The 118,552-nt window shown below is 35.4% G+C and overlaps 8 protein-coding genes and 1 long non-coding RNA gene across 20 annotated transcripts; 4 read left to right on the top strand and 5 right to left on the bottom strand.

Moving 5' to 3' along the window:
* Window positions 1-272: 272 nt before the first annotated feature.
* On the top strand, window positions 273-9,953 carry LOC18447396 (uncharacterized). Of its 3 annotated transcripts, none has more exons than XM_020675526.2 (4): window positions 273-862; window positions 1,838-2,335; window positions 2,916-4,059; window positions 6,784-9,953. In XM_020675526.2, the coding sequence occupies exons 2-4, from the start codon at window positions 2,181-2,183 to the stop codon at window positions 9,454-9,456; spliced, it is 3,972 nt and encodes a 1,323-aa protein (XP_020531185.1). In that variant the 5' UTR covers window positions 273-862; window positions 1,838-2,180; the 3' UTR covers window positions 9,457-9,953. The 3 variants fall into 3 exon arrangements, with proteins under 3 accessions (XP_020531185.1, XP_020531184.1, XP_020531186.1); XM_020675525.2 differs by having other exon boundaries at window positions 273-1,006; XM_020675527.2 differs by having other exon boundaries at window positions 277-866.
* A 9,216-nt stretch (window positions 9,954-19,169) lies between these two features.
* LHCA3 (PSI type III chlorophyll a/b-binding protein) lies at window positions 19,170-21,322 on the bottom strand. The gene is made up of 3 exons (XM_006857496.4): window positions 21,049-21,322; window positions 20,738-20,799; window positions 19,170-19,789 (listed from the first exon to the last, which is right to left on the bottom strand). The coding sequence occupies exons 1-3, from the start codon at window positions 21,250-21,252 to the stop codon at window positions 19,174-19,176; spliced, it is 882 nt and encodes a 293-aa protein (XP_006857558.1). The 5' UTR covers window positions 21,253-21,322; the 3' UTR covers window positions 19,170-19,173.
* An 11,933-nt stretch (window positions 21,323-33,255) lies between these two features.
* Window positions 33,256-40,312, top strand: LLG1 (LORELEI-LIKE-GPI-ANCHORED PROTEIN 1). The gene is made up of 3 exons (XM_006857497.4): window positions 33,256-33,762; window positions 34,061-34,117; window positions 39,670-40,312. The coding sequence occupies exons 1-3, from the start codon at window positions 33,672-33,674 to the stop codon at window positions 40,026-40,028; spliced, it is 507 nt and encodes a 168-aa protein (XP_006857559.1). The 5' UTR covers window positions 33,256-33,671; the 3' UTR covers window positions 40,029-40,312.
* Window positions 40,313-41,888: 1,576 nt separating this feature from the next.
* Window positions 41,889-45,037, bottom strand: LOC105421676 (pentatricopeptide repeat-containing protein At1g19720). Its single transcript, XM_011629912.2, has 2 exons — window positions 42,803-45,037; window positions 41,889-41,963 (listed from the first exon to the last, which is right to left on the bottom strand). Exons 1-2 carry the CDS (start codon window positions 45,035-45,037, stop codon window positions 41,889-41,891), a joined length of 2,310 nt encoding a protein of 769 aa, XP_011628214.2.
* A 3,642-nt stretch (window positions 45,038-48,679) lies between these two features.
* ARP8 (actin-related protein 8) lies at window positions 48,680-67,018 on the bottom strand. 4 transcript variants are annotated; one of them, XR_016042373.1, is made up of 13 exons: window positions 65,990-67,018; window positions 65,090-65,175; window positions 62,662-62,732; window positions 61,415-61,482; window positions 61,136-61,197; window positions 58,981-59,078; window positions 58,539-58,620; window positions 54,461-54,603; window positions 53,059-53,188; window positions 52,765-52,913; window positions 51,635-51,768; window positions 50,273-50,391; window positions 48,680-49,131 (listed from the first exon to the last, which is right to left on the bottom strand). XR_016042373.1 is itself a non-coding variant. In XM_088849365.1 (12 exons), the coding sequence occupies exons 1-12, from the start codon at window positions 66,289-66,291 to the stop codon at window positions 49,027-49,029; spliced, it is 1,419 nt and encodes a 472-aa protein (XP_088705491.1). In that variant the 5' UTR covers window positions 66,292-67,018; the 3' UTR covers window positions 48,680-49,026. The 4 variants fall into 4 exon arrangements, 2 of the variants coding, with proteins under 2 accessions (XP_088705491.1, XP_088705492.1); XR_016042374.1 differs by lacking the exon at window positions 53,059-53,188 and having other exon boundaries at window positions 54,461-56,443; XM_088849365.1 differs by lacking the exon at window positions 53,059-53,188.
* A 4,251-nt stretch (window positions 67,019-71,269) lies between these two features.
* LOC18447401 (uncharacterized) lies at window positions 71,270-81,400 on the bottom strand. 5 transcript variants are annotated; one of them, XR_016042378.1, is made up of 5 exons: window positions 81,093-81,396; window positions 78,812-78,892; window positions 76,574-77,037; window positions 75,017-75,281; window positions 71,270-71,700 (listed from the first exon to the last, which is right to left on the bottom strand). It is a non-coding gene; the product is annotated as an uncharacterized LOC18447401 (long non-coding RNA). The 5 variants fall into 5 exon arrangements; XR_016042377.1 differs by lacking the exon at window positions 71,270-71,700 and adding an exon at window positions 72,789-73,047; XR_016042379.1 differs by lacking the exon at window positions 75,017-75,281 and having other exon boundaries at window positions 71,270-71,779.
* A 6,873-nt stretch (window positions 81,401-88,273) lies between these two features.
* On the top strand, window positions 88,274-99,529 carry LOC18447402 (putative WD repeat-containing protein C2A9.03). 2 transcript variants are annotated; one of them, XM_006857501.4, is made up of 10 exons: window positions 88,274-88,407; window positions 89,936-90,098; window positions 90,796-90,963; window positions 91,063-91,149; window positions 96,245-96,379; window positions 96,536-96,646; window positions 97,331-97,422; window positions 97,502-97,607; window positions 97,722-97,808; window positions 98,716-99,529. In XM_006857501.4, the coding sequence occupies exons 2-10, from the start codon at window positions 89,961-89,963 to the stop codon at window positions 99,124-99,126; spliced, it is 1,335 nt and encodes a 444-aa protein (XP_006857563.2). In that variant the 5' UTR covers window positions 88,274-88,407; window positions 89,936-89,960; the 3' UTR covers window positions 99,127-99,529. The 2 variants fall into 2 exon arrangements, with proteins under 2 accessions (XP_006857563.2, XP_020531253.2); XM_020675594.2 differs by having other exon boundaries at window positions 88,274-88,412.
* A 2,065-nt stretch (window positions 99,530-101,594) lies between these two features.
* Window positions 101,595-102,456, top strand: PSAG (photosystem I subunit G). The gene has a single exon (XM_006857502.4). The coding sequence runs from the start codon at window positions 101,730-101,732 to the stop codon at window positions 102,222-102,224; it is 495 nt and encodes a 164-aa protein (XP_006857564.2). The 5' UTR covers window positions 101,595-101,729; the 3' UTR covers window positions 102,225-102,456.
* Window positions 102,457-103,296: 840 nt separating this feature from the next.
* LOC18447404 (Pentatricopeptide repeat (PPR-like) superfamily protein) lies at window positions 103,297-111,524 on the bottom strand. 2 transcript variants are annotated; one of them, XM_006857503.4, is made up of 5 exons: window positions 110,918-111,524; window positions 110,182-110,421; window positions 107,596-110,067; window positions 104,835-105,014; window positions 103,297-103,935 (listed from the first exon to the last, which is right to left on the bottom strand). In XM_006857503.4, the coding sequence occupies exon 3, from the start codon at window positions 110,045-110,047 to the stop codon at window positions 107,849-107,851; it is 2,199 nt and encodes a 732-aa protein (XP_006857565.2). In that variant the 5' UTR covers window positions 110,048-110,067; window positions 110,182-110,421; window positions 110,918-111,524; the 3' UTR covers window positions 103,297-103,935; window positions 104,835-105,014; window positions 107,596-107,848. The 2 variants fall into 2 exon arrangements, with proteins under 2 accessions (XP_006857565.2, XP_020531245.2); XM_020675586.2 differs by having other exon boundaries at window positions 104,593-105,014; window positions 110,918-111,519.
* Window positions 111,525-118,552: the final 7,028 nt, after the last annotated feature.

Raw genomic sequence — 118,552 nt, 5'->3', positions numbered from 1 at the left:
AATATCATGGTTGGGTCCCACTCTCAAGCGGCAACCGCCCTACTTTACGTGGAGACTTGTCACGTGCGGGACTTCACTTTCTCACTCGTGCGAAGGAATCACGGATTCCGTGATAAGGGGCATTTAAGTCAATATTAAAATAGTGTACTCATCCGCAAATACGCGGAAAGAGGAGGATTCTTTCGATATTATCACCATAGGTAGGGCTATTTTCGACAATTTTATTGAAAATAAATTAATTTTTATACGTATATATCTGCAAAAAGCTTATAGAGTAGGTATGGGAAAGGACAGCGTCCCGTAAAGCTTCTTTCTCTCTCTCTACTCTCCTCTCTCCTCTCTCTCTACTCCTCTCTCTCTACTCCTCTCTCCTCTCTCCTCTCTCCTCTCTCCTCTCTACTCTCTCTCCTCTCTCCTCTCTCCTCTCTCCTCTCTCCTCTCTCCCTACTCTCTCCTCTCTCCCTACTCTCTCCTCTCTCCCTCCTCTCTCTCCTCTCTCCCCTCTCTCCCTACTCTCTCTCCTCTCTCCCTACTCTCTCTCCTCTCTCCTTCCCCTCCGTCTTTTACTCTCTATCTCTGCTTTCTCTCTCTAGCTTCTCCGTCTCTTTACTCGCTCTCGACTCTCTCTCTTTTTAGTTTTTACACCCTCTCTCTCTCCTTTCTTTACCCTTTCTCTCTCTAGTTTTCATTCGCTCAGTCTCTAGTAGTCTCTATCTATCTATCTCTCTCTCTCTCTCTATCCATCCCTGGCCTTAAGTTGGTTTGTGGGTATAACCAGGTATTTTTCCTCGAAGCTTTTCAGTGCTTTTGGGTGGAGAACCTGATGCCCCCTGCCTTAGTGGATGGCGCTGTTCTCCCCTTTGTAGGTGCTCCATAACGCACACCACTCCTCTCTCTCTATCTTTCTCTCTCTTGTTTTTATGCCTGCTCAATTCACCAGTACGTTGTGTCTTGCTCTTTCTGAAGAGTGTTTAGAATATGGAGAGAAATCCTTGAACGTGACCAGGTTTGGGTGTTTTCATTCCATGCCTCTTTCTGAAGCGGGTTTTAACACCATTTTTTTGCATGCTTTTTCTGCAAGTCCTTGTTACTGGATTTTTCGTATTCTTCTTCTTCTTCTTCTGTGGTTTCAACCCTTGTCTTGGGTTTCTCTCTCTTTATCTATCTCTATTAGTGATATATGGGATTCTGATGCATTGTTCTTTGTGGTCTTTCCTCTCTCCATCTATCTCTATTTATGATATATGGGATTCTGATGCATCGTTCTTTGTGGTCTTTCCTCTCTCTCTCTTTCTAACTTCTTTTATGGGTAAATCTCTTGTCTTCTTTCTATCCTTCTTGAAAAATCTCCATTTCCCAGTATTATTTCTGGGTTATTGTTCTTGGGTTTTACCCTAGATGGGTTTTCAATATTTACTATGGATGGTGAAGTCATCAATCCCAGTTTGAGCCTCCAGAGGATTCCTTTTTGTACAAGTCCATTAATCAGGAAACTCGAGGCCTGAGATGGCTTTTACTTGATTTCCAGTGATTTACAGTATCACTGTAGCTTCTTTTTATCTTTTTTATCTTATGGCTATGGTTTTGTCCACATAAAATAACGCTCAAGAAGCTTCTTCTAGACTGATCTGTGCTGGTTTTGGTTGTTCGTTCTTGAGATTTCAAGCTTTTACCTCCAAATTCGATTTGGGTTTCTTCTATTTTCTCAGATGGTTGATGATTCCCACATAAAATGACGTTTTGGAGAGCACCCGACTTGTTTTCCTTGGCTTATTTTCTTGAGTTTTGGCCTTTTGGGTGCTCTCTCGAGTCACTGATGATGGTTTCATCTGTACAGGCACTGATGCTCCTCTGATAACATCACCAGGGCATGTATCAAGTTCAGGAGGAGTGGTTGGTTGAAGGGTTTTCTTTTCCTCATTTTCTTTATTTTCTTTTATCTTTCCTCTCTCTTTTCTATTTTTCTATATTGCGTTTTTCCCGATCTTTCTTGTCTGCGATGATGGGAAGAAGAAGTTACAGTACCTGTTGATGGCTGTTTAAGTGCTGATTCGTATGTTGAGAGATAGTGAGAGAGGGGAAGAGAGAGAAAGTGGAGTTAAGGAAGAGAAAGTTGGAGGAGTATAGAAAGAGGAGAGGAGAAGGGGAGAGAGGAGGAGAGACAGAAGTTTGATGTTCAGATGTTATCAGTTCAAAACCCTCCAGATCCCTCATGCTCCTCAGAAGTTTCAAAAAGGGGAAATAATGATAGGGCTTCTGAAAAATTTGCCTTGCAGGCCTCAGATCTGGATGGGTCTAAACTCCATGGTTTAGAACAACCTCACTTCTCCATAAGGTTACTATTTCCTTCTCCTTGTTTCCCTTCTTTTTCTTTGTTTCTCATTTCACTCCTTTATTGGGGGTACCCATCAAAGCATTATCAGTCTATTTTTGGAGCTTGCTCTTTTTGGACCATATTTGCAAGCAGATGAGTTTGATAAGTAGAACCCCTCCTCCTTTATTACTGTGTGCTCTCACTTTTTTCATCCTATTTTTTTCAAAATTTGAGATGGGTTTTGCATAATCAGTCTTCGGTCATATGGCCAGGCAGAGAATCTGGATGTACCATCTGCTAACTTTATGAGGCCGTCTTGTTTCTTTCAATTATGCTCTTATTATTTCATGCTCCAGTGATTAGACTTTCCTAACTCTTGCTCTCCAGATTGCTTCTTTAGCGCCCACTATAAGATTGTAGTATTTCCAAAGAGAACTAATTCGACATATAGTTTTTACCAGTCCAGGGATATGATGATTTCATGTTGGGTAGTGTGGATTCTTTAAATTTTTTAGATAATGATGTTCATTTCATGTTGCATAGTGTTGATCTGTTTAAAATTTGGAAGTATTGAAATGAAAATTGAGTTTCTTTTTTGCAGAGAGTATGTTCTAGCAGCAAGGAATAGAGATATTGGAACTAATTGGCCATTCTCTCCACAATATTTGCAACTATGTGTGAAGCATGGTGTCAGAAATCTGCTGCCACCATTTGAATCTCCTGATATAGTTAGGGATCCCTCTTTTCGCAAGGCTGTGATTTTTGATGATTTTGGGAGTAAAGATGTTGATCACACTAATGGGGAGCTAGTCAATTCTAAATCTACATCTTCTCTTCAAATAGATGAACCATCTTTAGCGGGTAAAGAGATTAAGGATTCATATCTTGCATCTCCAAGTGAGGAAGAGATTCGATCAACAATAACCAGTGATGATCAAGTCCTCGAGAGGAACTTGAAAGGCAAGGAGTTCGACCTACATTTAGCAAATGAGTCAACTAGAGTCGATGAGCCTTCAATAGTTGAAGTTCGGCAACCACAGTCATTTTCAAAAGCTGAATTGGGTGAGCAGACAGAGAATAAGACTAGTTCAAGTTCTAACAAGGAGCAAATTCTAGAAAACAAGCCTGAGATTAGCTGCACTGAGGACTTAATATCAAATTTAAGCACTGTATCTGATCCAATGGCCTCAAAAGTTTGCCCTGTTTGCAAGACCTTCACATCCACTTCCAACACAACTTTGAATGCCCATATGGACCAGTGCCTTGCTGTGGAATCAATCACAAATAATTTGGAGCAGAAGCTTCCGAAATATAAGGTGAAACCGAGGAAGAAAAGATTGATGGTGGATATATATGTCACTGCTCAGCACTGCACTCTTGAAGATCTAGATAGGAGGAATGGTTCTAACTGGGCCACAGACCCGAGTTTGGTGCCATTGAGTGGTCAGGATTGTCGAGAAGCCAGCAATGAAAGGCCATCTAATGAGATCAACCATGTTAAAGACAGTTGTTCGAAGGAAGTTTATGTCGATTCAAATGGCATAAAGCTTAGGATCCTGTCAAAGTTCAATGGAGACTTGGGTTTGAAAGACGAAATGGAGCTAAAGAAGCAAACTGGTGGCCATAATGGATCCATTTCCTCTTTGATAGGTAAAAAGAGGCGCTTTGCACCAGGCAACTCAAAGCATTTGAAATTGAAGCCCCAGTGCAAGAAACTTAGCTCTTTCAAATCACTTGAAGGCGAGGTATATATTACATGCTCTATATATGTGTGTTTAAATTTTTTAAGTGTATTATTAAAACAAAACTGGGGAAACTGCTACCTAGAGTATCAAGAAAAGAAAAAGACAAAGAACAGTAAAAAGAACAGAAAAAAGAAGTGCTATCTACAGTAAGTGACTAAAGATACACAAGATTCATTTTCTTTCAACTGATAAAAACCCAAATGGTGCACAGTGCTTCCCTTGGCAATACCTCTTGTAGAAGGGCTCAGTTCTCACTTAAAAATTTCTTGATAACCTGCTGAACTTTATCATATATCACGAAAAGGAAAATACCCTCCTAGACTTCTCATTCATCAAACTATAGGACCACTTTTGGTGTACCCCAATTGTTCTGATCAATGACGTAGTGGTTGTCCATTATCTCAATTCTTAAGATTATCTTTTTTATCCATTATCTCAATTTTTTAAAAGTACACTCTCACTTCAACATATTTTCAGGTATTTCTGATGTACATTCTATGCGAATCGTAGAATGTCTGATTCTCCTAAGTTTAAAAGTACACACTCACTTCCAACATATTTTTAGGTATTTCTGATGTACTTGAGAAACTAATATTTCATTCTATGCGAATTGTAGAATGTCTGACTTTCCTAAGTTCAAAATGGTAAATGGACAACTTTAGTGACTCATAATGTGTTTCTAGATCCTTCAGGGACCAGCTAGACATCAGAGCTTCAATGGCTTGTTCTCCAACTATTAACGTCTAATGTAGTAACAAAGTGCTCGTAATGACTTACTAGGAAAAATGGAGCTTCTAATTTGACTTTGTTAATTTTTTATATTGATGCAATTTTCTTGATGCTTTCAGTTACCATGAATTTGATTCGTGTCTATTTTTTTACTTCTTCATTATTTTTATTGGAATTTCTAGTTTTTAAATGCTTAGTATGTTTTCTGCTTTTCTCCTTCTTCATTCTCAGCACTTTTCGCTTCAATAGTTTATTGAGACCCTAAATCCTGCATTCATGAAGGATGGTGTCGGTCTCCATTTTTTGCTAGGTCATATCACATTTTGTCATCCCTCTATAATGTGACTTTCAGGTTTATTGCTTATAAATATTTTGTAAGTGATTGATATAGGTCGGTCTTCATGGCTAATACGAAGTGTATTCCAAAAGTAATGAATCTGAATAGAGCTTAAATTGCTCCTAATAGATTTCATAAAGCATTCATTATGACATCAAATGGTCAAATAGCATGAGGCCATGAGCAAGGGGAGCCAACAGAATACTGGGGCTTGGGTAACAGTTTCCGTACATAGAAAGCCACTTAATTGCTTTATTATTTGATAGAGGAATTCTGGTTTCTTTACAGTTATATGGCACTTGGTTCTTAGGAAAACATAGGTTGACAAGGCAGTTTCAGACCAGATTTTGCTGTCTGGATCTGTTTCCCAAGAAGGAAGGTGAGATTTTATGGTTTGATTACCCAAGGTTTTGTTGGGCATGGAAATCGTTTTGATCCATACTTGCCTCCCCTATATAATTCTGAATGATTGGAGGAATAGATTCAATACTCCAATTTCTGGATATGCCCGAAATCCTTCCTCCTAATTAGCTTGAAGTGATGGCCTTTTAGTTTTCTTGTGTAGCACAGTTCATGACTTTGCACTCCATGCATTAGTAACGAAATTGCTCCTTATTGTTGGAAGTGGTAGCATCATCATCTATGATTTTCTAAAAAGGTTCAAAAATTCTCTTCTGCCTCAGAAGAACCTTTTTTTAATTTTTGAGATAAGTAGAAGGCCATGGATTGCCCTAGATTTTTAATCAAGGTGTGAAGACTTCTAATAGGAATCAAAGTGCTCTCTCGGTCAATACTGTCTACCAAAGTGGCTTTTCGCTCCATATAGCGGATACTTTGCCTATAAATGAATTCAGTGCTATGAGATTCTTTATTTTCAGATTTTTTTTTTTGTTTAAAGTTATAATTGTTGTAGTTTTTTTTTGTATTTTCTTGTGTTCAATTCTTTTTAACCATCTAGTGTGTGCCATTTCTAGTTGATAAGTCATCATCATTATTATTTTTTCTATCCAAATTTCATCACGTAAACTGGCATGTGTAGTTTGTATCAGACCAGTTATGTATTGAATCATTGTTTTCTGCATCCTACCATGAACCTTTGTTACACATTCTGCGCTACCAAAAATAGTCAGTACAATGGCCCTATTTTTTATGTACATGGCAAGTCCCTATTCTCTTTTGGTCTGTTTTGCATTTTTCATTGGGTATTCTATTGTTTCGGATCCTTCTACCAAATATGCATTTACTGTTAAGAAACTACATGTTAAACATGAAAGGCAATGCATGGTCTGCTTCATTTGTGTACCTTTATTCTTTCTTTTCTATATACTTGAACATTTCAAATCTTAACATTATAGCACGAATGCAATGTCTGTTTTCCTGTTGGTATTGAAATATGCCCTCGTTTTTAGTCCTGTCAAAATCTCCTCTTTGATTAATTAGTTCTTTTGACTGTCTCATATGGTTCTCCACCATTCATCATTTGGCTGCTCCACCACATATTGTGTAATGTCCATTTAGATGGCCCAGCTGTGAAGATGGTATATCTTACACTGGACCTTTCCCGAAATAATTGCTTAAGTTTAGATCAATATTTCTTGTTTCTTAAATCTTTTAGCCTACTAAATTGTTACCATGATTTGTTTCTGTGAAATTGCTAGATTCTTGGATCAAAGGAAGTAAAATGTCGTGTAGACCATGACGAGGGAGAGACAAAGTCTCGTTCATTGGAAGATGGTTTGAACCAAGTAAGAGCTCCCAAGTCTGAGACTTTAAGAAAATGGGTTCGCTCCAAAAGATCAAATATCTCAAAGCATTGCAATAACAAGAGTGGGCGAGTGAACTTGCACTATTCAAAGCCAACCGAATTGATCAAGGGTGATCCTTCTGCTGAAGCCAACACTTCACGCGCAAATGGTTGCATGATGCAGCTGGCTAAGGCATCGGGAAACTATGCTGCTTCTCCGAGAAGTAAGAGAGTGGAAATTCAGTTCCACACTGAACGGAAAGATGATAGTGTTAAAGCCTCCCCTAAGCTTTCTGAGAGGCTTTGCTTCCCATCTGAAGCCAAAAAGGCCCAAACTTTTAGAAAGAAAATATTGTTAAAAGAACTTGATATTCCTAAGAAATCAAAGAGGCATTGTTTGGATCAGGCTTTCACCCCTCGTAAGTCTCAGAAGCAGGTAAGCAGGATGGATAGTATCAATAAAGCAAAGAAATATTCATCAACCAGAGATATATCAGCATCCATTTCAATAAGCCATCGTGAGAGAAGGGTAACTGATGAACGAGATGACTCACAAAATGTCTCATGGACTAAACCTGTGGATCTCATGAATGGATCGATTCATGGGTCAAGAGACCCTCACTACCAAAACTTGTCAGAAAGCCATGAATCCTCGATTGTTGAGCAAGTTGAATCTGGAGATAAATGCCAGAGCTCTGAGCCCCATAGCATTCGTTCTTGTGGAGGTCACAGTGTAGAAGAATTTACCAATAACTTGCATTGTGGGGATTCTCAGAAATCCGTCACTGAAAACTCCAATGGAATCCATACAGTGAAATTGCATGAGAAGTTTGTGCCTAAGCGACTCTCGCATCTGAATCCCTTATTGCCCTTGAGCCATGCGCAACCTGAGATTTTTTGTGGGATGAATCTTCAAACTGAATCAAGTGTTTTGAGATTCTATAAAGATCAAGGAGCTTATTGTTCTGATAAATATAGCGATGGGATTGTGAGCCCAGGCACTCAAAGGGCATGTGTCGAAAATGCCGATGCTCATTTTGAGAGATACTCCTCGCTTCAAATGGGCTCAGGTGCAATTCTCTCTCCTCTTCATGAACCAGGTTCAAGTTTACAAGGCTCACCCGATGTAGGATCAGGAACAATTCCCTGTTCTAGTCAAAAACCAGGGTTGAGTTCACCAACCTCGGGGGACATATCATTCGAGAAAGGGGTTCAAGAGGGTTCATCTCCACCAAAAGACATAACAATTGAGAAAAGGATTCATGAGGGTTCATCGTCATCCTCATTTAAAGTTCACAACTTGGTGGCTCCATTATATTTTGATCAAGGTCATGATAATGGATACAATGGTGGTGCTACAAGGTCTTCTCTCTTTTCAGTATCTGCTGTCTCCCTCCAGAATACAGAACGGGAACTTGATGATCGCCCGTGGCCTGAAGAAACTGTTTCTCGAGACACACCTTCAATTTGTAGAAATCCACAATTCTCTGGGCCTTGGTGTCGCTCTAATGGTTATGAAAGAACCAGTTTTGCTTCTTCTGAAGAAATGAATAAAATGAGCAATTTGGCCAAAGAAAGCACCAAGACCATTCCTCCCTGTTGTGGTCCAAGGAGTCATTGGATTGGGGGGAAAAGCATGGAACATAATTCGAATTTTGGGCCACATAACCATCAATCATTGAGCGATCATAGAGCTTCAACTCAAGCCGAATTTGTGGTTCCTGATGTGGATATGGATTCGGGTTTGTTCTCTATGAAAGGGAAAGAGATGCTTTCCAATACAATTTCAAGGCATCCAATGTGTGATAATGAGTTGGCATCTTCTTCTTCCTCCAATGGCCCAGTTCAGCCTCATGCTCAGCCAAACACTAACCCTAACTCTATTCTGAGATTGATGGGTAAGACTCTTACGGTACCAAATGAAGCTCAGAGTGCTTCAAATGAGAGTTCCGACGTGAAGTATTTGAGGCTTTTAGGGTTATCAAATGGTGGCTCAACTGACCCTTACGCACTCAACCACCAGGTTCCCGATCCTCCCCCTCTCATTGCTCCTTACTTTTGTGATTCTCTTTCTAAACCACAAGCCGGTTTGCCCAAATCTCTCAGGAAACCCAGTGATTCTAGCTTAAATCAAGCCCAATATAACAACCAAAGTTGCCTTCATGCAAGAGATTTTTCAGGGGTTAATTTGCATGCTGGATCAAGAGGAACACCATATTATGGGAAAACCCTAGCAAAGCAACCAATTGAGAAGCCTGGTTCTATGAGAGAAGTAATTGTTATTGATGATTCTCCTGAACCCAATGCTGGTTCAAGAATGGTGTTCATGGACAATTCAGGATTCAGTGGGAAACCCAAGCCCAGTTCCTGCCTTAGGCTAGGAAAGTCCTCTGGTTTCACTCACCAAAATGGTTTTACGTATAGGGATCCAGCATCAGATATCACTTCCCATTCTTCGAATCCCACAAAGCGCGGAGGTAATTTGGAAGTACCAAGAAGCTTTCTTAGGCAGAGTTCTTTTGGCTTGCCTTTAGTCTCAAAAGATCACATGAACCCTGGTGTTCATTATGCTCGGGGCTTGCGATAACTTGACCTCGAATTTGTGTCCTGAACATTTTTCTCACTCCATATTTGGTGCACTTCAATGTATTTTGGAATTCTGTCATGGTAAGACTGGATGGTGTCCCTGAGCTTTGCATAATGAATTAGGACCATCAAGGAGTTCATTCTGTTTCTTGAATTGGGGTCATCATGGAGTTTACAACAAATTGGATGCTGACTGATTATGGAGATTATGAGCTTTGATCAGGACAATTGATGCAATATGACCCCATAAGCGGGAACTGTGAGTTTTTGTTTTGAGATTTTTTGTATGTAATCTTCCCGGGCATGGAGGAGCCAGATTCGAAAATGTTTCAAGGCTTCTGATGTTCTTTTTGCAAATGTTTTTTTTGTCCTGAATAATCCATCAGCCTCACACTGGACAATTTTTACGAGTGTTCCATGAAAATGGAAAATGATGGTCAATCTGTAAAATCCATAGGAATGATAATCGACTATTAATCTGATGCTTGTTTTGAATCATTATCGTCTGAAGCTCATATTTCATGGTCGATTTTGCTAATCATTATCGTCTGAATCTCATATTTCTTGGTCGATTTTGCTCCTAGATGCACAATCTTCTTATCTTTGATTGATGAATAAATGCCAAGTAAGCGCTCAAATTTTGCGTGCGCTCAAATTTTAGGAAAGATGGGAGAGAGGAAAGATTGAAGGGCAATGTAGACATTGCGTGTCTATGAGAGATAGAGAGAGGATGGCTCGAGTTATACTTGCAGCACCAGGTCTTACATGGACTATGGACCTTCTATGAGAGATAGAGAGAAAGAGGATGGATTGAGTTATACATGCAGCACCATGTCTTACATGGACCTACACAAAAATAAAGAGAGGAAAAAAGAAAAAACCTACACAAAAATAAAGAGAGGAAAAAAGAAAACCCAAAATGCAAAGCGAAAATGCTGCTAGCCTGTATCATGGACAAGAGGTCTGACCCCACAAATTTCCTACTCAGAAAAACACTAAGGTCTGACCCCACAAATATCCTACTCAGAAAATGTACATCTCATACTTACCCATTCAACCACACCACGAAAACTCGTCTCTAACCCAGCTTCTGACCCAAAAGATACACGAGTTGCAGTGCCTATTTGACAATAGTACATTGAAATCTCTAGACTCTAGAGAGAGAGAGATTCAGAATTTCACAGAGAGAGAGAGAGAGTCAGAGATGGATGATATATCACTGCTACATTGAAAATCAGTCAATGATACAATGCTATGTTGTGTGGTTTCATTTGAATATTCTCTCCTCTCTTTCTCAATTTCTTGTTTAAATCTCACAGTGAAATATGAATATATCTCAAAAAAAAATAAAAAAAAATAAACGATGGGTTTTTAGATTTCATCGATCTTTTAAAATATGAATATCTCCCAAAAAAAAAAAGATGGGTTTTTAGATTTCATCGATCTTTTAACATTATGAGGTGCTATTATTCTTACTGTAGTTTGATTTGAAAGAAAACCCAACTTTTTTTATTTCTCATGAAATATGGCCGTTACAACTCTGAAAATATAACCGTTTTAATGCAATCTGTAAAAGGCTGGAATGCATCAGCTTTTTCACCACGAAAATGATTGCCATGTTAGTTTTGAACTACCTCTCTGTATTCACATCAAAGATGAATGAAGTTTAGAGTCTGAAAGCTCTTCATAATTTGACGTTGGTGTTAACCTATCAAACAAACTGGAAATATGTTTCAGAGGGAGAGATCATCCCCTATAAAAATCCCTTGGATTTCACATAGAGAAAGACATCTGCCGCGGGGGAATCTCGCCATCTAAATAAACCAGGCTGATTCTAGAGAGAGAGAGAGAGAGAGTCGATCACCCCATAAGAACAGTCCTGCGGATTTCATAGATGGGGACCAATGGAGCCAGAGAGAGAGAGTGAGTTTTTCATAGAAGTTTCAGTAAAAAATCCTATGTTATTCCTAGAGAAATGGAGGATTTCATAAATGTTACAGGCTCGCCATAGCATCTTTAGTCATTCCAAGAGATAGAGAGAGGATTCATAGAAGTTACAATAGAATCCTTAGTTATTCCAAAAGAGAGAGAAAGAGAGAGGATTCATAGAAGTTACAGTAGAATCCTTAGTTATTCCTAGAGAGAGAGAGAGAGAGGATTCATAGAAGTTACAATAGAATCCTTACTTATTCCTAGAGAGAGAGAGAGAGAAAGAGAGAGAAAGAGAGAGGATTCATAGAAGTTACAGTAGAATCCTTAGTCATTCAGAGAGAGAGAGAGAGAGGATTCATAGAAGTTACAGTTGAATCCTTGGTTATTCCTAGAGAGAGAGAGAGAGAGAGTATTGAGTTTCTTGTTCTCTGTGGTCGCTCGTACGCACTGTGCATGGAACTTCTGAACCATGTCAGCTTTACCCAATGCTCCCCAACCACGTCAACTCTCGTGGAAACTGCAAATTTATTCATAAAATTTAAAATTTATGCTTTCAAAATAATCTCCACCTTTTAAAAATAATTGTTTATTCTGACCTTTATTATTCCTTGAAGGAGTAACAAAATTGATTTATTATTATTGTATTTGAATATATGCTATTGCGGCCTAACTTTCCACTAAAAAAACCTTTAAATAACAGAAATTTATTTTTTAATTATGGGGATTTTTTGACGTGGGTGCAATAAAGCCATTCAATAATATATTAATTAAATAAATGAGCATAAACCAATTTTCAATTATATTATATTTGTTTTTTATTTTTTTTATTTTTTTTTAGGAAACGCGGAAGTCTAAGCGTTTTTCTATGGTTTTGATTGTTTAGTCTTTTAATCTAATTTTTTATTGAGTTCCTTTCTTCTTTCGAGATCGTTGTTAATTTAAGTTATTCTAATATTAACGAATTTTTATATCCATCGAATAATTTTTTTTGTCGATTTTTTTACATTTAGATTTTTTTGAGAAAATAACGTATAAATTTATTATTTTTAATGTTATTATGGAAATATCGTGAAAGATAGAATAACTTTAAAAAAAAATAGAGGAGTGCTTGTAGTGTTAGTTTGCAGGTTAGCACGAATCTTCTTCTCAATAATCAAAATTTTAATATTTTTAGTTATTGGAATACCAAAAGTCTAATTAATTTGGTTTTTCAAAAATCAAAATTTTAAACTGAAACTTCTTGAAACACGGAAAAGAACAGTTATATTATTTTAAAAAAAATATTATGAAGTGAAAAAAAAAGGGTATACTTATAATAGCAAAAACTTGACGGTATTTTCATAATAAAGTTAAAAATAACGGATTCTCTTTTTCTTGATTCTCATCGAAGCTCCAAAATATCTCCTCTTTGTTTTGAATTTATTAATGTCTTGGTAATTTCCGAAACATTATTTTAAATCTTTATAGTCAAATTACTTGAAAAAGTAAAATTCATTAGTCTACTTTGTGAGTTATTTCTTGAAACAATTATTTTTCTTTAAGTCATGCATACCGGCAACACAAAATTTTCAATTTACTACTATTTTGTGATTCCCCTTTTTTTAAGATTTGGTCTCTAAATAGAAAGCGGGGAATTTTCAATTTTGATTGAGACAATAAGTGAATTAATAAACTGATATATCTCATAATGAAAAACAAATCTTTCGAGCGATTTCCAAAGAAAAAGTTTATATAAGGTTCCAATCTTATAATGTAGAGTTATGGATGCACTTCAAAAATCCATTGAAAAAAGTAGTTTTAATGTTGAAAAATCCTTTGATTGATCATCTTGACATCGAGATGTATGACCATAAAAAATAAAAAGATTTTAAGTCTCAGAAATAATGCATTTTACAACATATTATCTACACCGTCCATTTTCAAGATTTTCATATGTTTATCGATCTACTTGATTTTAACCATTTTTAAAATTTTAAATTCATAATTAGATATAAAAATAGATTTTGAGATGATCTTAAGAACATTTTACATCAAAATTATATATCATGATAAAATTTGAAGGCGCACCTTACCTCTAAAGCTACGGATGCATTCGTATGCCAACTGCACCCGATTTCCAATTACTAATTTTAATGTTACTCGTTTAAAATTAAATTAATCTAAAACCCAAAAACGGCTCAGTTTTCAATCGTCTAATAAATCAAACGGCTTTCCCCATGCTTAAATTGATGTGACAGAGGATGGAGGATTCATATTCGACTTCAATGGCATGTATTATTCTTCAATGAAATTTATATGCATTTTCAAATGTTCCTATCACATGTATTTTGAAGGGATTCTTGAAATTAAATAAAAAAATATTTGGTAAAATGTAAATAGTTCTATTGAAAAATTTCCTTACTTATAGGATAGATGGGAAAATTTTGGACTTACTTATCTTTTTTCTGAAAAATTTTAAATAAAATTTGTCAAAACACCCATAAGAGATTGTGACCATCTTGTATCAAAGATAAATGGTCTCATTGTATGCAATCCCTTTAATATTTTACACATTTATAGCTATATTCCAATTCATGATTAAGTATCTTTTCATTGGTATTTTGAAATAATACAAAAAATAAAAATAAAATATTAGTACTTTATAAATTATAGACATTTTGATAAGAAAATTTTTTATATAAAGGTGCAACCATAAAATGTAGAATTAAGGTGTATCTCAAAAATCCATTATAACTATTTTGATGTTAGAAAACCCTCTAAGTGATCATCTCAACATGTGGATGTATAAATATAAGAAAAAAACAAGATTTCGAGTCCTAAAAATAGTTTATCTCACAACACATTATCTGGACCATCTATTTTCAAGATTTTTAAGTATCTATAGATCTACTTGATTTGAAACATTTTTGGAGATTAAGAATTTACAATTAGAGATGTAAATAGATTCTTAAGCCATTTTAAATATTTCTTACACCAAAATTATATTTATGATAAGATTTGAAGGTGCGCCTTAATTTAATTGTTTAAGGTGGAAGCCTTAAACAAACCACACCCTTTTGATTAAAAATAAATAAATTTTAAATCACAAACAACCTATAAGGGGACAATTTTGCTATTTTTATAAAAAAATTGGGTGTAAATACAGCAATCAGTATTTCTTTTGTTAGAAAAGTTATTTTTAATCATTCCAGGCGTGGTAAATTTGGGGTAATTTTTTTCAACCTTTTGAGGCACTCTAAAAAGACACAACGATAATTTGGGCCCGTACGTAATAAGAGGCGTACGTGAACAGTAAATGGAAGCCAAGGGCACAATGTCGCTTTTCGTTCCCACGGCCGAACTTTCGACGAAATTCCCAATATCGGGTGTATTTAGGACATGGTTATCGCAATCAAACTAGTGCTCATAACGCCATCAAGGTGTTGGCCAAGAAAAAATTTACACGTGTCAAAATCGATGTGAGACTGATTTTGGTTGGTTGGATGATGCTCCTACAACCATCAAAATAAAATTAGGTAAAAAAAATTTAAATAAGGTTGCAACCTTAAATTGTAGAATTAAAGAGGCACTTAAAAAAATTCATCGTAAAAGGTTATTTGGATGTTGAAAACCTTTTAATTGATCATCTCAGCATCCACATGTATGACTATGGAAAGAAGAAAAGATTTCATGACTGCAAAATAGTGCATCTTGCAACACATTATTTGGACTGTCCATTTTCAAGATTGTTATGTGTTTATAGATCTACTTGATTTGAACTATTTTTAGAGTTTGAACTTTTATAATTAAGATGAAAATACATTCTTAAGCCATCCTAAGAATTTTTTATATCAAAATTATATTTATGATAAAATTTAGAGGTGTGCCTTAATTGGATTCTTTAAGGTTGCAACCTTATGCAAACCACACCTTTTTTAAAATATATTTTATAGTAATAAATTATCATACTATTTTTTTTCTCCTTAAATCAAGTCCAACCAGTTCGACTAGTGGTTGGATTGGTTTTGAATGGACCAAAGGCCTCACTCATTCTATAGATGATCTAATCATAATAACACTTTCTTTATGTGAAATGAATGTATAGATTGCCTATCAGGTTAATATCGAAGGTGTATATAGTAATCTGTATATCTGAGAAGGTGTATATTGTAATCAGTATATATTGTATGTTGTAATCAATAATTAGTCTATCAAAGACATGTCTATATATTCATACGATGAATGGACATTGTCTCTTCACATGATATCAGAGCCAGATTCATCTTAGTTGTATCCATTCCTCATCCTAGAAGCATTATCGTCGATTTCAAGACGAGTCTGTTGCTCACCCAATCGTTGTAACTTCTGTCGAGTTGTGTTTCGACTCTCTGCAAAACTACAACTTAGTTGTGTTTTTTACTCCCTAGTATGCCACATGTGCATCAAGTTTTCCGACTTTTTTTTTTTTTGGTCATTCTTATGTATCTCTGGCTTTCTGCGTCTCTCTCACTTTCCCTTGCTCTATCTCTTCTTGTTTGTAAGATCAAGTATGTTATTCTATTACTCGATCTTGTTCTTTTGACCATTTGAAGCTCGATAAAAAATAAATAAAAAAAACCCTCTGAAAATTTGTTATATGATCGAATTTATTGCCTGGTTACTCGATCATGTCTGTTCTGGTCTACAAGCTGCTGAATCCGTATCGGATCCACATCAAGTTCTGTTAGCTCTTCTAAGTGTCATTCTGTTTGCTTAGTTGTCTAGACTGTTTTGTTTGGATTTTTTTTTTTGTATGATTGATTGAACCTACTCTAATATTGCCCTACGTTCCTGAGGTCATATGTAACTCAGGCTTATTGATCCGTCGCTGCTTTCTGTGCTTGTTGACCAAGCAATCTAAGCATGGCAACCACTGTATCTACTTGTCATGCTATACACCTGAAGATCCAGCTGCTCGCTTCCATAATTAGTGTTCAAAGTCCAACTGCTCTCTCTCATAGCATCTTGAGTTTGAGGGGGAGTGTGAAAATAAAGTATATAGTGCCTATTAGGTTAATATATAAGGTGTATATAGTAATCCGTATATTTGGGAAGGTCTATATAGTAATCTGTATATTTGGGAAGGTGTATATTGTAATCAGTATATATGGGAATGATAGATACAATATCCAGTATATATGGGAAGGATAGATACAATATCTTGTATTTATGTTAAGTCTAGTTACAGTATATGAAACTGTACTTTATTTCTATATTTTCTCATGGTAAGTATAGGTCTAGTATAGGAAACTGTGATTTATTTTTATATTTTCTCATTTGTAATTTGTCTATAAAAGACAAGTTTGTATATTCATACGATGAATGGACACTAAGTCTCTTAAGAAAAACCCGAGACCCTTCATACTTTAGAGGGGTAATATTTTTTGTTTCTGAGGTATTTATATAGGGGTGAGGTTTGTATAAAGTGATAACCTCTTGTTAAACAAATAAGGCGCACCTTTAAATTTTAGTGGAAGATGTAGTTCGGGTATAAAAACATTTGATGGCTTGAAATCTATGTTCAAACATAATTATGAAATTTAAAATTTTAAAAATAGAGCAGATATATAAACACTGGAAAGTATTTAAATAGACGGTCTGAAAAACCTGTTACAAAATGCACTGTTTTTAGGGCTTAAAGTTTTTGTTTTCTTTATATCCATATATCTCGACTTCAAGATGATAAATTGAGAGGTCTTCCAACTTCAGATAATTTAATTTTTGAGGTGTGCTGCCTTTTATAAACCTTTCACTTTAAGATATGCCTAAGATGTGAAGTATCTAACATTTTTATTTCATGTATTAATTTCCAAAGACCATTAAAATACAGGAGTGCAATTTGCATATGGACGCGTCCGTAGGTGTAGAGGTAACGTGCACCTTCAAATTTTATCATGGTATATAATTTTGATGTAAAATGTTCTTAGGATTATCTTAAAATCTATTTTTATATCTAATTATAAAATTTTAAAATTCAAAAATGGTTAAAATCAAGTAGATCTATAAACAAACATATGAAAATTTTGAAAATGAAAGGTATAGATAATATGTTTCAAAATGTATTATTTCTTAGATTTAAAATCTTTTTATTTTTCATAATCATACATCTCGATGTCGAGATGATCAATTAAAAGGCTTTTCAACATTAATACTAGTTTTGATTTTTGAGGGGCATATGTAGTTCTCCATTATAAGGTAGCATCCTTATATAAACTTTTTCCTTAAAATACATATCATCATTGAAATTAGGGAAAATTTGACGAGAAATTTGTCAAATTATTCATGAGAAATGAATAATTTTATCTGTATCCGTCGATTTAATTTTTAAATAGCTACAAAAAACACATGATTTGGGGTGGAATAGTTGTCAATGGGCAAAGTGTTATATGCTTCATATCTAATGGCTATTTTGATAAACTTTCCTAATATAAATATTTGATGAGTTGGGTATATTTTAATGACTCTTTTTTAAAAAGAAAAAAAACTAACACTAGACATTTTTGCTTATTTCTATAAAATAATGTACATTTGTGGGTTACAATTTCAAGTAACAGTTCGTACAGTTAGAGAGAGAGAGAGAGAGAGAGAGAATAACCAGACTTCGTAACAGTAGGGTTTAAAATGTCATGAAATGTTGTACATAAATATAGTGCTTTCTCTGTATAAAAATAAGGAATTTTTTTGTCCGCTACCTTTAAAAGGAAAGATGGTGACAAAAAAACTCATTATTTTCCTTTAAAAAAAAGAAAATCTTATATTTATGTACAATATTTCATGGCATTTAAAGGGGTTGTATATATTGAGACCATTTATCTTTGGTACAAAGATACCACAATTCATAAAGTTTGAGAAGAAGATTTTATAAGGCCTAGTATTTATGAAAATAAAATAATGACCCACCTCAAATCCTCATCCAAAAAATTTGTTGGGCAACAAAAATCTCAATGATGGCTCTAAATCAATTTCCAAAACTGAGTATAAATTTTGAATCTCAAAAACGATAGTATAGAACTTGTGGATTTGTGAACAAGTTTTTTAGAACCAAATGGACGGTCTAGAAAATGTGTTGCAATATACACTATTTTTAGAACTTAAAATTCTCTTTTTTTTCTCGCAATTGTAATGTTCAAGCCGAGATGATCGATGCAAAGGTTTTCTAATACTTGAATTGTAATTTTCAATGAGTAATGAAACGAAGCTTTACTTATTTTGACATGGCTATAGCCCTATCAAACTATTTTGCTAAAGTTTTAGATTTTTTGTTTTGAACTTTTAACTTGATAATGAAATAAATGTAACTACGTATTTTCACGTCCAATTATCAAAATTAATTATGACCACCTCGTACCCAAAGTAAAGAGTTTCATTATATACATTTTCCAAAGTGAGGGCCCATATCTCACCAGCATTACAATAAGAGAGGGAGGGAGTCTGACCTTTTGCAATTCACATTTTCTTAGTTCATACATTACATAAATACACTACAATGAGAGAGAGAGAAAGAGAAAGAGACACTTTGTGACCATAGCTCTTAATTCACATAGAGAGAGAGAGGGGGGGAAAAAGAGAGACTTTGTGACTATTGCTCTTAATTCACATATAGAGAGAGAGACTATTTTTTACCAGAACACTTAATTCACATTGACATCAGTGTCCATAGACAACAAAAGGCAGTCCCACTTATATATATAAGTAAACTTTCATCCCAAGAATGTCAAGAGAGAGAGATAGAGATAGAGATAGAGAGCAGAGAAGAGAAGGGTAGGGTCTAGTGGAACTTGAGGCTAGTGAGAATGTTGTTATTGAGAGGGTCAGACAAGTGGTCTAACAAGTTCTGGTAAGGCCCCACCCCAGTCACCAACCCTTGCACAAAATACCCCACAATCGCCAGCATTGCCAGCCTCCCATTCTTCACCTCCTTCAACCTCATCTCCTTCTTGCTCTTCTCATCATTTGCCAAGCCCAATGGATTGAAAATCGGACCGCCAGGATACGCCGGCTCACCCGATCCCCCAAGCCACTTCTCCAACCCTAAGAAATACTGTTTTCCCATGGAGCCAGGGTTATACCAGTCTTGGAACCTCCGGTGCTCCGCGAAGCCCATGAGGGCCATTTCGAAGACGAAGAGGGTGAAGGGGTCGGCCCAGTAGTTGTAGGTCCCGGCGGGCGGGATCACGCCGGTTTTGAACCATGGGAGGGCGGTCTCGGGGGGGATGAGGCCGGCCTTGCCGAGGATCTCCGGGGCGATGGCGCCGATGGCCCCGAGCATGGCGTAGCGGCCGTTGATGACCTCGCCGTAGGCCAGCCATTTGGGCTCGATGAAGCCGCCGGTGCCCTCTGGGTCCGAGAGGCCGAGGGGGTCGAAGCCATAGTCACCGGGGAGGCTAGACAGAGAGAAGAGGGGGGTTGGGTTAGTATTAACGGTTAATTAAATTATTGTGGAGAGAAAGAGAGGGAGGCACCCCCCTAAAAAGAGTGCAGTAGTGGAGTTCAGGTGATCTTGCTCCTCGTTACATTTGTGTTGAGCTTTTTTGCACTCTCTCCACCATCACTCTTCTACATTTGCGTTAAGCTTAGCCGCGATTCTACTTTGGAATTTTTACATACCCGAAACATGATCTAATTCTTCAACCTCCACTCTTTTCATCGTCAAGTTTAACCTTCGAAACCAGCATCCAGCAGGGAGTGTTGTCGTATTTATGCGGGAACTGACTGTAGTTACGTGGAATTTTGTTGATTTTTTCGGCACTAGGGTGTCAATAAATTTCAAAGAATTTATTGACATGTTATGTACCCAATCGAAGTTTGTTTGACCGATTGGAAGACTTTTTGGAGTGAGAGAGAAGTTGGTCCATTTGAGTTTGTTCCCTTCCCAATTGATGTTTTAATACCATCATACCGATTGGATTGGATTGGATTGGATTGGATGATGAATGTTATAGTGATGGAGAAGTTTGTTCCCTTTACTGGTGATATGAGACGAGTTTATTTCCAATCCGCGTTTACTATATTGTACCGATTAGAAAAACATATAGCATTCTGGTTTTGTACGAATCTCATAAGTGTGGAACTCAGACATTTAATAATTATATTTTCATATAGTTGGATTTTGGGAGTATATTCGTCGGGATCAGTTTACACTTAAGAATTTTATCAAGATAAATAGGTTTAACATTTCAAAAAAAACGAGTTCCTCACATGGTTCTAGATCCCCTCCCCTGATTTTGGCCTCAGTTAAGTGAGTTTATGTCCACCCCAAACAACCAAGATGCGCACATTTTTAGAGATTTGAAGGTGGGGAATCCCACGTTTCGAAGAAGCATCTTACATACCTGCCATCCAAGTAAGAAAGGCTCTGCTTAGATGCGAACCATAGCTGCCTGTCTGCTCCTTGCTGAAACAAAAACTCCATCGCATAAACAACTTCTCTCTCTCTCTCAGTCAATCAATTTCTTCATGGTTTTCGTGACGAAAAATCGATAAACATGCGATTAGCAAAATACCCAAAAAAACAATAGATAGAAATACATCTCTCTCTCTCTCTCTCTCTCTCTCTAGGACCCAAGAAATCATGGGTACAAATGCATCTTTCTCTCTCCACTATTTAACATTCTCATGCCTGAGTTTCATCAAACATACAAACCTTCACAGGTGGAGTAGAAGCAGCTCTCACAACAAATGGAGATTTCCTGAGGGACCCTGATGAGCTCCTCGAGGACTGAGTTGGCCTTCCCCCCATCACAAACTGTTGCCTCCCTGCATCGACGGTTGAGGTGCTCGATGAAGAAGAGGCAGCAGCAGCTGTAGCTGTAGCCGTTAGAGAGAGGGACGAAGAAACCAACGCCATCTTCCTTTCTCTCTCTTCCTACTTCCTTTCTCTCTCTACAATCTAAACCCCAACCCTTGGCTTTTGATCTGAAAACAAACCAGTAGGAGGAGCATATGAAATGAAATGAAATGAAATGCAATGCATTGGAGTGGGGCCCTCAAATGGAATCTCTTGAGATGAGAGTATCGTATAAGCAAATGAGATGTGGACACGTGCCTTTCATGATGGATAGGGCGCTTGAGGCTGAGGTTTAATGGTCGATGCCACGTGGTACAATCTGAGGTCGTGGTTTCAGTTGGAGGAGAAAGGAGAGCCTCATTTTCGGAGAGATTCCTTTAAGCCAGATGATGTTATACTTTGCCGATGTATAGTGTTCATTTACTCCCTCGGATAACTTTTCGGAATTGACCTTCTCAACCCAATAAAAAATTTCCCAATAACAAAAGTAAGCTTATAAAAGGGTGAGGACCTGAACAAAAAAAGCTCATTATAAAAGAGGTTGAAATACATTTTCTCAACTGTCAATTTTTATGATTTTTAAGTGTGCATAGATTTACTCGATCTATAGCATTTTTGGATATTTAAATTTTATAATTAGAGATAAAAATAAATTTTTAGGCCATCACAAAGATTTCTTATACTGAAACTAACATATTTAGGCACTATTTAAAGTTGTGCCTAATTTTGATTGTTTAGGACCCAACCGCATACAAATGACTCGTATTTCCTAATTGTACTATCTATGTACTTCAAAAAAAAACAAAATATATAACGAGACTATTTACTTTTGATATAAGATGGTCGCAATGAATCTTGACCATTGGATGTAAATTTAGGTGGCCGCAACTATCCCATTGACCAAGCTCAAAGTTTGAAAGAAATTTTCTTGAACTTCATAACAATACCCAAACTATCGGATTTCACGATTAGATGGTTATAAGTAATTGTACCCTCCTTGTACATAAAAACGTAAAAAATAATGTCTTAAAATTGAATGAGGCCGTCCAATTTTTAGAGGGCGAGACCTAAGAGTTAGAAAACTAATATTTACAATTTCCTTTAAAAAATAACTATCTAATGATATATTGGATGGTTTCCTAAATTTTAGATCGAAAAAATCCTCCTAGGTAAACCTTCAGATTGAGGGAGTAGATGTATACTATACTCTAATGGAAGATACGACTTCTTCTTTTAATTTGTTGGGGCTTTGTGCACACCGTTTATCTCTCCCAAGAGATCACTTTTCTAGAAAATATTTTCACATGAAAAAATTATCTCATGCCGTCAAGTGTGAGAATGTTTTTATATTAATTAGTTATCAATTAGTGTGAAAACACACATTAAGACCAATTAGTATGAAAATATTCCTACACTTGACCATATGATAGACAAACCAAACGTCCCATAAAAGGCCCAAGATTTTCCAAAATTTTCGAGAGAGGGTGGTAACGGACCGGGCCTAGACTGAACTGAGGTTTTGGCTTCGCCCTACGTGAACTCCAGATGCCTAATCCTTAGCCCAGCTCGGCCCTGTATGAATTTAAAGGGCCATGACAGCCTGAAAGCTATTATGATGTTTGGGCGTAGCTTGGCTTTCTCTGGCTAGTCTAGGCATGGACTTGGCCATGTGCCTAATATGGCTGCAAATTTGCACAGTGAGGATCCGAAACCCGAATTTTAAATCCTATTCGGATTCAAGTATGGATCCAAGATCTGGATCTAAAATTTAGATCCAGAACTAAAATTTAAATTAGAATTACCATTCGTATCAAATTTGGGTATAGGCAGATCCTATCTACATTTGACCCGGTTATATATATATATATATATATATATATATATATATATATATATATATATATATATATATATATATATATATATATATATATATATATATATATATATATATATATATAGTGCTTTCTTGTGTAACACTAAATAAAATGAGGACCTAGGAGCAAAGCCCCAAGCAATTTAAATTATAACATGAAATCACTTGGGGCTTTGCTCCTTGCCCATGTTGCTTAATGATTGAACTCATTGCTCGCCATTCTATTTGAGCTCGTGGCGCTATCAACAAAATGGGTTTTCACAACAGCAAAAAGCCCAGCCAATAGTTAGCCTACCACTATTCGTTCGCTAGGTACCAACTAGTAAAGCCAGTGGTAGTGTAGCCTAGCAGAGCAAGCAAGTGGTCTAATATTTTAAACTTTTAAAGACCTAATCCCCACTTCGGATCCGAATGTGAAACTGATCGGATTCAGATCCTATGGAGAGTTTTTGGATCCAGATCTGGATCCAAACATTCTGGCTCCATTCGGATCCAAATCCAAATCTGGGTAGAATGAGATCCAATCCAAAAAATTCTCAATCCTACTGCCCAAAACCTTGTCTTGTTACAACTTATGACAAAAGCATTCTTTACAAACTAGTAAATCGTATCATTATTAGTTCACCATTGCCGCAAGCGTCATTCATTCATGACTCGCAAGGAACAAGAAAAATTGAACCTTTTCGAACCTAGTTGCGATATGACTCTACAGTCTTTTTGGTGCTATAAATGCATGTGCACATCCTTTTTGAGTACATATACCCTAGGGTACCCTAAAAACATTTTACCAAAGCAAATTTCATCAAACATATCAACCCTTAGATAAGCAGGGTGACAAATTTAATGCATGACTCTTGCAGTTGGCTTGGCCGGGCTTTGTAGGCTGGCAAAGCATGTCGGGCCGGGCCACCACATTGGCCTAGGCATAGCTCGACGTAGTGATGGATTGGGACTAAAAAATTGGGCTTGGCCCTTAGGTCGCAACTTAGGGGTCAATCCCTAACATTTTAGGGCTGACCCGACTGGGCTCTAGGCTGGGATGCCTGGCCCATGGCCACCCCCATTTGAGTGGTCCCACTCTGTGCTAGTCTACTTTATAGAAGGTGTTAACTTCATACTGTATGAGAAACGTGCACCTCATAAACCCACCAAAAAAAGGTTGTTTCGTAGTTTGGAAAACACACTAGTTTATCATCTCAAACTCAAAATGTATAGATATGACAAGAAAGGAATTTTAACTATTAATAGTGCATTTTATATCACAAATATCCATTTTCAAGATTTCAATGTGCTTGTAAATATGTTTGATCTACAATAATTTTGAAACTTTAAATTTTATAATTAGGAGTATAAGTAGATTTCTAATATTTTCGACTTAACGTGGAGTTTGAAAGCGTACCTTACTTTGACCTTTTAAAGTGTACACCGTATACAAACCTCAACCTCATGAAAAAGTATACACCATGGGACTATTGGCTCTCTAGACATGTCATCGTTGATTGAACGTTTGGATTGTCCACATCCTAGTGGCGCATGAATTTTCACACATAGTTGTAACTGTTAACAACCTCAAGGTGTATGCTTTCTCTCTTTTCCATGGTGAAAGGATATGTTAAAATAAAAAATTTAAAAACCAAATATTTGATTTCATCTAATACAAAGTATAAATCAAAATTGCGTGATGTATTATCGGTTGGAATAAAAAGAAAAAACAGCATTATTCTTTTAACCTTTTCTTTTTTCTAACATGAAAATGGGATACGAGCGGACTTCTTGATCCAAACAAGAACAAGCCTGGTAACTCACTAGGCCTGAGCCGACTCGGGCGATTCCAAATCACAAACGTTTTTTTAATTTTGTGATAGATTCTTATACAAGATCGGGTGATTCCAAATCACAAACATTTTTTAATTTTGTGATAGATTCTTATACATGAAAAATGAATAGCCTCCTTTCTTTGTAACCCAATAATGTATACATTGAATATCCTTTCTAAAAAAAACACTTACCTTACTCCACAACTTTATTTATCCTTTTCCACAGGGCAACCCGGCCCCAAAAAATGTTTAAAACTCATCTTTCAGGATGAAACACAAGACATCGCTTCTCTCTCTCATGCTCTGCGCTTTAAAAAGCTCTCTCTCTCCCTCTATAATAATTTACAAGCTTTACCTAACAAGGTTTAAATAAATGGTGATCTAGATCGGAACCAGCCTGTTCGCTCTATGAATTACCTGGTTATATTGGTCAGAATTGGCCCCACTTTTATCTTTTATTGGCTAGTTCACTCTTCCGAATCGCCGATCTGGACCGTCGATCCATCGAATTGGACTGATTTTCGGGATGGGCGATCCGAATTACCGATCTGTTTTTTCAAACCTTGATCCTAACTATTGTGTTTGGCCATTGTGTTATATGAAAGGCTATACCTTATATTACTTCCATTCATGTCCTAATCTTATAAAATTTCTTATTTTTTAAAAATTAAATTCATAAACTTTAAGGAAAATTAAGTACATATCCGTTATACTTCTCGTTATTACAAAAATACTTTATACTATTCGTTATTACTGGAATATCGGTTTTTTGGACTTCATAACGAATTTTTTTAAAAAGACACTTTTACCATGGTTGAACAACCCAATTTTATTGGTTTTTCGTTGTTCAACAACGGAAAATGACCAGATAGTTTAACTATCATATTCCCATGTTGAACACCCAAAAAACAATCAAATTTAGTTGTTCAACAACCAAAGGCCCCGATTGTTTAATCTTCATATTCTCATTTTCAGTTGAACAACTAAAAATCAATCTGTTCAACAACCGAAAATGATATATTCCCATTTTTGGTGATTGAACAACTGAAAACTAATCAAATTCGGTGGTTCAACAATAGAAAATGGCTCCGACCTGGATGTCCATTTTTTTAACAATAAAAAATGGGAATATGAAGGGTTTAAATTTTCGCTTCTTGAAAAAAAAGTACTATGTGTATTCTCTGTCTATGGATTTTCCCTTTTTCGGTTGTTGAACAACCCAATTCAATAGATACAATCGAAATCCACTATACCCTTATTTCACGATGCTTTACTCGTCTTTTCCTTTTAAACTCTTCTCGATGTTTATCCACATAGATTAGTCATTGTAAGGGGAGAATAGATAAACATAAAGAAGAATTTATCCTAAAGATAGAGAGAGAATAGATAAACATCGGAGAGATAATGGATAAACATATGAATGAGTTTAAACCCACCCAATATAAGATATATAGAGAGAATAAATAAACATAAGAGAGAAAATAGATAAACATATGGGAGAGTTTAAAGGGTAGAGAAGAGTTTAAACCCACCCTATATTTATTTATTCTCTCTCCTATGTTTATCCGTTTTCTCACTATACCTTAAGGTTTGAACTCTTCCCTATGTTTATCCATTTTAGAGGATTTCGGTTGTTCAATCTATTAGGAAAATCCAGAGAACAATAACCGAAAAAGGGTAAAGTTATTTTTTTAAAAAAAAAATTGTTATGACGTGAAAAGAATTGACAGATAGATAATAACGAAAACTATTTGATAGTTTCGTAATAACGCAAACTATATAGGATATGTACCTAATTTTCCCTAAACTTTATATAGGATGATACCCCATCTCAATGTTTTTCCAACGTTTTGAAAAATGCTCATCTCTTGGAAAGAAACGGGCGTCAATTAATATAGTCAGAATTCAGTGTCAATTCATTATTGAAATGGTATTTCGTGCGTCTCTCTCTTTTTAATTATTATTTCTAGTTTTTTGTTTTTTTTGTTTTATATAATATTCATGATAGATTATATATTATTTGAAAATTAGGATCAAATTCAATTTAAAAAATATATTTATTGCCAAGCCCGAATTTCTACACATGCAAGCTTGGCCACATGCTAACCTCGTCTTTTTTTTTTTTGGTTAGTCACTAGGGGAGAAGGCCCTTACCTGTTCTATATTAAATAAAAATGGAGAAAATACAAATCATAGTGTTAAGACCAATGTTCATAAAATCGAATCGGAACGGTTAACCGGATATGAGGCTAGGAGCGGTTAGAACCAGAACAAGACAAACCAGGTGGTTAACCGAACTTAAACGGTCCAATAGAATTTTTTTTATAATGGGTCAAAACCCCCCAAAAAAAAAAAAAACTTAAATTAAGCGTATACTATATTATTACCTACATTTAACTTACCCAAAAAAATTTAAAACAACCTTTTATATACATTAATATATGAATATTATAGAGACATGCAAGATAATTTATAATTTGACATTAATTCAATTGATGGAGTTACAAAATCTAAATAAGTATAGCTAGTAGTAATAAGAATGGCAAGAAGGGTCAGGGTACTGTTGTGTCTCGTTATCAGGTTTACTCATTGAAAAATCTGAGTAAAGCGAAAAAGCTTTAACTTTTAACTTTCAAATTGAAAAAATCATATGCTTATTACTAAAAAATATAAGCACACATATATGTTTACGCATTTCAATTTCAAGTTTTACAATACTTCATGATATGGTATTATTCTAATACGAGAGTATGGATATACAATTATAGAGAAAAAGAGGTTTCTAGTAGTGATAGAAAAGGATTTTTATGGGACTGCTTCATAATATTAACAAAGCATAACATACTCTTAGTTCATACTTCATACCATCCTCAATCGACATGCATATTTTTTGTTATATCTTGCACTTAAGCAAAATATAAAAAAAAAACATTCTCATGCAAAAAATTGAGAAAAAAAAAATTAGAGCAAAAGAAATATAACATTAAAAATATTGAGTAAAAAAAAATCGAAACAAAAGATCAAGCAACATTATCATGCACTATATAACATTAAAAATATCGAGCAAAAAAAAATCGAGCAATATTATCATGCACTACATAACATTAAAAATATCGAGCAAAAAAAAATCGGCCAATATTATCATGCACTTTTTTTTTGTTAAAAAAAATATAACAATAAAAATAGAACAATCTATTTTTTTGTCATATTCGTCCAAAACTATATTTTTATCAAAAAAATGTAATTTTATCAAAAAAACATAATTTTATTAAAAAATAGAAAAACAATTCTCATATTCATTGTAAAACATAATTTTATATACAAAATAAAACTTTTTTTAGAAAAATCAACTTCTCAAAACCCCTAAAATCGAGCCCCAAATGTCTGATTTTCGATGAAATCATGAGTTCAATAGTTTGAACATCTCTGTCATCTATAAAAGCCCCCCATTTTGATCGAGAAAAAAAAAAAAACGATGCCACAATCTGTAGTTTGGTGGTTTTTCCCGAAACATTGAATAACACAAAAAAAAAGGGGCAAGAGAAATTGATTTTCGTTGAGCTTTTGTTCTCAAATATGTTCTTTTATTGAATGCAATTAATAATTTCATTCAAATATTGTTTGAAAATTTCTAAAAGAGGAAGAAAAAGTAGGAAAAAAATTCAAAAAAAATCGGGATAAAACTTGCATTGTTAGATTTCAATCAAATAAAGAGTGTAGCAGTGTTGATATCTCTTACATCAATAAAATCCCTCCATTTTGATGGAGAAATGCTCAAAAAAGAGGCCAAGATCTTTGGATTGGTAGATTTTTCACGAAACTTTGAAGCATACCCAAAAAAGGCCAAGAAAATGGAATTTTGGTGCCATGTTAATCTCAAATCGATTGATTTATAGAAGAAAACCAAAAATTTCGATCAATTATTAACTGTAAAAACTTGTATAAAGCTGAAAATACATGGAAAATGTAATCAAATGTTCAATCAAAAGAAACATGTGACTTCTGTATCAAATAACAGCCCCGGTTAAAAATAACAGGCATGCTACATGCCGTTTTTTAAACTAACCAGTCCGGTTTGCAAAAAAACCAGTCAGTTTAATATAAAAATGGCCGATTTGACTAGATATCGGCCGGTTTTGGACCGGATCTTTTTACATGCTAGAACCCCAAAATTGGCCCCAACTAGAGTCGGAACCCTAGCCGTTCCGATCTAATTGGCCAGTTTTGCAAATATTGGTTAAAACCTTAATAATATGAAAATTGTGTCAAATCATGAAGTAAAGACAAATACATTATATTTTCCTTATTAGGGTGCGGTTCGCTCTTTATAACTTCTTCTGTTAGGTTGGGGCAAGAATTGAATTTGAGATGTAGCGACTTCATTTTTTTTTTTTTTTTACGAGGATTATACACTGGAGACTGTTTACGTTTTGGCACAAGATGTAAAATGGCACCTTAAATTACCAATTTACAGTTTAGGGGTAAAAACTAGGATAGACTTTGAAACTTATTTTGATTATGAAATTAAGGAACTAAATTGTCTAACAGATTTGAGGGGTCAACTTTCAATACCACTTAGAATATTCTATTTGGGGTTTAATTTTTTAATTTGTTTTTATAAAAGTGCCTTGCACAAAAGGTTTGTTCAAGAATTCCCAAATTGTTCTAATTTAAGGTCGAGAATTCGGATAATTAGGGAATTTTTGTAATTTGGCCCACTTAAGTAACTCAATCTAAACTATTAAAAAAAAAAATTTTAAAAAAATACATTTCCTTGTTCAAAGTTAACAACATGCAACAAATGGTATTTTCGTTATTTTTTAGTTCTTATCCCTAATCCTTGACAATCAAATGTATTTTCGTAATTTGGCTCAAATAAAGGTGACAATCGGGTCGGGTCAACCCAATGACCTAGAGAATCGACCCGATCCAGGTCTGGGTCCAAACCCAAGTCCGAAAACCCTGGACCAAAGTCGGATCCAAGTCGAGCCTGGGTCCAGGCCAATTATAATATTTTGACCGTAGCAGAAAAAATTGCCTCCCCACAAGACATGATTTTCTTTGGGTGGTGGAGGATTGGGCTACCATTGTTGCCTCCTGCACACAATATGACACAACCCATTAGAGGACATGATTTGCTTTGTTGACATGGCCCAACTACTTATTGGAGATTGGAATTCTTAATGGCCTGAACCCAAGACTCTTGGCCTATGTTTCGTGTTGGCTTCGAAGTCAGGACTTTATGATTCTTGGCTTGGACACTTGAGAAATCTGATCTTCAACATTCATACTAGTAATTTATAAAATTTCCTTCTAATAAAAATTCAATTGTTTCATGCGGGCTGGATCGCATTCGTACAACATGCGGTCGAGAGGTACAGAAGATGGATGCTAATAGGTGGTTCATCTAATAACAATTGAAACTAATGGTCCAAATATTTTTTAATAGATTTATTATTTATAGTTTTCAAATTTTATTTATTTATTCATATTCATTATATATTTTCTAAAAATTAGGATCCAAATTTATATCAAAAATAAATTTATTTAGGGGTGGGTATTTCAAAAGGGAAAAGTTTATATAGAGCCGAGGCTCTAAACAATCAAATTTGAGCCTAACTCAAGACTCTCACTAGAAGAGGTTGTTTTGATGCCTAAATATTTTCAAATTAATCATCTCCATATCAAGATGCATGGAAATGAGAAAAAAAAAGATTTTATTTTTGAAAATAGTGTATTTTGTAACGTATTTTTGGACCGTCAATTTTCAAGATTTTTAAATGTTCATAGATCTGTCGATCGACATTCTTTTTTGAAACTTTAAACTTTATAAATAAATATAAAAATATATTTTAAAGCTATCCCAAGGATTTTCCATATTGAAACATATTTCTCGATACCATTTGACAATAGGCTATAATTTGATTGATATAGGGACGTAAAATCATTAAGTCCCTGAAACGAGGGGTTTAAAGTCACAATTTAAAAAAAAAATTCATCAAAAGGTCGTTGAGTGATGACTTGACTCCTGAAAGTGGGGAGACTTTGCAAAAGATTTGAAAAGGATGAAGTTTCCATGAGGCCTAGGTTATATAAAAACAACATAAAGCCGCATACCATATCCACATTCTCAAAGAACTTTCGGTAACAAAAATCCCTATAATGGCTCTAAAATAAATTTCTATCGCCGATAATGAATTCTGAAACTTAAAAAATGGTACAGATCTTGTGGATCTATGAACACATATTTTCAAAGCGAAATTTACAATCTAGATAATTTATGACAATAGACAGTATTTTTAGAGTTTGAAATCCAATTTTTTTTTTACAATCATAATGTTCAAACCGAGATGATCGATGTAAAGGTTTTTCAATGCTTACATTACAATTTTTGATAAATTATGAGGTGAGGTTCTATTTATTTTGGTAGAGCTGAAGCCCTATCAAACTATTTTTCTATTAATGATATAATTTTATAAATAAATAAATAGCAAATTACCTACCAACATGTCAATTACCAAATGATGTCCTATTTTTCCAAAATTACCACTACGGAACTTCCCTCTCATCGGTGTGTTTTTTTTCTTAAGCTGCTCTCCTATCTCACAATACAAATACCGGACTATTTTTTAAAAAATAAAAAGAGCAGTTCTATATTCATCATATTATCGGTAGTCCTATATTCACAAAGAGAGAAAGAGGAGGTTTACATCACGCGCCATTCATTTAGAGAGAGTTTTGCAACATCCCTGCAATTTTCAGAGAGAGAAACAGCGGTTTACATCACCATTACATCAGAACTCCTCCTGTATTCATCATATCGTTGGTCTGGTATCGAAATAAACAGTAGAAGACATAGACAAGTTGCCAGTAACTCTCAGATTAATCCATACTTTATTTTTTCTTTGGGGGTAATTAGATTAAGGGTACAGTTTGCCTACGGATGCATCCGTAGGTGTAGAGGTAAGGTGTACCTTCAAATTTTATGACGATATATAATTTTGATGTAAAATGTTTTTAGGATTATTTCAAAATCTATTTTTATATCTAATTATAAAATTTAAATTTCAAAAATAATTAAAATCAAGTAGATCCATAAACATATGAAAATGAACGGGGTAGATAATATGTTATAAAATACATTATTTTTTAGACTTCTAATTTTTTTATTTTTGTATAATCATATATCTCGATTATCGATCAAAGGATTTTTCAACATTAAAACTACCATTTTCCAATAGATTTTTGAAGGGCATCTTAGTTCGGTGGCATCCTTATAGAAACTTTTTCCTTAGATTAATCCAAACTTGGAACGGAAAAAAATAGAAAACACGTAAAAGAATAGAAGATAAAAAGATCAGAAACAAAAGACTTCAATCGAATCAAAATAACTTGTAGAAAAAGTCAGCAGTACTCGGTAACAGTCCTTTGAGAAAATTATTAGCTGTAGAACAAGGATAACGTTCTCAGCCAAATAAATGTTAATCACAGCGCATCAAAAACTCCTCGATGTATTCTCTCTCTAAACTTGAGTCACCAGACCCAAACACCCCAAATCCCATCTCTGTAAAAAGTACCATCAGTCTCTCTCCAAGGTTAACTCCAAGAGCCCAAAACCCATTTCTCTAAACACCATAAACTCACGATCCATTGATCCCATGAGAAAGGGCCACAATTCAAGCAAATACCCAACTCCCTAAACCCATCATTCTCTCTCTCTAGACCTCAACCACCAGAAAACAGAAGCACCCCAAATTCCGAAACTAATGTTCCTAAACACCACCGCCTTCTCTCTCTAGAACCCAAAAAAATGAGCAGCAGAGGGGGAGGAGGAAGGGGCAACAGTCCATGTCCATGTCCATGTGGGGCTTGCAAGTGCAAGACTTCGACTCAGAGAAAGGAGAGGCGCACTTTGCATTGCAGCAAGGGAGTAATGCCTCTTTTTCTCTCTAACTCAAAGCGAGTGACGCCTCTTTCTCTCTCTAAACTGTCGCTATGTGGGGAGTCGAGCGGGGGTGTACTCGTAATTTTAGAGAAATAGAACCCCATTTGATAATTTATCCCTCCTAATAGTGACCAATCGGCAATTTGATTGAGAACAAATTTCTCCAAACGATAACTCTTCTTTACATATTGGGTGCGGTTTGATCAGAGCCGAGTCTCTAAACAATCGAATTAAATCCCACCTTCAAATAGAATTGAAAAATATTGCTTCAATACTATAAATTTTTGTGATAGTTTTAAAATATATTTTCATCTTTAATTATAAAATTGAAAGGTTCAAAAATACTATATATCTAGCGGATTCACTAATATTTGAAAATCTAAAAAATTGACGGTCTTAAAATGTATTACAAGATGCATTATTTTTAAGACTTAAAATCTAATTTTTTTCTCATGTTCATGCATCTTGATGTAGAGATGATCAATTTGAATATATTTGAGCATCAATACAACCTCTTCTAGTAAACTTTTGAAGTAGGTTCTAATTTGATTGTTTAGATCCTAGGATCTATACAAACTTTTCCCCCCCTAACATATTTCGAGAACGAGGAGGACAGCTCCCGAAAACCGCGTTCCCCCCCCTCTCTCTCTCTCATCTGGCTCTCTTTTCTTCTCTCCAGCCAGCGCGACCGAGTCCTTGCGATCTGCTGTCTCCTTCTCTCTCTAAACAGAGAGCCATTGGTTTCATTCGTCTTCTCCTTTTAATCCTTCTCTGAAACCTGAAAAGGAGGAGGCTCTTCAAGGAGGAGATTGGAGTTTCTCTCTCTTCTTGTCTCTCTGCAATGGCGTCGCCGGCCATGGCTTTTTGCTGCTCCATGGCCGCGGTCTTTAGCTTCCTTTTCATAGGCTTCGCTTCTTCCACCTCCATCTCAGGTGTGAATTCAGCACATCATTAACATTTGAGTCTCATATCCTCTCTCTCTCTCTCTTGAGAATTTGATGATTGTTTGGTCATATCAGCTCAATGTTTTTGAATGTTGATAAATTTGAGTTTTCTTCTTTTGTTCATTGAGAATCCTCTCCATTTCGCTTCTGTTTCCTTTTTCTTTAAGAAATTTGCAGATCGTTTTGTTAAACCGTTCGTGCCCTCAAATTTCTGGTCATTTGTTTGTTTTTTCTTGCCATATGCATTCATATTACTTTTTTCCATTTTTTTGTTGTGAATTTACAGATAATGTGTTTGAATCTCATGGAGTCACTGGAAGAAGCCTCCTCCAGGAGAAGAAGAGTGAGTTTTTTGCTTCAATATGTCTCCTTTTTTTTTTTTTTTTGATGAATTTCAATTTGTTTCACTTCTGTGGATTTCTATGATAATCTTTTTCCGTTCAGCTCATAGCATGTAAACCTGTTGCCTTGTTTTGTTCCATTATCCATAAGAAACGGGCAAATAAAAATTTCAATTCGAATTTTGGACCTCAACATAAATCAGGGAAATGTTCTTCACAAAAATTGGTTCGAATTTTATATATAAAAAAAAAATCGTTTTGAATATTTGAAATAATGGTACCTGTAGATCTCTTATTTTCTGTTCCACTGTTCATTATTGTATCAAAATAGTCAAAAAATAGAAAAGATAAAATTGTTCTTAGAACATTAATATATCTTAAATTAGGATCTTTTTGTTCTAATTTTGTCTAGTTAATTTAACCAATGAGATTGAGGGTTTTTAAATGGAAAATGGTTTTGCAGCCCTATCAAAGTACGTAAAGCCCCGCCTCATAACTCATTCAAAATTACAATTTAAGCATTGAAAAACTTTACATCGATCATCTCAACTTGAACATTATAGTTGTGAAAAAAATAGGATTTCAAGCTCTAAAAATAGTGTATATTGTAACGAATTATATTGACCGTCCATTTCACTCTAAAAATAAGTGTTCACAGATCTTGCAGATCTGTACCATTTTTTTACTTTCAATTTTTATTATTGATGTTGGAAATTGATTTTAGAGCCATCATGGCGATTTCCTTCGCCGAAAGTCCTTTCTAGGCGAGGATTTGATATGAGGCTTTATTTTGTTTTCATAAAGCCTAGCCCTTATAGAAACCTCATCCTTTTTAAATTGATACATTTGAATAGGTTTCGGAAATAAATAATTTCAGTTAGCTTGTTACATTTTTAATTTTAATTTTCATGAAAATTGGATTCTCTATAGTATATGAGGCTTACATGTTAGTGTTCTTGGTGATTGCTGACTTGCATGTTTCATTAGTTTTTTTAGAATTAGTTGGATTTGTTTCAGAAATTATGCAACTCTGGATTTGAATTTTTTTTGAAGTGCTTGTCAACGTTTTGGAACATATGATCATGTATCATTTTTTCCTTTGTTTAGCTATGGCAGACGTTTATATTAGTGGATGAAACCTTGGCGAGCTAGACTCGGACTCGACTCGGCAAGCTACCGAGATTGGAACCAAACCCATGGAACTTATTGAGTTTGGCCGATTCCCATTTTCTTATTATTTGGATTCGGCCTCCATTGAGTTCTTCGCACTTGACTCGGGCTTGGGACCCTAGTGAGATGCCACCCGAGTTCTCGTTTTTAAACATTGGATTGGATTTGTGGGGGGATGTCAAAATAGGGAAGTGGGTCTGGGAATGTGAAGAAATCGAAACATCATCTAGGTATCAAATCATCCTATTTTAGATGTTTCTTTTGGGGGGGAGGGGGGGTTGTCATTTGCTTCGACCACTCAAGTTGAGTTAAATTACCAAAATGCCCCCAATTGTTTGGTGAACCTGATCCTGAACAAGGGCAATTTGGTTATTTTTTACTATATTTTTTTAAAGATGAATCTATATGAAATGAAACTTAAAAAGCAACACTCCTAATGTCAAATAGGATGGTTTCACACTTTTAATGATTTTGTGGTAGTTTGACCCTTCAATTGATATTTTCCCTTATTCTTAAAGGCTCAAGAATCTAGTTAGGAATCATATAGAAATTATATGGGAGATCTTCCTATGCCTTCATAGCATGGTGAAAGGAGTTTCTTGGAAAATTATTTGGGTTTCTGCTTTTGGAAATTAGATGATTTACGTGCATCTGTTCTTCCAAATGTTTAACTTCTTGTTAGTTGTGTTGACGATTGCACGTTCTCTGCAATTTACAGAAATATTCTGTCTTTAGCAAGATTCTCTTAACTATGGTCTTAGTTTCGACATTGTAATCTTGGCAAACCAACGGGGCTAAGTAGCAATGGCTCTATATGTTTGCCTGAAGAGTGTGTTATTGTTGTAGGCTGGCTGGCTGGTGACTATGATGCCTAATCCTATTTTAGCAATGCAACATGATATTCATCAGACGTTTTAGATGTAGGTTAATCCTTAATAGCTTGTGATATTAGGGGTTCTGGTCGATAAATTTTTAGTGGAATCGGATGCTTTGCCTTAATTAAATTAGATCAATTTGCATAGTTTCTAAGGAATTTTTTCAAATTTGTTGTTTGTCAATTGTCTCTATTAAACAGCCTTAATATTGTTTAGCCAGCGAAATGATTTGAACCATTCACTTGACAGGAATTGACTATGCATGTTTTTTCTTCTTCAGTAAAATGGAGTTCAGCCAAATTGTCTTGAGATGTTTTTCCATTTTTTTGGCTTTTAAACTTAAATAACACTTAATGAGAAAACTATATTTGGCAAATGAAATGCCAATCAAATATCTAGAGGGCTGATCCCACTTTTAACATTTCTGGCTGTAGTTTGTCTTCTAGTCTTCCCATACAGGTAGTAGTTAATTAGAGCTCATCTTTATTTATAATATTGCACTATCAACTTCAATGGCCTATATTTTAGAAGAAAGTTCAATGGCCTATTTTACTGGTGAAAATCTCGAGAATAAGCAATATAAAAATAAATATTAGAAAAAATAGAAATTTCTTGTGGATACATCATTGGGAGACCGCATGACAAGTGGCAAATGCGCTTAGTTGAGAAAGAATCCCACTGTTACATTGATTTATGGTTTTCAGGTTCTAAACCAAACCAGAAACCACGCATCATAGATGCTAAAAAATAAAGTTAATCTATTCTACTAGATTTTAAAAGTAACCTACATACAATTAGAGAAAAATTGCATCTTTGAAACCTTCAGTGGAAACTCTTACCTGAGAAGGCCTGATAAAAACTCAGAAACAAGCTAACTTCAATGCACTCCCTAACACAATGCATTTTCTACCTAAAAAACGTTCAACTAGAAGCAAGTTGGTACAGCCCTAATGAATTTCTTCTTTCTCAAACCAAAACCATAGGTCTCTTCTGTCCTGAATTCTCTTTAGGTCATTGTTTCCCAAAACCATAGGTTTTTTCCCTCTTAGAGATCTCCTGTTTTTGAAACTTCTGAAGGGACATCAAAATGATTTGCCTACTAGGTTCTGTTGTCAAAATTCTATTATAACGTCATGTTCCACTATTGCCACTCCCAAATATTGGTTTTTCTCAATGGCTGGTAAAACATCTGTAAAAGTGTGTTTGTTTTCAGACGCTTGACTTATGCTCTTCTGTTTGACTTATTTTGAACCAAAACATCCCCAGTTCCACTATTGCCACTCCCAGATATTGCTTTTTCTCAATGACTAGTAAAACTTCTGTAAAAGTGTGTTTGTGTTGAGACGCTCGACTTTTGCTCTTCTATTTGACTTATTTTGAATCAAAACATCCCCAGTTCCACTATTGCCACTCGCAGATATTGCTTTTTCTCAATGACTAGTAAAACTTCTGTAAAAGTGTGTTTATTTTGAGATGCTGGACTTTTGCTCTTCTATTTGACTTATTTTGAACCGAAACATCCCCAGTAGATCCTTGTAAAACTTTCTTCAAATGGGAACCCAAGACCATCTTCAGATATGAACATTATTCTTAAAATATTCCTTGAGACCACATTTATAATTCCTAAAATACTCCTATCCTTTCAGAACTATTTTGATAAAGCAAATATCCAAATATATCTTGGCTTATTTGGATGTTTCTCCTTAAAAGTTTAGAAGTTTCTCACTCTCATCTTCATCCAAAAATTTCGGTTATCTGTTGTGGCCTCTTTTTTTTCTTTCTTTTTTTCTGGTTTGAAGAAAGTTAACAATAGTCTTAAAATTAAGAAGCATTACAAGAGAGATCCCACAGGTAGGGGGCGATCAATACATTTCCAAAACATGAGATTTCTATACTGATGTCTATACCAAAAACTGGGTGGATAGCCCTATCTAGCAAGATGAACTCAAAAAATGTTGGACCGCAGCTCAAAAATGTGCCAAAATGGTCCCATTGTCGGTTCCAGAGTTGGCTCCGTCTTTTGCAAGGCTGTCAGCTTCATTGTTTGCCTCGCACTATGTATGCTGATAAGAGATGAGCATAGGCCTGCATAAATTGAAAATTTGATCAACAATATGTTGTAGCTGCCATGGGCAGGTCCCTGTTTTAGTATTTTCTCATTTTCCCTTGGTTGTTCCACTTCCTTATGATCATACAAATTTCTTAAGCACATTCATATGCATTTTTTATTTAATAAGCATGCATGTAATCACCTGAGAGATGTGCCTATGAAATCTAGGACTAAATCAACATCTGCAACTTTATGAAACAATAGTGGTGGGCATCAGCTGATACTTAGATCAACATAAATATAATATATGTCATATAGCTGGGATAAGGCTCAGATGATGATGATGATGATATCATGTATATGTTGGACATAAAATTGAAACTATTTTTTTCAATCACATCAAGTTTAATATTTAGCTAGGAAGATTGTAGTAAATCACAATGAGGTCTGCATGTATTATGACGTTATCTTTCATTTTTAATATAGTGTTAATGCAAATCACGTCTCTCATATGGTAATATCTTACATCGGAATCTTGGACATGTTGGCTACATTTGAATTCCCTAGTTATCATGCAAGGAACATTGATCTGTAAGTTTCCCATTAATAATATGTATTATAGGTCATGATTAAAATCCAAGTCTTCATTTTTCAAAATTTTCCATGAAGGTCGAAAATGAGTTGTCTTTTTTGGTCTATGTTCATTCCTCCATTGGACAGGCTTAGCATTGGTGGATTATAATTTCTTCCCTATGCCCTTGCTATATCCTATACTTTGGCTCCCCGTTCATCTTTTCAACCCTTTCATGGTCATCATGGATTTATGTTCACGAATTTATAGAATTATATAGAGAAAAAAAATTTATATAAGGTTTCAACCTTATACTATTGAAGTCAGGCATACCTTGAAAATCCATTGGAAAAGGTAGTTCCAACCTTCCAAAATCCTCTAATTGGTCATCTTGACCTCGGGATGTCTAAACATGAAAAAAAAGAAGAATTCAAGTTCTGGAAATAGTGCATTTTATCACGTATTATCCAAACTGCCCATTTTCAAGATTTTCAGGCATTATAGATCTGTTCGATCTGCACCATTTTTTAAGCTTTAAATTTCATAGTTAGGGGTGAAAATAGATTTTTAAGCTATCACATGGGTTTTTGACACAAGAACTACATATTTAGGTATCATTTAGAGGTGCGCCTTATACAAACTGCGACCTTATATTAAAAGTGATTTTCTTTTCACAAAGTTCACTCATCTTTACCTCAATTAGTACTGGGTGAAGACGTTGAGAGACAATTTGTCTATTATGATTGAATCTGTAGTTGTTATATATCAGTTACAGATGGTACTGTGCAAACTTCTCTTTTTTTGTTGCATGTGGATATTCTCCTTTATATAGAATGAAATGCTTATGGTAGTCCTCAAAAAATTAAGTTTATTGTTATATCTCTGCAGATTGCCCAGAAGACTTTGAGTTCAAGAACTATACCATCCTCACAAGTCAATGCAAAGGGCCCCGATACCAACCCTCACTTTGCTGTTCTGCTTTCAAGCAATTTGCATGCCCTTTCGCTCAACTTTTGAATGACGACCAATATGCTTGTGCATCCACAATGTTCAGTTACATAAACCTTCGTGGTGGCTACCCTCCAGGTTTATTTTCTAGCGAGTGTAGGGAAGGTAAACTAGGCTTGGCCTGCCCTCCTATGCCGGCTCCATCACAGGGGGACTCTGCCAATGAAGGTCAGATGCGTTGGAGCTTCTCTCTACTCTGGGTGCTCTCAGTGAGCCTCGTTGTGTTTTTTTTTGTCTAGGGGGCACTCTTTATGTGATGTGTGCCTGTATCTTGATGTATTTTGTGCTTTTGTATTTTATTATTTTCATTGTTTGGAGCAGCCGCTCCAAGGGAGGTGCCCCTGTCTCTCTCTCCGTATCCTTTAACTCTTTGGATGCTTGTGAGATTATTTTTCCACTGAAGTTGCCCTGTCCGTTTATCTTGTTTTTCAAGTCTTGAATTTCTTGCAATATTCTCGTGTTCATTGATACCAACACTGAATCCATTTTGTTTTTTAAGGAAAGTCAACTCTGTTGTATTAAAGTATAGGATGAAGTTTCTATAGGGCTGCAGCCCAATAGCACCGTTCATTTACTTGGTTCATTTACTAGGATGATGCAGATTTTGCACCATTTCCAATTTATGAAACTGGGGCTTCCGGTAACCGGTTCCCTCTTTTCTTTCTTGAAAATATCTGTATTTTTGGGACGCCCCTGCAGATACGGTGGCATTCGTTTTTTCCTCGTCTCCCACCAGGAGGCGCAACCAAATGACCCGGGTGGGGGTGGGGCTCATTTGTCAGTTGGAGCTACAAAAAAAACATGGAGAATTTTAGAGAGACAAAGGGGTGTAACCCCAAGAGAATCTACAGATTTCATACCACCTAAACCTACATTTCTCTCTCCACTTGAACCCACACTCCACCTCTCGCGCTCTCTTTCTAAGGGAGATCCACAGCTCTCATAACCACCTTCTCTCTCTCTCTCACTCCATCTCTCTCTATCACAGAGGGAATCCGCAACTCTCATACCCTCGTAAACCCAGCCTCTGTTTCTCTCTAAAATGATCCTATTTCCTACACCCACTTTAAGCCTCGCCTCTCTATAAGACGCACAAACAACAAGGACCGTTTCTGTTATTGAAGCCCCATATGCATATCCTTGGGAAGAGAGAACATATATAAAATTCTACACAATTTTGGGTGTGTTTGGTTGGATTTGAGAATACTTTATGAAATTTTTTAATTTGTTTGAACAGGTTTTGCTAAATTTAATCGATGTAAGTCCACAAAAAAATATATTCAAATGATAAAACAATCAAAGATTTGGATCTATTAAGGATTTGACTCAAAAAATGGATTCAAATTTGAAGGATTGTTTCATATGAAAGCAAAAATTTCAGAAACACAATGTAAGGGAGAAACATATAAAAGTGGCCTGGAGCTAAATGAGGGAGACAGCATTAGTTACAGTAGAAGAGAAGGCAGGAGAGAGAGAGAGAGAAAAAAAAGAGAGGCATCAGGGATGCTGGAGGCAGGGACGAAGAATGGGGGCAGTTAGAGAGAGAGGCATCAAGGAGGAGGGAGGGAGAGATTGACTGTGCATATTAAAGAGAGGAGAAAAATGAGCTAATGGGGTTTACCCATGGAAAGCTATTCGAGTCTTTGAGGTGTTTAAGCCTCTTAAGGGAGGGAGTTGGAGAGATACCTCCGCGTGCCGAAAAGGGAGAACCAATGGTAGTGCCAGCATACCGGTTTCGTACCATCCGACCCGGTTACTACGCTGACGGGTACCATGAGTCATCACCGTCCAATTACTGGACGGTTAAGAATGTTGCGGCCCAAGTTATTGTAGTAGGGCTACAGCCCTATGAAATCATTTTCCTAAAGTATAATGTGCTGGCACACACAAGAGGTGGATTTGATTCTTTGCATAGACTATGTTCCAGGGTAGAGGAGAGGGGAGACAGGATAAAATAAGAGGGTGGGGGGTTGAAGAGACCTTGATCTATATGGCTCATACTCCACACCAGTGCCTAGCAGGATTTGAGTATAGGCTCTTTGTGGTCCCTGTTTTGCTCTTTTAATGGGTTGTGCTGAGAGATGCCCAACCTTGCACAATCAGCACCCTTTTGCGAGCACATCTGCTGGGGCATTGGCTTGTTCCACGTGTGTCAAAAGCAGATATGCAGGTATCTGCAGAGCTCGTAAAACTTGTCAAAGACATGTTTCAAGGCCATTTACATTTACCGGGGGCTGCCTTCTTTGTGCGGTTGAATCCATTCAACATGCTTTTCTTTATCTTAGGAGCGAGATAAAACGTTTGAAATATCTGGACAAAAAGGTCTCTGAGATTCAATTTTTGTTAAGTTATGTGATGCTGGTGCGCATTCTTCAGTTATCAATGTTTGAATGAGTTCTTCCCTTGGGCTCAAATGTACGGTAGGACTTCCATTTCAATGACCGAGGAGAATATACACACACTCGGGCACAAATGCACACACACATTGAATTGTCTAAGTTTTGGCCTACTCACTTTATGCCTATTTTCAAAAAAAAAATTGTTACTGCAATCTAAGTTCTATGTCGTACACTCGATGGTTCAAGGGTATTTTAGGTTGGTTGATATCTTATTCTTCTTGACGTAGAGGACACAAACCAAAACAGGATGACCAGAATTCGACAAAGGCACATTACCCATCTCAAGAATAGTGGAGCTGCCATCTCTCTCTCTCTCTCTCTCTCTTGCATGAGCATGGCAGCTATATGACAGTCTCCACATGCATAGGCCCTTTGGTAGAGTGGCTAAAAGCCTTTGGTAATTGAAAAACATAGGGATCGTTGGATCATCTGAACCCAAATCAAATGATTGTCTATTCTTACAAGTTTTCTGAAACATCACACAGCACGGTTTGTATTGAGCCTACAGAGACCCATTCTTATCCGATTACTATCAGTATATCTCTCAAGAATTTTAGGGATACCATTTTATTGTTTGGGTGGGTGAGTCAGTCTCGAGATGCAAAAACATGTACCTTGTCTTCCACTTCTATCCAACTGCACCCCGGTTCTTTCCTGATGCCTGAACTCCTCAAGTTTTTTCTCACTCTTACAACATTCTCCCATTCACCATTTGTCGCATGTATGTTAGAGAGAAGCAACAAACACCCTGTGTGGTTTGGATCCAAAGCTAAGAGACGATCGGCCACTCTTTTGGCCAACATTAGGTTTTGGTGGACAAAACAAGCAGTGAGCAAGCTCCCCCACATTTCCCCATCAGGCTCTATAGGCATCTCTTCGATAAATTTCCAAGCCCTCTCTAGTTTTCCAGCTCTTCCAAGAAGGTCCACCATGCACGAATAGTGTTGTATCGCCGGACATATCCCATATTCCGGCAACATGCTATTGAAAATCTCCTCACTGGATTTTAAATCTCCGACATGAACACAAGCACATAAAATTGCAGTGAAGGTCATGCTAGTTGGCCTAATATCCAATTCTCTCATGAGCGAGAAAAGATCGAGAGCTTCTTTGCAGTCTCCGTGTGCTGCATATCCAGCAATCATCGCAGTAAAAGAAACCAAGTCGGGTTCATAGATCCCATTGAAAACATGGATGCCATCTTTTAAGCTCCCGCACTTTGTGTAAGTGTCAAGGAGAGAGTTGGAAACTACCTTGAGAGAGAAACAATTGGATCTTATTGCATAACCATGTATTTGCTTGGCCAATCTTAGAGATGCCATATTGGCAATTGCCGGCAAAATCGATGAAAGGCTGCTAGCATCTGGCCGGATTCTGGCAACCTGCATCTTTAACAACAATTCAATCGATTTCCCAAGAAACCCATTTCTCACACACCCTGATATCAAAGTATTCCATGTGATAACAGTTGGTTCAACTCCCGAAACCTTCATCTCCTCAAACATTTCAATGGCGGCGTCGAAGCATCCATGGAGGAAATAGCCAGATAACATAGAATTCCATGGAACTGGATTCCTAGAACCAGAGGAGATCTTCTTAAACAGGAGGACCGCCTCTTCTATCTGACCACATTTTGCATACACATCCAAGAGAGAATTCCAAACTCGTGTGTCCTGAACCGGCTCCATCTTGATAATATGCCCATGCAGCTGACGTGCAAACCCTAATTCATTTGCATCAGCAAAGGCTAGAAGCATGCATGTTATAGTAACCGAATTGGGTTCGAACCCGGTTCTCAGCATTTTGCTAAAAGCCTTCTCAGCTTGTGGATACATTTCATTCTGAACAAAACCAGAAATAATTGAGTTCCATGTGACTGTGTTAGGCCATACATCTGATCCTATCATCTCCCCCATGAACCCAAAAACTTCACTATATCGTCCAGCTTTTGCACAAACTGAAATAACCGAATTCCAAAGGATGACATTTCTATCAAACCCCGATTTCTGAGCTTCTCGAAACAACCCAATTGCCTCATCGATCTGGTTTGTCTGGCCAAACACTGTGATAAGCAAATTCCATGATATACAATCTGGTTTGGGTCCATACAATTCCATCTCTCTAACCAAATTCAACGCCTCACCTTCTCTGCCATGTTGAGCCAACCCTGATATCATCGAGTTCCACGAAGTCCCGTCTCTCTCATGCATCGTGTTGAACACTCTTTCAGCAAGCTCTATGCATCCGCATTTCGAATACATGTCTACCAGAGCACTGTTAACAAACATGCTGTACTCATTGATGCCACTCTTCATTATAGAAGAGTGGATTTGGGTACCAATTCTAAGTTCATCAAGTCCTGAACATGCTTTTAGAACCGACGGGTACACGAATTCATCAGGCTGCAAACTCATCTCTAAAGCATCACAATAGAGATTGAGAGCTTCTTCAAACATACCAAACTTTGCAAAAGCACCAACAAGCGTGGATAATGCTACTAAATTTGGTTGATGCACTCTGTCAAACAACTGATAAGCATCTTCCAAGTAACCACATTTTGTATACATGGTGACTAGAGTGGTTTCCAATTGAGTGTTTGTTGAGGCACCAGAAGTTATTACACGGGCATGGATTTGCTTCCCTTGATGAATTGATTTTTCGGATGAACAAGAGCGCAGGAGTGAATTATACGTGTTAGGATCAGGGAGTGTCGGAATTTTTTGGTGGAAATTTGATGAATTTTCTTGTGGAGTGAAAGGGATTTGGGGAGTGCTGGCATTGGGTTTTTGGGTGGTGTTGCGTAAGATGCAGTTAGATTGGAAGGCATTTACTATCGGCATCGGAACCATTGTTGAAGCACAATGCTACTACAAAAAAAACTCTCCCCCTCTCTCTCTCTCTCTCTCTCTCTCTAGAGGCGGGCACTGCTATTATTTCTTGAAAGAATAAGAATGGAGGTTGCCATAATCACGGCAGTTACAAGTAGTTTAGAGGTATTTAATCAATGCAGCTTAAGAGAGAGTCTCTAATATTTGTTATCTGCAAATTTTCAAGCATTGGCAACTTACTGTCTCTGATAAGAAGGCCCATGATAGAGAGCCTAATGGGAGAAGAAATGAAAAAGAGATGCGAACATTAAATTGTAAGACAAATGAACTTATTTTTTGTGTGGTACAAAAGCCCTATGAGTCCATATGAGCTAAGTCTCTCTTTATTTATATATATATATATATATAGAGAGAGAGGTTTGGCTAGAGTTAACAACCTGATGTTCAAGTTAGAAGCGGTTGTAATGGGTGTTTTTTATTATAAAATTATTTTTTATTAAAAAATTATTTAAATAAATAATTTTACCATTAAGTAATAATAATTTTAAAATTTTCACAAAAATACAATAATATTTTGGAAGTTAGTATCTTTGAAACTTTATAAATTATTTATGGAAGCCCTTGTCTTTTAGTTAAAATTTCAATTTTAACTTTTATGGTGATGACAAAAGTATCATTTGTCTTGTAGTAATATTTACAAAATTGGCCTACAAAAAAAATAACTTTTTTTAAAAAATAGACTACAAAATTAATAAATTTACCGTTCACAACTCTTTCGAACCTTTGTAATTTGAAGGGTTGTGAAGTTTAGATTTTATTTATATATATATATATATATATATATATATATATATATATATATATATATATATATATATATATATATATATATATATATAGGGTGCGGTTTCTATAAAGATGCAACCTTAAACAATTCAATCAAAGCGCACCTTAAAATTTTATCATGTAATTTTGTTATAAAAAATTCTTAGTACTATCTTAAAATCTATTTTCATACCTAATTAGAAAATTCGAATTCCAAAAAAAGTTAAAATCAAGTAAATTTATAAATATATAAAAATCTTGAAAATGGGCAGTCTAGATAATGTGTTGCAAGATGAACTATTTTTGGGACTCAAAAGCATTTTTTTTTTTCATATTCATACATTTTAATGTCGAGATGATCGATTAGAAGATTTTTTCAACATTAAAACAACATTTTAGATAGATTTTTGAGGTGCACCTGTGATTATACATTTTAAGGTTGCAACTTTATATAAACTTTTCCCATACATATATATATATATAACTTTTAAAAACACATATAAGCAAAATTGAATATTGTTTTGCTCCACCATGGACCTTAAAAACCACCACAGATCTACGGGAGCAATGTTTGTATTGTTTTGCGTGAAAAAATACCATTATGGGTATGCTATGTCCATGGCGGTCTTTTAATCCACACTTGTCTGAAAAAATCAGACGGCACCGAGCCTATGGCCAAAATACCATTCTTTTTCGCTCATTGGCATTGTGTAGTCTCTTTCTATAGATATACACACACACACAATAAGTCCATTTACCTTCAGTAACAAAAGGTCACAATTACTTATAACCATCCGATGTGAAATCTGATGGCTTGCGTGTATCAAAAAGTTCGAGAAAATTCTTTTTGAACTTTGAGCTTAGTTAATGGAATAAATGCAACCACTCAATTTAACCACCTTGTAACAAAGATAAATGGTCTCATATATGTTTTCTATATATAATGGGCGAAAATGAATAGTATTTTAGCCCACAGGCTTGACACCGTCCAATTTTTTTGGATGGCGAAGATTAAAGACCGCCACAGACCTAACATGTCCATAGCAGTGAAACTGTTAGCGACATAGCAAGTCCATAGTGGTCAAAAAATATGCGGAACCAATATGGACCACGTAGTGTCAATTACAACTCCATTCAATAAATATGTTCGTGGCGGGACGAAACACTGTAGCAATTTGCTTATAGCCATTTTTAAATCTTTTCCATATATATATATATATATATATATATATATATATATATATATATATATATATATATATATATATATATATATATATATATATATGTGTGTGTGTTTTGAAATAGCGGTTCAATGTCAAATTTGGAAGAAGATATTTATGCCCATTGTGCTTTATTAAGGGTAAATATATCATAAAAATGATCTAGCCACCTCAAAAATCACTAACCAAGTTAGTCAATAAATTATTTGATATTATTTCACTCGAAATACCACCTCAAGCGTTTTTAAAATGTGCCAAATGCTTTTATTTGAGTTTATAATTTGAAGAAGTGTGGCTATTTTGAAATTATCAATGGTATCAGATCCTCTTCTCCTGCCCCAAGATGGCCGAAGTCTTTAGCTTCAGGCCCTAAACTGAAGTCATGCAAATCACTCCCCCACTAAAATAAACATATTAGCAAATTTATAGGGTGCGGTTTCTATAGAGCCAAGGCTGTAAACAATCGTTGTAAGGCCCACTTTCAAATATTGTTGAAAAATGTGGTTTTAATACTGGAAATCTTTGTGAAAGCCTTAAAATATATTTTTATAACTAATTATATAATTTAAAACTTAAAAAATAGTGCAGATCGAGCAGATCTATGAAACTTCAAAATATATTTTCATATCTAATTATATAATTTAAAACTTATTTGAGCATCAAAACAACGTCTTCTAGTGAAATTTTTTAGGTGGGCTCTAATTTGATGGTTTAGAGCATCGTCTCCATATAAACTTTTTGCAAATTTAAAAAATACTCCTTATAAAATATACAAAACTCCAAAAATATAGCACATTACAGTCATAACTTCTTAAGATATTGCCCTAACATTATTTTAAGAAAAATTAAAAAATTGCAAGTATACAAAAAGAGACAATTTACTTTAATATAAAGAGGTCACAATCACTCTTGTCCGTTTGATTTAAAATCAGACGATTGCGTCATTTACTAAACTCAAATTTCAAAAAAAACTTCATGAACTTCATGACACACCTCAAGCCATCCGATTTAATATTTAATTTACTAGAAGTGATGTCGACTTCTTTGGAACAATGGTAAATAATCTCATAGTATACAAATATTTAAAAAATTCACATAAGTGCTAGATCATACATATTTTTCTAGAAAAAGTTAATATAAGGTTACAACCTCACTTAAAAATAAGGCTGTAGTACCACCCATTTTATTTACACAATGTAGATTAGACAATATCTTAAAAGACGCACCATTTTTTGACACTTTCAAAATACGAATCAAATCTAAACCATCCAACTAAAATAGACAGTATAATACATCTCCGCCTTACTTTGATGAATCAGGTTGCTATCTCATACAAATCACACGTTTTTATATGTTTTAGTTTTAATAATACAATACATCTGAAGAGCACTCTAAAGTGAATATGATAACACTGGAAATTACTACCTAGCTTGATTTGGGTTGCAAACACTAAATATGGCTACTTTGTTATTTTTTAATAAAATACTTGAATGAAATGATACTTGTAAATAAACCACCTTGTTGAATATTTGAGTTGGTCTCATCAATCTTAGTATTAATTTCCCCATTATTAATAATACATATAATCTTGGGGGTTATGTTGGCAAATGTCATGGATGCTACGGAATCTTTTTAGTAATAATAATAACAGTCGTCAATACATGATCAGAAGTAAGTGTTTGCACTTTCCAAAACCAACAATGAGTAAATAGATACATATATTATACTTACATCAATACAAGTACATGAGGAATATACGTTTTATGAAGTTTGTTCCCCCAAATTAAATGAAAATCTTCAAATCTCTTCTTAATGGGAAAGGATGGCAAGGCAAGCATTCGCCAGCAAAGCTACCCACCTAACACCAAATTCCCCTTCAATGGTCTCTCTCTCTCTCTCTCTCTCTCTCTCTCTCTCTCTCTCTCTCTCTCTCTCTCTCTCCTCTGCCTTGAGATTTCAGGTTCAGCGAAGGCTGCCCTCACCAGCCATAGCATGCACAATTTCTGGGCCAGGACGGCGGCGAAACTGCTTCTTCGTCACATACCATCTCTCAGGAAATGTGCTTATCTGCCAGTTTATTAATCAGAGGCAAAAGGAAAAACAATACCTATAATTCATAGTTCTGTATAAAAGTACTAACATTAATGATGACGATGACGATGACGACGATGATGATGACGAATAATCACAAAGGATGGATTCTTAGTCATAGACAAATTAATTTGGGTGAAGGAGTTCATGGGCTCTGACGCTTGAAGTTCATTCCAAAAAACCAAATAAGCCGCCTACGTTTTGGTTACTCTTGTCCAAAAAACCAAGTTATGACTCGTGAAAAATCAATGCACAGCAGGTAATGTGGTTATGTATGCAACAAATTTAAAAGCATAGACAAACACTTAAGAAATGTAGAACTTCTATACAAAATGAAGAGAACTTCCATAAAAAATGAAGAGAACTATATATGCTCTAAGTTCTCATTAAACAAAAAATCTTTGACAAGGATTATCAGAGATGCTATGCTTGTCTTTGGAAGAAAGCCTTCTCTGTTAAGTTTCCTGAGAAGTGACACACCTTCGTTACCTATATATCATGAAACTCACAAGCATTTGATGAAAATAGCCCGTGTTAGTGCACGAAGTATGGCATGCTTGTATGCACATGCATGAAAGGAGATGCTAACCAACACTCGAATCAAACCAGTCCAAGGAAAAGAAAAGAAGCAGAGTGATGAAGGTATTAAGAGGAAGACTGAGGTAGAGGACCGATGGGAGTAAAGGACCAAGAAAGAGAGATATTAAGGGGAATGAGAGAGTGAGGAAAGAGAGAAAGAGGATTTTGAGAGTTGCCCATTACAGAGAGAGCGAGAGCGAGAGAGAGAGAGAGAGAGGTTCATTGGTCAATAGATCATGGATGGAGTAGATGCAGTATTTCCAAGGCAGCTCGATTAAAGTGTTTGGGAGGTCTTCTTTCTATATTTTTAAGAAAACTTATTTGGGAGGTCTTTCTCAATTGGAAGGTCTTTCTCACATGGCAAAGTACAATACTAGCTATGTATTTGAACCATCTTTTTCCAGTTAAGAAAAAATAATCCATAACAGAAAAAGTAAAATAAAATGAGAAAAACTAATTAGCCTATAGGCGAGGTGCCATTAAGTGTGTTGGTCAAGTGAGCAAATGTGGAACTTCATGCAATAAGGGAAAAACTTACATTGCTGATGAGCTTTGCTCCAAACCAAGCAGATTCTGGTCCATGAGAAGGTGGAAAAACCTTTACTCCCTCTGAAATGGAATGAGGAAGTAGTCTCTGCAACTCTTTCTCTAATCTTGCTGATAAAAACAATAAAAACAATTAGAACGAACAAAGCTTCTTTCTGACACAAGAAAATTATGTTTTCTTTCATGGTTACAGTTTTCTATTTCGGTACATCTTTCTGACATCTTTTCTTGATATTTCCTTACATTTTTCCAGAATTGAAACAAAGATTACCAATATGTAAACCAAAGAAATTAAACAAATTAAAGAATTTGGGTGCAAGTCAATGACACAATTGCAACTCTTAATGTGCAAAGCAGCAAAATGCTGTGGTGGTAGCATCCCTACACCTAGTTACCACATCGTGGTGTCCATTCCCACCGCTAACACCCCCAATTAACACTTTCAAAATGTAACTCCCTAATCTATTGAAAAAATGGGTAGGGGCCTGTCTTCCCTACCGAATAACCCAAAAAACACAAACAAAAAAAACAATGGGTAAACACCCACTGACACCTTCAAAAAGGGCTGGGTCGTGGTGGTAGCACCCCCGTACCTAGTTACCACATTACTGACACCTTCAAAAAGGGCGGGCTGGGTCGTGGTGGTAGCACCCCCATACCTAGTTACCACGTTGTGGTTTCCAATCCCACTAAAGCCACCCACTGACACCTTCAAAAAGCTAATTCCTAATCTATTTGAAAAAATGGGTAGGGTTCTATCTTCCCCAGTGAATTACCCAAAAAAAAAAAAAAACAATGGGTAATTAAAGGAAAAACTGTGCTAAGATGAATGTATCGGTTGATCACAAAGTTAAAATATAGCTAAGATGTTATACCAAGAACTAAACTACCTCCCATGCACCAAAAAAAGAAAAAAGGCAAATCTCTCTCTCCCTTTCTCTCTCTCTCTCTCTCTCTCTCTCTCTCTCTCACACACACACACAAATACAACACACATACCAAATAAGCATACACACAGAAAAGATGAAAAGCAAACCATGTTCTTCTTTTTACTTCGAATGGCTAACATTTTATTGGTAATCATACACAAGCATACAAGCGGGTTGGTGAGGATTAGAACAGTGGAACAACATAAACAACCCAATATTTCACAAATGACAAGTAGCAAGAACCATAATGTTGCCTCTCCAATCCTTTGTTACCTATCTTATGCACCAATGGAAGATGACTAGTTTCAAAATAATTTGAAATTTGAATATGCTATTCAATTTAATAATAAAAAAATATTATTCAACTTAACTTGAGTTGAAATGCTAGAAAGACAAATACGCCATTTAATGTGATGAAGTCATACCAGCTAGACCAGGCAAGCATGAGCTGCCACCTGCCAAAACTACTGTCTTGTACCATCCATGATCAGGCGCCACATCAACAATATGACAATGCTCCATGCAAAGTGCTACTGCTTGATGGAGGGCCATTGTGCGCCTGGTTTACACAAACATGTTCAATGTTTTATCATTCTCCTGCTCATGTAAAAATGAACACACATTTGTATGATTGGCATGCTGCATATGGTCCAAGATGAAGTATTGGACTTGCTATTAGCAAAAATAAGGCATCCCATAATCTTCTGCAGCATGGTACGTAATACTCCAGTATGCTTCCACCTTTGATTCCTGATGACAGACGAAGGAGATTAACCAATGTGGCGTTCATCGGGATAATTACCCAGTTACAGTTAATCTCCACTGTCTAATATTGGGAACAGATGGCGGATGCCCCTTTGGAGTACAATATGCCATAATCCATTGGATTATGTCATTAAGGTGTGCTTTCTTTGGGAGTGAAAGATGCATGGGAATTTAGAGCTTAGAAGACAAAATATGAAGAGAGAGATTACTTGAGTATTGCATTCAGACATTTAATTGTACCATGGAAATAAATAGATTTTCAAAACAAACCAATCCAACTCTTTGATGTAATAAATAATAGTATAAGGAAAAAGTTTATATAAGGTTACAATCTTAAAATGTAGAATTAAAGATGCACCTCCAAAATCCATCATAAAATGTTGTTTGGATGTTGGAAAACCCTCTAATTGATCATCTCGACATCGAGATGTAGGAATATGAAAAGAAAAAAAGATTTCGAGTCCGCGAAATACTGTATCTTGCAACACATTATCTGGATCATCCATTTTTAAGATTTTCATGTGTACATAGATCTACTTGATTTGAACAATTCTTAGAGTTTAAAATTTTATAATTAGAGATAAAAATAGATTCTCAAGCCATCCTAAGAATTCTTTATATTAAAATTACATTTATGATAAACTTTTGAGGTGCGCCTTAATTGGATTATTTAAGGTTGCAACCTTATGCAAACCACACCCATAGTATAATTTGCCATCATTTACCAAGAAAATATTTGTACCCTCTTAATTTAAAACCGCAAATAAAAGAGAAAATCTAGGATGCCTACAATCCTCCGAGATGTGGCTGGAAGAGAATCTCCCCAGTTTGAAACCGTTCCTTTGATAGAGTGAAGAAACCTTCCCCAGGGACGTCATAAGATGCTTCTGTATATTTAGTTTGTTCTGCTTCATAATCAGTAGCAACATAGCACAGGTTCTGTAAAGACATCAAACTCTTTATCATCAGACTCGGGAAACAAGTCTGATATGTCATCAGGCCAATAAAGTATTTACTTCACTAGTAATAGTAAAAAAACACTAATAGAAAAGTTTAAAATGATGGCTATAGAAAATCATAGTACATTGGGGTCATCATAATCCCATCAAACGATGGATGCTGACGGAGAGAGTGGGACCCACCACTGGGGTCATGGCCTGTTCCAATGTGCCCCACTTTCTTTCCCATCTATTATTTCATTAGCTGGTGATGACCTGTCAGACAATGAGTTTACCATAGTCCATTATATTGGTGCACTTTCTGACAATAAATCAGAGTTTAAATCGGGGAACAATTTACGTACTCAAAATAACAAACAGGGAACAATTACTACAATGCTCTTTAGGGAAATGCCCCTGAAATAACAAGCAGATCTGATGGTGATGATGTAAGGAAATGGTCAGTATACTACAAGACACCCAGGTAACTATCGACTTCAATGGAGATGGCTACCTTTATGGAACTGACTTCATGTCATTTCATATTTCTCACAAACAAAAATGAAATCAATTTAAATATGTATGGTTTTTCATTGAAGCCTTGGAATTGATGCCATAGGAAGAACAGCCTTATTGTCATTGACACTTCAGGATATTTTCTAAGTAGGACTAAGTTTAGATGTTGCTTAAAACCCCAATCAATCTAGCTACTCCAGAGCCAATGTAAACTATTATACTTCTAACCACGATATCAAGACACCTTTTGACTTAAATGTGCCCAAATGTGAGAATATCAAACCCTCTTTCATTTGGCAGAGAGTGCCTTCAAGGAAATTACCAGGAAGAAACAGAATGCATGAAATGGACTCATTATGGTGAGAATGTCCCATGGGAGCAAATGGTGCTTCCGAATACAAAATAAAACGTTTGATGGGCTTAGAAGTTATTGGAATAAGGCCCGGATGATGATGATGATGATGGGTTTAGAAGTTTTAGTCAACAGTTGGTACTTGGGATATCAAGCATGGCATATGTTGAATTGCATATATACTACTTACATATATCATGCTTGATATGCTCGACTTGTGCGCAAGGATGACATGCACAAATTGAGAAATGGTCCAAATTTTTAGCATAAAAAAAAAAAGCATGATATATGTTGAAATGAACATTTCCCCATCGTTTTGTACTTTCAGAAATCATTATATCTAGGAGAGACAATTCTAATCACAAGCATCTACAGGTTTTTGTGGTTGGCAAAATCTTACAAATATGTCGAACTTTTCTTAAGAAAGATGAAAAATGGGATAAAAATAGATATTCAAGCAGAATATCCACAGCATACGCAAAAATTTGTACAACAGTACCAAATGCTTCCAGAACTTGAGCATAACTGAAAAACGGTAATCATGGATATGTTAAACCCTCAAAGAATATTTAACTTTTCCAGCGTAAAAAGTAAACGAAGAAATCTGATAAAAAGAAACAAAAAGAACGAAAACTTAAAGCAGGAGAAAGTAAGAAACAACCCTGCAAGTTTGCAAATACCTCTTTCAATGTGCGGACAGTGTACATGGACTCAAAGTGAATGCCTTTCTGATGCATTAGCTCACTAAGGTATCCAGTTAACCTAAGTGCACCTTGCCCAATAACTTCCACACCCACGTCATGCATCACTTTACCACGTAAAACTGTTGTTGCCAGTATTCCACAAGAGACACAACTTGTTAGTCTAGTAATGGGATGAGTTTATAATAATAGCAATGCAGATTATGAAGCATAAATTTTGGATTTCACCAATTTGTCAATGCAGAGACCAGATTGGGTAGAACATTATGAAAATTTAATAACATACAGGGATTCATAGGGAATACCAAAAACAGCCAAGGCATATTTTAAAAAATAGTGATATCAACATGCAGCCTCACATGCCATTGATTTAGCAACACATCAAATTGGGAGGTAATTTTTAATTTCTTTTATTAGACAAGAAGAACAATCGTTAGATTTTTCCAACAATTCTATGAAAATTAAGTATACCTCACATAGGGGATAATGCACCCACATGAAAGAACGTGGGAGAATATTCTAATTTATAAAGCGCCTATCTGGGCCCGATTACAGGCAGATCATACTTACATCACCTTAACATGGTAGTATTGATACTGCATGTCAGGGTGATCCATTTGAATGTCTCTTAACGCTCCTGCTCCATGTTACTTTGAAAGTAATACATCTGCTTTTAGGTCAAGTTTGAATGTGTCTCAATCGCATATTTCTAAATCATTTTTCTATCTATACATGCACATAAGTTTCTGTCATTCCAAATCAGTATCTATGCAATGTAGAATGAACTTGTGCTTTGGTATTATACAGTATAATCTCAGAATCCATTGATACATCACAGTTGTTATAGCTGTTATGGATTCAATTTTATTCACTTGTCAACTCTTTGGATATAGTAGACAAAAAAATTGATAACATCAGTTATAGGCATGTACGTGTAATAATTTGTACAAAAAAGATTTCAGTATATGGAAGTTAGCCAACTGCAATCTTACCATCATTTACATTTTTTTAATTAACATTCCCTTCTTTAGTAAGTTTCCATGTTCTTGGCAACAGCGACATGGGCACTGACACTAGTATCAGTTGTTTGACATGGGTTTGAGGTAAGAAACGTAGACTACAGCGACAATACAACTTTGTTCATATTTTAAAGAATCTAAGTAATAATTAACTGGACATACCCACACTCCACATGTGCATATAAAGTTTATTATGATACATGATGATCTCTTATTTTCCTTCAGTAACATTTATTTTGATCCATTGGGTATAGATATGACAAGACACTGTGATATGCATAAACATCAAATCAGTACATGAAAACATAGAAAATAGTATATGGATATATCATAATATCAATTAATGAAACTATATAAACTCATAGCTATAATTGAGGGGTGTCTTAAGATGCCAATAAGTATCAGACATGCGTCATACAACCACACAGTAAGCCCAAGTGAAGTGGCTGGGGTAAAACTGTGTAGAATATTATATTCCAACGTTGTTTTATACATTTTTTAGCAAAGTTGATTTTATATTGGTCTTCTATACAAATGTACATGGTTTTGTTAAGGCAAGGACTCCGTAAAAAGGTAATAAGCCAAACCAAAATCTGTACAATGCACTGCACAAATATTCCTATTCAAAACTGAGACCTTGTAACATGAAAATTGTTAACAGCTGCACCTTCCTCTGCCAATGCATCAGCAAACATGTTAGCCCCACGCCATACATGCTTGAAAGAAATAAGTAAGGAACTGCAAATCTAAAAAATTTGGTCAAACATTTGTTTTAGGTGCAAGGGACAGGGATACTGTTTTGATGCCCATCCAATCAACCTAATCACATCCACAGAATCACCTTCCTCTTCAAGGGAGGAGCCTTAATTGCTATCAAACAATTGAGGGCCCTCCAACAGCACCAGAGTCTCAGCCTTTGTTGAGTTTTCCATGTGATTGCGCCCTGAGATGGACAGTATATTTTCGAACATATAGGATATAAAGACCCCAACAACACACACCAGAACCAGGGCGTAACCATCAAAATTGAGCTTGATGACACTGGGCGGCATATGCGACCACTAGTTAGATCTAGAGATCTCTATAGGTCCAGTTTTTTAGGATGTGACCCCAGTTTTCTGTGAGAGTCTGGTGTTGAAGAGCCAAGGGATCCTTTCAGTGTTTGGCCCAAAAGCAGAAGGTTGCTTTAATCTTGTCTTTTAAGAGTTCCCAACTGACTTTCCTTACTCTCGAATATTTGGAAATTATACTGCAGGCTCATTGACCATATAGAGGTCAGTATGATGCCATGCAAAAGAAACAGACTTGCAACAGGGGAATGGTGGAGAAAAGTATTCCAAGGATGGTGTATGACATTTTCAGGCCACAACCGCTCCCATCAAAGAGGCCTAGGATAAAAATTCAATTCTGGGCAGTGATTGAGCAATGAAGGAACAAGTGGCTGATCAATTCCTCCCCTCATCTATACATAACACAATGAAAAGGGAGTGAGATGCTTCTCCATTGAATTTGTTCTATTGTAAAGGCTTTTCTTATAGAGAACCGGCCAGTTGAAAGCCTGGACGTTTGGAGGGATTGGGGTATGCCATGTCTTGTATGCTATGACTGCCAGGTTGTTGGCTGGATTCAAAGTGTTAATCATGGAGGAAACCGAGAAGACTGTTGAGGGGAAAGGAGTCAACCGTTTTGTCCCCACCAATCCAAGGGATAAACTAACAGTTGAGGAGGTCGAGAATTTCCATCATAGCAGGGATCCCCAAATCCCTAAGATCCCTTTTGAAACTTGGTGACCACATCAAATGTCCCCAATGAACCTCATAACATTGCGATTTCAGGGTGCTCTGGCTAGTGGCAATTGAGAAAAGGTTGGGAAATGTCTTTCTACAGTACTCTCCCAGATCCATAAATCCCACCATCGCCAGATCGTTTCTTCATTTTATAGCACAAATTAAGTCCTTGTGTTAAAATAACTTTGAACAGAGGCAATACCTTGCAGTCCCCAAGGCTCAAGAAACCATGATAGCCTTTGGACTCCAACCAACTCCTTGTTGCCCATATTTACCCTGGATAACCCACTTTGACAAACGGATTGCCACAGCCATTTGCAAAGGAGGCAACAGTTTCATTCCATGAATTTCCTGATTCCTAGTATGCAATCCTTCTTAATTTTGCAAACTCAATCCCAAGTGACCAAATGGAACTTTTGTGACCCCACCGACTCTGATCAAAGAAAGTCGCTCCAAACACTCAGTCACTTGAAAATGGACACAAGCATCCTAAAAAGAGACATGTAAAAAGACCAGAATGTTGGACTGAGTGGCATTAATGAGGATCATCCTGCCCACTAGAGACAAGAGTTTTATTTCCCAAGAATTTTGGTGAGAGCACCCTTTCTCTGGGCGCCTAGGCGGCCGAATCCATCTTTTTGAACCTTGGATGAGACAAGATGGGGCCTCTACTCAATGATGAGAACCCTTGGAGAAGGTCTTGACTGTATAGCTTGGAGAAGGTCTTATAGGCCCAAGACTATCAACCCTACTCTTTATATTCCAGATGTGAGTATGAGTAGAAGAGATCATATCGTGATGCCTAACTCGACACTCTTATTTTAGAGGTTCTGATCTACCATTTGCACTTACTCGCTTTGTTTGCTGCCAGTATTATTACAAAGGGTATCCCTCTGTCTTCTCATCTTCTTCCTTGTCTTTGACTCCTTTTATTTGGGTACCACATTGAACCATACTGTGTTGTTTCTATGCTACTTGCATCCTCAGGAAGCCTACCTCTGAGGTTGTCAACAGTTCAAGTTTCTGGGTGCTATATACAACTGATAAGTAGTATAACAATCCTACAAGTCTACACATACTAATGCATGTCTCTGATGTGTGATACATGTTAATTAGTCTTTTACTAACTATGAGAACGATTTCAGTGTTACTTAGTACAACAATCCTTGCTAAAAGTTAACCACAAGAGAAAATTTAACAACGTCAATGATTTAACACATAATCGAAAGATATAGAATTACGATAACTAACTTGGAACAACTGATGTCACTTGGAAACCAATATTGACAACAATCCCCGAAGTGCATCTTGCAGCGTATAAAGCCAAAACTGCCTACAAAATGTCCAGAAGGGAAGAATTCATCAGAGAAAAAGACATATGGTACCACTGGAAAACTGGTCTGTTTGATAAATTCCAAACCAGTTCATTTTCTAGGCTGCCTAAAAGATCAGAGCATATATTGAGTATATATAAAAAATTCATAAACTCTCAAGAATAATAAGATTCTCCAGGATATGTTTCTTTTTCAAATTATTATTCTAAGATTTTTAATTAAATTCTATGCTAATTATATGCATACAGTCCATAGTAAGGAAAATATCATAAACAAATCGAATGACTAAGAAAGTACAGGTATTAACATTTGGCAGGTTATAATGATGCACAGCTGGTAGAGAACTAATTGCAGGTTACCTGATCAACAGCACAAACAGCTGGGACATTCATATCAAACAAGACTGTGTATATTGCCTCTCGTAATTGCTTTCTAGCAGCTTTAGCTGATTCTGTATCTGCATAACATAGAAAAAGAAAATGACAGATTAACCGATATTTCCATAGATGGATTATGCAACCCAAGTGCATGTATTGTAAGCAAGACACCAGAGGGATATAAACGGTTCCACTCTAACTGTTTCATAGATTATCAGAGAAATCTTTTATATCCAACAAGAAGAAAATAACTACTCTAAAAATGGCTGCACTTGTTTGAGAAAGCATATTATCAATAAATCTATGTTTTTTTTTTTTTGATACCTAAAACATTTCAGTACTATAAAAAACTTAATCTTTAAAAGCTGCATCTTTTTTTCTAAATAAACATAAAAGCTTAACTGCATTTTGAGCAAACAACATAAACAAGTCATTTTCTCTCAAAAAAATATAAACAGGTCATTATTTTTTTCTTTTAGTGACTGTGACATCAACATCAACACCATCATCATCATCAAAGCATTTTCCCAACTAATGGGGGCCGGTTACACAAATCCTGGTCCGCCATTCTGCTCTATCAAGGACCATGCTCTTAGAGAGGCCATAAGTCCTCATATCTTTTCTCACTACTTCTAACTTTGCCCTTTTGGACCTACTCCTTGCTCTTTTTAAGCCTTCCACTTGAATTAACTCGCACCTCCTAACAGGTGTTGTACTGGGTCTACGCTGCACATGGCCAGCCCACCTTAGTCTACATTCTATCATCTTATTGCCTATTGGTGCCACACCTCAATTCTTCCGAATGTATTCATTTCGAATTCTATCCCTTCTTGTCTTGCTATTCATCCATCTCAACATCCCCATCTCAGATACACTCATTATATGGGTATTGTTTCTTGGTTGTCCAACATTCCGCCCCATAGCTTCATTGGTATGCAGCAATCACATAAAACTTTGGTTGCACATCTCCACTTCGCCCACCCAGCTCTAATTCTACATCTTTCTCAATATCTTCATTTTCCTGGATTATCGACCCAAGCTATCAAAAGTGCCCTCTTTTTGGTATTTCTTGGCCGTCAATCTTAACTATACTCCTATTATTATTAAACTTGCAGAATGCAACATCAATAAAAGCTTTAAACAATTGCAGGAGAAGTTACATACACTAATCCTTCATTTCTTTTGGTGATAATTTACACCAATGCACTGTAACATCACATTTTCAAACCTAGAATTCAGGCCATAATTAACGAGTAACAAAGCCAGAATCCTCTCTTTATCTCTACTTTGGATATATTCCAACAATAATACTCATTCAAAAGACCAATTTCTTCAAACTTTATGAACTTATTCATTAAATAAAATACTTTGCAATCCAAGCACTTAAGGACTGCATATGATAAGAAAAACCCAGCCACCATATTTTACATGTATAAAACCCCCCAAAAATATTTTGATGGATTATTACTAAAGGAGATATTTTGACAGTAGGAAGGTCTGGAAGGAAAACCACTCCAAGATATCATTTTGCCCCTTCTTTACCAAGATGTCAGAACTTCAGATAGACCTTAAAACACACAAGCACATTTTCCAAGAAAACAAGCTCCTCCATATGAAACTCTCAATGACCAAAAGAACCCTCATAAAGAATTTAGGCCTGACTTGGAGCTAAGCCAAACAGATCACCACCCAAATCACCTGAGAATCAAGAAAATTGTGAAGCTAAATGGAGGAACCAAAACATACCCGTAGTACCTTTGAGAACATAAAAAAGAAACCAGTAATTTGTCATCCATTAAACAAAAAGCCCAACTACAACTCAATATGTTGAGCGGGTTCAGACCCACTTGCAACTGGAATATCTGTTTAATGTTATGCCAGTGATATCTGCTTAAGCGTATTGGATAAGCAAACAAATTCACTGGTTTCCCATCATATTTTTACAATTACAAGCCATTGAATACTCATGTTCTGATAATTACGAGAATAACATTAATACCATACAGATAGGATTCAGCTGCAGCATATAAGCATACTGTTAAAGCTGAAAAAAACATCGGTACTTAAGTTCAAGATAAGAAAATGGAAAATAGCAAATCAAATGCTTAAGCGAAGGTCTTAGGAAGTAGTTGCTGACCATCAGTATGGCAAATGGGAGTCGATACGACAACAGGCTGTCCAGACGGTTTCACCTGCATTCTGCAAGAAAATTATATCAATGTTTTGGAAGCAAAGAGTGAAAGGAAAATTTCCAAATGTAACCATTATAAGAATTCAACATTAGTGGGTTCCCAACAACCGTTATGTCTAAAGTCGGTTAAACATTGCACGTCTTGGTTCAATGGAATGAACATGAGAGAGAGAGAGAGAGAGAGAGAGAGAGAGAGAGAACACCAAATAGAGAATCTTGACATACCTGCTATAGATGGTTGCAAAAAACTGTCTCAGCCGTGAAGGCATCGGAGTCTCAATATTACCAAACTCCTACAAGTCAAATCAAGTGTAGAACAAATCAAAACACTGAAACAATCAGTATCAAGAGGCATTGAAATGCAGAGTACAAAGTGACAAGATCATCTGCATATATTTTGGCATAGAAGTTAATCCCAAAAATCAAAGGGAAAGGAGATGAGACTCAAATCTTTTAGGCGAGCTTACTTCAAGCCTGCTGAAGATATGCCAAGTTATCAGCCATCAAATCCAATAGACTCAATAGTCAAGACACAGTGTAACCAATTGACCAAGAACACAACATCAAAAGACGTATTTTATTTTGAATGTCAAATTGTAGATTTAAACAATACAAGTTAGGTTAAGGTAAGGGGTGTTTTAACCAAGTTATCTTCATATAAAATAGCCAAATTTGCTATATATAATAATATTCTAGGATGTCATCGATGGGATTCACTTTGATCAATCAACTCTGGGCCCAATAAAAAAATCTATCTTAAGTCACTTAAAGCTCGCAAATTGAATTCTAGATTCATGCTACCGTTGAAGATAACAATGTACTCCATAGTGGCCACTAATTTCTAGAGGTAAGTTATTACCAAAATAATTATTTGCCATAGTTTTGAGTTTTAGAAGACTGCAATTTCGACAAGATGTCCAAATGCACTCAATAGTACTTGGTAGTCACTTTGTAGATGAAAGTGATTTCCAAAGAGTAAAGACCATAGTTTGAGTTTTAGAAGACTGAACTGGTGGTTAAGGAAGTACCAATTTCAAAACCTACAGAAGCTTAATCGAACTGCTAATTGGATAAATTAACTAAGACATCTCTGGCTAAAATGCCAATTTCATTAATCTGTCAGTTTAGGATGTCAAATTTAGCAGCTGATGGACTTGAGAAGAGTCGAAATTTATAATTGGAAGTTTATCAGTCTTGCACGATGGAACTGTTTAGCCCTAAGAACTAATGGGGACTCTGACACTGAATCCTTATGTTGGGAATTGTGCTACAATATAAGATTGTGGCATATTGAAATTTGGAAATATAGACCATCGAGGGAGACAATGTTAAGGAGATATGTGAGGATGCAAGCTGGAGGAGGCTACATAGTTGATCCCAAGCCATCAAAAATGAAGCAACAACTTTCCCCATATTAGACAATGCCAGAACTACTAAGACTACAATATTAACCAAAACAAGAGGAAGATTACCAGAAACGTTGCTGATCTCCCAGAAGGGCTAGCATATTTGCTCCAACCATACTTGCAATAGCCGGAACCACCTTCACAAATTAAAAATTAATAATCTTCAAAAATTACAAAATTTATCTAACGACTAATTTTCAGTTCAAATGTTGGGAGTCAGAGAGAAACACTGTTTTTTCCATATTTGAACAGATTCTATCAAGCGCCATTACTAATTCTTTGCATTCATTTGGTTCATAGTATCGGAAGCAATAAAATATGAAAACAAATGTATTGCATTTTAAAAATATGAGAGACCCCAATAGGGTTATTGTATTATTACAGACGAAGTTATGCAGCAAGGCTGTGACCAAGATATGTACTCAATGTCTGTATCTTTTTGTACATGTATCTACTTGACTCTTCAGAAATTGTATGAACATTCAAGGTCACATGTTCTATAACATCTTATGAGGGGGGAGGGGGATGGTAAGTGCTTCTTCTTTTTTTTCAGATTTTGTGCCATTAATTAAAGTAAAAATTTTATATAGAGCCAAGGCCCTAAACAATCAAATTAGAACCCACCTCAAAAATTTCACTAGAAGAGGTTGTTTTGATGCCCAAATATCCTCAAATTGATCATCTCGACATCAAGATGCATGGACATGAGAAAAAAAGGATTTCAAATTTTAGAAATAGTGCATCTTGTAACTCAATTTTGGACCGTCAATTTTCAAGATTTTTAAGTTTTTATAGATTTGCTCAATCTACCCTATTTTTTAAGCTTGAATTTATAATTAGAGATGAAAATATATTTTAAGGCTATCACAAAGATTCCCAGTATTGAAACCACATTCTCGACACTATTTGAAGGTGCACTTTACTTTGATTGTTTAGACCCTCGGCTCTATACAAACCGCACCCATAATCAAAAAGTTTTTTTAACTTCCAAATCTATTCATAGCATCTACAGAAGAAGCATTGAATCTTCAATCCAGTGTCTATACCCTCTACCTAAATATGATTATGAGGAAAGATAAAGGTCCTCTACGAACAAAAATTGATAATGCAAGAGCATAAGAAAAAGGTTGGCCTTTCCTATACACTTCCCTTTTGCATGAAAGTATGAAACAATTTGAACATGTTATGTCTCTAGGTCGAGGAACTCCAATAAGCTCCCCATAAGCAAAATGTTGTCTGGTTTACATGGATGGCATGGGCAAGTTTGATGCATTGTTGTTGGAAGCTGGAGCAGGTGTGGAATGAGCTATCGTTGGTAGCAAGAAGCTACCCAATTGCAGATCATCATTGTAGTGCTCTTACAATAAATATACAAAAATATGTGAATTTTAAAAACATAAAAAGGGGAATGATCCTGTGTATTTTTTATTTTTCCCTTTAATCTCAAGATTGGTTTTCAATCAGATGGTTACAATCTAAAATCACAAGACTTTGTATTTAAGTTACACAGGATCATTGCCAAAGTAATAATATTGTTTTCTAATAAAACTTCTACAGCAGATATTTATTTGCCCAAGTCCTATCATATAAAAACATTGCATGGTAATATACCAAAGTTATTTATTAGATCAATCTATTGCAATTTTTAATATAAGTTATTACTAAATTTCAGTAAAAAAAAAAGCGATGCCCTTTTCTTCCCCTAGCCTTCACCATAAATTAAAAAGGAAAAAATAAAAAATAAAACTATAACATAGATAGAAAGGGATTAAATACAGAAAGAGAAAATAGAGATGAATTTTTGTCCAGTATGACTAAACCTGGCTCACCATTTTCTCTTTAATGCAATTATGGAACCATTGCATTAGGTTCCTTTTTTTTAAAAAGAATGATCTGGATTTAACAATCCTTTCCCCTTAAAAAGAAATACTGTAAAAGGATTTGCATCAATAGTTCTTTCATTTCAGATGGACATGCATTTAAGGCTTTCTTGTTCGATAGATATGGATAAGGCATCTCTTTCTCTATGGGAAATATAAGGAACATGATTTTGCAACATAGTTACTTTTGTTTGATTCAACTCCTGTTTTTCATTTTCACATGCTCTCATTTGATAGAGGACACTTGGTTTACTGTGTTGCTCTAAAATAACAGCAAGTAAGCAACCTCAACCTGACTAGGAAAATGCATATTTTCTCTATAAAAATTTCACTCCAAGCATCACTTCTGTACCATACACCAATGCTGCCCCAAATCTCAATTTGCATAGATGAGATGCCAATGGATGATTATTAAACAGTTCAAGCACACACTTAGAATTAAAACAAATTATATAGAACATAGTTGACTTATGAAAGAAACTAAAATAGAAAACATAGTTTTCTGATGTAAGAAACTAAAATTTAATAATCCAGATGATACAATAAAAAACAGAAAAGGAAATTCATGACATCTAGGGAGGATAAGGCATAGAAGAAAAACAGCAGCGCCTCACCATCAATAATGATCGAACCATGTACTTGTGCCCTCATATTGTGTATTTGCTTGAAAGGCAATTCAGATAAACAACTATCATGAGACCTGTATTACAGAATAAGTTAAGTCACCAATTACCATAGTCTTCGCAATTTATTATGCAGTATAATGGCAATAGCATGCATTGGGGTATGCATGTGAGTGCACTACAAGAGAGTCATCATCAAGTTACATTATGAGCAAGCAATGTTGATGACCGTCAAAATTAGACATCCGAAAGTTGGTGAGCCAAAACTCTTGTTTCTTCATATTTTGTCATTTTCATTTAGTTACCTAGAAAGTAGATAAATTCAATCATATATATGACTATGAGGAACATTGTGAAACTCAAAAAAATTACAGATGCAAAATTTGAAAGCATGTGCATCAGGTTTATGGTGTAACTGTTTAACACACAGCTAATATCCACCCAACTGAACAATCACCAAACCAAACAATATAACATATGCAATAATCCGAAAATGGAAAACAATGGAAAAAACCACTCCTATAATGCAAGTCATCATGATGTTCTTGATTGCTAAACAAAAGTACATAAATGATCAGATATTCTATGGCTTCTCAATAAAATGGAAAATTTTGAAGGAATCTAACCACCTCATCAGTGGCATGGAGTTACTTTTCTCAATTTCACAACCTTAATCAAAACAACTTACGTAAAGAAAAGCTAAATCGTCAATTATTAGATCAACAAAAATTCATCATTAACATGAGTCAATTTGAATTCTCCAAAAAAAAAAAAAGGGAACCCATTTCTTAAATCGTGCAAAGGAAAAACTTGGCTGTGAAAACCATCATTTATTACATCAACAAAATTCTACCACTAATATGAGGTAAATTGAATTCTCAAAAAACTCACTGTAAAGGGAACCCATTTCTCAAATGGGTCTCAGCAAAAAGGATTGAATCCCAAGAATCAAGTTGGTTTTGAAGGAATAACATCCATAACCGATTATCTGAAAGAGCATCTCTCCATGATTTGCAAACAAGGCTTGCTCTTGAAGCTTCTTTGGGGTGAAGAAACTTGAATACCATTACAAACACATCAGAAGGAAGCTGGTCAACTGGGCTCATTGACACATGTTGATTCTCATTGCGCCCATTATTAGAATTGGACTGAGCACTCATGGTTGCCCACACTTTCCTCAATAACATTGCCATGGTTAATAGCTAGAGGAAATAAATGTAGTTAAATAGCTAAAGAGAGAAAGAGAACGAGAGAGAGATGTAAATAGGCTAGATTGCTAAGAACCCGACATGAATTATATGGTATGGAATCGACGCAGAGAGAGAATAAGTAAAAAGGAATCACGACTGTTAGCACCCATATGCACATACCAGCCAAAATGAGGTAGAAAGAGAGAAAGATACATAAATGGGGTTGAGAGAGAACGGGAGACAGTGTGTATTGTGTGTGTAAATGGGCTAAATTCCTGAAAAACCAATCTGAATTATATGGCATAGAATCAATGGAAAGAGAGAGGGAGGTCTAAAACCATATTCCTGGAATCCCAGTCTGAATTTTCTGGAATAAAATCAAGAGAGAGAGAGAGAAATCAAGTAGAAAATAGATTGAAATTGTAAGCACCCATACTGTCTGAAATGAGATAGACTGAGATAGACAGAGGAAGTGCAAATGTGCGGTTTTCCTCAAAACCCACACTGGATTCTATGGTCTAAGATCAATGGAGAAATAGAGATGAAGCAAAGTATTAGTACTCATCATTTATATGGTAACTGAGAAGGAGCAGAGAGAGAAAGTAAGTGTGAAAGCACCAAACTTTTCAACCTAGTGGAGTTGTATGTGGAGTCAACAGAGCCGGAGCCGGCCTTAACCCCAATCTGCACTACGTTACTCCTGATGCATCTATACTGAGGGAGAGAGAAACCTCTAGAAATGCCTGAACATCGGCTTTGTCGCTTTGGTGGGAGTCAAGTAACAGAGAGAGAAGCTATAGCGACAAAGGAGATGAGAAGGAAGAACCGCGTCCATCTTTCCCCGACTCCTCATGTATAATGGGTCCGGGTTGGGTCGGGTCGTATGGGCGGACCCTACCCAAAAAATAGGGTTCGGACGGAAATCATTGGATTTGGACCCGGACCAGATCAGACCCGACCCAAAAATAAAAAGATGGGGTTTTTAAAGGGCCTAGGCTTTCAAAAAAAAATAAAACGTCACCTCAGTTCCTTATCCGAAAACCACTGTATGCAAATGAAATCTCCACAATAGCTCTAAAATCAATTTCCAACACCAAATATAAATTTTGAAACTAAAAAAAATAGTACAGATTTCGGATACGTGAACACTTGTTTTTAGGGCGAAATGGGCGGTTTAGATAATTTGTTACAATATATACTATTTTTAAAGCTTGAAATCTTTTTTTTTTTTTTACAAATCAAAATGATTGATGTAAAGGTTTTTCAATACTTGAATTGTAATTTTGAGTGAGATTTTACTTACTTCGATAGGGATGCAGCCATATCAAACCATTTTCCAAAATTAAAATATTTATGTATTTAACTATATTTAAATATATGAGGCGGTCGATCTAAAAATTTTCTTCAAAAAATTATGAAAAAATTTTGTATATATCCATTATATTTATCGTTATTACGAAAATATCTTCAAGTTTCTATTATTGCACATATATATTTTCACCATTGTAGCGATATTAAAAAAAAAGAAGGTGGAACATCCCATTTTCAGTTTTCAAAGACCAAAAATATAGAATTTTTTGTTTTTGGAAAAATCCGAAATCTCTTGTTTTCGGTCTTTGAAAAACCGAAAACTCACTTTTAATTTCCAGTAAGTTACTGGAAAGTAATCAATTTTCGATTTTTAAAAAACCGAAAACTTAGTTTCAATTTTCAATAAGTTATAGAAAAGTAACCACCGGTTTTTCAAAAAACGAAAAATCTAGTCTTTTGGGTTTTTGAAAAACCGAAAATTGTCTCCTCTTTCACTCAAGTCTTTAGCCCGCTATTCAATTGAAAATCACAGTCCACAAGATTGACTTATCTAAAGACAAAATTATTATCAATTTCAGTGGCTAACATGTGTTATACTGTTGCAAATTAATTATTGAAATAGTATAGTTTGGCTAGTATTATTTTCAGTTAGAGCAAACTGCAATTGTTTGTGCAGATGATTCTTTCCTTTGAGCTCCCATTTGCGCTCATTCCACCTCTCAAATTTACAAGCAGCAACATAAAGATGGGACCCTATGCTAATTCAATGCTGGTGAGGTTTGTCTTGAGAAAATATAAAACTCTTCTCTTTCTATCATGCCAAGAATTTAATTTTTCAATTTTGGAAAAGAGATGGAAGGGTAAGAGTTTAAAAAAACTCACAGCTGCTGCTAACATCACTTTAGATCCTTTAGAGTTCCAAGATATGTGATAATATAATGGCAACTCATTTTAAGTTTATGACATGGATTTCCAAGATAAAGGGCCGTCACTTGGTGTGACACTAAAAAAAAGCTCAGGTAGCCAGCAAAAGCGTAGGTTCAAGTCCCGCATAAAAAATGTTAGGACCGTTTCTAACCCACCCCTCTCTGGACCCTGTGTAGGCGGGGGTCAGCACTGGGTTACAGACCTTACATGGATTTCCAAGATGTTTGATGTGAAGGATATGAGGCAGAAGAGTAATTTTGAACATTTTTAGAAAATCATAGATGATGATGCTACCACTTCCAAACAATAAGGTAGCAATTTCATTCCTAATGGAGGGAGTACAGTGCTACATAGGAAAACTAGAAAGGGGACAAGTATGGATAAAAAAGAAAGTCGTGCCCGGCAAGACTTTGGGTAATCAAACCTGATAGAGAGGCAAAATAAAGAAACATTGCAGCCCAAGAGAGTGGCGACGCATAGGGGAAAAATTTACCGCACAAGTAGAGAGAAAGGGTTTTTAGGAGATTTAGGTTTTTGAATAACCAAATTTAATTGATTTTTAATTTTTTTAAAATCTAAATTAGTTGAACTACTGTTTTGAAAATGGAAGGTGCTTAAATAATTTTTTAAAGAAATCGATTTTCGAAAAATCAAAAATAAGAAAAACTGCCTTTTTTAAATAAAACTGTTATGGAGTTGAAAAAACGAATATAAATGTAATAACGGATATATACATACTTTTTTCAAAAATTATTATTTGTAATTATTTATATTTATTTTTTTAATAAATTAATCGTCTCCATATTGTTAGCTATTATACATAGAGAAAAGATTAAATCCAAAATATATCTAAAAAATATATCAATAAAAGGGGATGGATATTCACATATGAGTCCTAGGAAAAATAAAAACTGTCCTTGTATAAGTGTGACTTTTTCTCTCTTCGTTTCCCTGTAATCTCTTACTATTTTTGTGCATCAATTTTTTGGGTGTAGTTTGCATAAGGTCGCGACTTTAAACAATCAAAGCACGGTACTAAGGTGAACCTCCAAATTTTATCAAAATTTTATAATGAGATGTATTTTTGGCATAAAAAACTTGTAAGATAGCATGAGTATCTATTTTAGTCTCTAATTATAAAATTTTAAAATGTAATATTAGGATTCGAATTTTTTATTTTTTATTTTTCATATCCATACATCTCAAGTGTGAAATGATCAAATTGAGGATTTTTCAATCTCAATGTTGAAATAATCAATTTGAAGATTTTCCACTATCAAAACAGCCTTTTCCAATAGATTTTTTAGGTGCACCTTAATTTTACAATTTAAGGTCGCAACATTATATAAATTTTTTCTCTATATTTCTCTTTCCATTTCAAAATTATGCAATTTTAAAGTTGTACGATCGAAGAAATATATAAAAAACTGGACTTTTAGTATAAGAAGGTATTCGTTTTGGATTTAGTATAAGAAGGTATTCGTTTTGGATTTATGGAATTTTTAACTTTTAGTATAAGAAGGTATTCGTTTTGGACTTATAGAATTTTAACTTTTAGGAGTGCGGGCTAAAGAAAAAAAATTAATATTTGAAAGTTATCGAGATGATGACTCTCTTGAAGTGCGTTTGCACACAAACCCCAACGCATGTTACTGATAGGTGTTCAAAGGGGAGTTCCAAGGGGCGGCAACTCACCCTCGTTAAAGATTAATAAAATCTCAAAAAAAATTATTGAAACATCTTCAACATATGATTTATAAATACATGTTTATATTGTTCATATGGTTTTTATGATGATTTGTTGACTTGTTTTTTTTCATGCTCGAATGCTTTATTTTCCCCTTTTAATTTTTTAAAATATTTATGCTCTAAATCAAAATTTTCAATAATTTATCTTTTATATTTTTTTTGGACTTTATTAGACTTTTAAAGATTTCTATTGCTCGTTTTATTTTTTGCTTAATTGCAAATTTTTTGCATTTCTTTTTGAATTTTCACCATTCCTCTGTTCTATACCGGACTAGTCCAAATCCTGTCGGACTTGCTGAGTTACTCGGGCCAGGGCCCAAGCAGATTTTAAAAACATTATTATTCTTCAATGCATTTGTTTAGATTGGTATAAATCATTAGACTATGATGCCCTATCTTATTTTCATGTGTTTTGTAATTACAGGTCTCATATTTATTATTTATCTGAATTGCCTTTCGAGCAAATATACAATATGCCGACACAATTACAGAGTTATTATTTAATTGGAGAGAGTACACATTTTCCTGGTCATGTTGAAGTTATTGACTTGAAGTCATTTGAGAGCAATGCACTATAATAGTCTTCTTTCAAAATAGATGCAACAGAAAAGGAAAAACAAAAATTGCAGCAAACATGCCCATACTATCCATGCAAACCAAATTGCCTAAGGGGATCCCAAAGGACATCCTCAACTTGAGAAATAACATGTTTAAATCTGTTCATACAAAAGGGAGAACCTTTTTTATATGCTCCAGCTCTATCCCTTAGTTTGCATGGAGGCCTCTATCTCCCCTGATAATCATGTTTAGGTAGAGGACACCAACCCCAAGTTGAATATTCAATGCTTTCTCTGTAAATATTATGAATGAATTTGCCTCGAAAGCCATATAATTAAGGAGACAATAAAATTTTAAAAAATAAAAATAAAAAATAAAAAAGGCTGTGTATATTTCATAAGGGTTCTGAGCACCTCTCCCCTCTTATGAGATGCTATGGACAATGTAACCTCAACTTCCATACAATTTCTCAGGTGTCATGTAGATACATCTATAAAATACAAAAAGATACATCAAGTGCAAATCACAATCACAGCCTTGCTGCAAAACTTCAGTAGTAATAAAGCAACCTTGATCATGCCCTTAATTAAATTTATTGGTGTCTCATATTTTTAAGTGCAATACATTTGTCTCCAGAAAATCATAGAAACTTTGGCTTGGTTAGCCATCTCATCAAGCCAACCTCAATGAAGACCCTAATGCCAATGAAAAACTCTCACGCCATTACTTTTGGGCCCTGAATGGAAGGCCCCAAGAGACTCCTTGCATTCATCCTTCCAGTTGCTCTCTTAATTCCCACTCTCATTTCCTAGACAATTTCTTTTTCATGCTACTTCCCTTTCTTTTGACAATACACAGTCTTAACTCCTGTTCACGACCATGAACCCGTTAAACAAAACTCTTCTTCGCCCGTCAAATTTAAGACAAAACTGCTAAAGGGCAGCAACTGCAATCATTGGACTAAAATATAAAGCAAATGGAGACAAAAGCAAGCACATGGAGAAGATAATCAGTGTTAACTGTATATCTTAAAAATTTCATTTTTCGTGCACAGTAATCAAATAACATTGATGTAACAAGTTGAATATTCATACATACATAAAATATCCATAACAACTTTACGACTATGAAAGAATCCACAATTATTATAAAGAGATACACACAATCCCTAAAAAACCAAAATGCAAAATTGTTACTGCAGATGTTTTGCTGAATTCTAGAATCCTAATTTCTCATTCCCAAACTCGCACGAATGACCAAAAGATCCAGTTTATTTCCTTACACCCCAGAGATAAATTTTAGCTGCAGTTATTAAGAAAAGGATGAAAAAATAGAAATAAGACAAATTTCATAGCGATGCTTGATCCAATAAATTTTGATGTCCCCAAAACTGCAATTTTTCATCTCTTAATATTGCTGTTCAAGAGATTTTATTCGATCTTTGCCAGTTTCAACACTGCAAATAAGAATGGTGTGATTGCAGACCAAATCATATGATAAAAAGTACTATTATTTTTGTTGTGAAACCCATTTAAATCTACTAAGAGGTCATACTCTAGAAACAACATCTCCAAAGCCCAAGTATCTTCCACAAATTAATTTGATATATGCGACGAGCTTTTCACTTTTGAATCCAGTCAACCAGCTCCACAAACAAAGCACTCAGCAGCAATAATGCTGATAAAGCATGGCTGAGGAAAAGAAATATTTTTTCCTACGGAGAGGGAACTCTCTTATGTCATTAACAAGGATTAAAAAGTGCCAGTGAAGCTAAGACACAGATTTCTTCAAGAGAGTGAAGGCCTCGATATTTCTTCAAGAGAGATAAAGCTCTGTATTCTCTTGTTGATGGTTAGCATGACAAAAAACATGAAAAAAAAGAAATTTAAGAAGATAAATTTTGTAAAACAACTAAAGGAAAAACTATGCTGAACTTCATCTCGAATGACAAAGACTAGGATACAAACATCGAGTCAGGTTGTATATTACTCTAATAGGTCATTGTTTTGAAAACATCTACAGCGGTGTCACACCCCAAGAATTTACAATACTGATATTCCTGAGATGTGGCAGTCAAAACATATATATACATCTCTTTTTAGGACAAATTTACAATGGCGAATTTTTAAAAAGTAACAAAAGAAAGTTTAAGCACAACTTCAATATCTTCCCAAAGTTGATCCTGACGAGCACTCAAATGAAACCGCAGTTATCCTGAAAAATGTTTATCATAGTTTGATGAGTTTGGCTACTCAGTAAATGATCGTCATAATCCTAAAAATAATCATGATTGAAAGATATCAATATTTTCCAAAATGAGATCTATTAACAGAAATGCATCAACAGTTTCACTTTCAATAAATGCATAATTAAGTATAATCCAAGTAATTGAAATGCTTATAACACTTTTAACGGCAGTGCATAATTCAAAGGATTTCACAAAATACCCTACTGGCGTCCCAAGTAGTTCACCTATATACCCCATCAGCGTCCTGATGGATCCACTTAATCCCTATCGGTGTCCCAGATAGATCCACTTAATCCCTGCAGGTCCACTTATACCTCACCGGCGTACCGGATGAGTCCACTTAATCCCTACTGGCGTCCCAGATAAGTCCACTTATACCTCACCGGCAAACCGGATGAGTCTACTTGCATACTTAAATTATTTCTAAATCTCTTTAAACATTCGAAAGCAGCAATATCATGTACTCAACATATCACTGAAATCATTAATATGAATTTCACTTAAACCATTAATTACAGTCACTCTCTATAACATTTCAAAAATAACCAATCAAATATTTTGAGCTCAAATTTAGAAAGGTAGCAGTTTGTAAAGGCATTCTAGCATAATTGCCAATTTAATATGTATAGAAAAAACTCTTATAGAAATTCAAGAATAAGGAATTATCACAATTTATGGGATATCAATCCACAAATAAACATTTCACAACAATACTATAATCAATTGCAAAAATGTCAATTTTTAAATAATAAGGCAGTCATTTGCACATGAATTTACAATGTCTAAATATTCAAAACAGTAGAAAGAAATATCACAATTTTACTAAAAGCAGAAATATCACATTTATTTCTAACAATAGACAAGAAAAATAAATAAATTTATTTTTCATAATTTACAGCATTCAAAATTTCTAACATCGATAAAATATCACAATTTTTATTAAACAAATTATTTTTCAGGAAGATGATGTCACTTACTCACAAATATTTAAGAGGGAGCTTCCGATAAAATTCGGCTCGAGAGAGGAGTTCACTGTGTTTCGACCAGAGAAAAAATCTCAAAAGTTTTCTAAAGTAGGAGTCTTCACCTCTCTGAATTTAAATTCTACTAACATATTATTTTATTCTTTTATTACGTTACAGGTGTAAGCGTTAGTTTACGCTTTAAACCCCTCAAGCTTTTATTACGTTACAGGTGTGAGCGTTAGTTTATGCTTTAAACACCTAAAGCCCACGTCCTTTAGTGGACGTGGCAAGAGCAAGGAAACACAAAGCTTTTAAGCGAAAAGCTTTGGAAAGTAGCGATGGTCCCTAAACACTATCATGTTCAAACGAATCATCATGTATTAAAAGTTTATTTTCTTTCTTTTTTTGTTTTTTTTTTTTTTTTTTTTTTTTTTTGAAAGTTTAGGATTGTTACAAGCGGCCTATATCGTATATTAACAGCAATTGAAGGGTAATGCAAATAATTAATCAATAATCAGAAGGACTCAATTATCAAAAGGGATAAATTCATTCTGAACCAGCCAATTACTGCCATAGGTAATCACTTTCAACTACCTTAACAGCATGATCAGATTATTATTTTTTTCTTGCTTCTTACCATTTACCTTGGATGGAGAAATGTCTAAATTTATTCAAAATCAAAATACACTGAGCCAATCGAACAGCATAAAGATTAACTTTAGAGGGGAAACATGTCATCTGCATTTGAGCTGTAAAATACATGGCTGCGTCTAACTCTCATTACAGCTTCAAAACCTTCGAGCATTGTGAGATGGGATAGTAATAAGAGACTGGTAAGAAACACAAGCATCTGTAGACTACAAAGGCCAGCAAAGGAGAACATGGTCCAAGAAAAAGAACTAGAAGGATGGATAGGGTACTAAATAATGAATAGCCTCTATTTTGAAGGACATTGAAGGCAGAGGAGTACCATTGAGCTTGAGGAGGGAACAAGCGCTTTCTACAAATCTCCATTAAACCTGTTCCCCACCTCAACAAAAGGTTCACAAACGAATTCCTCATCTTTTATGTGGCAAAGCCGAACAGAGGGGATGTGTTGCTGTTGCACTTTGAGACGTTCTTCACCTGAATCTCTCTTTAATAGGCTCACAATCCTTCACCCATCTCCCCAAGATGCAAGTCTTCAAGGGCAGTGAGGTATTAGCAGCCCTGAGGCAACCCCTACAATATGAAACCTGCAATGTACGGAGTTCTATCATTTTGGACTATGGGCAGTGAGGTATTGCAAGAATGATATTCGAAAGACCTAAAATGATTGATGCTTGGGATAGGGTTCACCGTAGTCTTACATGGAACTAGATATGCATAAGGATGTGAGGGGCATTCTGACACTAAATTACCGGGAATTATCACCTTTTCTGAAGTATTGTTTCCTATATTGTTGCTTGTTCCCAGAAGACTATGAGATTCCCCATTCAAAGTTGATTAGACTATAGAGAGGGATTCATAGAAAGAAAAAGAGGAATAACAGAGATGAAACATCATTTTGGATAGAGATGTGCGGAATTCTACCCTCAAATCTGATATTTTTCCAATTCCAAAATGTTCCAAACCACTCTTTCTCTAGTAATGAAAGACCAAGTTTTCATACCACATCGTGGACATGAAGGGCTTTGACCTTCCCAGTCTTACTGGTTTTTGCCATGTGAATCAAGCTCCGATCTAGCGACTCTTTAAAGCAATCATCGGATACTTCCATATTTGTTATTCATCTCTTTCCTTCAAGGAATCCCCCATCAGCCCATAGTCTAATCAACTTTGAACGGGAAATCTCACAGTCTTCTTAGAACAAGCAGCAATATAAAAAACAATACTTTATAAAAGGTGATAAATCCTGATAACTTAGTATCAGAATGCTCCTCACATCTTTATGCCTATCTAGTTTTCATGCAACACTACGGTAAACCCTATCCCAAGCATCAATCGTTTTGGGTTTCTGAAACGTCATTCTTCCAATGGCCACAATTGCAAGGGGGTACCCTCACATTCCTTAACAATGAGCCTCACAACTTCCTCCAATTTCAACAGACATGAGTTACCATTCTCCCCCCCAAAATAATACCTTCTTGCAAAAGAGAGACCATGCTTCTTATGTTGTTACTTGTTCTAGCCGATAGACTTTGCTCAATATGCACAATGGTGAAATGACTTCAAAAGTACGATATTTTATAGTGAATTTGCTTCCGTCATTGTGCACCACTCCCCACATATCCTCCTTCCACACATCATCTAACACCACAAGGCACCTATTGTCTTGTACATGTGCATATAGGTTTTTTTGCAAATGCCCTATTTCTTTTTCTCTACATGATGTTTATCGAATCCTCTTAAAATAGCATTCAAATTCTCTATTTTGTTGAATGATTGTGATATGGTAACCAATGAACAACGAACAAACAGTTTCTTAACAAATTCTTTTGGTAAGAATAGTTTCCCCTAATCCACCCATGCCTAAGATAGAGATTACCTTGAGTTGTTGGTCACAGTCTAGCAGCCATCCTTTCACTAATTTCACTTTCCCCTCAATTCCAACAACGTCTGCTTGCCAAAGCATTTGAAGGTTGAGCTTGTTCCTTCTCTTGCCAATGTCATCGACACGAGCTTTAATACTCTGTATCTTAGTTGCAACCCATGCTTGATGTGATGTTCCTTAGTAGAGGAAACACGTGAGATCAAACAGCCTGCAAATCCTCTCCTCCTCCTTCGCATACTTGCAATTTGGAGGAGGAATATGTCAAGGATATCCTCAGTACCGTAGGCCACATCTCGCACTTGTCCAACCCAAGTGCCCACCAATTGACCTGTCTCTCTTTTTTTATCAGCAATATTTAGGAACACTTTCATGCCTTTGAGCTCATCCTTGATCCACTGAATATCATCTTCCACTCCTAAAAGGATTTGCAGTTCAACTTCGAGGAATTTGTCTAGTTTCTGCAGCAAAAATGATACAAAATTGTCAACCATCTCTCTCTCTCTCTCTCTCTCTCTCTCTCAGAGCTTTGCTTTCTTATTGTGTAGAAGTTCTCAGATGCCAAGTCTTTGCCTTTCCTTAAAGCCAGCTTCTTATAGACATCAATGATGATGGTGAAAATTTGGACTGAGTAGGAAGGAGCAGAACATTTTCCATGAGTTGCATTGCTTTCCAGTTGTTATTCCTTGAATTTGCTCAGCATTGCCCACTCAATAAGCTTTGTCCCCACCTCAAATAGTGCATTCTAACTTTAAATGCTTCTGCACCACCTCAGGTAAGATAATGCAATGCACTTCAAATGAAGGCCATTGTTCATCTACTTTTGGTTAGAGTTATCCATTGTCAAATTAATTTTGTTACACTAAATCTTTGTTGAAGTAGTTTTGTAGGAAAAAAACCAATAAGATTCTTTATTTTTTAACAACATGGTCATAATCATCCTCAACCATTGGATGTGACATCGGACAATAAGTAATGTGCAATTGACCATGTTCAGAGTCAAATAAATCTTTTCGAACTTTCTGAGACACTTCAAGCCCCCTGATTTCACATTTCATGGCTAAGAATGATTGCGACCTTCTTGTACCATCTTGTAATATAAAATCCAATGTTAGAAAAGATGCAATTTTGGATTCAAACACATTCTCTTTTTAAAAATTCATTTAGAGAGTGATTGTGGATATAAACTTTTACAAGTCCATAATCTCAATCACCACGATCGTGAAATAAAAAGAAATGAAATGGATTTTGAGCTTCAAAAATAGATTATTTAGACTTTGTTTGTGGACCGCTCATTTTAATTCTTCATAGATCATCCAATTTGTACTACATTTTTTACCCGTAAAATCATGGATCTAAAGCGAAAATATATCAACAATAACCTAAGATGTGTTTAATGTCCTAAACTACAAAATAATTTTTTTGAAAGAAACAGCATTGAATAGGTGCGTGACTACAGACTTTCCATTGTGGTTCCTTCCTTGAAACATCTAAGATGCGCATGTCCCACCTCATATTATGCAGTGTACCCCAATGGCAACAATAAAGATGGAGGACATTGTTCATCCACTGTTGCTAAAGTTATACTCTCTTAAAGAAATTTTTTGTTGAAGGAATGCATTCTAGTGTGCTTCTTTGTTAAAGTAATATTAACACTGAGAGACACTAAATCATCTCTCTCTCTCTCTCACACACACACACTCAGAAGCATTAATAGGCTTCTTCATTAATTTTCTTTGGCCCTACGGCCAGCTATTGGTGAAAATTAGAAACTAGAAAATACCTTGTGGAAAATTTGGACCAATTATGCAATATTGATACCTTTCACATGAGATATTTAACTTTTTTATTTTATTTTTTAAACTTTTTATATGTTAATAGTGGAAATGGAGGGTCACATTCGAGATTTTTAACTTTGCATAGTAAATATGAAGGTACGAAAATGCTCCATGTTGTGATTACTTACGTGATCACTTACCGTATATCAATGTACTATCGCATTGCATATTTACGAAATTATTTACATGAACGATTATTTACATGAACGCTTATTGTATATCTACATACTCTCCATTGCATATTTACACAACTATTTGCATGATTGCTTATTTCATTTGTACGTCCATTGCACTTAATCCAACTAGTGTGAATTTAATGAAGCAACATATTTCCTTATATAAGACAACACCAGAACAACTAAGACTACAGTATTAACCAAAACAAGAGGAAGATTACCAGAAATGTTGCTGATCTTTAGAAATGTTGCTGATCTTTCAGAAGCAGAAGTAAATTTTGTTCCAACCACACTTGCAATAGCTGAACCACCATCACAAGACACAAATTACAAAAATTACCCATCTTCAAAAATTAAAAAAATTATCTAACGACTAAATTTCAGTTCAAATGTTTGAAGTCACATAGAAACACAGTTTTTTCCATATTTGAATATATTCTATCAAGCGTCATTCCTAATTGGATGGGGTTTCTATGAGCAAGCCCACTCATACTATACATATGCGGACCCCCTCTTAAATCATCTTAAAAAATGATTTCTTAATCTAAGATTTAAGAGATTCATGATCTAGGTTAAGATGATCATGAACATGAAAAAAAAATGATACTTAAAATGTGATTTCTTGGAAAAGATGGACATTGGTGAGTCAGCAGGCTCTTGCACCCACTGAATCATGAAGGACTTTTCCTTCCTAATTATTTGCATTCATTTGGTTAATAGCTTCAAAAGAAATAGAATATGAAGACAAATGTATTGCATTTAGCAGTATGAAAGACACCAAGAGGGTTTTTGTATTACTACAGTTTAAGTTAAGCAGCAAGACTGTGGTCAAGATCTGTAATTAATGCATGTAACTTTTTTTACATGTATCTACTTGACACTTCAGAAATTGTATGAAGGTTCAAGGTTACATGGTCTATAACATTTTGTTTTTTTTGGGTGGGTGGGGGGAGGGAATATGTGCTTTTTCTTTTTTCAGCTTTTGTACCATTAATTATAAGGTTTTTTTAACCAAATCCATTTATAGCATCTACAGAAGAAGCATTGATTCTTCAATCCCGGGTTGGTACCCTCTACCTAAATATGATTACCAGGGGAGATAAAGGCCCCTCGAAGCACAAAAATTGATACTGCAGGGAAGTAAGAAATTATTTGAACATGTTATGTCTCTAGGTCTATGAACTCCAATGACCTCCCCTTAAGCAAATTGTCAATCTGGTTTACTTGGATGGCATGGGTATGTTTGATGCGTTATTGGAAGCTCAAGGAGGTGTAGGAATGGGCTATCATTGGTAGCAAGCAGCTCCCTAGTTGCAGAGCATCAAGTATAAAAAATATATGGGAATTTAAAAGAACATAAAAAAAAAAGGCGAATGATACTGTGTATTTTTTATCTTGCCCTTTAATCTCAATATTGGTTTTTGATCAGATAATAACTAGCTAAAATCACAAGACTGTGTAAAGTAACAGAGGATAATTCCCCAAGTAAGAAATACACACGATATTTATAGTTAGATACCCAATAAATATATTAGGGAAAATATTTATCTTAAAGATATATTTTCTAAGAAAACTTCCACAACAGATATTTATTTGCTCAAGTCCAATCATATAAAAGTATTGCATAATAATATAACAAAGTCATTTATTTGATCGATATATTGTAATTCTTAATAGAATTTATTACTAAATTTTAGCAGAGAAAATAATTTGCTAACGTGAAACAATTTGCTCATATGAAACTGAATTACCATGAAAACAATTTACAGGGAATGTGATTCTCAAGCTTGTTTTTTCTCATGTAATCATTTTCTTATGTTTGGTAACTTACTTGTGGGGTGCACATGCAAGAGCAATCATCTCACTGTGACATTGTAACTTCTCGTGCTTAAACACAGATAAAAGGACATAATTTGCAGTCTCTCTTGCTTAGGACATAATTCTTAGTAGATACATAAACCAACTTCCTTAAGCTTAACATCGAATTTATTCAACATCATGAATATCTCTCTCTTTTTGGGTCAACAACCATAGGGACTGAAACTATGTCTGGTTTTTACAACATATCAAAAACTTTTAAAGCATCTTCTGTACACTACTAAATTTTGCATGCACATCAATCAAAATATTAGCCACAGAGGCTATGAAATGTCAGCCAAACTTAACCACATGGGCATGAACCGACTTCCTTTACCCTAGTGCCCTTATACTTGCACACCCATTAAAAAACACTCAAGTAAGTAAAATGGGTAGGTTCAAACCAGCAATTTGCATCTCCAAAAATTGTCTACAGGTGATCCATTCATCTCTAAAAAAAAACCAAACTGCAGCTTCTGATTGATTGATTTGAGAAAAACGAATGATCAAAATGGTCCCCAAGAGGCGTTTTATCACATGCTTTTTGGCATCAGAAAAAGATCCCATTTGGTGTACAATTTAGTTTATCAAGAAAATATCAGATTTTAACTTTGAAATTCAGAAAGTATGAGTGGAACAATGTACCTTTCTTCCATTAACACAATTGGGTGCATCTCTTGAGAAATTTGGAGTTGGTGTCAGCATCAATGGGCATGTCTATTAGGTCAAGAATGTGGAGATTTTGGGCTGAAGACTTGCTTTTAGAAGAAGGCGTTTGGGTTCAAAGTTCAATTATAGAGAGCTAAAGGTCACTATGACTCTGTTTCAGAGGTGCCCATGGTCTGAGAGAGAAGGAAGAGGTGGAGCTGCAGAAAATTAGGGCTCTAAGGTTTGGTTTGTTAGAGCTCCATTGGAGCCATATGGGGGTTTTGACGAAAGGTACGTTGTGAAGGAGGATATTTATATATATATATATATATATATATATGGAAAATTGTTTGGTGCGGCCTGCGCAATCTACACCGTCCTCCGAATAAAATAATTGCCATCCTAAACAATTGCCACCTTAATTCTCTAAAAAAACTAAAAACACCGGTTCAAATATTTTCTCTAAAAAAAAAATCATTTTTAGCTTTTTAAATTTTTTTATTTTTATAGATTAATAATCTTTATGTTAAAATTTATATATTTCCTAAAAATTAAGATCAATTTCATTTCAAAAATAAATTATTAAGGGTCCTCCATTTCTACAGGTGAGTCCATTGACTCATAACAACGGTGTTATACCACTAGCTGATAGCTACTACATTAGCCCAATCACAATTAGATCATTTACTTTTAATGTAATAAGGTCAGAATTACTCTTGTCCGTCAATTTTCAAATTAAATAGTTTAAGGGTATCATTGACTAAACTCAAAGATTAAAAAAACTTTATCGAACATCATAAAACATTTCGATCCATTCAATTTGATATCTAATGCCTAGGAATAATTATGATCTTCTTGTAATAAAGATAAATAATTTCATAACATACAATCACATATAATATAGGGGAATCATGTTATGGTTATAATACAATATAATGAAACAATCTTAAAAAACCATGTTATAGTATTTTTTTAATCTCAACTACTAACTATACACTCTTTTTGTTCTTATAAACAATTACAAAAAATCCAAAACTCAAAGCATACTTTAAAAACTATTTAGCTCAATTAAATATGTTGTTTATTTTGGTGAGACACTTAAATCTAAGCCGTAAAAGGATTTTTCTTCCTTTCCAAATTTTGTGATGACTTTATTCTTATTAGATGAGCAAAGTTAAAAAAATGAAAAATTGATTTTCAGTTTGTAAATACCTAAATCTTGAAATTCACCAAATGGATAGTATAGATTCAGTGTTGGAAGGCGACTCGTTTTGAGCATATCTAAGGTGAAAAATGAATTTTAGTTTTTTTAATATTGATTATTGTGATGAAGAGAGGGGTGTGTGCAATTTTTGGTGTCATACAAATACCGCAAACATGATTTTCTAAAAGTGTGATTTCTAAAGTAGATCCAAACACCTATATCGTAATTCTTAAATAAATCAAAAAATTTAATATAAAAAAATTCCTCGTAATCATTTACCTGGGGGAGTAATTGCAAAAATATTGAAATAAACCCAAAGTTGGCCACAAAGCTACAAGACTGCAAGATATTGAAATGAAAAATATGTTATTAAAATATGTCAACTTCATAAGAAGCCCTCTTATGGTGTTGGAGCATAGGGCTCTCTCTTGTGCAAGCCGTTGTCTTCCACCTTGCAATTATTGTCATCGCGGAAATAATAATAATAATAATAACAACTTAAGTTTTTCAAAATTTATTTGATGGCCTAGTCAGATCTTAAATTATTTGTTTCTCGACTCATATTTTTTGCCAAAAGATCTCATGTTCCCTCTGGAGCGTATTGTCCATTTACTCTCTTGGGTTATGAGATCCCAAATTCCGAGAATGAGCATCATCAAACCCACAGACTAGCTTCAAAAAAGAAAAATATCAAATTGCCCTCTCTATAACTTGATAACAATGATGCCTCAAGATTGACCTTTGCCTACTTAATTTTTCGAGGGTTAGATCTAAGTCTTAGAGAACCGAAAAATTAAATTTTGTCTTTTAAATATAATCATCTAATTCTTAGGTGGTTCTCAAAATTTCAAATTAAAAAAAAGTCTTCCGAATAAAGTTTTTTGTTTGCGAAATAGACAGACAGTGCTTCGATAGGAGTCTGGTATATACACTCCACCCTTTTTCTTTAGGGATTGTCTACAAAGATACCATTTATCTTTTGTACACGAAGTTCGCCATCATTCTTGTCACTTGAATTTCAAAATGGGTACCTGTGAGAGTGTTATTAAATAGACAAAAAAAGAAAAAATTAAAAAAAAAATCTTGGACCTCACCCCAAACCATCCAAAAGGTAAATGGTATGTATTCGTAGACAATCACTTTTCTCTATGCCTTGATTCTGGAATGTGAACGCTAGAAACTGACTTTCTCAAAATACCCAATATTTCTAGAAAACTTTTATTTTTCGTATTTACTTCTAGGGAAATCAATGTTAGTGTTTGTTTATTTCAGTAATATTTAAAAATTATCTCTAAATTTTCTAATTGTCTATTTTTCATTTCTTTTCTTTTTTTAAAAATATGTCATTGGTACAAAACATCAAAATAAAGGGATATTAACAAAGGGAAACTATGTTCTCGGGCCGTGGTTTTATAAAGCCACCTTTGTTGGGAAATATAATTCCACTGCTGGTAAATCTCTAAATTGATCATTTTGATATTGAAAATCATGGATATAAATCTCCAAAATTATCATTTTGATCTTGAAAATCATGGAGATGAATAAAAAAAAGAATTTCAAGCCTTAAACATGGTTTATACTACAACACACTTTTTAATAGTCTTAATAGCTCCATTAAATATTTACTAGTCCATAGATCTTCACCATTATAGGAGCTTCAAATTCCATTGACAAAGATAACAAAATTAAAAAGAAAAAGAAAATAGAGTTGACTGGCTTAGCCCTATCATGGCCAGGCTCTCGGGTTTTGTGGCCCAAGCCCTAGCCGCCCAACATACTATCATCCCTAGCCACCACCTCCATATATTTTCCAAGATCACCAGCACATGAATTCTATTTTCTCAATTCATACACCATCCTCTACATTTTTCACCAGTTTATCATAATCTACTACGCTCATCTGAGAGCCAAGAAAACCATTTGCTTTGGCATATTTGAAGGGTCTTTGTAATATCAAATTTTTGGGATCTAATTTAAATTTATTATCCTATGTCATAAAAGCATGGATACATGTCTCAACAACATCTGATGTTAATACAAGTCCGAGAGACCCAACCCCAAAGTTAGCCTTCCGGATACATATATGATTTAGATAAAAGGGGAGGCGGAATTTTAGGTGACATGAATAACCTTTTATAAGAGATTTCTATAATAAAATATTAATAAAAAACGTCTAAATTTCTAAAATGTCAAATATAATTCTTACTCTTAATAGTTGACGCATGCCACGTACTGCAGACATGTACATCTATGTTACACATGTATTTTGCAAAAGTAAAAAAAAAAGATATTGAATACCTAATCACCACTATGACAATTCAAAATATCAATGGTATATATCCTATCCTAGAGCATCAATTATTATTTTTAGGCTAATCCAAGGTGCATATTCTATTAATATTTTTAGGTTGTTTGCAAGATCGAAAAACTCGGATCCCCCAAGGTTTAGAGTCCTAATTAAGGTTTTGCCCGAGGGAACTCATGTACAATTTCTTCTTCAATAGCACATAACATGGTTATTTATTTATTAAGGAAATTATTACATATTTGGAAGGAGAGTGCATGTAGCATGCTCTTAATGGGAGCATAATGTAAAATAACTCCCTCGGGCAAAATAACTACTTGGGTTTTATTTTATTTTTGAGTCCAAGTTTGAGATCCATCTCAATATCACTAAATGATTATTATCAAATAAAAATATTGGGATTTTGACTTCTTGAACATCTAGATCTTTCCCTCCAAGTAGTGGATGGCTTTGAGAAATTTAAAGAGTGCTTTTTTTTTTTTTGGTGAGGTTGGTCCCTAGTTCTAAAGATTGCATCCTAACATTTGGAATCTAAAAAAAAGTGTGGTTATATAAAACATTAACCTTAAGCAATAAAAGTAAGGCACGCCTCCAAATTGTGTCATAAAATGTAGTTTTGATCCTAGAAACCTTTGTGTAAATACTTGAGAATCTTGTAGATTTGTAAATACATGAGAATTTTGAAAATGGACAGTCCAGATAATGTGTTACACTATTTACATTATTTGAAATCATTTTTTTTATGCCCATATATCTCAAGGTTAAGATAATCAATTGGAGGGTTTTCTGGTATCGAAACAATATCTTTTGATGGATTTTTGAGGTACGCCTTGCTACTACAATATAATGTTCGTATCTTGTATAAAACTTTTAATTACCAAAAAAAAGCCTTATATGAACTTTTTCCTCGAAAAAATATTACTAGTTAGTTTTGTCTGAGGGAGTAGATGGACAATATACTCCCCCTGAAGTAGAAAATCTTTGGGCTTAGAAGAATATACGAAGCACCCACGAGGCAAGGCCATCAGCCCTTCGAACAGTGGTACTGTCCATGTTGAGATGACAAGGAATCACAAGTAAGCATGATTTCTGCACAATCATTTTATCTTTTAATTCTCATACTCCACTTTCAACATTCCATGAACTTTCTATAAGGCAAAGGTTTTATGAAAATAAAATAAATCTCATCTCAAGTCCTCATCAGGAAAACACTTTCGGCTACAGAAATCTCCATGATGGTTCTAAAATCAATTTCCAACACCAACAATAAAATTTGGAACTAAAAAAATGGTACATATCTTGCGGATATGTGAATAATTACTTTAGGGCGAAATAGATGGTTTAAATAATTTGTTATGATATTAAGGAGCTTGAAATCCTAATTTTTTTTCACTACTATAATGTTGAAGCTGAGATAATCGATGTAAAGCTTCTCTAATGCTTTAATTGCAATTTTTCATGCGTTATGAGGTGAAGGTTTACTTATTTTGAGATGGCTGGATCAAACAATTTTCCTTTATTGAGTTTCCTAATATTTGTTCATAGTTATTATTCAAAAGACACATTGAGTGCCCCCCAAAATAAAAAAGCCTTATAAATAATATTGCTTTTCTGTTGTTTTGACTAAAATCGTTTCACAAAAGCAAAAAAACTTTTTTTTTTTTTTTAATGGAGTAGAAATATAACTTGAGATGTAGCATTGCTAAAATCAATGGCTAACCAGTCAATTCCATGTCCAATTCATAGAAATCCTCTGTTTGATTTAAGGCAAATGTATATGACACAGTACCGAGGGGCATCCACCCTCAGTTGCTAATAGTAAACTGTGGAGATTAATTACATCCAAGGAAATACGCAGCAACAAATACTTGGTACCCATGTGATGCACCAAGTTCCATACACCTATATTGAGTAGTGCTGATGTTATGCTTTCTCTTATTTTACCCAAAACCTATGTTATTTGAGGGCATGTTTGGTTGACGTGAAAATATTTTTCGAGAAATATTTTCACTTGAAAAAATTTCCTCATGTGGTTAGCTGTGAGAATAATTTCATACTAATTAGTTGTCAATTGATATGAAAAGATGCATTAGGATTAATTGGTGTGAAATTATTAACTAACTATATGGTGGAATTCTTTCACGTAAAAATATTTCTCAATAAATATTTGTACATGAAACAAACATGCCCTAGATAAAAATAAGACTCTGTGATTTAGACGCATCTCATACGTTTATGCTTAGTTCACCCTTCCAAAATTCATCTTGGAAATGGATTTTGAATCCAAAATTTGCAGACCTATCATATAGACTATCATAATTATATGTAGACTATCGTTGAAAAAAATAAACTCTACGCTACCTTTACTTTGTAGCCCTTAAATCTCTTAATTTGATTATTAAAAGTTCATTAGAACTGCACCATTTTTTTGAGCTCAAAATTAATAAATATGAGGTGAAAATATCACAAAAATATTTTCCAGTCGATTTTTGCAGTGTACAAAGGTCAATGCCTCGTATAAACTTTACCCCATGTTTTTCTTTTGCAACTATTTTAATATATAAAATTAAATCAACAGTATCAGTAGGTACTATATACACTAAACAATAGGAAAAAATTATAAAATTACTATTGGCTAGAATTAAAGTTAAATTTTTTTAAAAACTTCCCGGTACATCCCAAACTATACAATTTGGGAAAAAGTTTCATATAAGGGTGAAGTCCTAAATAATCAAACCAAGGGACACCTCAAAAATTTATTAGAAAAAGTTCTTTCGATGCTCAAAAATTTTCAAATCGATCATCTTGACTTTAAGATAAATGGACATGAGAAAAAATGGATTTCAAGTCTTGAAAACAGTACATCAAGTAATACATTTTCTGGACTATCAATTTTCAAGATTTCACATATATCCTCGATTTACATTATTTTAGACTAGTTTTTTGAGGCTTTAAATTTTATGATTAGATATGAAAATAGAATTTCAGTCTATCAACATCTTTCAATACTATTGAAAGGTACACCTCATTATGGTTGTTTAGGGCCTCAACCTTATAACAACCATACCCGTCAATTTGACATATAAAGAAGGAATAATTGTGACCTGGTATAAAAAATAAATGATCTCACAATATATAAGGAAATTTGTTTCATGGGGGTTGTACCGTAGTTCTACATACGCAGTTTGGAAAGGGTGAAAGATCCATCTTAAAGATAGATGCAAGTAGGTGTTCCATTTAAAAACAATGAAAACTAACTGTTCAAATATTTTATTATTAAAATTATCATTTATATTTTTTCTTATTCACGATAGAAATCACATGTCCTTAAAAATTAAGTCTTAAAATCCTTCTTAAAATAAATTTATTAGGACGCCCGTATTTGTACATGTGCCCGGCTTGGCCGCATAAAAACCGGGTGGTAATAAATGGTGCCTACTAAACAAGCCTACCCAAAGATACGAGGCTATTATCGAAATTAGTGTGGTTGTAGAGGGGCATTTGGAAGGAGGCACTCTTTAATTTTATCCTGCCATTTTAATTTTTCATTTTTAAAATATTTATATTTATCGGTCGGGGCGGTGTCACAAAAGCCGGTGCCTTTCCTTCTCTCTCTCTCTCTTCTTTCTCTCTCGATATAAACACGAAACCCCCTTTTTTTTTCTCTCTGATTTCGCCTTTTTGTCCCTTTTCGTCGAGCCGGAAAGCGGTCAATATTTCGCCGTAATTTGTTGGCTCCGGCCAAAAAACCAGGTTGTCAGAGAGATCTGGACACCTGCAAATTTTGAACAGCCTCTCAAAAGGTTAGGTAACAAATTTTGTTTCATTATTTTTGTGGTTTTCTACTGTATTTATTTGTGTCATTTTTTATTAAACCGAAGAGTATTTCTATCCGTTGAATTCGTAAATTTATTTATTTCGAGTGATTCGGAAATGAAAAAGGTTATCATTCGGCTTGAACAATTCGTGGCGTTGGCCTTTTATTTGGTATAAAGGGCATACTTCTTTTTCATTTTTTTTTAGTTGTTTGAATAGTATGATTACTTGGGTAAATTGAGGCTAATAATTGACAGAGGCGCCTAATTTTATTTTTTCTGTTGCATGTGGATTTATGAGTAGCTTAGATCCTTATATAATAGGTATTGGATTTACGACAAAAGTTTAGGCCTTTTGTTTTGAATTATTACAGTACAAATTGATGTCTGTTAATGTGATTTACAGGGGGAAATGTTTGGTGTATCTCTCTTTTCTGAATCCTGTTATTGAAAATTTTTAGATAATAATTTTATAATTATGTCTTTCTTTTTACTTTACCCATGAAATCATGTAGGTTTTCATTTATTTTTGGTGGAAGTTTTCTTTTGTTGCTGTCATTGCTCTTTTTTTCTTTGTTATTTCTGAGGTTCTTACATTGGGTACTTGCTCCTTTTTTTTCTCCATCCTTTTGTATGTAATTTACATTTGTCGAGCAGAAATATGGTCAAGTATCTGTTTATTGAATATTTCTTTATTGTTATTTTGATGGACATTTCTGGTTATGTTGTTAAGAATGCGTTCAACCCATCGATTCTACCCATTTTCTGTTATTTTCTTTAATTTTTGAGAGAATGGCCCTTTCTTTCATTTGAAAATTGTTGGTTACCAAGCATAACATTTTTTATCAGTTTAAGAATCATAATCCTGCAAAGTGTCATTTGGAACACAACAGATATATTTTTACCTTTCTTTTTGTTTCTGCTTAAAGTTTTGTTTTTTGGTTTATTTATTTTGGGAAAAAGTTTATATAAGGTTGCAACCTTACCTCTACAGCTACGGATGCACCTCAAAAATCGATCGGAAAAGACAGTTTTAATGTTGAAAAACACTTTGATTGATCATCTCGACATCGAGATGTATGACCATGAAAAATAAAAAGATTTTAAGTCTCATACAACATATTATCTACTCTGTCCATTTTCAAGATTTTCATATGTTTATAGATCTACTTGATTTTAACCATTTTTGAAATTTAAATTTTTTTAACTAGATATAAAAATAGATTTTGAGATAATCCCAAGAACATTTTACATCAAAATTACATACCATGATAAAATTTGAAGGTGCACCTTACCTTTACAGCTACGGATGCATCCGTATGCCAACTGCACCCTTTATTTTATGATCATCAAAACCATCATTTTTTTTAGTAAGTTATTACCATCACTGCAACCTTCATTAATAGATTCATGTTCTTAATTTCATTAAAATTTCTATTAAAAAATGCTTCATTGGGGTATTTTAAGTGTGTGTTACTAGTCTTTATTGATTCTCCCTAATTGCGCCTCTTTGCAGAGGTGTAAATTAGCTAGCTTATAACATGTCCCAATACCGAGGGGATGAGTGTGAGTACCCTGCTGATGACCATGAAATGGCTGATGCTGATGAGGATGATATAGATGATGAATTTTGTGGCAGAGGTTCCGGTGAATCAGAATCTGATGATGAATATGACATGGTCAGTTCTGTCTTCTGTCGCTTGTATTAGATTCTTGAGTTTCATTCATTCTTCTGTTTTTAGTCTGTTTCCTTTTGTTCCTTGTCTGGTTTTTAGTCATGTTGTGTATGATTCACCAAGTTCTAGCCAGTTAAATCATAACTGACTTAAACTAAAAATACTCAACCATATAAGTAAGTTAAAAATTTCTTCCTTCGCTCAATGCTGGTGAGTGAGAAAATAGTTTTCTCCCTAAAACACTATGATGTTCTCTAAGTTCAGTGGAGTTTGGGCTCAAATTGGTGTTCATGGGGTGATAAATGAAGTTAAAAGGGGCACAGATTCCCTTTCTTTCCTTCCCCCGGCTCCTTTTCTATATTTAACTGTCAGCATTGTACTTGACAGATTTTGATGGACTCACGTAGTCCATTAAAAACTTGCCACAGTTCTACAGTTCTTGGGCAGTTGCTAAAATAACTCGTCTAAGTAATGTAGCAGTTGTGGCTTTGATCTATTCTTGTAGTAGCTGCGCTAGAAACCAAATATTTTTTTCTCAACATGTGTTACTTGTCCAAGACAAAACAAGACCTTTATAACCTTTGCTTTCTGAATTTCTTCTTTTGAGTGATGGCTTATTCATCAAAGACCACTTGAACGGATGTTCTTCGTGGTGGTGAAAGATAGAATTAGATACTAAAAGGTGTGAATGAATGTGCAGCTCACTAGGGTAACAGATACATCTTCAGAACAAGCCCGCAAGGGAAAGGATATTCAGGGTATCCCATGGGAGAGGCTAAATATAACTAGGGAGAAGTATCGGCAAACTAGGTTGGAACAATACAAAAATTATGAGAACATCCCCCAATCTGGCAAGGGAATAGAGAAGGTATATATGTTCTACCAAGATCGGTTGATATGCACATACGTACTCACATGCGTATATATTAATGTTATTTATCATCTTCCATGCTTTGCTTGCATGCAGGCATGCAAAGAAACCGAGAAAGGTTACAAATATTATGATTTTTGGCACAACACAAGATCTGTGAAGTCTACCATTCTTCATTTCCAGGTAATGAGATCCCATATATGTATTTTTGTCCCTTTTTAAAGATTTTATTTTCCTTCCACTCGTTGTAGATATTACTTGATTTGCAAAACTTTGGTGGGAAAACGCAGGGGGATTTGGTTACCCTAATGCGAAGTTCTCAAAAAGAAGTTAAGATTTATTAAGTAGTAACTACCTAGTGCAAACTTAATATGACTTGGGTATTGGCTCAACATGACATCCTAGGCCATAACCACCACTAATACTTAAAAAAAAAAGAAAAGAAAAAAAAAAAACGAGAGAGATAACGGCTAGGTCATGTCCTTTGCTGAGATCAGTTTTAAACTCCACTTATAGGTTCTTAAGCCAGAGCGTTGGAAGTTCATCATTTTCATGGCCCGTTGTAAGATTTCTCTTTGTTTTCACATTTGTGAATATCCCTTGAGTTAGTCTTTGATACATCAATAATAGAATGGAAATGTACAACAGTGTTCGTAAAATCAAACCTGAACGGTTAACCGGACATGGGTCCGGAAGCGGTTTAACCGGCCTAACCGATAAACCGGCCGATTCAATCGTTCTAACCGGGCATGTACCGGGCGGTCAAAAAAGTGTTGAAAAATTAAAAAAGATATAAAAATAAAAATCTATTAAAATATGAAAAGCATATAAAAAATGATTAAATTAAACACATTCGAATGAAGTTGAAAATTAATGAGAAATGAAAGAATACATTTTAACGAATCGATTTTTGAATTAAAGTGAGTATTAATGACAAAAACAAATTTTAATCTTTACCACAATATAAAGAATATTAAAAAATGCAATAAAAATCAAATTCCTTATTTTTGGGAATTTATATACACTCTTTTGATTTTTTTTTTTTTTAAATACCGGTCGATCACCAAAACCGCCAAAACCGGAACTGGCGCCGGTTCCGATCTAACCGGGTGGTTAGTAGTTAGATCGCCTGGTTTTTCTAACAATGGTGTACAAGACCAAATTTTGTGGAAGTTCTGAATCGTATTTAGGTTACTAGAAACATGTTTGAACTGGACACATACAGTTAATGGCATGCAGTATCCTTTAAATATAAATCTATGCAATCTGGATATTTATATTTCATCATCTTTGGCTCTGAAGTATGATGGTTTGAATAGTATTTTAGTCGCCTTATTATGTTGGTTTTGAATATTTAATTTGCTTTTTCAGCAGGGTTGAAATTTTTTTTATGGTTTTTGTATATAGAAAAGTATTGTGATCGTCACTTTCCATTCATTATTTGTCTTGCATTCATGTCCATGTTGTGGCTAAAATTTTTGTTCCACTCATTTCTATGTCTATACATGAACTTTGTGCTACTTTGTAGTCAATATTTTGTTTTCATTTGGGAGGTAAATGTCTAAATGGGTCTGATAAATTAGATCTTTATTCTTTGAGGGACCTGTGATGGCCTTTGGTCAAGTGGTGAAAGTTTAGGATAGTGGAGATGACAGTGTGTTAGTCATTTTTCAAGAGTTGTCAAGATTAGAATGCTTTACGATGCTCTTTTTTAGTTGATGGTTGTTGGAACTTATCATAGTTGGATTAGCAGAGTTAGTTTATCTGAGGCCGAATAGTTTTCCCTAAATGTTCCAGCCCATTTGGTTGAAACCAAAAGAGAAAAACGTTTTTGTCCTTGTGGATTTTTGTAGAAGAGATCTCTTGGCAAGAGAGGCTGAAGCAGCTGACGAGTCCCAAAGCAGAAGCTAACGAGCTTCAAGATGAAGTTTTGGTTAAGGAAGAGGCCAATGCTGAAGTCTTTGGTCTCTTTGGTCAAAACAAACCAAAATTTAAAGCCATGGTTACCATTATTTAATCTCTCAAGAAAGGTAGGAATTTGATACCATATGAATTGAGAATGTTGGGTTACTAAAATAGGAAAGGTGGATCATGATGGGGTCTAAGGTGCAAGTGGTGTGATTAAGGGCAGGCAAGAGGGATGAAAACAAGGGGAGGGACATGTAGTTTTTCTTTTTTTTTTCCTAAAAAAGAGCTTCGTAATAATTGTTCTTTATGGGAGGGGTTTTAGGTGCAGGAGTAGTTGGGATTAGGAGCATCCATCATTGCGTAAAGTGAAGAAGATGTTGATCATTTTGTAGTGATCTAGGGTCAGTTTGGATGTCAAATAAAAAAACCTTCACATGGAAAAAAATAGTTTTCATTCTTAATTAAGAAACATTGCTATCTTCTTTTATTATTATGCTGGACTGTTTGGATGGAGTGAACATACTAAAAGCAAAGTTGCATTCTGCCCTTACCAAAATTCTCTTGCCAATCCAAAAGGTTTTCCTATATCCCTCGCAGTAGTAAAAAATTTGCTTCCATGCAATAAGCAAACCTGCAACCCGAGCTTCTCCTTATTCATGAAGAGAAGGGGTTTCTCATGGGTGTGGTGTGAGAGAAAAGGCTCGCCTTTTGTAGAGAGAGAAAGGGCCTTGGCCTTACAAAGACGCTGCCTAGGGCTGCCATAGATGGGGAGAGAGAAAGAGAGGAGATGTGGTTACTGTGAGAACGAAGAAGTAGAAGGTGAGGAGAGGGGGATCACAGAATAATAGGTTGAAAAATGGGAAAGTGAAATGAGGCTTTTTTTTTTTTCAGTTATAGCTTCGAGCGGCTCAATTTTACTGCGAGAAAGAGCTTTGCAAAGTGTATATCAATCAGAAACTTGGGGTTACCCTGTTCTTTAGAGAGAGAACATATGATTTCTGATGAACCCATTTGTGAGAATTTTTTGTTTTTCAGAAGAAAAGAAGTTAAACCCATCAAGGACAGTGTGGATTTTGTAGGGAGGATATCTTTGATTGTTTAGAAACGTGGGTGGAATTGAGTTTGTTCCGATGAATCGAGGTTTGATATGAGCTCTTGGAATGTTTCTCGTCTTCTAAATGATGTGTTTGAAGAGAGTCAGGATACTCGATTATCTCTCTACATGTTTAGATGGCTTTACAAAGACGCCGCCTAGGGCTGCCATGGATGGGGCTTGAGTTCCTTTGGTTTTTTAGAGAGAGAAAATGAAAATGCTCTGTTTATTGAGAGAGAGACTAGATTTGGGGTTTTTAAGGTTTCACGGAGTTGTGGGGTCACAGGTGAGGTTTGCATGGGGTGAGAGAGCCACTCTTTCATAAAAAAAAATTCAGGTCTGACTTAAAAATTTTTTACGATAACTTTTACCTTGACACTTCAGTATTTTTTATTTCAATCTAAAAATCTAACAAAATCTTGACGTTGTGCAAACCGTTAAAATCTCTTTCACAAGATTTTCGGATTGCAATAAAAAAATATTGCAATTTTGGGTACATCCAAACTGGCACCTGATGATTTTCTTTTATCAAGGTATACAAGTGTGATCTTGGTTCAAAGTTTCCTTCTTTGTACCAATGAACAATGTCAGCAAAATAAAATTAAAAAATGTGTGATTACAAGAGACATCTTCATCCCCCAATCTCTGTCCAGCTGATTAGCCATATTGTTACCTTCTCTTCATACATGGTTAAAAATGGCCATGATATTGTTTGTAATTTGAATGATTTCCTCAAAGAAATTGGAAAGATGCCAAGGGTAATCAGACTTTTTGCTGGCCCAAGTAGCGTGTCTAGAGCTCTAGGTAAGCAGCTTTGTGCAATCACCTGCCACTGGTTTTCAAAATCCAGGGTGGAATTACCCAATAACGTTTTGTTATATTTGCCCAAGATATTGTGGTGGCTTTTATCTTGTCAAATATCCAGCTTGTGGAGTGCTGCTTTGAATTGAATTATTGATCATTCCTTTCACTCCAGATTACCCAAACAGGGGCAGCTATAATTAGCCTCCACACAAAATTGGAAGAGTTGGACTATACCATTGCAAAAGCAGATTTTGTATTGATTCAGGCATTGCCGCTGAAACCCATACAGGTGCAGCCCCTGGACCAAATATGAAGTATTAAGCCAAAGTTATTTATGGGGACTATACCATAGCAATAATGATAATAATCGCGATTGGGATCTTGAAAGTGGTTCCCCATATGCAATTATTGGTGGAGGGGCTTTCAAGAAAATAGGGTGCGATTGGTGATACATTGAATTTTATTGTAGGACAGGGTTTTCTAGGAGGATTCCATAAAGGAGGCAATGTTAGGTCAATTCCTTATAATGGGGAAAGGAGGGAGTCTGACTTGATATGTTTTTCAATGAGATTTTGTGTGATTGTGTATGGGCCATAAATAAAGGAGGCTGTGATAGGTGATTCACATTTTTTAGGGGGGTTGGAGTACTTATTGTTTCATCACTATTCTTGTAAAGGCTGTAGGTCTCATTTTGAAGTATCATATGGTCTATTTGTTTTTAAGTTAGGCAGATAGGTACAGATGATGCATAGGCTTCTCAATTGTATGAACTATGAAGTCATCTGTTTGGAATGGAGCATGATAGTCTTGTAGTAAAAAGCAGGAGGGATGAGCACACTGGATTTTTGCCTACAGGATTGATATGGCCCCGTTTACATCAAACACGAAGACGAGGATTTTCCTAGTTCTTCCATGTCAATTTTGTTTTTTTTTTTAATGAAGTCAGTGAATTAATGTTATGTTTTCATCCACCTATCAAAGAAGGAAAGTTTCAAAGAGATATAGCTTGTGTATATTCAGTGAGTTAAATTTGTGCAAGAATTGGTCGTACTTCGGGAAGGTGTGCTCATTTGAATTCGAGTTGTATATTACAAATATATTTTCGATCAATACAAACTTCACTTGTGGTGCCTGTACTTGTGCTCCTATAATCATTTTGTGCTGGTTTTGTTTTCTGAACTACATTTCTTATGCAAATAAGCAATAATGAATAAATTGTTTTAGCTTGGGCTTTTATTCATTCTATCACGTTATGACCAATGCTGTGTGTTTGGTTAATCTTAGCCGGCAGTTGTGTTTGTTTCTATTTCATTTCAAGTATCTGTCCTGCAAATCAAACAAACTTGCTTTGGCCATTGCTTGAACCTTGTGATTAATGCTAGAAACTGAAGTGTTAGTATTTGGTATTGAGGTTTTGCAAACTTCTTTTTACAAGTATTTTGATCTTTTATGGTCTACTTTGTGGGAATACAGCTGAGAAATTTGGTTTGGGCTACATCAAAACATGATGTGTATCTCATGTCAACCTATTCATTGCTTCACTGGTCATCGTTATCCTGTAATACAACAGAAGTTCTTGATGTTTCAGGACATGTGGCTCCATGCGAGGTGCCTTTACCCATTTCCTTTCTGTTTTTTCATTTTTTTCTCCTGATCAATATTCCTTTTATGCTTATTGCCTGCTATCCTCTATCAACCTTTATAAAGGTTGGGTTCTTTTGGCTTTTTTTTTTGGTCAGCAACTGAGGTTATTTGTTATGGCAGAAACACCCGGGAAGTTTACTGGAAGGATTCACTCAAACTCAAGTCAGCACACTGGCAGTCAAAGATAACCTACTTGTAGCTGGTGGCTTTCAGGGGGAACTTATTTGTAAGGTAATTAAAGTTTTCTCAGAGCTTGCTTTTTAGAATTCTCCATTGTTGTTTATTCATGGAAACACTCATAGGCATGTGCAAGTACATACAAACACGTACCCATGTGCATTTAAATTTCTAAATGCATGTGATATTGCATCAATCAAATCTTGAATTGTAAAATACATGCTCTCCAACACCAATCACGGGATTGCTTCTTTTCTTCAGCTTTCATGATTTCCTGGGTTCTTGAGCATTTAAATGCATCGGTTCCCGTCTACTGATGGTTTAGATTTCCAATTTTTAATGCTTGTATGGTATAGAGATTTTGGTCTCTTTTCTAACTTTGGACCATAGGATTGGAACTCCAGATGTCATGTTATTTTAAAAGGAGCATGCCTGCTTCTTTTTTTAGTTCTATTGCATTAGTTGAAAGGCGTTTGTAGTATCAGAATTTGTGAATCTTGATGTTTTTTTATGATTAGTAACTGCAATTCATTGAAGTAGATGGAAAAATAGAGAACGTGCATAACAATTATAGATTCCTTAAGCATGGGAGGCTAAAGCTAAGGAATTGCCAAGGGTGAGGGCTATCAGGTTGTTGGCCTTCTGCCTGAAGTTTCATATTAGGATTGCTACTTAGAATATGATTCAAACAGCATCTCACAGATGTATCTGTCATGTATGTTCCCTGTTGAATTTCAGTATTTGGATAGGCCTGGAGTTAGCTTCTGTTCCAGGACAACATATGACGAGAACGCCATCACGAATGCAGTTGAGATATATACCACTTCAAGGTATATGGTCTGTCTACCTGTTTAACTGATCTAGATCAATGATAAATGAGAACTAGTTTGACCCGATATTTCGTTTCAGTGGTTCTATTCATTTCATGGCCTCAAACAATGACTGTGGAGTTAGGGATTTTGATATGGAAAGGTTTCAACTTTGCAATCACTTCCGCTTTTCATGGCCGGTGAATGTAAGTTCTTCGTTTTCTATGGTTGTACTGGTTTTGTTATTTCCAGTTAGTTATTGGCCTGTCGACACTTTTTCCTTTTGGTTTTGGTAATGAAGCTGTGACTTTACTTGGCAGCATACGTCACTTAGTCCAGATGGAAAGCTTATCGTTGTTGTTGGAGATCATCCTGATGGAATATTGGCAGATTCTCAAACTGGAAAGGTAGCCCAATTTTGTATAACTTGCACCTGGTTATTTTTTAGTATAATTGAGACAGTGTGTGAAAATACTTCTGTGTTGCACCTGGTTATTTTTTAGTATAATTGAGACGAGTGAAAATACCTGACATGACATGAAAGAGCAACTGAAGCAATGTGCCAAATCTACATAGAGCACACCCTTGACATGACATGATGCCCATTGGTCTGCCATTCCATGGATCTGTTCGTCTCCAGTTTCATGTTTGGACATAGAAGGTGCTTTCGTTTCATGATTACCGATGATACTATTATCCTACAAGATCAGAAGAAAGTCAGAAATTGGCTTGGAGAGTGCCTAGTGCATATGTTTTAGGAAATGAGTTTTTTTTTTTTAATTTAATTTAATTTTGATAAGGAACAAACAGGAAAGGATTACATGAAGCTAGATCCATAAGAGAAATATGTCTAAAACTGGATTTTAATAATCTCTCTGGTTATTAGGAATCATGTAAAGCTAGGCACTGTACTGTATTTTGTATGTAAGTTGGTAATAATGGGACCTTTTCATGCATTCAGAAAGGGGAGCCATGAATCCGAGGACTAGATTGTCTCATCCCTGTAGGGTAGAAATTTGGTAAAAAAGAAATGTGAAAGTCGAAAATTAGGAGATAACAAACTAATTTAAAATTTAACCAAAATCTTTTTAGCTCCATGGCTGCCTTATTTTACTATCTAGATGGTTTGTTCAGTGAAACTGTGAGATTCAGTTTCATTCTTCAAGGCTCGAAAGTAGAAAAGAAGAATACGTCCTATCCATTGTATTTACTCTCTCTCTCTCTGTGTTAATAGTTTACTTTCTATATTCACGTGGTGGATAAAAACATTTACTTTAAAAGACTGATCTCTCTCTCTCTCGTGCACGCGCACAGACAATCACACCCCTTTTGGGCCACCTCGACTACTCATTTGCGTCAGCGTGGCACCCTGATGGCCGGATCTTTGCAACTGGGAACCAGGACAAGACCTGTCGGGTATGGGACATCAGAAACCTCTCCTCCTCTCTCGCTGTTCTCAAGGGCAACTTGGGTGCGGTGAGGTCTATTCGGTTCACAACCGATGGCCGGTTCATGGCCATGGCTGAACCTGCTGATTTCGTTCACATATATGACACAAAGAGCAACTACAGCAAGCAACAAGAGATCGATTTTTTTGGAGAGATTTCAGGCATGTCCTTCAGCCCAGATACTGAGGCCTTATTCATTGGGGTTTGGGACCGAACTTATGGGAGTTTGCTTCAATATCGACGTAACCGAAACCTCCACTATCTCGACTGTTTCTGAGGTATTCATCCTATTGTGAACTTCTCTATATACAAAAATAAACTGAGATGCTGGTTTTTCACCACTCATGTTTTTTCTCTTTCTTTTTTCGCTTACCTTTTTTCCTTTTCTTTCTTTTGTCTCCTAAGATATGTAAAAAAGGGGGAATGTACAGAGTAGAAAAGGGTAGGCATGGGTGGAAATGGTGGTGGGGGAGAGGGGGGAAGTGAAAGGGGGGTTGTAATTTGTATTAGGTGGTGCACATTTTTTCCACGCAGTTAATGGCGCCAGTGGTTTTGTATGTTGCAAACTCTTGAAACTCTTTCTCTCTCTAGTCAAGTCAGGCTAAGTGCTTGTCGCTTGAATGTGATGGACTTGCTGAGGTTCAGTGAGGCGCTTATAAAATGTTCAATTTGTTCTGGTTTATGCATCTCTCTCCTGTGCCGCCCAAAAAGAACTCTTTTGTAAGCAGACAAAGCTCTCTCTCTCTCTCTCTCTCTCTCTCTCTCTCTCTCTCTCTCTCTCTCTCTCTCTCTCTCTCTCTCTCTCTCTCTCTCTCTCTCTCTCCAAACCCCTAAAAGAAGGAAAGAAAGGAATTTGAAGATATTGCATGAAGATATCCTAGGTACATAACTTCTCAAAAAAAGAAGAAAAAGAAAGAGGAATCCAAGAAGGGGTGGCAATGGACCAGGCCGGGTTCAGGTCGGGGTCCAAATCTTGGGCCTGAACACTATATGATTCTGGGTCTGGGTCTATAATATTTTTTTTTGGGTCTGGGTCTGGATCTGGGTCCAGGTCTGGTCCCTTCCGGTTGCCACCCCTAAATCCTAGGAACAAGGTGTCGTGGTGCCTCAAATTGGACTAGGCATGTCATGAATGAATTACTTGCTTCAAGTCCACAATACGACTGGAAGGCCATCAGTCTTATAACCTTGAGTTTAACATTTGATGTATTTGATTTATTAACTCGAAAGGTGGAATTGTGCATGCTCAGTTCCATTGCTCTTTTGACTGGATCTTAGATTCTTTTCATAAAGATAAATAATTCGAATTATTTTCAAAATTAGTATCATCGTCGTAATTTGTTAGGATTCATGACCTTTGATGAGTTTTTATTTGTGGGAAATAATAATATGGACGTTAATAGGAAGTTTTTAAGTCCTTTGCACACCTCCAAAATGGTTTTTAAAGTCTTGGGGGAGCACCTTTGGTATAGGGGACCAAATTTCTTTTTGAATAATTGTGTTTTAATTTCAATCATTATATTTAGAATTGGCTCCAAGGCAAATAAACTTTCTATTATCATCTTAGTAGAACACTGGTTAGGAGAAGAGACGATTTGGTTCAAGTGAAGGTTCTAAGAGGGTTAGGGGAGGATTCAAAAGGACATGGATGAAAGTAATACGAAGAGATATGACGATTTATAGTCTGACTGACTATGTGACTTTTTGTAAATGTAGAATCACAAAATAAGATTTTTGTAGTGAACTTCAAATAAATGGGATACGTCTCGTATAATGATGATTATGATGATCTCGGTATAATTAAAATAAGTTCCAAGGCACCACACTAGTCAAGGAAAGCAAGTATTTCACTTTCTAATGCAATTCTAGGCAGGTTTTTCAGCGGAGAGGAGGTAGTAAATACATGCCAATACAAGTTTAGCGTGTAAAAAAAACCACAGACAATGTCATGAGATCCGATAAGGAGGCAGCTTGACTTGCAACGAAATAAGAATTCAACACCGTGTCTGTTCTTTGTTCAATTTAAGACTAGGTTTTGAGGGTCTGGCCCGGGTCGAGGTAGTCGGTTGAGTTTGAGTCGACTTAGTTCAGGCTTGCACAAAACCAAGACAGGCCCAAAAACTGGGAATTCACAATCGAAACCTCGAAACAGTCTCCAAACAATGAATTTCATTCTAGGGATTGAGTTGAGGTTTTAGAACTTAGACCACTTGGCTTGTGTCAGTGTGGAAGCAAAGTGGTCTAAGGTTCTAGACATTGGACCAATAACAAAACTGGGAATTCACAATCGGACCGTGTGGCTTCCACAATGTTCATACAAGTTGAGCAGTCTGGTATCTAGAGCCTTAGACTGATCCTTACACTTTAAAAAAAATTTAAAAATAAAATAGAAAAGCAGTCTAATGTTTGCAACATAAGACTGAGGAACACAATTGAAAAGAGAAAACCAAGTTAAACTGTTTGGAGCATCAGACCGGTGGACCTTCTTGTAAATTTCTATAAATTTTGGACCTCCGTGTGATTACCATATTTAAATATGGCAGAGGCTTAAAATTTCCTTTGGTCGACAATACACTAGCTTCTCTCATTCTAAATTATCCTTTTCTATTTTCTTTTTGAAAAAGAACCACATAAAATATATCAAGCAACCCCTTTCAAGCATTTGTGGTCTGAATCCCTTATCCATAACTAACCAATCAAATCCATCCAAGCCACCCTCAAAATCCATTCTCATATTCACAAAGACCTCCCAAAAAAGAGAAGAATAAGATACAGAAATCCAATTGTTTTACTTCTTCAAACCCACCCCTTACCATTCAATTCATATAGGCCCTCTCTAAATTTTACTCCATTTTCACAGCTAAAACAACCTCTAAAACCATGGCAACCACCTTGTTCACTATACGCACCCTCTCACCACCCCTCCAAAAACACCCCCAAATCTCCCCCAATTTCAATCTCTTCCAAGGCCTGCGCCCCCTTAAACCTCTAAACTCCTTCCACTTACTAGCTAAAATCTCATCCAAAACCCAACCCAAATCTAGAAGTCCCTCTAAATTTGGCCCAAAAGCTGAGTTGAACGCATCTTTGGTAATAAGCCTCAGCACTGGCTTGTCCTTGTTCTTGGGTAGGTTTGTTTTCTTGAATTTTCAAAGAGAAAATGTTGCCAAGCAAGGTTTGCCAGAGCAAAATGGGGTGACCCACTTTGAGGCAGGTGATGTTAGAGCAAAGGAGTATGTTGGATTGTTGAAATCAAATGACCCTGCTGGTTTCAATATTGTTGATGTCCTGGCATGGGGATCAATTGGCCATATTGTGGCTTACTACATATTGGCCACCACTAGCAATGGCTATGACCCAAGCTTCTTTGGTTGAGGTGGGAGATGGATGTTGTAGATCGATCTGTTCGAACGTGTAGCAAATGTTATGTACAGAGGATCTCTCTCTCTCTCTCTCTCTCTCTCTCTCTCTGAGATTTGTTCTTTTTCCATGATATGATTGTCTTCTAAGTTTTAACAAGTACTGGTAATTTGATAAGGTATCTTTCTTGTTCATGTATTTCTTTTGGATGAAGCATGGCCAAGGATAACCATGTTTTCTTTTCAAATGTTGATGTGGCTTTCTTTTAATTTTTGTTCTTTCTAAATGATTATTATGGCTTTTGGTTAATCTGGCTGATTTGCTGAAAGCTGTTGGTACTCTCTCCATCTCTCATTAGGCTGCTTGTGCTGATGGCTCTCTCTCTCGCTCCAGGCATGCACGGAGCTCGAGTGATATTCCTTTTTTATAGGTGGATTGATTTGAGGTTTTATGTTTAGTTTATATAGTTTGTAGTAGTACTGCATGAAAAATAAATCTAAGGGATTGCATATAATGAGATCATTTAACATTGATACAAGGAGATTATAATTATTTATAGCCATTCAATGTGAAATCTGATAGTTTGGATGTATCACAAAGAAAAAATTTCTATTGAAATTTGAGCTTGATCAATGGAATAAATGCCAATGGAATAAATGCCAGGCAATCAATTTCACATCCAATGATCAAGATTACTTGTGAAGGTAAATAGTCTCATTATATACTTTTCGATAAATCAATTGGGAAAAAAATGTAAAAGGGAAAAACATCAGCAGTCGTGACATTTGCTAACATAACAGAGAGGAAGCCCAAGCCAAAAAGAAACTCTGCCAAAAAAAGAGAAAAAAAAAAAAAAAAAAAAAGAAAGGTGTAAAGAAGATGAAAGAAAATAAAATTAAGAAGGTCCCTCTCAAATGAATGCATCTCACCATGGATGTGAGAGTGAGAGAGAGAACGAAATCTCATACCACTGAATTCCATTGCAAGTCTTTGAGAAAAAAGCGATTGTATTCAGAAACACATACCCTCCATTTGAGAGAGAGAGAGAGATGTTGCAACTCCTCACTTCTCGTAGCAAATAAATCTCTTTTCTTTTTTAATGCCACGTATAGATTTTCATTTGGTAATAAAATTAATATTGAGTGCGCAATACAAATTTTGTGTGATAACTTACAAATATCTAGACCCTTGTAACAATGAGGGAGAATCTCTTCTTGACCAAACAGCCTGCTACTATCAGTGTAAGCCTTTTCTGAATCTTCAGGCTTCAGCTTTATCTGCTGAACATTCTGATATCGGGGCCGAATTGGTCAGTATGTACCCTTGTAAACAGTCTCCAATCACTTCACCAAATCCCAGCAAGGCCCAGGTTTCCTAGAAGCTTCTGTCAAAATTCAAACTTGAAAAAGCCCTCCCATGATGGCCCAAGGACTTGAATGGATGACATCAAATATTTTACTCTCGTAGTTGTGTGGCACGTACCTTGAGAGGATTAGAGGGAGAAAATAGCAAAGAAAATAGCCTTTCTTGGAAAGGCAAGGAAGACACTGCTTATGTTTTGAGGCGAACTAGGTAATGCCTAGAGCACAAGTATAACTTTTCTCTCTCTCTCTCTCTCTCTCTCTCTCTCATCCCATTAGGAAAACCTCTCTTGCATCCCAATAGGGAAGCCATGTGTGAACCAGCAAGAGAATCTCATCGGTAAATTTCAACCCCAATCTCGATCCTGCAAAGAGAGATAGCACTTGTCAGGCCGAGAAACTAGACAGCCCTGCCATTACACAATCTCCAAGCAAGCAAAAGTGGGGCGCCACCGATACAAAGCCCATTGACTCAATTATCACATGTAAATGCAGTGAAAAAAATGGGGGCTCAAAATAATGACTACGCGTGGCTTCTGAGTCCCCAAGTTTCTCAAGAGATTCTGTGATGGCCATTGCAAAAATGTAAAAGACCCAATTTCCTTGAATGAGGAAGAGGTCAAAAACCAGATACAATGGGGGTTTTTCTTGACCGAGAGTGACCGGAAAGCTCATCTAAAACTGGAGTTCCTAAAGAGAGAAAAGGTCAGTAGTGTACATATAATCAAACCCATAGAGAGAAAATGACATTGATGTCGATAGAAACCAATCCATCAAAAAACCAGAAGTTGGGTTTTCGGATCAAAGAAAAATAATATTTGGATAAAAATGTCAAAGACCCAATTTGGGTGAATAAGGAAAGAACCCAAAAACCAGAGGAATTGCAAGCTCTTGACCAAAGATGCCAGGAATGTCATCGAGATTCAAGGTCGTATAGAGAGAAAAGACCAATGGTGCTGATAAAATTGAATTCAAGGAAAAATCAGAAATTGGGTAATCGAAACAAAGAAAAATTGACTTACCCAGGAAAATAAAAGTTGAAAAAGTGGGTAATGGCAATTTGAACCATGGGTCTCCTACCCGAAAAGAAATCAAGGAAGAAGTTGCTTGAAGAAACCAGGAACCATAAATCATATCCAGGGTCTGGTAGAGTAATGCAACTGTTTATGGCCTTTTGAGAGCTTGCTCTGGATTCCAAGTGCATGCTTAGGTCTACGAAAATACCCCAAAAGCACACTCATAGATCTAAGTAAAGACAGATTACCGATATAAGATTCTGGCTGAGAGTGTTCATCACTAGGCACTGTGCGCAAGATGATGGCACAGCTCATCATCATCCTTTAGAGCAGCAAGAAGCATGCATGAAGATATGGGTTTGGACGAGAGAAAAGGGTTGGAAGAATAGGAGGCATCTCCCTTGAGGCATATCCAAAGAGGTCCCAACCTGCACATTAAAGATAATAGCTTTATCAAACATAACATACTTTTTTCTTAACACGTAGATATCAAACATTATATCATGATATATCAATATCTGAAGAACAATAGGATTTAAACTAACTCTTAGATTGATCATTAATCCAAAAAGAAACATGAAATTTCATTTTGTCATAACAACCAGCATCAAATCAAGAGTAGTTGAGATTCGGGAATAAAATCCAGTGAATATAACAGTGGCCATAAAACATAATATAAAAACAATGAATAACATAAGCAGCTCTACAAGCTTCAACCCATAGATTGGGCTACCACAGGTGAATATCATAACGAAGGAAGATTCAATTAGACACCAATGTTTCCATCTAGTAACACTGTTTTGGGGTAGGTTTAGGGCCAAGAAAACCATAGATGAAGGTTTTATCAATGCAAATAATGTCTAAAAGATTCTAGAAAAAATAATCATCAGCAACCACAGGTGAATATCATAAAGACGGAAGATTCAAGTGGACACCAATGTTTCTATCTAGTAATACTGTTTTGGGGTAGGCTTAGGTCCAAGAAAACCATAGATGAAGGTTTTATCACTGCAAATAATGTCTAAAAGATTGTAGAAAAAATAATCATCAGCATTACTTTTAAAGAATTTAGCAGATTGATATGAATTATTCTGCAATGTCCCTGACCAATTTGAGAATAAAAAACACCACACATCTTTGAGAAGAAAAAGAAAAGATCAGCTGTAATTATTTACAGATGAAACAAAGCACAAGTCATTGAGGATAGGGACAGCAAAGGATAAGATTCAAACACTAGTGTGTGCCAATTTTGAAGGAAAACGAGCCACTGAGTATAATGAAAAGCAAGGAAGCTCAATATGCTTTCCTAGTGAAAAGCTGAGCAATGAAACTTAGTATATCAGGCCAAACAATCAATAACTTGGAATCATTTTTTTTATTAAAATTAAGATGATTATCATCATCTACCTACTAATCAACATCCCAGTGCCCATCTTTGTGGTCTCCCTTTCTTCATCCCCTCCATCCCTATTGGTTGTTCAAGTCTCACAAGTTCATGTACCAAAATGACCACACTATCCTCTTCAACCTGATATTCAATCTTCAGCAACATATATATCATCTAAGTTGACCAGATACTAATCTGTAATCAAAAAAAAATTTTGTCTGCTTCCTATACATCGACTTGCTTCAAACTTGCACGTTATAAATCAACTGACCTCGACGGTTCTTGTACTCAATAGCATCAATAGTGAAGTAACTATAAACTATCTGAACCTTATGAATTTGATTAGCCAGTAAAATGGGCAAGAAAAGCAAAAAGCATACAATCAAATAGAGGAATTGATGCATATTGACAGAAATGAACAGGAGACTTGAGTGAATGCATGCAGTACAAAAGAAACTGACCAAAACTGAGTGAAAAGAAATCAAAGGGTTTAAAGTTACTAGAGATTGATGATTTGAGATATAAGATTTACGAGATTGAAACATCAGATTTGCAACATCCATCACATTGTCAAACTGAGGAACTTCTGAAATTTGGAAATAACACAGTCAAGACAAAGAGACTAAACCCATAAAGAGTCACAGAAATTGAGCATGCTGGAGCTAGCATCAACACACAGCAGCAATTGGTACTATTGCATACACATCCACTCATAATATCGAGGTCAATCTGCACATGCACTGAACAGCTGCAGGCTGAAGCAAGAAAGGGTACATAAGCAAGATTGAGGGAAAGTCTAGAGCAGGAAGCATTTAGAAAGTAAGGACTGGAAGCAAGATTAAAGTTCAGGAGTGGGAGTACCACCAATTTCAAGGTTTCAATCAACATATGATTGACCAGCTCAACTCCATGCCAAAGCCATAGATGCCCCTTCTAATGAGCCACTGACTTCATGTAAGTGGCTGTCACTCGTCAATGTTGCTCATTAGAGTTCTTCACAGAATAACAGTCTACCTAAGTCTCCTCATGCATATTCCCTACCTTCTAAAGGACATTAACTGATGATAGGTTTAGCATTGAGCTCCTACAAGTCTTTCCAAATAACAATACCAAGAAATTCCCTGGATTAATCCATGAAAATGTTAATGTGCTTAGCATGGAAGAATTGCACAAAGAGTTCTGATGGTTTGTACATATATATTAGTATGGATTACTTTTAGCTTCAGAGAACACAAACTGCATCCATCCAATATAAAAGCTTTACAAACGGTTCAAGGAGAAAAACAAGTTATCTCAAGAACATTAATCGATGATAGGTTTAGCATTGAGCTCCTACAAGTCTTTCCAAATAACAATACCAAGAAAATCCCTGGATGATAGGTTTAGCATGGAAGAATGGCACAAAGAGTTCTGATGGTGTGCACATATATACTATGGATTACTTTTAGCTTCAGAGAACATAAACTGCATCCATCCAATAAAAGCTTTACAAATGGTTCTAGGAGAAAACAAGGTATCAATGTGATCTCTATTAGAAAACAACTTATTAACCTAGTCAATTCAAAGTATATTGTAAACAACTATAGAGAAAATAATCAACCAAAAGTAAATAAGAAGCTTACCCAGATTTTTGAATTTGCCAAGTAGATGGGCTATGAACATTAAACTTGAAGAATTTCAACTCTGATTGCTGCAGGAAATATGGCTTTATCGATGAAGTTCGAATCACACTCAATAAGATGGGCATCGACATCCTCCATGGAATGCCAGGCCATGATCCAACAGACTGCATGCCAACCAACTAGAGATTTAGAACGAGATGATGTTGCTTGAACAGAATGAGCCGATATCCTTTTTCCAGAGAGGGTTGCACAATCATTTCTTCCCCATCTCTTTCCCACAGCTCTCGCCCACAAGGCACTTTTCTATTACTTCATCACAAAATTCAAGGGTCCCCTCCATGTTTCCCTCAGAATAACTGAGATCAATAAATTTGTTATATACATCCCTATCAGGAACAGCACCATTATTCCTCATCTCATCTAGCAGTTCCCTTGCTTCTGCTAGTCTGCTCTTTTTACAGAGCATCATGATGAGTGCATTATATGAACTAACATTTAGCCTATATCCCAACTCAGTCATTTCTTTGTGAAGGTAGGATGCTTCTTTTAAATTTCTAGCTTTGCAATGGCCTTTTATCAGTATATTATATGTATTGCCATCAGGAACCAAACCTTTGGCACGCATTTCTTTAAGGATTCGTGAGGAAGCCTGCATATCTTTTGCCATGCAATATTGCTTAAGAAGAGAATTATAGGTGATAACATTGGGCATGATACTTTTCTCAATCATCCAACTCAACAGCTTCTCACCATCTTCTGTCTTGCCTGCTCTAAGAAACCCATTCATCAATACGTTAAAAGTCACAACAGTAGGTTGCATGCCTTTCTCAAGCATCTCACGGAGAAGCATGTGAGCTTTATCCATATTACCCTCCTTGCAATAAGCATCCATAATAGTAGTATACGTGACAGTATCCGGATAAATTCGGGCCTCTTCCATATCTTCCATGAGCTTTTTTGCCTGTTCCAAGATACCAACTTTACATAGACCATTGATGAGCGTATTATACGTATAAATATTAAGAACCAGCCCCTTTCCAACCATTTCATGCAATAGCTCATTTGCTGCATCCACTTCGCCTCCCTTACATAGCCCATCAGATAATGCAGTATAGGTAACTATATTAGGGGTAAGGCCTTGTCGAACCATCTGATTGTGAAGGGAAAATGCATCCTTCATTTTATGTTCCTTACAGCATCCATCAATCAGTGCAGTATAAGTAATTTCATCAGGGTTTAACCCCCTATCAATCATCTCTTTGAAAAGCTCCTCTGCCTCTCTAACCTTCCCCTTCCTACATAGACCGCATATTAACACAGTGTAAGCTACATTATCCAGTACAAGTCCTTTGATTTTCATGTCATCCGCAAGCCTATACGCATCTTTTAAACTGCCAATTTTGCAAAACCCATCAATTAGAGTCGTGTAAACCACATTATCAGGGACCACACCAGAATCCACCATCTCTCTCATAAGCTTCTCAGCCTCGGTTACCTTGCTCCTGTTACAGAGAACAACTATCACACTACTATATGTAAATGAGTTGGGATTTAAACCTTTAGCTCCCATTTCTCTGATCAAGTCTAGAGCTTTTTGAAGCTCGCCGATTCTGCAATATCCATCAATCAAAGTACTGTAACTAATTACATCAGGGGTAACACCTTTCGCTTCCATTCCCAAAAGAATATCATGGGCCTCACTCATTCTCCCCACTTTGCACATCGCATGAATCATCACATTATGAGAAGCCACATTCCAACAAACACCATCCTCTGGCATGGCCTTAAAAAGCTGAATAGCCAGCTCAATCCGTTCATTTCGCACAAGCTGAACAAGAAGACAATTGCAGGAATCTACTGATAAAACAACCCCATAACTTAGAAGCCTTTCAAAAACCTTCCTCGCCTCTTCGACGAGCCCAATCTCTGCATAAACTTGGAACAACAAGTCAAAGACCAGAATGTTTGAGCCCCACTCTTTGTATGTGTAGATCAATCCATCAAGAAACTGGTCATGAGAAACAAAGTCAGGCTCTGGATTTGAAACAAAGTCCTTAATGACCTGACGAGCATGGGCAGAGCCATTTGATGATACCAAAATGTGTATAACAATACAGTGTGCCTCTAAGCTGGCATTTTTTCGATTCTTAGCCCACTCAAAAAAATAAAAAACCAATCTATGATCATTTCTTATTTTCATAAAGACCCAAATAATGTGATCAGGCCTAAGCTGATGCTCCAAGAATTTGAGGACACGGCGCAGGGGCTCAGACCTTCGAAGCTTGATAGTGGTGGCAATGGTGTAGACTAACTGTGAATCTTTGATGGTGGGTTTTTTTGGTGAATAATCAGGAAAAGGCCTAGTGGAATCAAAGGAACAGAGATGGGTTATGTGCCTTATAGCCATGGAAGCAAAACCCAGGCGCCCAAATCTATTTTGCTGGAGGGCCATGGAAGCAAAATTCAGAGGGCCTGTTCCGATGAAAGATAATTTTATCAAGATTAGACTATTTTGTCTTAAAATCAATAGACTTTGCATAATATTACTTTGTTAGCTATTTGGTAGGTGCATATATTGGTGCATACCTGACCGAAATTGTGGATACTGAAATTCGGCCAACCTTCAAAGCTCCATTGTCCTCCATTCCACAACCTAATCTCCCACAAAAGTTTTCTCTCTAAAAGGACTTCTTTTCATCTTCTGTTTGCATCACATAAGCCATTTTTCTCTTCTCTCTCTTAAACCCCACAAAAGCATTTGGACAACGCTTTAGAAAGAGTTGCTGCCAGAATGGTGAAGGGACAATGCAAGATAGAGATGGAAACCTACAAAGATAGAGAGACGAAAAGGAAAAAATAGATTGAGAGAAAGAGAGATGCTCACTGAAAATTTAAAGAATTATATATCATAAATGGGGATTGCTCAGAATGAATTAGCATTAAAACATTTGGGAGTAATCAGAGTTAAAGAAATGAGTAATTGTTCAGAATGATCTAGCATTAAAATATGCAAGAAAACCAATCCAACAATAATATGAAGACCTTTTGTAAATACAAAATAAACTTCAATTTGATTTCCTTACATTAAGAATACATTACCAATAAGGAACAATGTCAAAATTTATATCACAAATGGATATGCATCAAACTATGCAGGAAAAAAAAGACAAACAATTTGAAATCCCACTGTCTAAATATCTACAACATTCTGCAAAGATTAAGAATTTGAAATCTTAATCGCTATGTCTACATCATTCAAATGCCAAGAATTTATCTTTTTGAAGTAGTTCAAATGGCAAGAATTTACAGTGAAAAAACCCACCTTTTCAGAGGTGATCTCTTCTTCAACAGCTAGAGCTCCGTCTGGGATTGAATCCACGGCGAAGTTTAGCATCTAGTTGTTCAAACACTTGATAGCAAGTACTCGATCTTTAAGTCGTTTCTCTGGAAAAAAATCAGTGGAGGGAGACCCTGTGGAGTCCTTTAATGGGGACTTGGAGATAGAGTGGGTATCTTCATGGTCGTAGCTTCTTCCATTGCAGAGGTAGCGAAGAAGTAGAAAGATGGGCAGCTAAAGCCCGAGATTTGTAGAGAGAGAGATAGAGAGTTACAGGAACTGTATTGCAATAGCAACAAGGTGGTCTGGTTGATGAGAGGAAGCTAGGTCGCCTGTACAGAATCCCTTTCGAAAAACTTTAAACCCTTTTCTACGAATCCTTTTCTCTCTCTTCTGCAACTTCTGACTCTTCTCCCTTTGAATCCATGGCTGAGAAAGAGAGAGAGAGAAGCGGCGGGGAACGACGAGTTTTAGAGAGAGAAAAATCTTCGATCTACGCAGGGCCTCGAGGGCGGATGGAGCTGCAGACAAAGAAGAGAGCGTATAGTACGCCCGCGCGAGATCACCTTGTTTATTTACTCCCTGGCACAAAAGAGATATTTCCGAGGGGGTTTTGGAAGGATGAGGTTTCTATGAGGCCGGGGCTTTATGAAAACAAAATAAAGCCTCATCTCAAATCCTCATCTCAAAAGTACTTTTGGATGGCTCTAAAATCAGTTCCTAATATTGAAAATAAAATTTGAAAGTCAAAAAATGGTATAGACCTTGCGGATCTATAAATATTTATTTTTAAAATAAAATAGATGGTTTAAATAACTTGTTATAGTATACATTGTTTTTAGAGCTTACAACCATAATGATTAAGTCGAGATAATCGATAAAAAGGTTGTCCAATGCTTATGGGTTATGAGGTGAGGATTTACTTACGTGAGTCTTATGGAAAAGGTTTTTGAGAGTGCCCTTCAAACACCAATTATTCAACATTTTGTTAGCAAAGGAGAAGTATTTGATGCATCAGGCCAAGCTGTTATTGACTGTATCCTCTGATGCATAAAAGATGGAAAATAGTTCCTTCAAACAATAAACCAAAATGGAAAGTGTAAAACTGATATCATAGAATATAATTTTTAAATAACAAATTTTATTTTCTTCATAATCATATTACCATAAAATTATTTGTCTTTAAAATTTTAGTAACAAGGAGATTACAATTATTTGTAGCTATTGGATGTGAAATCCGATATATTGAAATGTACAATAACATTGAAGAAATTTTATTTTGGACAAGTAAATGATCTCATTGTACACATTTCCAAATCTAAAATGTAAGGATGACCAGGTGAGCTTTTTGCAAAAATCAATTTTGAAATTTAAGCTCTTAAATTCTTAGATATGGGTATATAGATATTGGACTTTGTTTAGTCTTGATGTTATTTTTTCCTTAGCATATATGAAGTGGTAAGGTAATTTTTATTTTATGGGAAAGTATATAATGAGATTATTTACTTTTGGTACAAGGTGTTCACAGTTAATCATGCTCCATTGGATGTGAAATTAAGCGGCTGTATTTATTTTATTGATCAAATTCAAACTTTGAAATAAATTTTCTCGAACTTTGCGACACACCTAAGCTGTTAGATTTCATTGTGACTTGCCTGTACAAAAGGTAAATGGTCTCATTGTATACAATCCCTTATTTTATTACGGTTGGAAGCCAAGTGGAGGAGGTTGCTTTTCAAAGTCCGTCCTAAAAATACTACTAGATAGGGGTTTTTCTAATGATCCCAAAGGCATATAATCTTACATCAAACTTAATTAAGTTATATAAATTCTTAAAATGATTAAGCTATATTAAAGGGTGCGGCTTGTATAGAGCCGATGCTCTAAACAATCAAAGTATAGTGTACCTTTAAATAGTGTCGAGAAATGTGGTTTGAAACATGAAATCTTTATGATAGCCTTAAAATATATTTTTATTGAGTAATGATCCTATGAGACCCTCCCACACCTATGTGTGTAGGACCCCAAAGGATCACCATTAAATTGGATACAAATCTCTAAAAAAGTTATCACATAAGTGTAGGATTTGATTTCTCTAGGGATCTGTGCCAAATTTAATGGTGATCCTTTGGGGTCATACACACTTGGGTATGGGAAGGTCTCATAGGATCTTTAACTATAACATCTAAAACTTCAAAAAAAGTGTAGATTGAACAAATTTATAAAAATTTGAAAATCTTGAAAATTGACGGTCAAAAAATGCATTACAAGATGCACTATTTGATAACTCATAAAATAGTGATGTGGAAATAAAATAGTGTATTACTTGATGTCCATATAATCAATTTGAGGAGATTTGGTCTTCAAAACAACCTCTTCTAGTCAATTTTTTCAGGTGGGCTTTAATTTGATTGTTTAGAGCCTCGGCTCTATATAAACTTTTTCCCTACTAAAAAACTTTTGGATGTCTATTTCAAATAAATTTATTTCTGACTCTACCAAGCACAAAATAAATCACTACAAACTTCAGGATTGTCGGTCAAGAGACTATTTGTCTTGTACACGGAGGGCACAATTATTGTTTTCCTTTAAATTAAAAAATGGGTAGTTGTAAGAGTGTTATTGAATAAACAAAAAGTTAAAAAAAAAAAAAAATTTATCGGATTTCATGACTCACCCCAAACCATCTAATATGACATCTATCGAATGAGAATAATTGTGATTTCTATGTACGAAAGAGAAATAGTATCTTTATAGACAATCCCTAAATATAATGATTTATTTTCATTACGGTAGTAAATTAAATTGATAATGGATGTATTCAACCATGCCTTCATAAACACAAAGGAAGGCAAAAGAACTTTTGACTTTTTTCTCATGAAACAACCAGAACACTAATAAAGTCAATAAATTTCTTTTAGGGTTGAGTAGAGTTTTAGTCACCATGGTAAAAAAAATCATACTTTGGCCACAAAAGGATTTGAATATTGTGGTTTTGCTTTCCCTCATTGATGATTTAATGCATCAAATAAAAAGTCGTCATAAGTTTCTTCATTTTTCTAGCTTCGTAAAAGAAAACCAAATATCCCAAGCTTAATAGTGAAGTGCGAGGTACACGGTTTGTGCATGCTTCTCTCTCTCTCTCTCTCTCTCTCTCTCTCTAGAACTGATGTTGCTTTATAGAAAGTTTGGTATGTTTACTTTGACACTGGCCGTTGATGGGGGGGTGATGACCGGTGTTCGATTGCACGAATTCGCCTCGGAACCTGCCTATGGCCCGGGTCTAGCTGGGAAATCGGCCCTAACGAGACATCGACCGGGCTCAAAAGGGTTAAGAAAAATCTTAAAAAAAAAAGAAAAAAAAGTACTTTTAAAGTAAAATTAAATAAAATACATTTAAATGAGACGAAAAAAATAATGAAAAAACAGATTTTGAAAAATCAACTTGTGTCCAGGGGTATATTAATCATAATATAAAAAAGATGAAAAAAATATAAAAATAAATATTAATAGCCCAAATACTTCTCCATTTTTTAAAAAAACATTAAAAACATACTACTAACAAGAATTTTAATAACTTTTTTGAATTTATTCTAAAGTTAGGGTGGTTAAGCCAGTTGACCATCGTATCCAGCAAAAGTCACGACTGGGTCCGATTAACCTGGCCGGCTCCAATTCAACCCGGCTGGGTTGTTGAAGACTGATCATGACGATCCGATCGTGGGAGATGGTTGTGTTGGTAGTACGTTGGATCGAAGGCTGGGGTTGAGCAGTAATGCCAAGGAGATATTCCAGCTCTGGATTTTATTTCTCGATATATATATATATATATTTTTTGGTAAATTTGAAGGTGGAGATGATGGCCTGGAGCTTCATGGATTCATGCTAAATCCTTGTGTTTCATCCTCTAATTTGCTCACATGATAACGAGCAATGATTGAAAATTCGGTCGAGTCCACTCAGACAAGGCCAAGTTAACTGTACCCTGACTTCTTGCCAAGTCAAGTACCCACTGCCACTCGGAACACTCAAATAAATTAAAATAAAATAATCCTAAAAATATATATAATTGTGTGGAATAAATATTTATATGTGTAATGTGAATTTTTTTATAACAATTTGTGAGTTTTCATTGTCATATGGTCTATTTTTATTTTTATTTTTTCTGAATTTTCTAAAGAAAAATGTTTATATAAGGTTGCAACCCTAAATATAGAATTAAGGTGCACTTTAAAAACCCATCCAAGAAAGTTGTTTGATGTTGGAAAACCCTCTAATTGATCATCTCGACATCAAGATGTATAGAAATGAAAATAATAATGAATTTCGAGTCCCAAACCAATGCATCTTGCAACACATTATTTGAACTGTCTATTTTCAATATTTTCATGTGGAACCACTTTTTGAGGTTAAAATTTTATAATTAGAGATCAAATAGATTCTCATACCATTTTAATAATTTTTTACACCAAAATTATAGTTTATGATGCACCTTACTTTGATTGTTTAAGGTTGCAACTTTATGCAAACCACACCCTTTTCTAAAAAGTCACCAACCATGAATCGATTTTCCCTAAATCTATGTTGTATATATATATTTTTAGTTTTTTTGGAATTTATGTTATCCTTGATTTTGTTGCACTTGTGTACTTTTTATTTTATTTATATATTTATATTTATTTTTGTGGGCCTTTTGGGACATATAATCTACTCAGTTGAGTCCACTCGAACTTGGCTAGGTTACTTAACTCGAGCCAGGCCCAATGAGAGTTAAAAAACATTGAAAAGGAGAGGATGCCATAAATACAGAGGAGGAAGTGAAATTTGATGATTACTACATATGAAATTGCGAAAACAACAAACCGGAGAGAGGTTAAAAGAATAAATAGAAGAAAATGTTCAAGCTCAAGGCTTACCAATGCTTAAGAGGGCCGAGCATGGACCAAAGGCTTTAAGGTGTGTTTTTGTAGGCGGCTTGATTTATGAACCTAGAATCCAATGTGAATGTAGAATATATGGATGAATTTTATTTTTGTAAAAGTTTTTTATTTATGAATCTAAAATCCAATGTAAATGCAGAATTTATGGATGAATTTTATTTTTGTAAAAGTTTTTTTTATTATGAATAAGAGAATGGATGATAACCAACATGTAAGATCTAAGGAGCATGATAAGCCATGAAGACTAGGAACCTAGAAGTAACAGCTACACATCCAATTGATTTTGGTCATGAATTTAAAACCTTTTTTCCAGAAGAACCCATTGGCATTCAAGAAGTCATTTCATTTCATAATGTTAGTTTCCCAAATAAAATAGTCAACGATGAGATATATTTCTGTAGAAAATCGTGTTCTCTCCATTGATGAAAATGATGTTACTATGGTCCGATGGGACTCAAAAGTTAGTTGACTTGCGATCAAGTTTTAAGACAGTAGGCTACGATAGACTCGATCAGACCCAAGACTCGATGGGTAGACTCGACCTCGGATCTAGATATGAGTCTAACTTTTGGATATGAAATGTCAGATCTGGATCCAAAGCATGGACCCGACCAATTGCTACCGCTATCTAGCTACAACTCCCTATATTCTCATTTTCATCTAAGAAAGAATGATGTTAATTCAATGTCCCAACTAGACTATGTTAGAGTCATTGGTTGCATTATGTATGTCGTCTATTGCACTTGGCTTAAGATATTTTAGATGAATTATAGACTGTGGGAAACATTATGTTGATTATCCAACTGGCCATGATGCAAATTGGATTTCATATTTAAATGAAGGGAAGGATGAGGTTTGTATAAGGCTGAAGCTCTAGACAATCAAAGCAAGACGTAATTTCAAGTAGTGCTAAGCTATATTGTTTCAGTTTCAAAAATCTTTATTATGGCCTGAAATTTTATTTTTATCTCTAATTATAAAATTCAAAGATCTAAAATAGTGTAGATTAAATGCATATGTGAACATTTTAAAATCTAGATAATACATTACAAGATACACTATTTTTTAGATTTGAACTTTATTTTTTCTCATATCCATAAATCTTGAGGTCGAGATGAATCTAATTTGAAGATTTTACAGCATTGAAACTACCTGAATTTTTTATGTACACCTTAATTTGACTGCTTAAGGTTTCACCCCCTATAAAAACTTCTTCTTAAAGGAATCAAAGTAAAATTTACAAACCTTGAAGCCTACGAGTGGTGACGTACTCTCTTTGGTGCATTCTCTCTCTCTCTAACATAGCTTCATTGTAAAGTGAAGCATGGCATCATTTTTTAGCCATTAAGCAATTAACAATGCAGAAATAAAAACGTACTTATCTAATACTTTTCCCACAAGCTTGTACTTTCTTTATTTTTATTGCCATGCGTATTAAACACTCGTACAAATGGCAAGTGGTTTGAGGACATCAACCACTTGGTCAAGGAGGACCACATTTGTCTTCATAATCACTTATTCTTCATATTATATCTATTTATTTAATTTAATTTTGTATTTTATAGTTTGGGGAAAGGTTCCTGTATTCCCAGTTCTATACTTCTTCTCTATTCAGCCAGCAGTTCAATTTAGATCAAGTGAGCTGTTGACCGTTTGATCTAGATCCGACACCATAAAGTATTTTATTTTAAATTTTTATTCTACAAATTTTATAGTACGTGTTATCATCTCAATGGGACGAACCTAACAAAATATTTTTTTACGAAATTAAATCACTAAAATAGCTATAAAACATTAAGGGATATTTTGATTATTTTATTTTATCGAGTATTTTTTTTTATAGGTGCGAGTTTAAGAGAGGATTGGAAGCCCAAAATTTTGTGTCAAAATGTTTTGAAGAAAAAAATTTAAAATAAAATAGTGTAGAGACGTGACATTGTAATAAGATCCATCTAATCATTCATTCAGATCTGACGGCTATATAAGGGGAAGTATATAACTACTGTACATTAGGGGAAGTATAGAAAGCTTGTCCTACAGTTTTTATCGTGATAAAAAAATTCCTAAACCAAATCAGAATTACCATATCTAACTGAGATTGTCTGATTCTGCTTCTAGGAATCCCATATTTGATTCAGTTTTTTGGGTTCTAGGTTTGTTTGAATTTTTTTTGTTAAATATAGCTCGATGCTCAAGAATCTCCTAATTTGATGGATTGAACTGAATCAGAGCTTGGCGAGTGGAAGCTTGATTTCGAATTTTCAAACACTGGGTTGTACTATAAGAACTAAGTTGATAAAAAACATTGTAAGTCAAAGAACATCGAACACTAATTCCAAATCGCATTGAGTGTGGACTGCATGATATTGTATCTTTATGTGTGCATGCGCATGTGACAGCGAGAGCTTAACAATGAATAAAATGAATCACATATTTTCATTATTTGAATCTTTTTTTTCATATCTTATATCTCAAGTCAAGATGATCAATTTGAAGGATTTTTTTAGCATCGGAACACCCTTTTTCTATGGGTTCGTAAGATGTATCTTACTTAAATTGCATAAAGTTAATGCTTTGTATGAACCTTTAAAAAAAACAAAAAAGTATAGAATAAGACCATTTACCTTTAGTACGAGGTGAGACATTAATCTTGATCATTGGATGTGAAATTGGATTGTTG

The sequence above is a fragment of the Amborella trichopoda genome, chromosome 10 (genome assembly GCF_054954075.1).
Source record: "Amborella trichopoda isolate Santa Cruz 75 chromosome 10, AtrichopodaSantaCruz75HAP2 v2.0, whole genome shotgun sequence".
Lineage (NCBI taxonomy): Eukaryota > Viridiplantae > Streptophyta > Magnoliopsida > Amborellales > Amborellaceae > Amborella > Amborella trichopoda.
The sequence above is the reverse complement of the archived record's forward strand: the minus strand, read 5'-3'. Positions and strand labels throughout refer to the sequence as shown.

Coding starts and splice junctions, on each gene's coding strand:
- LOC18447402 (XM_006857501.4), top strand. CDS start 89,961: ATGTCCCAATACCGAGGGGATGAGTGTGAGTACCCTGCTGATGACCAT. Junction 96,380..96,535: donor GACATGTGGCTCCATGCGAG/GTGCCTTTACCC, acceptor TTGTTATGGCAG/AAACACCCGGGAAGTTTACT. Junction 97,809..98,715: donor CAGATTCTCAAACTGGAAAG/GTAGCCCAATTT, acceptor GCACGCGCACAG/ACAATCACACCCCTTTTGGG.
- LOC18447404 (XM_006857503.4), bottom strand. CDS start 110,047: ATGGCCCTCCAGCAAAATAGATTTGGGCGCCTGGGTTTTGCTTCCATG.
- LOC18447396 (XM_020675526.2), top strand. CDS start 2,181: ATGTTATCAGTTCAAAACCCTCCAGATCCCTCATGCTCCTCAGAAGTT. Junction 2,336..2,915: donor CAACCTCACTTCTCCATAAG/GTTACTATTTCC, acceptor TCTTTTTTGCAG/AGAGTATGTTCTAGCAGCAA. Junction 4,060..6,783: donor TCAAATCACTTGAAGGCGAG/GTATATATTACA, acceptor TGAAATTGCTAG/ATTCTTGGATCAAAGGAAGT.
- LOC105421676 (XM_011629912.2), bottom strand. CDS start 45,037: ATGGTTCCGATGCCGATAGTAAATGCCTTCCAATCTAACTGCATCTTA. Junction 41,964..42,802: donor GGATAGAAGTGGAAGACAAG/GTACATGTTTTT, acceptor CGAGCTCTGCAG/ATACCTGCATATCTGCTTTT.
- LHCA3 (XM_006857496.4), bottom strand. CDS start 21,252: ATGGCGTTGGTTTCTTCGTCCCTCTCTCTAACGGCTACAGCTACAGCT. Junction 20,800..21,048: donor CTTCTACTCCACCTGTGAAG/GTTTGTATGTTT, acceptor TTTTTGTTTCAG/CAAGGAGCAGACAGGCAGCT. Junction 19,790..20,737: donor CTTTCTTACTTGGATGGCAG/GTATGTAAGATG, acceptor CTCTCTGTCTAG/CCTCCCCGGTGACTATGGCT.
- ARP8 (XM_088849365.1), bottom strand. CDS start 66,291: ATGGCAATGTTATTGAGGAAAGTGTGGGCAACCATGAGTGCTCAGTCC. Junction 59,079..61,135: donor TCCCATTTGCCATACTGATG/GTCAGCAACTAC, acceptor TATGTTATGCAG/ATACAGAATCAGCTAAAGCT. Junction 50,392..51,634: donor ATGCTTGCCTGGTCTAGCTG/GTATGACTTCAT, acceptor TGTTTTTATCAG/CAAGATTAGAGAAAGAGTTG.
- LLG1 (XM_006857497.4), top strand. CDS start 33,672: ATGGCGTCGCCGGCCATGGCTTTTTGCTGCTCCATGGCCGCGGTCTTT. Junction 33,763..34,060: donor TTCTTCCACCTCCATCTCAG/GTGTGAATTCAG, acceptor GTGAATTTACAG/ATAATGTGTTTGAATCTCAT. Junction 34,118..39,669: donor CCTCCTCCAGGAGAAGAAGA/GTGAGTTTTTTG, acceptor ATATCTCTGCAG/ATTGCCCAGAAGACTTTGAG.
- PSAG (XM_006857502.4), top strand. CDS start 101,730: ATGGCAACCACCTTGTTCACTATACGCACCCTCTCACCACCCCTCCAA.